This window comes from Larus michahellis, chromosome 2 (genome assembly GCF_964199755.1).
Source record: "Larus michahellis chromosome 2, bLarMic1.1, whole genome shotgun sequence".
NCBI lineage: Eukaryota > Metazoa > Chordata > Aves > Charadriiformes > Laridae > Larus > Larus michahellis.
Window position 1 is genome coordinate 106,596,522 of NC_133897.1, and position 144,179 is coordinate 106,740,700.

Here is a 144,179-nt window from a genome sequence, read left to right on the forward strand (position 1 = left end):
AGCATTTCAAAAACTTCATTTATGGTGGTGTTTGAGCACACACAGGTAACTTGCCTCTGGGGGAACCCTTACTGCCCGTGTATATGTTAGGAAGTAGGGGAGCTCAATTTCAGCAGATCTCAAAGGCAAAACATTTGGTGCAGAGGATCCAGTACCTGTGCTGCATGCGTAGGGAGTTTACCTGAGACTATTCTAGTCTGATCATCCTGTGGACTGAGCACACGCAAGCAGTTGTTGCACATCTGGTTTGACTTCACTCAAAGGAGTCCAGCTCATGTGCTCTACGACCACTTCAGGAACAGAAACAAAGCATAGAAAGTGGCGATGCCTGGACTGTCTTGTTCAAGAGTGAATTTCTAGTATGAACTCGGTGGTGACATTGAGTCAGTGTAGTGCAGTGTTGTCTAGTGGTATGTAGACCACTGTCTGAAAACTTGGTCTGGAGAGAGAGGTGGAAAGCAAGCAGATATTTCTATGAACTCTTCACCTTCACAGAGTCTTTCCTGTGACACTGCCTGTGTTTAACCTTCTCACCCTCCTTATTTTCATACTTTATTTGAGCACCTCTTAAAAATTGACTTTGTGCTTATGGAATGGTCAAGGGTTTCCAGAGTTCGTTCAGGCTTTCTTCTTGTGATAGTTAGGATAGCACTGAAGTCCCTAAGGCTGAGTGATCTGGAAAGATCTGCTCTTGTGAGAAATTATTTTTTTTTTTAAGTTTGAACAATCTCAGCACAACTTGAAACCATTTGTTTTTTTAAATTCATGCTTTTGCATTGCAACATTTTTAGGTTGAGTCATTATTTTTTATTGAAGTCAAGTGCTGACTTCAGAATGAAAAAAGTTACATTAGGGTTGACTTGGTGGGAGGAATGACTGAAAAACTGAAATCTTTGCATGAAAATGAAAATTTTGTGAAATGGCTGATTGGTTGTTTTGATCACAATTTTTTTTGAAAAAAAGTGGCTGGGAAGAGGAAGTTGCCAGAAAGAAGTTTCTGCTGATCCTGCTTTTTGAAGTTTCTGCTAATCCTGCTCGTCTTGTTCAGATCTTCTTCACTGGACTGTTTCTTCACTGGACTGTTTCTTCAATGACTGATGTCTGAGGAGGACCCTGTCAGCTCATCTGCCTTTTGATCCTGGTCAGTGTGTTTCGGTTCCCATTTGTCACTGAGTCCAGTCTGGAACTTTCCCAGTGCCTGCCAGTGACATCTCCCTGGGAGCCTGATACAGTTTTGTGTATATTTGTATATATTGTATCTATTTCATTATATTCTTTTTTAAATTTTATTATTAATTTTTCACTAAAGTAATTTAGTTTTTTTTTTTTTAAACTCAACTCTCTCTCTCTCTTTCTTCTTCCTCTCTTTAAAGCAAGAGGTTGCGGAGAGCATCTGTTGTCTTGTCATTGGCCAACCCGGCCCAAACCACGACAGTGTTCTAGTGTCTGCCTCAAAGGTGGTGAGAAGTCATTTGATGATCAGCAAGTTGCTTCTGAAGTGCAAGAATCTGGCTGATTAATAGCTAGGACCATTTTCAGTGATGTGTAACTTCACTGAGGTGTAGCAGGGGTAAGTCTTTCATAACTGGGTGATGTCTCAGATTTGTGTTTCCTGGTTTTAAGACTGCTATCCCAGCCACTAAGCGATGTTTTTAATTCATGTTCTTTAAGAATTGCTTGCTGAGAAATCTTTGTGCAGGTGTTTGCTTTTAATCTGTTCTACCTGGAGCAGCCTGGAGGAAGTTGGCAGATGCTAATAGAGTGACTGTGCTCCTTTCCTTTTTGCTTGGTGCTGGGGGTGGGAAGAGAGCTGGCTTAGATGTGGTGCTTTCTAAATGAAAACTTAAAAAATTTATAGAATTCAGTTTGTAGAATTCATGAGAGCTGGGAGAAGAGATACGTGATGAAAAACAAAAGGGAAAATAAGGGGCGATGGTAACTGTGGAACTAGAAATGAATCAATTACTATTATTCATGTTACCTAATCTTAAACCAATAAACTGTTGTCTGTACCAGACTGCATGCTTACCTAGTGATGTTGCAGAAGATTAGTGGTGGCCTTTCACACTACAAAAGGAATTAACAAATTAACTGCAAGTATTGACTCTTTCTGACCTGGCTATCTCCACATCTGATGGAGGAAAACATGTGTCCAGTTAGCTAATATTCTGGGGTTTGGGTGTTGTGGGGTTTTTTGGGGTGGTTTTTTTTGATTGTTTGTTTGTTTGTTGTTTGTGGTTTTTTTAGTTAGTTTGTTTATTTATTTATTTTACTAGATGCTGTTATCACATTGCATGACAGAATTGTCTGCTTTGGATATCCGGAAGATACAAAAGCAACTAAATAGTTAGTCAGGTTCATTTTGCTTGTCTTCAGTTATGCCTTCAGGAGCATTTGACACTTGAAAATGTCTACAGATTATTCAAAATAGTTTTGAGAAAAAGAAATTATAAAAGCTACAACCTTCTGATTAGTAATCACAGTCTATTTAAGATATAACAGAACTGGGAAAATAGCTTTTTTCAGTCCTGCACTTTAGGAAAGGTACAGTAATTGATGAAATTATCATCACAATCCCTCGTAATGCACTTCTTGATTAAAAGCTTCCCATGTAATTCTGCTTGTTTATGAATTAGGAGGTACCAAGAAGATAATGCAATACTCTGATGACCTTGAAGTTTGATCATTGGCCAAACCAATCCTATGCAGTGAAGCCAAATTCTTAAGTGCCAAAATTTTAAATATTTCTGTGTGGTTTTAGAGATGGTTTTGTCCTGCATTCCAGCGCTTTCAGAGGTTTTCAAGAATGTTTCTTTAATTTTCTTGTTGTACAGGATATTTGGGAAGAGGTATTCTTGATTTTTTTCTTTGTGGGGGCAGGGCATGGAATATATGGGTCTATTTGGAACAATGTTTAGATAGTGAGAGAGGGGAGCAGCCGTAGCATAAAACGTGGCATACAGAAACAAGCATAACATAGAAATATGTTTTTCTCTCTGCTTTACCACCTGGGCTACATTGGTTGACTAGACAGTTCCTTGCTTCATGTTGTGGTTTGGGCAGAGATTTCTGAGAGGTGGAAGAGATGAGGATGAAAGAGAATAAAGCAAATAAATAGAATCTGAAACTATTGCTCACATGTATGTCTAAGTAGAAACAGCCTTGTCTTTTTTAAAGGTGAAGGGTATGTAGTGGGGAAGCCTCTCATATCTCTTTGCTTTTCTTGGCCAGGTAGTGAAGGTTAAGTCCCTGGAACAAGCTACTTCCCAGCACAGGAGCTGTGACACTGTATATATCTTGGAAGCAGTAACAATTTAGCATTATCTTATAAGAACCAAATACATAGAAATATTTAGTCAGTTTTCTTACTGCATGTTATAGCCTTTTGCAAGGCTTCAAAAAGAAAAAAATGAATGCTTTTAATCAGATTGGCAGATTGGTTGTTTTCATTGCTCTTCAGGATATTGATATATTTGCTCTCCTCCACACCCTCAATGTGTCATTTGGAAGCAAAATAAGAAAATCTTCAGGTCATTGTTTCTGTTCCTCCAAATCTCGGCTGCTCAGTCTACAGAAGGTGCTCTGCAGCAATGAACTTGGTGTGTGTGTGCGATTAAAATAGATGCAAAATGCCAACAAACTAATTTAGCAGTGATTAAAAAGAACTTATAAACTTGTGAGTGCTCCCTTGGCAACACTCACTGACATTGCACCTAGGTCAGGTTCTGCGTACTTCATATGGGAGAACTTGGTGCCTGTGTCTCATCTGAGCTTTCGATTTAACTTATGTAAAGTCTAAAAGCAGACTAACTTCATTGTTCCATTTATATCTGACCCTTTATTAGCCATTTTTAAAGCAATTTATTCTTTATTCAAACTGTATTTTCTTTTTGTTTTCCAGCAAGTTTCTCAATTTTCATTCAATTTCTAACTGGCTAAATATGTGTAAGTAAGAGCTTTGGTAGAATGTGTAACTACAGTAGATCCTTGCATTGCAAATGCTTTTGGAAGATCTGCAGATGCACTTCTAGATTTCTTCTGTCCCTCCTGAACTTTTGGGAAGTGTGGGAATCAACTTCTCTCCTGCCCGCTTCATCTAGAAGATGGGGTTGTATGATGGCTGATCAGGCCCAGTCAGCATAGATTTATGAAAGGCAGGTCCAGCTTGACTAACCTGATCTCCTTCTATAACAAGGAGACCCACTTAGTGGATGAGGGAAAGGCTGTGGATGTTGTTTACCTGGACCTTTAGTAAAACCTTTACCTTTATCTTTAATAAAGCCTTTGACATGGTTTCCCACAGCATTGGCATGGAGAAACTGGCTGCTCATGGCTTGGATGAGCAGGTACTTCCCTGGGTAAAAATTTGGCTGGGCCCAAAGAGTGGTGGTGAATGGAGTTAAATCCAGTTGGTGGCTGGTCACAAGTGGTGGTCCCCAGGGCTCAGTATTGGGGCCAGTTCTGTTTAATATCTTTATCAATGATCTGGACGAGGGGATTGAGTGCACCCTCAGTAATTTTGCAGATGACACTAAGTTGGGCAGGAGTGCTGATCTGCTTGAGGGTAGGAAGGCTCTACAGAGGGACCTGGACAGGCTGGATCGATAGGCTGAGCCCAGTGGTGTGAGGTTCGACAAGACCAAGTACCGGGTGCTGCACTTGGGTCACAACAACCCCATGCAGTGCTACAGGCTTGGGGAAGAGTGGCTGGAGAGCTGCCTGGCAGAAAAGGACCTGGGGGTGTTGACTGAATTCTGGCTGAGTATGAGCCAGCAGTGTGCCCAGGTGGCCAAGAAAGCCAACAGCATCCTGGCCTATATCAGAAATAGTGTGGCCAGCAGGATTAGGGAAGTGATCGTCCCCCTGTACTGGGCACTGGTGAGGTCCCACCTTGAGTACTGTGTCCAGTTTTAGGCCCTTCACTACAAGAGAGACACTGAGGTGCTGGAGCGGGTCCAGAGAAGGGCAATGAAGCTGGTGAAGGGTCTAAAGCACAAGTCTTAAGAAGAGCGGCTGAGGGAGCTGGGGTTGTTCAGCCTGGAGAAAAGGAGGCTGAGGGGAGACCTTATGGCTCTCTACAACTACCTGAAAGGAGGGTGTAGCGAGGTGGGTGTTGGCCTCTTCTCCCAAGTAACAGGCGAATAGGACAAGAGGAAATGGCCTCAAGTTGCACCAGGGAAGATTTAGGATGGATATTAGGAAAAATGTCTTCAGTGAAAAGGGTTATCAAGCATTGGAAGAGGCTGCCCAGGGAAGCGGTTGAGTCACCATCCCTGGAGGTATTTAAAGATGTGTAGATACAGTGCTGAGGGACATGGTTTAGTGGTGGACTTGGCAGGGTTAGGTTAAGGGTTGGACTTGATGGTCTTAAAGGTCTTTTTCAACCTACATGATTCTATGATTTTGTTAACTGTAAACTGAATGAGAGGTTTCGGCTGTCTTTTGACCAGTCATTCTTTAGGATTGTTGACTTGTCGTTTCTGAGATCAAACTGTGTAGTGTTCTTCTCAATTTATAATACAAAGGGGTGGAGGGAAGAGGAAGCCTTCTACGTAATTAATTGTTTTAAAGATTCCACAATAACTTATAGATTGCTTGAAGTCAGTGGCTCAAGTTTTTTGGTGATCAGTCCTTCATCTTTCTACATGCAGAGGATAAAGGTGAAGCAATTATACATTCCTTGAAATTGTAGTGCTCTTAGAAAAAAAAAAAAAATGGTGTGTTTTTTGGTGGTGGTGGTTTTTTGTTTTTTTTTGTTTTTTTTAAACGGAATCGAACATTTTCAAGTCACAGCATTGTTTTTCCTTTTGGGAGGAATAATTCATACATGAGCTTCTATCCAGTTTTCATTCTAAGATATGCAGTACTAAGCAATTAGGTATGCAAAGACCTGTTTCTTTTATTCAGCTCAGCAGCACGTTGGTCTGCAAGCAGCTCTGCTGATTTAAATGGAGTTGTTTCTGAATAATGTTAGAAGAGTTAGAGCATATTTAGAAGGTCATGTTTGATTCTGATGAGGCTACAGCTGCGGGAAAGTGTTCAAAACATGTAAGGGTTGCAGAACATGGCCTTATTACAAATGGGCAGTTATGCAAATGTGAAGTGGTCTTACATGTCTGGAGATGTCTTTCTTCAGTAGTGAAACACTTTAGTGTTATACCACCTTAGATCAAGGTGGTGTGCTGAGCATTTCACTTCTTGTCTGCTTGAGCAATGGTCTGTTCTTGCATTTGTTTAGAAATTCTATTCTATGTGTTTGTACATAAAAATCCAGTAGAAATAAGATTGTTTTTCTTGGTTATCATTTATGGGCCTTTTACAAGTATCCCACGAACATCACCCTAGAGCACAAAACCAATGACCTAGGATATAAAAAACTCAGTGCTTGTCACTGAAGTAGAAGTATCTCTAGAGAGGAAGATGATGGGTTTATGCTGAACTGGACCAACACCATTTTTTTTTTTTTTTTTTCAAGAGTAAAGTTGTCTTAGCCAATTGACGTGGTAGTAGAATGTTAAATGTGCAGAGTCAAATGACTGCATTCTTTGACTGAATAATATCACTGATATTAGTGTATCTTTTGCAAAATAAAAAATGTGATGGGGTCTATGATGACAGTACATTGTGAAACCTGCATCCTTCCAGAGGCCTTGGTGGTTTTTGTGTGTCTGTGTTAAACCATGTATAACAGGGTCACTGGCCTAAGCATGCTTTTGGCCTAATCCAGTCAGACACCCACGCATGTTATTAATTTTAACCATGAAAGTGGTTTTGTTATCATATTTAGAAGCATTGAAGCTCTGCAGAAAATAAGTGACAGCTATTTAATATGTACTACTGTTTCCCCAACTGAAAAAAATCCCCCGAACGTTTTTTTTTTTTTTCTGAGCTCTTGTTCTTCATTAGTGTGGAGACACTAGCAAGTCGGTCTTGGGAAATTATACAATATCAAATGTAGGTCATCCTGTAGATGGTGACATTGAAAACTGACTCTGCAACATGACTGCTTGAAATTTGCTGGATAACTGTGGTGTGATATGATGCTTGGGGAGGTGACAGTAAATTCCTATTTTCTTTACACTGTGTTTGTGTCCATTCCTGGAGTAAGATGAAGGCCTACATATTTTTGGACTATCAGATCATCTACTTCCAACCCCCCTGCCACAGACGCCTCCCACTAGATGGAGGGTTGCTCAAAGCCTCATCCAACCTGTCCTTGAAGACCTCCAGGGATGGGGCATCCATAGCTTCTCTGGTAAACCTGTTCCAGCGTCTCACCACCCTCATAGTGAAAAATTTCTTCCTGATAACTAATCTAAATCTACCCTCTTTCAATTTAAAATCATTACCTCTTGTCCTATCACTGTACTCCCTGATAAAGAGTTTGTCTCCATCTTTCCTGTAGGCCCCCTTTAAGTACTGGAAGGCCACAAAAAGGTCTCCCTGGAGCCTTCTCCTCTCCAGGCTGAACAATCCCAACGCTCTCAGCCTGTCTTCATAGGAGAGGTGCTCCAGCTCTCTGATAATTTTTGCGGCCCTCCTCTGGAGGACCAGGTCCACATCCTTCTTATGTGGGGGGCTCCAGAGCTGGACACAGTACTCTGGGTGGGGTCTTACGAGAGCAGAGTAGAGGGGGAGAATCACCTCCCTTGACCTGCTGGCCAAGCTTCTTTTGATGCAGCCCAGGATATATGAAAATAGGATAAGTTTTGCTTATGCTTGTAACAGCTGGTATTGTATGGTATCTGGTGGCCAAGGATACGACTTCAGTTCCTCTCTTTTTTAAAACCGATGTGGCAGGGAAGAGCCTGTGGAAAAATGAGAATAATAAACAAGGCTCTGTAATATACCGAAGAGCATCCCTGAGCACAGCTGTAATACGACTATGTAAAAAATAAAACTTGCCTTGCTGTTGAGGGAAAAGGATTAGAAATAGCAGCTAATTACTTCCTAGATCTTAAAACAAAAACAATCCAAGCCAAAACCAAAAAACCCCCAAAAAACAACAACAACAATCCCCTCCCATCCAAAAAGACACTTGTGTTTTCTGCTCAGAGATAAAAGCAAAGGCTTCTAAGGAAAGCTGGGTAAGCTTTCTATTTAAGAATTTGTTGCCTGATTGCAGAATGCCTTACTTGATTAAGAGAATGAACATTAATGAATTGTAGAGAAACCTGGAAGTGCAGTGTTTGGTGGATGTGTGTTTGTTTGGAAATGGGGACTGGAAGTCATTAGGAAAAATGCCTCTGTCTGTTCTCTGCCCTATTACTGGGTAATGAACTGTTTGCTGAACAGCAGCGATAAGCACCTGATGGCCACCAGCAGCTGATGCTCCATGAAAATGATGACACTATCACAGAAATAAGTATTGATTTCATTTTCCTTCTGCCTTAGGGAATCATACAGTGCTTTTTGTTTATTATCTCTTTGGCTAGCGGAACTTGGGAATGGAAGTACTGACACATAAGTTTCTGAGTCTGTCAGGAGCCTGGTGAGATATTCTGTTGGATGAGCCTTCCCAGGTCTGAAGGCCTCTGGGTGTGGGAAGCAGTGCTGCGTTTGATGCACTGGCAGTTGATTTTTGTTGTTGTTGTGGTTTTTTTTTTTCCTATCGGTGGAAAAACATTGCAAAATTGAATGATGAACTCTCTTAATCCTGACTGGATGAGGAACGTCAGTCTCACCACAATAAACTTTCTCTTGAGGAGTCTTTGCCTCTTATGAAATGATCAGATTGGTCTGTAATATTACTGGTTCTGCAGTGATATATGAAAAAGGGATCAGGTATCCAAATTATGTGGCTTTTTGATGCTTCAGTAGGAAAAAGACAATCCTTTCCTTTACCACCCCTCAAGTATCGAACCCAAAACATTCTGGGCCTGTTGCTTTTCTCTGCATATTGACTTTCTCTGACTTGAACACTGGTTATTTCTAGGAAGTTTACCTTTGTTTTATAACTCTTCATGCCAGGATCTGCACTAAGCTGAAGATTTTGCCTCCCTTTGGTTTGTTCCTCTGGGAGCTCAACAGTAGATCCCGTGCATAGCAGCTTATTTCCACAAAAGCTCAGTCTTATATGATACCTCTTGTACCTGGACAGATTTGGGTTGGTGTGTCAAAAATAGTTGAAACAGTTTGTAATACCATTCTTTATTTGCCTCACACAGGACAAGGCATGCTTCCTGTCAACTGCAGAGGAAGTCGAGCATCAATCTTCATCTCTTTAGATGAGTAAATAATGAATTATTGCATAGAGGTGAGGGACAATTGTTTCTTCTTCATTTGGACCTTTTGCATGTGGGCAGGGAGCAAGATAAATGTCACCTGATTTTTGGTTAGCTGTTGGATATGCAGCAAGGGCCACGGAGTAGGGTGTTTCTGTGTAATAATCAAAATAATAACATCTTGAGAACATGGGCTAGAGCTCTGGCTTCCCTTTTAAAGGTCACTTGATCTTCAGGTTGAAGAACTGGTTTCCAGGTTGTTCATTACTTTCCAGATAATGACATTTCTTTCTACAGAGGACTGGTGAGTCTTTTTTTCTCCCACTAGACTGCTGTCAGAACATTTCTTTAATCAGTCGAAGGACAGGAAGAGATCTGTGAAGCAACTCCAAGGGTTCCTGGGGAAGAAGAGGGGTTGCTGTGCCTGCTAGGTGTGTGTTATCTTCTAATGAGACAAGAAATACATTGGAAGATGGAGGCTTTCACAAGAAGTAGCTTGACCTAGTGGGCAGGAAGAGAGAAGATTACATTTTCATAAATAAATTTCTAACAGTAAATGTGTTTTTCTTCATAGAAGTGAGGAGGAAGTGTGAACCAATACTATGTTAAATAGGATAAATGTTAGTTGGACACAAATGCAAACTGAAAGGTTTTTTTAATACTCCACTGAAACACTGGATAGATGTGTAACCCTGATGACTAAGTCTATTAATACCTATATTTCTTACTGTCCTAGATAAATGAGTTTTTCATAAGTTTTGTTATTTTGTAAACCAGGGTATGGTTCCCACTTGCCTGAGTATTGCTGTAATTAGATGATGACGCAGTATCCCAGTAGCTATTTTTAAGATATGGTATCTCTGTCATTAGACAATGAGCTTAGTTTGGATTCATTGTTTTTTAATTAATGAAAAGGAGGTCTTTTGTTTGAAGGGATCAAATGAGACTCTTTGGGGTTATGAAGTACTTAGCATCATACCAGGCAGGGTAGAACAGATCGGCTGAATTTAGGAGGTACAGAAGATCTTTACTGCAAAAGGTAGTTCCGGCAAGTTCTTCTATCTCCTCCATTTTCATAGCTTTTGAAAAAATTAAATTCTTATTTTACCAAAATAGAAACCACTATAATCTCCAATTGGCTTACAAACAAAAGTTATTGTTTGAAGTTATATTGCATAAATCAAGGGGCTCTGGGGAACTTGAACTTCTCTGTTAAAACAGTTCAGCAGGTGCAGTTAACTGAAACCTATGGAATGGCCGAGTTGGTGGTGCAGGCTGTTCGTCATATTCTGTGATATAGCTCATGATGGGAGTGTGTACTACTAATGCATGGCTGACACTGGAGGACACAGTCTGGCTATAGATAATAAATCTGAAGTTAAAAAAAAAAAATCAAATATTTTTAAATTCAACTACAAAGCTGAGGCTACAATGACTATATGCGTTTTCCAGCAACTGTTTGCATAAAGGTTTTTTGCCTGGCATGAGACATTGCTCCGTTTCTTCAACCTGTTTGTAGCTATCACTACTATCATTTACATTACCCTAGTTCACAAACACACAAGAATGTGAGTCCTTGGGTGGGAAGTACCTTGATTTTCGTCATACCTGCTGGATGCCTGACATGTGTAGAATCATTGACTTGACAACATGAAAGAATAACTTGTCTAGCTTTATCTAAAGTATAATATTGGGCAACTGTATTTAAAAATAAAGACTGGAAATCCTTGAATTATAGAATGATAAGGTTGGAAGGGACCAATGAAGATCATCTAGCCCTGCATGAAAGAGGGGCTGAACTATCTTCGAAGTTAAGTCAGGGTGCTTATGGCCTTGTCTCACCAAATTTTAAATAACTCCAAGAATGTAGATCCCCAGATCTCTCAGAGCAATCTATTCCAGTGCTTATCCATGCTCACTGTGAACCTTTTTTCCCTTTTATATCTAGCAGTAATTTGCAGTGTTGCAACTAGTGGCTGTTGCTCTTGTCCTTTCACTTTGCTCGTCTGAGAAAATTTTGGCTCCATCTTTTCTATAACCACCTGTGAGGTAGAAGACAGGAATTTCGTCCTGTTAGCCTTCTTGTCTTTAGGCTAAAGACAGCCATTTCCCTCCGCCTCTCCTTGTGTGTATGCCCTGTGCCTGAGTCCCTAGCCATGTTAGCGTCCCTCCACTGAACCATCTCCTGTTTGTCAATGTCTGTCTTACAATGAGAAGCCCCAAACTGGACACGGTTCCAGGTGAGTGTGTGTAGGTGCTGCACAGAGTCAAGTAATCACTAACTACTAACCCACTATTGGGTTAGCCCTTGTTATGGCTGTGTGTTCAGCTGGTCTGTTGATCCTTTTCTGCAATGAGAAATATAAACAGATTTTTCTTTTCCTCTTGCTTCAGATACTTTTAACTTGGTTCTCAGCTGCCTGGGATTTTTTCTCTAAGTCCTTTCTTGGTCATTTAGAGCTTAATAAGGGAGATTCTGGTGATAATTCCCTATGACCAGCTATAAAGAACCTACCTTGGGCTGGGATTTAGCTCTCAGATGTTTGGTCTTTCTTTCAGTAAGATATAATACATGGGATGCAAATACAATTAAAAAGATACTATTTTTTCATGCGTATGATTCTGTTACTGTTCAATTGGAGATGGAGAATGAGCAAACCTTACTTCTCCCCTTGTTATCAAGTTCAGCTTGATTAATACCCGTTTAATGTGCCAGTGGCTGGCTCTCAGCTGTGTTCTCAGTTTTCCATAAGCCACTTCATCAAAGTACAAGGTTTGCAGCCCTTCTCAACCTGCATCCATTTCTTTCATTCTTCATTCTTTTTATTCTTTCTTTTGAAACTGGGGAGGTGGTCTTGAAGGTAATGAGTTCAGCTGCGCACAATGTGAAGAGCTCCTGCATGTATTTTTCTTTTCAGTATAATAGTTTGCAGATGTTTAGAGAAATAAAGAATGGCTAAAAACATCAGAGGTGTAAGCCTCACTGTTTTCGTTGAAGGCAAGAGAAAATATTAATGCTCTTAACTGTGTGGAAAAAGAGAGACTGCTTTGAGATTTCTTTAAAATGTTAATTTGTTATGCAGTGTATTTATTAAAAACCAGACATACACTGATTAGAGGCAATAAAGATATTCTGTTCCTTAACTAGTTAATAGATTTTATTGCAACTGCATCCTAAGTTGCTTCTTGGCACAGGTCAGTGTTGCATTAGAAGAAATCCTCATAGTTTTCCTACAGTGGGAAACCACAGTTTCCTAAACCACAGGAAAACCACATTTAGGAAACTGTGGGAGTTGGTGGAGGAAGTATTAAATGGTTGGATTGATTGCAGGGACAATTGAAAGCTTACTTAAAATTTTTCTTCTTTCTGTATCAGCTTGTCCCTTTCAAAACTTGACCTCTGAAGTAGATTTCTCCTCTTTAAAAAAACCAAAACAAAACACATAATTTTAAAATATAATTAGTGTTTCCAACAAAAAATTTTCACTACCTCTTGAATGCTAGGTAGTGCTTTTATTCCTCAAAGACCACTGTGTTAATAAATTGGAAAAACACTGTGCAATTGGAACTAAAATGATGTATCAGAGCTATATGATCACTGTCCTCAGCAAACTGACGCTAGGGAAAATTATATTCAAAATTTTTTTTGTGCTTTGCGGGCTGACTGTAATTAGGGCCTGATGAAAGGACGTGGGGTTTCACAGTTACTGGTGGCTGTCGATTAGACAGAAATTAAACGCTACGCTGTCAGAAAGGCTCTTCAGCGGCATTTCTTTTTTTGCATCAGGATTTGATGTTCTAGTTCTCAGTTTATGTCCCTGCTCATGTAATTTAGTTTTATCTTTTGGGATTATCCTTCTGTGCCTAGCATACATCTGTGTGCTTATATACTGTTACTTTTATACACAGTCCTGTTAAAGGAGCGTTATGCTAACGGATGCTAAGAAATTATATTTACCTTTGAGATCTTGCAGTTAGTCTTGATCTGAGTCGAAATAATAGGTAATATTGGGAAGGCATGAAGAGTAGAGATTTCAATAAACAGAGATGGCAACAGAAGTCTGGTGGTGGTTGGATATTGGGATTTGGATACACAGACTTAAGCTCTTCCTCAGCTTCAGTCAAAGATTTTAGCGTAGATGCTGTTTGAACTTCAGTTTCTCATGGGCCAGGCCAGGATTTCAGCAATTGTGTAAGTTTACAAAATCTCTCCAGTGACAGCGTAGGACAAAACCTGACTTTAAGGACTGCCATGAGACTAAACAGCTTTTAATCAGTTTTCATGAGCAATGGTAGTAAGCATCATATTAAATAACTACTTGCTTTCCTAAAATGTCTGACTTGACAGGAATGTTGACATGAGTTTTTACTTAGTTTGCTGGTTTTGGCTGGGATAGAGTTAATTTTCTTCACAGCAGCTATTATGGGGCTGTGTTTTGGATTTGTGCTGGCGACAGTGTTGATAACAGTGGTTATTGCTGAGCAGGGCTTACATGGAGTCAAGGCCTTTTCGTCTCACCCTGCCCCACCAGGGAGCCGGGCTGGGGGTGCACAAGAAGTTGTGAGGGGACACAGCCGGGACAGCTGACCCCAACTGACTAGAGGGATATTCCATACCATGTGATGTGTGGCACTTCAGGGTATGCTCTAGTGGCAGAGATTGTAGGTTGTTTGGTTGGACTCGATGATCTTAAAGGTCCTTTCCAACCATGAAGATTCTATGATTGTGTGATTCTATGTCATGCTCAGCATATAAAGCTGGGCGAAGAAGGAGGAAGGGGGCAACATTCAGAGTTATGGTGTTTGTTTTCCCAAGTAACCATTACACATGATGGAGCCCTGCTTTCCTGGAGATGGCTGAACACCTGCCTGCCCATGGGAAGTGGTGGATGAATTCCTTGATTTGCTTTGCTTGTGTGCGTGGCCTTTGCTTTATCTATTAAACTGCCTTTATGTCAACCCATGAATTTTCTCACTTCTACTCTTCTGATTCTTTCCCCCATCCCACTGTGAGAGGGGAGTGAGCGAGCAGCTGTGTGGGGCTTTGTTGCTGGCTGGGGCTAAACCATGACACTTAGTCTTATGTGGAAATCATAAGCCAGGAAGTTTAAAAGCAGAAAAATAGTCTTGACGCTTTGAGAATAAGCTCTTTTTCCAACTTTTTTTTTCTTGACTCAGCTGCACTCATTTTTGGTTTAATTCTATTTTCCCTAAATGAAATAACCCTCTTTCAGTCTCATTTTGAAAGAATACAAATAGTGAGTCCAGCAAATGAGGTGTATAAATGTGTGAATTAGACACAAAATGTCAACACGCAGTTGGCCTTTTTCGCATTTGCAGTTGTCATTGCCAAGGGAGTAAGTGACATTCAGCATTGGCTTCGGTTGTATCATAGCATGCCCCTATGAGGCAGACAGAGTTTCAGAGTGAGAAATGCAGCAGCAGAAGCAAATATCTTTTTTTCTTTTCTTGTCCCCGCCCCCCCGCCCCGAGTGGTTTCATGATATTTTCCTTTGTGAGCAGATAATACTTTGAAATAGCATAATCTAAGGCAAGTAAATTAACTGCTAATGAAAGACTTTCTTCTATGGCAAGAGTTTTCAGCAGAGGGGAACACAGAAAGGAAGGATGCTTTAGTGGTTGGAGTGTTGGTATGAGTCTTGGAGACTAAGGTTCATCCAGCTCCTTTCACTGAGAGAGACTTCTTATGAAATTTTTCTTTCCTCACTCCTTCTGCTGTTTGAAGGGCATTGAAAAGAGAAAGCTCAAAGGCTTTTGAAGAGCTCAGGTGGTTAGCTATTGAAAGCCATGTTGATACTTTTAGGACCAAAATTCTGATTTCTAGTCCCAGTGTTCTGGTGGAGCTCAGAACGTGGTGTAGCAAATCATCCAAGGTTCAATGGTGGGCATTTTGGGCAAAAGTCATCCACTAGCCTTTGTACAAGGGAATGGTGCTGCCTGTCACTCTCTAGATACAGAACTGACTTGAAATCAGGATAAAGGAGGAGAGGTGATACCATCTTGGACAAATCTGGCAATTCCAAGGCGCGTAGCCTTGAGCTGTGAGTGGGATTGTCCTATCCCACAGGTCTTTTAGAATCAAAAGTAGGTGCTAAAATTAAATGCTTTCCTGAGCAGAGCTAAATTCCAGCAAACCTGTAAATGCTGCATTGTGTTCAGTCTTGTACGAGACCAAGATATACTGCAATGCCTTACCTTGAACTTCACTTTAAAACACTAGAGCAAAAATGAGGTTGCTTTCTGAAAGTGGATCTGTGATTAAAAAGAAAAAAAAAACCAACATATGAAGGTTAGGAGGGCTGCTTGTTATGGTTTTGTGCAGAGAATTTGTTTTCATGGTCTCTCAGTTGCAAGACTGATGTGCCTCCTACAAGAAACCGCTTTTCTAGCGGAGCTAGCATGCCACCACCTTTATTGCCTGGAATACCTGTGATTCCACCTGACATACCTATTGAAAACACATGCTATTTATTTCCGGGCAAGCAAGGGAGGCATACTTCATATTAGCCATGCTGATGAATGGGCTGGAGGATGCTGGAAGAATATGAAATTTACTTCAAGGAACAGTTAGGTAGTGCACTGTCTTTGACCTTGGGGTTTCCCAAGTGTAGTGTTTCTGTCACTTGTTGTATGACCTTCGAATCTGTTTTGCTGAATACGTTTGTAATTCAACTGCTACTTGGAAAAATAAAAACCTGTCACTCTTCAACGGCATTATTCTTGAATGCTGCTGAGCTCGAGATTGTCTCTACAGCTTAGTTTTTTCAGAATATTTATATATAAAGGCATCAGACATCCTCTTGAGGTTTTTGTCAGGTGTGTTTTTGATGTATAATAGTGAATGAATGGTACAGAGGAAGCAAAAGGGTTATTTTTCCATTGTTGACCTACAGCACAGTGTGGGGTGCCCTGTCATATGTTGCATCATCCAGCCCCTACCATGAGGACATGCATAGTTAGAGTGACTTTCTTAGCATTACCCTCTTACTTTTTTCCAGCACATAATAAAGATATTCAGCTGTTTAGGAAAGAGTATTTTTTTTTTTCCCAAGGACATGCTTGATCATTGTTTTTCTTTTTAAAACTCAAAAATCTGCCTTGTATCTGATCTCACTAAATTACCGTAGTTTTGCTTATTTAATGTCAGACGATCTGCTTTTGTGCCTAGATTTATGCCTTAGCTATTTTTGTGTATTTTCAGTCCTTATAAGTGCATAGATTGAGACTTCTGTACACCTTGAACTTGTATTTAAATAAATTTTATGTATTGATTTACAGCAATGAAGGTCTTTATTTTTGCCAGCCAGACATTTCTTAAGATTTTTCTTGAAAAACTTAAATGTTTTATTCAGTGTTAGCCTGTCATGAAAGAAAGAGAACAACATAAATGGAATTAAAGTTCAGGGGAACATTTCGGTTGCTACTTTTGGTTTATTCTGACTGCTCAGAGAGCAGAGGTCTGACAACAGATCTTTGATTACGTGTCCTACACTTGATAAATGTTTCCAATCTGTCTATTTGTATTACAGAAAAAGGAAAACTCTATCGGCCCTGGAATGGTAAGATTCCTTGCAAATCTTTTTCTTCCCCTTAGTATGCAGTCACACACCTCTTGATGTTTTGATGTGGACTTGCTTCAGGGGAGAGCTTAGTCTTTTATTAACATTGTCGATGATTTCATCCATTAATGCTGGCCTGTAGTAATCTGGTTTTGAAAATGTTTTTTTTTCAGTGTCATGTTCACTGACTTCACTTTCAGCATTTCCTCTGGTAGATCCAGTTTTCAAATATCGGAAGTTCTTGGCCAAATATCTAAATATATTCACAAGCTTTTAAAGGCTGAAATAAATAATTTATGGAATAAAAATTAAGTGCTCTGAAACTTGACCTTATCTGACTTGTTCAAAGCCGTGTGGGAGACTTTTGAAGTGTTAAACCACCGCATTTGTGATACTTCTGTGGGTGAAGAATGGAACTGCATCTAATTTAGTAGAAAGAACTGAGAAGACACAAATGTAGCCATGTTCTAGACAGCTAAGGTTAAATTAGACCTTTAGAGCTGAACTAATACAGTAAGTACATGCCTTACTTTGTTGACTTTCATAGCCACCTGTGGCTATTAAGATACCTGTGGCTGGGGTCAGAGAGAATGGTTCTACTCGATGGAACCAGCTCATTTTGGTTTGGTCTGTATCTCCCTGCAGCTGGAATGAATTGAATATGGTAAATACCAGTTAGTATGGCTTCTTGATGCAGATAATGTCTTGGCTAAGACTTGGAAGATACCTAGCCCATCTCTTGCTGAAATGTTTGGGAAATGAGCACAGTGCTATTTTTGGAGCAGAACTGTAACTAGACAGATTCTTTTCTGACTCATCTAAAACCATTTAAACAGCAAGGTGCACATCCTGCTGAGTGAACGTGGGGTGAATCTGGCAGCTGTTGAAGAAAGTCTGTGAATTTCATATGCAAGTAAAGAGTGTGCCATTAAGTAATTGCTATACTGGTGACTGTTTCAGCAGCTGTAATTTAGTGAAGGGGAGTGTGTGTGTGTGTATGCACATGGTGTAGAGATATGTATTTTGGGTGTATAGTTTGATACAGAGGTGTGGGTTATAGTTTGCCTGTGGCTGACTGAAGATCCTTTGGATGAAAGATGATCTGCTAATGTGCTGGTAAGTTTATTATTACCAGCAGAGCAGCTACTATCCATTTTGTCAACAGATTACAGTGCTTGGTTTATGGCTCCTTTTTTGCCTGCTTACGACTCGTCCAATTCCTTCCAATGGGGTATCGATGTTTCAAATCTACGATAGCTGCAGAAAGCACTGCAAGTATATAAAATTATTTCTTCCTTATTCAGTCATTTTTCCTTTACTGCAAAACCTCAGTGCTTTCTTGGTGGGAGGCATTAATGTCTATCTGTGTTTGTTTTTTTTAAGGAACTCACAGTTTTTACTGAAAATCTTCACTGAGCATCACTCTGGCTTAGAGAACTCGCTGTATTGAATGACCCCAGCTGCTGCACTTGTTACCCAGCAATCTAAACAAGTACAGCATGGAGAGTAGAGCAAAACCATACATTGAGTTTTGCTGCTGGAGATACTTTTTTCTTGATGCAGCTTCTGAATTCTAAGTAATTGAATAGGAATGATTGAGCATAGGTAAACTTCCTAAGTATTAATGATTTTGGGACTTGTTTCAAAGCTTATTGAGTTAGTGGGAGAGTCTCTTGGTTTCTTAATAACTTCTGAAACATACTGATGTCTGGCAATTAATTCAATGAACTACATTATCCTAACATCACCGGTATTTCAAATGTGTTATTTGAAATTTGACAGCTTTTAGCAGAAAAGAGCTTTGTGTGTTCTTTCTGCTCTGCTTCTGCTTCTTGGGCATTGCTAATGCATACTGGGGATGTCTGAATTAATATTTCAGTGAGTAAAGAGGAAAGGGTATTGCTCACTGTGCTTAGTTACTGCGCCATGCCCTTATGCTTGCTTTTCTACTTCTCATCTTCATAAATCTCAGGAAAATTTGTGTTGCTTGATGTATGGTGTCTTAGGATTAGCTGGGAGAGGACAGTCACCTGTGGCATAGTGACCAAACAGCATGTGATGCTTACCAAAGCAGGTTTACTGTTATCAGGAAAGCTGCTCCCCATTCACTTTTTCTCCTGCTGTAGAGGAGTTTGTGCATCCAGTGCTGTGTCATATTCTTCTTCCTTTTTCTGGGATGATATGAAAAGGTATCTGTAGGAAAATGAGATTGCTCCAAAACATAATCCGCAACCAGAGCTCCTGCGATAGACTGCTGTAGTTCTGCATTGGGCCCTGGCATGAATGTCCTGGGGTCACACCAAGAGCACGCTGACCCTTACACTAGCTGCTAGCGGTGGCAGTTTGTACTGGCACCCATGATGGATGCTGGTGAGTAGGTCACCTCCCTCTCAAAGCTGTATCTGGTTTTAGCACTACTTCACTGCAACTAGAGCTGTGGGCTGTTTTTACGAAAGCTTGACACTTGACTAGTGGTGCACAAGTAGTAGAAAGTTCCCAGAAATTTTCTGTTCTTAGTTTTCTTGTACAGACGCAAATCCAGGTTATTTTAAGCTGCTGAGATGCCCAGGCAGGACAGTTACTTCCTACAGACAGAATACTTCAACCTCAAAGAAAAACACTGTGCTAAATAAGCTTCTCAGCCTGTAATGTGAATTTTTGAGTGAGAGAGAGACTATTAAAATTACTGCTAACTGCTGTTCCAGTCTGGTTTTACAGGCTGGATATGGATCACTTGTGTTACAACATTTGTGGATCATAACTGAAGTGAGTTACTGCTTTGTTCCTCTGGATTTAAAATAGGCTAAAATGGCAGAGAGCAAGCAGGCTTAGAGATGGGAGGATGAGGACATAAGACTACACGTTAGAAGTGTCACTTCATGTGAGTCATTCTGTTTCTGCTGCAAAATCACTTAACAGGGCACGGGACACTCTTTGGAGATATTTGAGCTGAAGGCTCTTCACTGGCTATCACTGAAAACATATCAGCTGTTTGAAATTTCTGTACAAACTGAAAATTGAAGCAGCTGTTACTATAATAGTCCCACTGGAAAGTGCTTTTCTGCTAGTGTGTTCACCTAACTGAAGAGGATGGTAGAAATATATGGACAGCTATGAATATGATAGGAACAATGTTAAATGAGATGATTGCTAACTTTGAAAGCTTCTTATATAGAAGTATTATTTTTTATAATTTTACTATCCACTTGTTTAGGGACTCTAGTTGGGTACCAGGATCTCTGTGGGTGGTAGGTGCTGAATAACACAGAGTCTTCTCTGAAGTGCTCACAAAAAATGGATCCTTACACCTATATGGCATAATTCACACATATAAATATATACATTTATTCAAAGAAAATTAGAGCTGAATGCAAATGACAGTCTAGTACAATTCCTTCCTCCACCTCTGAATCCCCCCAGCCAGGTATGCCTTATTTAAGTTCATTTCTTTCGATTTATTAAGTAGGGAGAGGAAAGAGAGCCAAGGAGGAAGTTTTCAAAACGTAAGTACTCGCTCAAATAACTATAAAGGAAAGATTTTATTTTGTGAACTGGCTCCAGTTTTGCAAAGTAGACCCCATAGTTCGGGAAACATCTAAAGTAAAGCTGTCTCCGCAGCCTTTAGTGCTTTCATGTGCCCTGTAATATATTCGTGCAACTCTTTCCAGTTGGAACCTTGCCTCATTTAGATGGACTGGCGAGCGATGGAGGCAGCTGCTCTTGTTTATTTTCATCCTTGTCCTTAAACAAATGGACTTTCTCATTCTCAATATGCTTGTTTCACAGCCTGTGGTCCATTTGTCTACTGAAGACCCAAACTACTCTCAAACTGGTAGAAATCTGAATCGTGTTCATTACTTTTACTGATTTTTTTTTTTTTTCAGATTTACATGGCTGTTACCATTAGAGTTGTGCTCAAAATAAGGCACAGATGCTGAATAAGACAAAGAAACCACTGATTCATACAATGCGCTGGGCTAATCTCCCTGAACATCAGCTCATTTTGACATACACCAAGTAATTATTTAACACCATGAAATAAAAGTTCTTAAAATTCTTTCTAGTATTGTGAAATAACAATTCTGGGCAGTCTTGTTTCCATATATTTGTTAGGAGGTGCTTGGATTAAATGACGGCTGGGGGTTTGAATTCAGCAAGCTAAATCCTGTGTAGGTATGGAAATGGCTCTTCATGCCCTTGAATTTGCAAGTAATTTTTGCTTTTAGATCCTTATACCACTTGGTCCCCCACTTGGTCAATGAGATGAATATTGGGTAGGTATTGTTTAAACGGGCTTTTATTCAAATTTCTTGGACATTAGGAACTCAAATGTCAGTTCAAAACACAAAGAACTCCCTTATTCCCCCTCCTGATATGTTTTAAATGTTTTATTGCATTTGCCAGACTGTACTGGCATTGTACACAAAGCGTGTGCATTCATGAATTTGTGTGATTGCACGGTAGTTCCCTACTGGGTGTTCTCATTTAGAAACTCCTCAGTTGAGCTGGGAGGTATCTGAGGCAGCTGCAAACACCTGCTCGCCTTCATCACCTACAAATTCCACTTTAACAAATGGAAAATAGTTGTGCCTAATAGAGTAGAAGTACATCACTGTGCCTTCACAAAGTACTTTTTGATACTGCTATTACGACAGATAGGTGAGGTATTTTCAAAACCCCAATAAAATTGGCTAGTGTAAAGGTATTTTTAACTAGCCCACTGGAAGATGTGTTTCCTTTCCAAGTGTCTTTTATTTATCCTTTGTGTTTCTGGATTCAATATATATGGCATTATTTAAATACAATTTTGTGTTAGATGCTCTGGAGCAGACATTATTTCTTGCTCTAAATATGTATAAATATGAATGTTAAGAAAAAAAAAAACCAAACCCAAAACCCTTCCTTGTGCTCTTCCTGTACTGTAGAATGGAGATTGCACCATTTCGCTTGATGTTGGTTAAGGTCAAGGCAGTTTTGGGGCTGTCTTTCTGGAACGTGGGAGGGCAGCAATCCCAGCTGGAATAGCTGTCTGGCTGCTGCCCTGTAGCTTTGCAGCTTGGTCAGAGCAGAAGGTGTCAGTGAGATCACAGGGTAGAGAAGAAACTGGAGACTAATTGCAAAGGACCATCACTAATTGTTATGGCTTGAATATTTTGATCAGAGATAAGGCAATGACTATAGCTAAGGAAGAAAAGAGAGTCCTGCAGTTGAGGTTGAAATAAGGTGTCCTTGTTTTTCCACATCTTTCTGTGAAGAGCACGAGCTATTTGTTCCAGGAGAAGCAAGCAAATAGTCCTCTGAAGGGTGTTCCTTTCTTGCAGGACAATAGAAAACAGTTTGGGGTAAATAATACCTAGCATGTGTATCTCAGAGTACAGAGACAAGTCTAACTAAGGCACTTGTACTCAGAAAGACAAAGTAAAACCTCAGAAAACAAACCAAAGCCATAAGCTTTGGTTGCTGTCATGGCACCACACCATTGCAAAGAGTGCCTGTTATTATGTCCCAGAGAACACTGGGAGCCTTAGTTGGTTGAGAGCCTTAATTGCCCTGACCAGCCTCACCTGGAACTTTCATCTGTGGCATGGAGCTCCAGTCAGAGCTCAGGCCAGGCAGGTAGCCTGGTCTCAGGCAGTCCTGACTTGCTGCCTGAACACCACAGACTGACCCTGGACCTGACCCTACCTCACCTTGTGTGATGGTCCCCAGCCTTGGCACTGTCCCCACTCAGGTTCTGTGGGGCAATGCCCAGCCATGGCCATGGCCACAGCCTGGCTTCCCTTGTGGAGCAGCCCCCTGCTCCCTGATGCCCGTCTTCAGTCCTTCCTCGGTGTTGCTGAGCTAAGGAGAGCTTTCTGAGCTCTTTCAGGCAGAGAGGGAATAGGAACGCATCCAGGATAAATGTCGCATCCTAACGAAACCATAATGGCAGAGAAATTGGCAAAAGGCTCATTATGCTGTAATAATCTACACATCTATAGGGAATAATGAGTGACTGCTAATGTTTTAGCGTAACTTAAGTCTGAATGGGCCTACTATTTTTTCTTCTCTATAATTTTCCATATTTCTTGATTATTTTTTTATGTGGAGGATGATTGAGTATGTGCTTCCTGAGACCAGTGGAGTTTAGGTGAGAGCATGCAGATGTTAATGTTTCTTGTACTTGGAGATTAACTTTACAAAATGATGTTTTCTTCTTTCAAGACTTTAGGGGAAAAATGCATTTTTCTGGTTCCTAATTTCCAAATGTGTACGGAGTTGCATGTGGAACTAATTAAAAAAGTTAGAAGGTGTTATCTTCATGGGCAATATTGTGTCAGGGACCATTGAGATAAAAGTTCTTTCTGCCTGCTCGAGCCTAGCAAGCCAAGCCTGTGAATTTCCAGTGAAATCATTCCCTCTCTGTTGCATAATTGCATTGTGAAAACGGTATTTTATTTTAACCGTATAATGAAATACTCCTGAATCACAGCAATTGCCAAAAATGTTTCTTTCCTTCTCTTCTCCCATTCCTTCTTTCATTCCACTTATCTTTAATTCTTAAACAATCTTTGATTATTTACTTGTGGCACAGTGTTTGCTGGATGGTATATTTTCTTTAACAGTATCCAAGGTGTAATATCAATAGAAAGATGGATAAAAGACTTTTTAATTTGTGTTTGCTTGTTTTCAAAATCCAGCACAATTCCTTGAAAAGCAAGAAGATTAACTATTTTTTTTATCGCCATTTTGCAGGTGCTATATTCACCTGCTTTCCAAATTAGACTGTTTGGTTGTTTGAATATGTCAGAGAGAGAAAATTCCTCTTCTGTAATCCTTGACTTCTGGTTGACCATCTGATTTTTTCATGTTCCAGTTAGCTTTGATATACTCCAGGCAGGCGCGCTTTGTAGCGGGGGGAGGAGCTCTGGAAATCTAAAAGGCCTGAGAGGCAGGGCCGCGGTTGAAGACCGCAGGCAAAAGAAAGACCAGATGCTGGTGATGCAAATGTAGTGCTGATAACAGAAAAAAAGACTTATACTTCAGCCTTTAAGATAATGGTTCCCAAATTGTCAGTATTGAAGAGCATAGTGTTGCTCTGCTCTGAAGATTTGCTACGCCTTACAACAAGGAGAGAATTTTCAGGGCAGTAGGAGCTGCAGGACAGTGACCAGGTTAGAGCAAGCAGCCTCTTTGGTTTCATCCTTCGTTTGATCTGTGGTTTGATCCTTGGAAAGTTTGGGAAAGGTGTCAGTGGTCAGCAGCTACGAAGCCAAATACTGAGCTGCACTGTTGGGGCACCTGGAGTCATCTAGTGCATGTGTAGTTGGTCACGTACAATTTCAAGAGTCCTTAAGACAGCGTTACATTTTGCAGGGGGACAAATTACTGAGCTGTGCAGACAGGAGGGGCAAGGACATGTAGCACAAACAGTTGATTTACTCAGTCACTGAGTTTTTCAAACCAGAGAAGCATGAGAAATAATTTCTAATAGAAAGAAGTAAAAATGGAGAGGTATGTAGTGCCTCCTTTCCTTCTCCTCTGAAGCCTTTAAAATTCATGAGGCAGCATCTTTCTGACACTGACTCCTGTCCCTTCATAGGTTAGCAGGGTGTTTTTCTGGAGTGGTGGTAGGCTACAGGCTATACCCATGATTATCCGATACAATTATCTGCTTTTTAAAACTGTTCAGAACAAAACATCACCCCTTCACCCTCACAGCAAATGTTTGCAAGCTGCTAAATTTGAGCAAAAGCCACTTGGGGTAGATAGCGTGGCTGACACGGGGGGAGTCTGTTGCAGGTTTTGAGCCCTTTGTATTCCCTGGTGTATTGCTGCAAACTACTAGAAAGACAGAGGTAAAAGGGGGGAGATGGTTCCCCTAGAACACAATAGAACAGCAAAGTGTTCTAATACAGCTGGCAGGTTTGCTTATCTAATGCTATTTTAAGCTAATGAAAGCAGTATTTCATCTTCATATCAAGGTTTCTATGTATTCTTACAGTTGTGAGGGTTGTCAAAGTAATTGATGTACTGCCAAAGCTGCAAGTGAGGATACAAATAGATTCTTGTGCGGGTTGGAATAGATTTCATGGTAATTTAGTGGCAATTGGTGTGTGTAGGAAGACTATTTAGTCCCTTGTTCTGAGGTAAGAACAGTCCACTGGTAATGTAGATCTTGACGAATATAGATGTTGCCTTTCTGAATAGGCCAGTAATTTGTCTAACCTTGTATTTTGCTTAGATCAATGGCTGAAACTTCAGAGGAAGATGCAACCATTTTTTAATTTGAGGTCTTATGGCTGGCCTGGACTAGCTTCTCTTTACATCTGCATACGATGGTTATGTTTTGGCTCTTTAACATGAGCAAAGTTATGTTCCCTGTGATCAACTGCTGGTACGGATGCTTTGTGGGAGGATGAGGAAAGTATTCCCAGACCTTGCTCTAGGTACCTAGCAAGGATGCGATGCAGCACGCCAGCCTTCAGAAGCCAGCATTTCTTGTATGTCAGCAAATAACTGGGCGATCTTTCTGGGTGGCTTGACCATGTTCTTCTCCCTGTGCATCCTCAATGCAACAGGACAACGCCCTTCTCTTGTGGTGTGCTCTGGGATCCCTGACCCAGCCTCCTCCAGATCAGGGGCTTGGCCAGAGCATATGGTAGCTCTTATTCCTCCTTCTTATCATAAGGAAATCAAAGCTCAAAGGCGAGGGAGTAGTGAATCCCCCCAGGTCTTGCTCTGTTACAGGCTTACACAGTTATGGTGTGCATCTCTCCTGGAAGCTGAAAAGTGTTCCTGTGTCCCTCAGTGGCTTTGTGTACTTGACAAAGCCATTTTATGCTAATTTATACATCCCAAAGTTGCTTCTAGTTAGGGATTTCATGAAGGCTACTAGAAGTACTGAATATGACCATGTTTTTCACTGAATCAACAAATCCTTATGTTTCTCTTAATACTAAAAAAAATAAATACTTCTCATGGCAACTATCCAGTTGAACCATGTCTTTTGCTCTCTCAAAATTAGAAAAGAAACTCTTAGCTACGTGCAAAAGAGATGCATGACTGCTTTCTAATAATGCATCTTAGATTGTGTACTGAGGTTTTTTATCTTAAGAAGCTTCACCTTATGTTTCCAAAGGTGTCCCTTTTGGACAAATGTCCCTTCCAAGTAGAAGTGATGACATCTTGTGATGTGTCAGAGAGCAGGCGGCGGAGAACTTTGGTTCCTTCCAGTGTTTTGGTTTCTTTCTTTCCAGTGAAGACTGGCAGGGGCGCTGCAGGAAGACTAGGGAAAGACTTCAAGCCTAGTAAAACACAGTCAAGGACAGAAGTGGATGTAAATTACCTGATAACAAATGAAAGGAGAAGCTTACTGTGTTCAGTGACTGTTTCTGAAGGTGAACTGTGAATTTTTTGCTGTTCCTGCTGCTGTACAGCTTAAGACAGATTCAGTCTGCAAACTTATTTTAAATACTGCAAAATACTAGTAAATAAATAGTATTTTGTTTGGGGAAAGCCTACCAGTGATCTGTTACTGCTATGATGCTCCAGTAATCAGCCACTGATGTTATGTACGTGTTGATGTTTATAGTCTAGATGGTACACAGATGTGAGTTATTTGCTTGTTTTCACTTTGCCTTCTTTGGCATGAGTATTACTTTTGAGTGAGCGAGTGAGTGTGTGAGTGAGTGAGATTACTAATGATTTCATGCATTAAATGCATGAAAAAGTAAAAATAAGAATGATAATATTTTCCTTGGCTATTACAGTTACTGTGCAGACCATATATTTTTGTTTTCTCATACAGTGCTTTTTCAAAGTTTAGTTACTGTGGTCCTGCTTTTTTGGCCTGTGCCATGTGTCCATCCAGGATATTACGCTAACCAGATCTGTGGAAATATTTCTGTGTCTTCTGTATCTTATGAATTTTTTTTTTCTTTTTTTGAGGGCTTAGAGGGGAGGAAGCATTACTAAAGCTGTTTTAATAGTTGAACTAAGACTGTGACTTCAGTTTTCTTTGATTTAGGTACCCTTTCCCAGTTGAGGTGAAGGCACGCTAATAGCTAATTTAAGTCTGAAAATGGATTTCCTTTTCTTATTGCCTTTTATGAACTTTACAGAAATTGCCTATGATCTTTCAAGGATTGTTAAACGATTGAGAACCACTGAAGTATCAAAATTTGTATGTAGGGGAATCGATTGAAAACAATTGTAAGATTCTGCCAGTAGATGGTGCAGTTAGTAAAAATATGCTGTGGAGACTTCAGCATGAATGAACAAATTTGGAGTTTTGTGACTTCTGACAAGGTCCTTGGCTAGTGAGACAAATGAACTGGTCGGTTTGATTTAATATTTTCTTCTGTTACAGTAAATTTTGCGACCTGGTAATCTCAGCTATAGAATTTAGGGGAAACTATAACTGCCACAGTAGTCAAAATGATGAGTTTGGAAGTAAATTTGCGGTTATTCTGCTCAGTGGTTAAATCCTCTCTACCCTATATAGTGCAGACTAGTACTATGACAAATCTAGTCTCTCATGCTTGGACAAAACATTTTGGAGTTTCCTATGGTAACCTGCAGCTGGGCCTTTATGAGACAGCAGCATGCTGCAATTTGGTTGTCTTTTAAATTGGAGGTTCCAGTACTTTAAGGACTAAGAGTCTATGGTCAATTTGAATGTTTTGTGAGAAAAGCTGTGTTCCTTGGAAGTACTGTGAAAAATTGCAGTAAAAACATTCTTCACCGTGGCTAAATTGATAAGCTACAGATTTTTAATGCAGCTTCTAGAGGCTGTGCTTGGAAACATTTGGTGTGAAGGATCAGTTTCTGCAATGTATTTCAAAAATAATAGGGGACACTATGAAGAGCTAAAACTTTGTCAGTATTCCAGAATCTGAGCTTGTTACTGCAGGTAATGATGAACATCATGAAACTGAAGTTGTTGGAAGGATTATCTTTAAAGTTTTAAGTTGACAGAGGTACAGGTACAATGTATACCTCTGAGTCTGTATAAAACTGAAAATTTCACAGTATTTAAGAAATACAAGGAAATGTTTTATGATGACCTACATCAGTCCGTTAGCCTGCGAAGCATGCTATTGTCCATGGAACAATCAAAGTAAAACCCATTTTTTGGTTCTTGAGCACGATCTAAAAACTATAAAGATGGGATCAATAGCTGTCTCACTACTGTGGCTTTGTTTGTTTGAATAACTCTGTGGGTAGTGTTGACTACGTGTTTTAGAAGGGCTGCAGACAAGGCAAGAGAAGAAATTGGGAATCAGAGGGAACAGTAGGAGGTAAAATGAGGGGAACCTTTGTAAGTTTGGCTAAAAGAACATGTGCAACTGCCTTATGGGTTGCTTATTTTGCTCAACACTAAGGCCAATATTTTCAAAGGCAATTAGAACAGTTGCATGCATCAATTTTATGCATGAAGTGAGGCACCTGTATTGCATTCTTTGCTCTCTAGAAATTCTGAATTACTGTTTTGCTTTTCAAAAGGACATAAATTCTTTTAAGAGGCTGCTAATTGAACACCTAAAAATTAAGCCACTCACTATCACTGGAAGAATATGGCGAATTAAGCCAAGCTTGAGGAATAAGCTGATATTGATCATTTTGGCACAAAGCCAATAGGAATAAAGTACTTGTAAAACTACTGATCCGTGTTTTATATTTTAGAAAGCTGAGCTACCTCAGAAGAGTCATCCCGCTTTTTGACCCACTCACACTACTAGAGAGAAGAGCTTCAAAACAGAAAGCTTTTCATGCTTCCTCTGCATGGCATCGACTTACATAGCTCTCCAGTTAATAAACACTGTGTTTAAAGTCCAAGCAGTGCACTAAGTTCTGCTGCCATTTTATACTTGCGAACTAGTCTTGCTTCCAGGATTCTTGGCCCCCGCTGCCTGTTGAGAGCGCTGCCTGCACCCCAAGCCTATCAGCAAATCAAGCCACCCCAAGACTTTCCTGACAGCTGTTTGTAAGCTGCTAAGCGAAAGCTTGCATCTGTATGCTGACTCTGTGAATCGTGATATGTAATACCTAAAATGACAGATGAATTACCTATTTCTCTATGAATTTTTAGCTCCTCTCATCTTACATGGGGATTGTGAACTTTGCGTTGCACTGTACGTGCTGTTTGCTTGGTGTCTTGAGGCTGGGGTTAAGTTCCAGGTGCTCTGTTTGTCAGCAGGTTATGAACTTGGTGTTCTTAGAGAATTTAAGGACTTTTTAACAAAAAGCATGCTATTTCTTTTGCTAATGTTGCTTCTGTCGTTGTTCCAAAGGTGGCAAGAGACCATGCATTCTTAATCTTCAGTCTTCTGAAAATTTAGCTGAAGATTCAGCTCTCCACAAAAAGTAGATGTGCTGTTAATGTCACACAGCTCCTTTAATTAGGCAATTAGCAGTGGAATGACAATGCTAAGAAATCAGGAGTGGAAAAAATAATAGACCTGCCAGGCCATAACAGTTCATCAGTTACTACAGTAATCTTTTAGTCTCATTCCTTTATGATCTAATATCCTCGGTGGTACTGTCATGTTTATAATGCTGTTCCTACCAATGAAGCTGCACAGCCTAATAGATCTGTCCCAGGTAAGCAGTTTTCACTCTGCAGAACATAGGTGCTTTGCCTACTCAATGGTCCATGTCAGCTATTAAGTACTGACAAGGGTCTTCTCTGAATAGCCTTTTAGCAAACAGCTTATTTCAGTTGGCTTGCATAGTGCAACTATGAGGGTTTTAGGGTGAAGGGTTTTTTTTTGGTTGCTGGCTGGAGTTCTTGATTATTTTTATTTTTCAAAAATGCTTTTCAGTACTCAGTATCAATTCAAGCAATAGTGATATCTTTATGCAAGTGTATTGGGTCAAAAATATGTCCTTGCTCAACATAGCTTTTTAAGAAATTGGTGCACAAACTGTGACTTGCCATTAGCATTTCATCCTTCTACTTACAGAACACATTTATTAATCGTCCAGTATGTTTTGCCAGTTGGGAAACGCTTTGAAGATGCATTGTTTCAGAGTTCATCAATTTGGGGGTTTTTTTTAAGCTTTTTTCTTTATTTTCCAAAGAAAGAAACAATAAAATATAGGATTTGCTTTTATGAAGTGCATTCTTTGACTTTTTCCACAGTCTGCTGTTACTAAGATGATTAATTGCTCAGGCTAGAAGACAGGACTTTTCAGAGAGCTTGCTTTATCTGATAGAGGCTAAATTCATTCAGGGCGGGGAGAGGAAAATACATTGGTTTGGGCTTACAAAATGGTTTGTATATTTTAGAAGTAAAGTTTTAAAGAAACACATTGTTTCTGAGAGGAGAGAGACATGAGAGAAAATGAAAAGAAGCTCTGATACTGGTACTATGCATAGTTTGGCAAAGACCCAGACTAATTTTAAATGAACTTTAAAGTGCTCGGTTACAGCGAGCAATGTTTTGTTTCGACAAATACTTGTAAAGTAGATTGGCTAGTTTCTAGCTTCAAAGACAAGCAAAGTAAAAAGATGAAGTAAATCCTGTTTGTTGTTAAGGAGTTCTTAGACTGAGCTGCCTCACAATGGGAAGAGTTAATTCAATGTGTGTGTACTGGAGACCTAATTATGCTTTTATGGTAATGCATTCATCTGCTAACTAAGCCTCTGGACACTCTGTATGACACTTCATGCAAAGTCATTCACTGTTTCATGAGGTGGTGTCTTCAGGAACAGTCATCTGGGTTTGTCTTACTGGGCAAGCGTACTCGATGTCACCTTACTAGGGGAAAGGTTGGACTGTCGTCCTGCGGATCCAGCTGGCTCCTCGGAGTCTCCTGAGAACGGGGTCACCTCTGCAGGGTTAGAATCATAGAATAGTTTGGGTTGAAAGGGACCTTTGAAGGTCATCTAGCCCAACCTTCCCTGCAATGAGCAGGGACATCTTCAACTAGATCAGGTTGCTCAGAGCCCTGTCTGACCTGACCTCGAATGGTTCCATGGATGACATATCTACCACCTCTCAGGGCAACCTGTTCTAGTGTTTCACCACTCTTATATCTTATTTATTATCTTATATCTATTACTTATTATCTTACATCTTATATCTTATTTATTCCTTATATATAGTCTAAATCTTCCCTCTTTTAGTCTAAAACCATTACCCCTTGTCAAATCGCAACAGGCCCTGCTATAAAAAGTTTGTCCATCTTTCCTGTAGGCCCCCTTTAAGTACTGAAAGGCCGCAATAAGGTATCCCTGGAGCTTTCTCTTCTCCAGGCTGAACAACCCCAACTCTCTCAGCCTGTCCTCATGTTTGCTGCACACCTCAGGGGACGTGCTGGATGGTGGCCGGGGCCTGAAGGAAGAGCTGGGGGAGAGGCCGCTCAGGACCCAGAGCTGATGACACAAAGCTGGGGGGGTGGCTGACACACCGGAAGGCTGTGCCGCCACACAGAGAGACCTGGACAGGCTGGAGAGTTGGGCAGAGAGGAAACTTATGAAATTCAATAAGGGCAAGCGTCGGGTGCTGCACCTGGGGGGGAATAACCCCATGCACCAGTACAGGTTGGGGGCTGACCTGCTGGAGAGCAGCTCAGTGGAAAGAGACCTTGGAGTCCTGGTGGACAACAGGATGACCATGAGCCAGCAATGTGCCCTTGTGGCCAAAAAGGCCAATGGCATCCTGGGGTGCATAAAGAAGAGTGTGGCCAGCAGGTCGAGGGAGGTCATCCTCCCCCTCTACTCTGCCTTGGTGAGGCCGCACCTGGAGTACTGTGTCCAGTTCTGGGCTCCCCGGTTCAAGAAGGACAGGGAACTGCTGGAGGGGGTGCAGCAAAGGGCTACCAAGATGATTAGGGGACTGGAACACCTCTCTCATGAAGAAAGACTGAGGGATTTGGGTCTCTTCAGTCTGGAAGAAAGATGGCTGAGGGGGGATCTTATCAACACTTATAAATGCTTAAAGGGTGGGTGTCAGGAGGATGGGGCCAGGATCTTTTCAGTGGTGCCCAGGGACAAGACAAGAGGTAATGGGCACAAGCTTGAGCATAGGAAGTTCCACCTAAACATGAGGAGGAACTTCTTTCCTTTGAGGGTGGCAGAGCACTGGAACAGGCTGCCCAGAGAGGTGGTGGAGTCTTTGTCTCTAGAGACATTCCAAACCTGCCTGGGCGCCTTCCTGTGCAGCCTGCTCTAGGTGACCCTGCTCTGGCAGGGGGGTTGGACTAGATGGTCTCCAGACGTCCCTTCCAACCCTATGATTCTATGAGGGGTTTCCAGAAGTATTACTGTGAATGAAGGACCCTGCTGATCCTGGTGAGAGGTGGGGATAGTCTTGGGAAAGTGAATGCAGACAAGATGTTTGCATTTGCTGTGCTCTATTCCAAGCTTAGATGCTGTCTGGACCTTGGATAACAAGTGCCATTTGTTGAGGATTTGCTTTAGTCTGGGGATGCATGGACAGCAAAATCTCTCAAAGAACGTAATGACCTGTATGACAACAGTGATAAGTAAAGGATCAGAAGTGAATTCTGACTTGCTTTGTGGTCTAGAGACATAAAAAAAAAATTTTTATCTTACCCTCTGTTCATCGAAGGGTGGCCTGTGTGGATCCTGTGTTCTCCCTCTCTGTATTTCACTGTGTATGCCCTTCTGCAGTAAGTGTTGAGCAGACGGGCCGGACTGGTGTAGGTCAAGTTTCAACAGCTGCTTCTTCTGTAAAGCAAAATGAGGAGGGATCCATCTTCTTTAGCAGCTAGGAGAATGCCTCTTTCGCAGATCGGGTTCATCTGCAGGACCCCAGGAATGTTTCTGCTGGTTTAATTCTTCTCCAAAGCCAGTCCCCTTTCCTGTTTGTGTTGCAAAGAGCGGTGATAGCTGTATGCTATGAGGAAAGCTACAGTGGCTTAATGTGTATCTCTAAGCTCGTGTGAACCGAGCCTCTCACGTGGTTGCATGTGGCAGTGTAAAAGCTGATCTAAATCCAGGTGACTTGGCTGGCTGCAGAGTCTTGGTCTTGAATGGGACGGGGAAAAATGAGGGAAAGTCTTGTGAGGAGGGAAAATGTTTTCCCTTCTGCCTCTCTCTTTCTGTCTCTTTCCCCATCAGCTTTATGAGAGAAAACTTGTAGCTTTCAGGTCTGTATATTTTCCAAAAATTATTGCATTCTATATATAGTAGATATTTTCTTGTAAATGAAAAATAAAAGAAGGAATTTGGGGTCAGTCTAGAGTGAACAGATTGTCTGGTTTTCCTCGAGGGTTTTAATTTCTACAAAAATAAAGCAAGTCTTGTGTATAGACTTCTGTATTTTAACAGAACTGGTTTTTATACCCAAACAGCTACCCTTGGTTGTCTTCCTCATCACCATCACAAGTTACTCCCCCTGCTCCAGATAAAACTGAAGAGGGGGTTGCAGTGCCAGAAGTGTCCTTAGTGGTCAGACTGCATCTCTTAATCACCTCAGAATGTTGAGTTCTGTTTTTTAAGGAATAGTTTAGAGAGAAAAAAGGAGCAGCACTGGAGGGGAAAAAAAAGAAGGGGGGTTATTTTGAAACGAAAAATACCTCTCACCTCTATCAGCTCTTTTGTTCAGCCTTCAGAAATGCAAGTGTTAATCCTGTCCCAGAGTTCGAATATCAAGCCCCTATTTCTGTTGAGGCTTTCCTGTCTTCCTCTCAGTGTCTCTTACACTGTATAAGTAAATTCTGAGTTGTGTGAAATGCTCACTTATAATAAGTGGATTGAGTTAGCCATACAATACATACTGCTTTAGATATAAATAATCCATCTTGAAGACAGACTAGATGATCTCTGGAAACTTTTCTGGCACTTTGATTCTGTTATGGGCATGATGAGACGGAGACACGTTTTTGTTTCCCCAATGTTGATTGATAGCTTTTCCCTTTGAAAAAAATGAGAGCTTGTTTTTGACAACAGTTACTTCTGCCCCAAACATCCTTGCTCCTGCTGCCTTACCTTGTCCATGAAAGATGAAAGACCTTCTGTAACTGGCTGAGGGACGATGTGCAGACAAAAGTAAAAATCCAGTGGGAAAGGTGGAGGTGAGATTAATGTGAGGGCAATGTATGTCTTTTTTGATAATGGTCTCAAATATATATGAATTTCTTACATGCAGCACTGGTGTGTTTGCAGCAATATCCATATAAAGATGCTATGTTTGCCTCCATCTGAGCAGAGTAAGGTAGGAGCTTTCGCAACTGGGCAATTTGTTAGTAATTGAAGCACAGATTTATCAGACTAACAGTTATATCTAGAGGGAAAACAAGAAACAGTAATAGCACAAGAGATGCTTCAATATCAAACTGGGTAACAGAAAGGCTGAAGTCCTCCATCAGCTTTTTTTACTCAGGTTGAGCAATTGGATCAGAGAAGTCAATGGCACCTTGTACACACGACAAAATACAGGAGTATCACTGTCTGTGGAGCCCGGCTGGAAAGTAACATGATGGTACGTTTCTTCCTGCCAGCGGTGTCTCCTTGTCAGCAGAATTGTCATCATTAATCCTCCTCTTTCAGGTTGCGAAGCAGCTGTGAGAATAGCTTGATTGGCCCCATTGTCGTGGTGGTACAATACTGCTCGTCTGAAGTTTTCTGATGGCAAAGACTCTGATCGTGGCATATTGTGATGGTTCTGAAGATAAGATGGTACAAATGCATTCTGTGAGAACTTTGAAACTAGGCATGAGGTTTTGTCTTGCTTACTTACAAAGTGTATCCACCACAGCTTTAGGTGGTGGCTGGAAGAGTTACTTGTTGTTTGTGTTGTGAACAGTAATGCGGTGACATAAACAGCAACAGCTGCTTCTAGGGTGTTAGGAAAACAGAAATTAATCCATAAACATTTTTATCAAATTTATTTTCTTTATTTATGTAAATATCTAGTTCTTCAGGATGTACAAAACTGAGGTGGATGTTTCATTCAAACAATCAATCTCAAATTCGTTCTTGTATTTCTTTCTTTCTGTTTGTCCAAAAAGATGAACAGTCTTCTGCATCTGTAACATCAAAACATCAAAATTTTAGAAGGCCTGTAAAAGAGTATTTTGGGGTTTTTTTTTGGTGGGCATTTCTTTTCAATTTTTTTATTTTTAATTATTTCTTTTTTGTTCAGTCTTCAGTACTGGGAAAAGCACTGAAGTACTGCTTGAATCTGTCTGGGACTTCTTCCTACTACAAGATGGTCATTTTTGCTGTTGCTTTTTTTTTTGTGTGCTGTTTTGTTGTTGTTGTTGTTTGGGTTTGGTTTTTTTTTAGTCATGGAGGACTTGATTTTCTTTCTTTCCCTCACTGTAAATTATTTATAGGCAATTTTAATATTTTTAATCTGGAGCCCTCACTAAATATTGCTTGAGGATCTTGAAGCTGGTGCTGAAAAAAAAGTTATTTCATGATGGTGAAGATGTAAGTTTTGGGGGCCTTTGCGTTGTGTCTAGAATTGTTTGAGGAAAATCACCCTTTTTATTTGCTGGATTTGAAGGATTCTGAACTTGTAGTGCAGTTGCACTTGGAGAATTCATTAACACTGCTGTAAAAATGAGTTAGGTGGTGCCTAGAGTGTATTCAGGAGTTTAACTGCATAATATTTTAACCTACGCTGAAGGCAGGAAAAGAAGAAAAGTAGGAATATTAAGTTTATAATGGGGGGCAGAATGTGTTAAGTTTTAATGAGTTATCTGGAGCATAAAAGGGAACGAGCACAGAACCAAAGAAGTAAGATTTGACCATTGTAGCAGTTAATAGGAGCAATACTACCTTATTTTTGATCCTAAAGAAGGGTGGCAGGCTGTTGTTGTAAAATTATTGGAAGATGAAACAATGGGGTTCTTGATGGAAGATGTAGTAATGTTTGAGGAGTTAAATGCTGATCTCAAACGTACTTAAGTTGGGAAAGATGAGCCTGCAGGAGCAAATGTGATGAAGGATATATGTGATATACTTGCAAAATACAATTGTGAAGAGAGTACTGGCCTTGGCTAGTTTGTGCTTGCAGCATGTCATTAAGCATATCTTTTACGACTTTTATATATATTGTCTGCCTCTGTGGTTGTGCAAGGTTTGTAACAATTTAATTAACTAGTGTTCATTATTATTTGAAAAATATGGAGGGGGGGGGAAGAAAAGCTATGGACTTGGAATTGACAGAACACTTGTCTAATCAGCAATGCAGTTACACTATTCTGAGAAGACCTGATTTTTGGGGCAAAGCTTGCATACTTCACAGATTACTCTCTCTGTCTCATATTAACAAGTCAAGAGAAAGGAGGTAGTCAAGATACAGCTTCAAGAATAAGAGAGTAGAGACATCTTGTCTCTTTTTCCATGATATCCCTCAAGTGTGGCACTTGCTCCCTATGTAAGTTAAAGTAGGCCAAACTGCAAATGTGCAAATCGTGCAGCAAAGTCTCTCTTGACAGGAAATTTAAGGGAGGTATATACTGACAGGTAAGGAAATGTTAGTTTTGGCTGCAATGTGCTTGGTAATTACTTGAAAAAGAACATCTTGACTTTTTTTTTTTTCTTCCTAATTTTGATCTCATACCTGCTAATCTGTATGTGACGTCTGTCAGAGTTCTGCCGTTCAGTTGACATGGTTAGACATTGTTCTGTCTCTGCTTGAGAAATGTCTTTTTTCTTGTATCCCCTGAAAGCTTGAAAAGGAAACTCTTGTGACAAAAAGACTGAACTTGATAACTGATAAAGAGGCCATACAGATAGAAATGGGTGCCTTTATACAGCCTTTAAACTTGTCCTTTGATTCAGAAATACAAGTTACCTTAAACTAGTTTCTTTGTTTTGATCGTTTTTGCTGTTTGTTGTGTTGGTTTTTTTTTAAATAAATGCAGTGCAAAAAGCCGTCAGAGTAATGATGAGTACTTAGGGTTCTTGCAATTCTGGCAGATTTTAATCACTATAATCTAATCACTATAGATTTTAGACCTTATCTGTAACCATATAGGTGGCTTTTCTCCTCATCTGCACAGATCTGATGAGGGGCCTGACAGCAGCAACATAATGAGTTCTTGATTCATCACGTCTCTTAGACCTGGTTAGATTCTTAAGTCTTGTTGGATTACTTAAGGGACCTGAGGGTACTCTTAGGTGTCTTCCTGAGGGATTTTGCTCTGAAGCTAGGCCTGAAACCTTAAAAAGATAAAAAGATTTTTTTTTTTTTTTTCATTCCCCCGCCGCACCCTCCCCCGCCACCCTGGCCCCTGCTAACAGGCTGGTGAACCTTGATCTTTCCAGGCTTTATGCTCTAGAGTTTTGGGAAGCTCTCTTACTTCAAGCTTCATTACAAGTGTTGCACATCCAGTCAACAAAAAAACCCTACTTGACCAATCACGAATAAACAATATAGTCCACTTGGCCATGAATAAATATTTCACAGAAAGATCTGTGTGAACAAAGATATGAAAAGGCCATTGTTTAGTTTCCAATTAGATGTGAAAAGAAATCATGAGGAGCACTATCACGGAAAAGAGACTGAGCTGCTTCTGTTCAGTTATTGGTTAAAGTCTGTTTTTGTTCCTGTCTTGATATTTGTTTTAGTAATGCTCCTTCCCTGGGAATATATTTGTTTGGCATCTTGTAGAAAGCAGCTTAAATTGTGTGCAGAGAGGTGCAGTCCAAGACTCCTGATGGAGCACTTAAGGATTGGAGAGATTTGTATTCTGAATAAGAAGATCCTCATTTGTGTGTATAGACTAATATCATGGTACATTTGGCTACTGTAGAGATAATCAGTGTTTGTGTTTTGTTTTTTTTTTTCTTGTTTGTTTTGCTGGGGCCAGTGGTAGAATGATATATTTTGGTACCTGTTTTGTCGAGTATATTTAAACTAGTGGATATTTAGTATTAGTAATGATTTTTTCTGACACGGCTGACATGCTGGAGGGAAGAGATGCCATCCAGAGGGACCTTGACAGGCTGGAGAGGTGGGCCCATGCCAACCTCATGAAGTTCAACAAGCCCAAGTACAAGGTCCTCCATCTGGGTCGGGGCAATCCCAAGCACCGATATAGGCTGGGCAGTGACTGGCTTGAGAGCAGCCCTGAAGGAAAGGCCTTGGGGGTGCTGGTGGACGAGAGGCTCAACATGAGCCGTCAGTGTGCACTAGCAGCCCAGAAAGCCAATCGTATCCTGGGCTGCATCAGGAGGAGCGTGACCAGCAGGTCGAGGGAGGTGATTCTCCCTCTCTACTCCACGCTCATGAGACCCCCAGCTGGAGTACTGTGTCCAATTCTGGAGCCCCTACTACAAGAAAGATATGGACGTGCTGGAACGTGTCCAGAGAAGGGCCACGAGGATGATCAGAGGGTGGAGCACCTCTCCTATGAGGACAGGCTGAGAGAGTTGGGGTTGTTCAGTCTGGAGAGGAGAAGGCTCCGAGGAGACCTTATAGTGGCCTACCAGTATCTTAAGGGGGCCTACAAGAAAGCTGGGGAGGGACTTTTTAGGATGTCAGGTAATGGTAGGACTAGAGGGAATGGATTAAAACTAGAGATGGGTCTATTCAGACTGGACGTTAGGAAGAAGTTCTTCACCATGAGGGTGGTGAGACACTGGAACAGGTTGCCCAGAGAGGTGGTGGAAGCCCCATCCCTGGAAGTTTTTAAGGCCAGGCTGGATGGGGCTCTGAGCAACCTGATCTAGTGGGAGGTGTCCCTGCCCATGGCAGGGGGGTTGGAACTAGGTGATCTTTAAGGTCCCTTCCAACCCTAACAATTCTATGGTTCTATGATTTATAAAGCAAAACAGCAGCATTGCAGCACTTTCCCTTGCCTATAATGGACAAAACCCCACAGTTCTTAAGTAAATTTCTTCTGCTAAAAAAAATGTGTATTTATGCAAGCGTTGCATTATTTGATGCAGGAATAGAAACAGAAATGCGGTAGTTCATTCCTAGCCTTGTCAGCTGGCCAAGGTAAGTGGCAGGTAGGGTATTGTCATCTGACACTCCCCATGGAAAATAAATTGTAATGAAGTTTGTGGTCGTAGCAGAAAACCACACATCTCTTACACCAGGTTCAAGAGCAGCTACAGTCTGTCTTCCTCTTTCTGTGTTAGGATGTTGTCTTTGATGCAGAGACTGCAGAATGAAAAGCTGGACCCTTTCCAGAAAGTTATTGAAATCAATCTTCGGTAACTGTATTGGCTTTCACTGTGTACCAAGGTCACAGAGCTGCATGAGCAGACAGCCCTGTTAAAAACAGGTTTTGAGTATTTTAAAAGGTGTCTTTTTACAGTTTGAATAAAAAAGCAGGAGCCTTAGAAAAATATGCTGTAGGTATAGTATTTACTACTGTTGTCCTCATCTTCTGCCTTTTTTACTCTCCAGCTGCAATCTGCAGGTCAGTTTTTATATCAGTAACAGCTTTCCAATGTTTGTCAAATCAAAGCTCTGAAGGAAAGAAAGATACTGGTTGACCCACAGTTTCTAGCACTGGTAATTAGAAATACGAGTGCGTGTCTTTTGGGTGGGGTGGTGTTTTGCCTTTATATACAAAGGAGGTGGTAGTTTTGGTTAAAGGTGGTTGGTGTTTTCGTGGTGAAGTGTTGTTCTCACCAGAAAAAAAATCAGCATGTCAAAAACTCCTCTCTATCTGAAGGTTTGTGATAGTTATGTGTTACGCTGAGCTTTTCCAGCTCTTGAGTAAACTGGAATTTCTGGGTTGAAAAGGAGGTGTAGGTGCTAAAGTGGCTTTTACTAAGCCCACCACAGTACTCGCTCCACTATAGTTTGAGGCCTGGATTCAAGTTTATCTCTACCTGCATCAGACGAGTCACCTGAACAAGGAGAGTGTTAAGATACGAAGATATTAATTGTTTTGGGGTGGATCTCTTATTTCTTCTCCTGAAGCATTTTACTTCATGCTCGCAGTGATGCACACGTTTGGCAATTGAGCCTGGGTGGAGGCAGGGAGGAAGAGGTAGAATTAATTGCCTTATGGCTGTGCTTGCTTCATGTTTTAGGAGTGGGTCTTGGATGTCTGGAGCAATAGTGCCAGGATGGCTTGATGAATCTCAGGTGCCTGTAAGAAAGGCAAATCTTGCAGAGCTGTTTAGGCTGTTCACTGGGATCAGAATATGTCTTTCATTTACTTACACTATGTATCGATTATGGAGAAGGACAATGCCTTACAGAAAATAGCTTTTCACTAAGGTTGTCTGGGATTTAAAAAAAAAAAAAGAAAAAGAAAGTAGTATTGTTGTGTAAATGCTTGCTGCAGCCTATGGAGAACATATGGCCTGCAACTTAATTTCTTATGACCAAAGGCCAAATGTTTACTTTTTCAGTTGGCTTTTTATTTTTTTTTCATGTTATTGAGTATTTCTAAGGTCAGAAGAGCTGGCCAAATAAGCTTCAAAGCTGTAGTTATCCCTCAGCAAGGATAAAGGCATCCAACCTTTATTGTGGGATTTCTGTGAACTGTATCTGAGTGTATGTGGTCTGTTTTATGCCTAGAAATCGACAGAGCTGACCCCTGCTTCCCCCACAGTAATTTTTTGTAAGGGAAAATTTTCCAGATGTACTTAACTGACCGGGTGCCTTCAGCACAACAGACTTATTAACCACTAAGCCAGCATAAAACTTGTAAGTGCAGCTGCTGCAGAAATGGACAGTGAAGAAACACAAAAACTGTGCCTGAAGACAGAAGAATAAATAACAGTATGGTGATAATTACCTCCTGTAGATACTGCATTGTGGTAGTCATCAGAAACTTATTTACTGTGTCTGCCTTTCCCTCTGTCAGTGATGAGTTTCCTTCATCCCCCCATGCTAGCCTGCCTGCAACCTTTTAGAGAATTTCTCAGTATTATGGTTGAAACGTTAGGAGTAATTAGATAAAACATTGCTGTAAATTCCCGTGGAAAGGAAGACATTTATTAATTACCGTAGTTGAGTTCTGGCCAAACTTAGCTTCTTCCGTATATAAATAACTGGATGAACAGATAAACAGCTGAGTAAAGTAATTTTGCTTTATCTACCTCCAGATAGGACAAAAGGTAACAAACTGAAATGACTAAGGAATCGGAAATCTGTCGCTCCGGCATTGACTTGTTTAATGGTGGTCAAATACCTTATCCTCTGCGCAAACTGCAGAACACTCGCTTCTTGTGTCTGACCTTGTCAGGCTGAGGAGCCCTCCTAGAGAAGGGTCTAGCTTTTAAGCCGGCGGTAGGTTGTTGCTGACATGAGTCAGGGTGGGATGAAGTCCTAATGCATGTATCTTCAGATGTCAGCTGGCATTCCCTGTAGGTGTCCAAGGAGTGGGAGATCAGCAGTTCCAAGTGAAACCAATGTGCGCTGTGGCATATTGGCCTCCCGGGTTTGATAAGCGACACACCTTGTGTCTGACGCTTGGGATCTGATTTAGGATTAGCGCTGGCTTGCAAAAATTCAGCTTTGAGTCGTATAAGAGTTATACAACTGTATATATATTGCGAGGAAAAATAAGAAATCAGAAATCGAAGGTTTGGATTTGAGTGAATCATAGGAATTACAGCAAACTCAAATGACTAAGCAAAGCTATTGAATTTGATGCTCCATCAAGATGTGAGAGTGTATTTGGTGTTATTGTGACTCAGCACTTGCAGGTGAGTCATTCCTCATCACTGGGACCCCAGTGCTGCTGGTTTTCTGGCTGAAAAAGAAAAGAGGAGGTGGGAAAAGATTTAAACCCACAGAGAAAGTTTAAGCTTCACAAATACAAAAGGGAGGGGGAAGTTTTACCCCTACGTAGGCTGTTTTTCTTGAAAGACTATTTTTAACTTCTGTATATGGTATTTTCACTGAAATAAGATGACTTTTCACAGGAACTTTATTTATAGTGGAGGCTTTTCATATTTTATTTTGCAGAAAATTAATTTGTGAGTATATCAAACTATTAAAAGAAACTTTTAAAGCAATGTAGCTTGCTTTCTCCATGGCTATCTCTCATACAGATGAGTTTAAAATACTTCACACCAATAACTCAGTTGTGAGAAGACAAAAATAGTGAAGGGGGATTGAAATCAATAAGTGCAAACAGGAGAATAAAGGTCTGAGAATATACAAACATTTGATGAAATATGTATGTGTAGTAGAAACTGCGAAACAAGATGGTCTTGCCAGCAGCGGCAATATTCTGAGAAGGTGAGGGATTGAGAAGAAATAAGAGGTGAAAAGCAGTGAAGTCCGTACCTCAACTCTGATGTGTCTGCGTGTTCATCATGTAACAGGGCAGTAATAGAATAAAGGTGTCATGGTATGCGTCCTAATGCCTGTATCCAGCCAGAGCAAGGGTTCCCCGCCTTCAGGCACAATGATAGTAAGGATGATAGTGTTATTTTTCTTCTGAACCTTTTAACTTGCCTATTAGCAGAGATGGGTTTACTTGTGGGGGCTGGACGGTGTACGTTGGTGTGTAAACCTGTTGTACCAGATCTGGGGATCAGAAGGGAAAATCCTTTTTCCTTCGCTGTTCTATTTGCCAAGTTTGGCAGAGACCACGGAGAAACTGTAGTTTGCGTTGTAATGTGCGGCATGGTTGGCTGCTTGGGAGCACCCGGAGATCCCAAGTAACAAGTTGTTTGCACTCACGTGCGGCCAAGGCATTGTCGATGCTAAAGATTTTTTTTTTTTTCTGTGTCAAATTGTGGTTGTGTCTTTATTGCAAGTCTCAAGTCTTGCAAGGTCTGATGAGCAAGTTCTTTGCGGCTGTTCTGTGCAAGGATGTGTTGAGTAGATATCAAAGCTATCTGCTGGACTGAGTGGCTGTTGCGCTGTATTGCCTGACTAGAGGGGCTAGATGTTGTGACCCATTCCCAACCCTGTATACAGTACTAGCTACATGTATAGATTATCAAGAAATTCCAGAAGCAGCATCAATTAAAAAAAAAATTACAAAATCTGTGGGGTTTTTCTAAATGCAGCTCTGCAGACTATTTGCTGGATGTGATGTGCTGTAAAATACCTCAGTGTCATATTACACCTTTTTTTTTTTTTTTTTAAATCACAGAACATGATAAAGTCACTGTATGTGGCAAAGAGACTGTCATATGTGCTCATTGCTTATTTGGATCTGCAGATGTTGAGTTTGGTAAGCCCCTCCATAGAATTTGCAAATCTCTGATGGGAATGTTGTTTGTTATGTTAGGTACAGAAGCAGTCCAGTGTCCCCACCGTAAGCCGTGAAGGAAGCTTTGACACTCTGGAAATGTTACATTAAGGAACATAAAAAGAGGTGATTAGGGACAGACAAGGTCTGTGAAATACATCTGGAGGATTTAATAAATCAGGGCAGTAATTTTTAAGGAATATATAATGCTTCTTTTATGTATACACTTCCAGCTCTATGGGGAATTATTGCTGGCATTTGGTTTTTGTTTACAGTGGCATAATATTTCTTATGGTTGTGCTTTTACTGCATATAGTTGATACTCTTCTAGATCATTAGGTAATTATGTTTAAGTGGTGACTGAGCTAACATGGAGTTAGGCTTAGAGTCTGAAGAAATAGAAATTTGTCAAAGCCCATAAGACTTGATTCAAAACCTTTCACTTCAAAAAGCCCATAATGAGTTTTATGCAAATTATAAAGGAACATATCTTAGTAAAGTGGGAAGATACAAAGGAAGATCCCAAGTTAATGCTTCCTTTCATCCTTAAGTTGTTACAGGACGTGAGTCCAGTGATGTCTGTGGCATCATCTGTGTGCTAGTGTGAGCCCATCTCTACTTCTACATCCTCAGAACGTGCTGGTGTCATACTTTCAAATGAAATCATGTAATGCAGGCCTGGAGGTTCTACTTAAAAATACGCTCTAAGCTCTGAGAAGTTAGGAGTATACTTGTAGTGAAAAATAAATTTGTATACTTGTAGTGAATTTGTATACTTGTAGTGAAAAATTGTGCCAAAGCAGTGATTTAGTAGGTTTCTTCATTTTTTCCTCAAAATTATGATAACAAAGTAGTTCAATGTCATACACCACAGGGTGTTGAGTATCTTAAGTATTTTACTCAAAGTGACCAGCAAGAACAGCTTCTCATCAGTTTTTTGAGATTTCAGGCTTTGGCTTTATTTTATTTTTTTTCCCACATAAAAATTTTCCACATTTTTTTATGATACTGCACAACAAAATTGCACAGAAGTTCCCCATTTTCAATTTTGAAAGGCCAAGATCTTAATTTCGATCTCTTTAGCTGAAACCTGATCCCAGTTGCATCTTGGCTATCTTCCAGGTGAAAACTTTGACCTGTTTCACTGGAGATGTTCTAATTAGTTCTCATTCCAACTGCAGTCTTTTAAAACCATAACAAAGCAGCAAACTGTTAGCAAATCTGAGCCAATAAAGGCATAGTGTGCAAAGAATAAAACTCAAGGACCCTAAGTAGCAAGAGCATAGTCAGGCTTTTAGACCAAAACCAGCTTAGCTTAGAGGTCCTGTTGGTTTGACCAAGGCATTTGTCAGTTCTTCTCAGTTGCTTGTCTAGGAACACCACCAACCCCCACAAACTCAAAACATTGCAATATTATTTATTAACAGAAACTTCTCTGTCTACAGCTGTTGGATTAGGTGATCTCTAGAGGTTCCTTCCATCTCTGAAGTTTCTGTGATTCTGTGATTCTGTTCTGCATGGCTTCTTCACTTTCTAAGTTTTTCTGCTTATGTGAAGCCAGTGTGAAAATATTTCCACAGCTTAATATGGTTTTATTCAGATTTTAATGGGAGGGAAGCTATTTCAGTATTAGGTACAAAGTGCTAGGGAATGTGAATGAGATGCTGAGTTTTCTTGTCAGATAATGGTTTTGTTCTTCCGAAAGGGACCAGCCTCAAAAGTAACCTTTTCAATGTCTTTGGTTGTCTCTCTTGGTTGCAAAATGATGACTACTCTTTAGTAAGGAGTTCCTATTACTGTTCTGAAGGCAGACATTAGGAAGAAAGCAGAGCCATATTAGTCCTCTCAGCCCCTTACTTTCAAGCAAATACTTTTGTTAGTGTAAGCTTTCAAGTATTCTCCACTTGAAAGATGAGGGAAGGGCGGGGTGATATTTGATAAAAGCACAATTTGGGGTGGTTTTTTTTGTCTATGCTCTCCTAGTCTCTTGCCTTCATCTCTTTGATGCAGTTGTCCTTGTAAGACTAAGACAGAAGACAAGAGATACTATTTAGACTGCAGACATTTCAGTTTGAAACTCTCTTGCCTAAGCAGGAGTAGATATGCTGGAAGAGAGTGGACTACCTTTAGGATGAAGAATCTTTTTCACTGGGAAAAGGCCATATAGGTGTTAATATTCCCTTTCCACCATTCACCAGCTGAATCAGAGTCCAGCTATGCACTTCTGCAATGGCCGAACGGGTGGTGTTTGGAGGCTCTGAGAATAACTGCGCTGTGAACGATATACAGTGAATGAGCTTTCCTATGGCATTATTAATTTTTTTCCTGGAGGAGATCTTGCAGCATTATTTTTGTGTGGCGTCCTCTCTTACATTAATACAGTAATAAATGGATGTAAAAGACAAGTGTGTGTTATTTGTCTCTGCCCCATATGTAGTAGGTTAGGCCACCACTGTCCTCTTTGCTTCTGGGAAGAGTTGAAAATACGGTAAAGGCAGAAGCTGTTGCCATCAAATGTAATATGGTCAAGTTATGGGAAGATCTTTGTCGTTTTAATTTTCTGTGTTCTTTGCTAGTAAAAATACTGAAAACGTTTTCATTGCTCTTGAAATGTTAATGTTTGTAGGTTGTTAACTTTAGATTATATATGTAGCCAGGCAGTTAGTGTTGCTTTCATTGTTATTAGCCACTAAAAGAAAGGATTCAAAGGATTCATGGAAGCCTTCTGTAATCCTGACTTCGAAGAGTACACTTGTTTCTGTTAGCAGCTAAACCTGTGCATATAATCAATCAAATAACCATGCTTTTCATTGATTCTTGACCCACCCCCCCATGCAGTTTTCAGTCAGCATAATGAATTGCTTTTTTTTTTCCCATGGAAATCGAATTAACTTTATTGTTCATACGTTTTGGATTTAGCGTGGCGTGCTACATACCGATAGGCAACAATAAAGTGCAATGTGATTCACAAGTATTTATGTAGCTGTTCTACAGCCTTTATCTGGTGGGGACACATTGAACAGGTTTCCTTAATCTTTGTTTAGGCCTTGAGACTTGAAGTATAAAGTGGGAAAACTGGGACATGATGGTAAAGACTGACCAAATCAGAATGATCTTGCCTAGACTGATTTTGCACAACTCCTTTTCCGATACCTCACTTCGCTTTCAAAGGAACATTTCTCATGTTGTCAGTTTTCCTCAATAATAGTTGCATGTTTGGTGTTTAAATAGTTTTAAATCCACTTATTTCCTTTCCATGAGAACTTTGCAATAATGCACACCTCTTTCTGTGAGTATTTGTAACTTTGGCTATTGAACTACAGCTATTGGTTTTTCTCGGGTATTGTTGGTTTGGAGCTGAGAGATAACAAGTTACTTGCAGGTGTGAAGGTGGAAGGCTTGGGATTTCAAAGCATTTTAAGACTTGCTTTCAATTAGTGTTAGCTCAGTATTTGATGCATTCTGCGCAGATATGGGCAGACTGTTCTCTCCCCTCTGTGTTTGCTTGTATACGCATAGGAATTGGCTGCTGCCTATCAAATTTGCAAGGTCATAAGAGTAAGCTGGGCACTGGGACTCAAGGTCTTGCTTAGTTACCTTGGTGCCTTATCAGTAAAGAAAGGTGGTGTCTCTGTGCCACAGGGATGTGGGGCAGAAGCAGACTACTATCATCTGAGAAGGTTGGCTTCCTGATATAGTAGGCTCTGATGAAGCTGGGGCCTCACTTATGTAAATGTTTAAACAGAGTTATCACTGCATGGATGTTTCTAGAATATTAAACTGTTGTACTGTGAAAGCCTTGTCTATGTAAAAGAACAGTTTCCTGAAATTGTTCAGTAGTTCTTCATACTATTCTAGTAAATATTGAGCAATTGGCGATCAGCAGAAGTTGATCAGCTTCCAGCAAAATTGGAGGGTGGTACTGGTGCCCTCCATAGAAACACAGGGTTTTTCTCATTTATTATATGTTCAAAACCAACAACCCTCAATATTTGGAAAACATTTTATCTATACGTATATATCAAATCAAAATGATTTATTTTTTCAAATGATTTACTTAGTTTTTGTTCTGAGATTTTGAATGACTTTGCTTTGTTACCAAGATCAGCTTGAAATCAGAGGTGGCCTGTTTTCAACTGGAGAAACAGGGAATTGCTCTTGCTAGATCATTTAAGTGGTGATTTAGATGCAGTGAATGAAATGCACAGGAGGCAAGGGAGATAGCCAACTACAGAAAATATTCAGAAAGAGCAATGTCGTGCGTTGACCCCATCCAGCAGCAAAACACCCACCCTACCTCTCTCTCACTCACCTCTCAAATATGTGTAATGATTTCTTTGGGGAGACAAATGCCGTAATGAATGTTCCTGCATCCTGCCCATTTCCCTGAGCTTTTATTGCTGAGCACAATGTTGCATGGTATAGAACATCCCTTTTGTCAGTTGGGGTCATCTGTCCCAGCTGTGTCCCCTCCCAGCCTCTTGCCCACCCCCAGCCTACTGCCCTTTCTCTGTGTGTGAGGTTGGAGAGAAAGTCTTGGTTCAGCAGTAGCCAAAACGTTGGTGTGTCACCAACACTGCTTTAGCCACAAATGCAAAGCACAGCACTGTACTGGCTGCTATGAAGAAAGTTAACTCCATCCCAGGCACACTCAGTAAAAAACAGATTTTAGGAAACGGGTTTTTTAATTGCACATATCTGTATTTGCATCTTAACAGTATAAAAGATAACCATCAGAGATTAAGTGAAAAAGACGAAAGAAATCTACTAGATCATCTCCAAATTCCATGCTGACTTTAATTAGTATACTGCTGGCCATAAGTAAATGAAATGCTACATTACAGAATCACAGAATGGTTCGGGTTGGAAGGGACCTTAAAGATCATCTAGTTCCAACCCCCCTGCCCTGGGCAGGGACACCTCCCACTAGACCAGGCTGCTCAAAGCCTCATCCAGCCTGGCCTTGAACACCTCCAGGGATGGGGCATTGGCAACTTCCCTGGGCAACCTTTTCCAGTGCCTCACTACCCTTACTGTAAAGAATTTTTTCCTGATATCCAGTCTATATCTACCCTCTCTCAACTTGAGGCCGTTACCCCGTGTCCTATCATAACACTCCCTGATAAAGAGTCCCTCCCCATCCTTCCTGTAGGTCCCCTTTAGGTACTGGAAGGCCGCAATAAGGTCTCCCTGGAGCCTTCTCTTCTCCAGGCTGAACAACCCCAACTCTCTCAGCCTGTCATTAGTGACTGAAATATTTCCTAGAATGCATAGGCTCTTTTGCATAATGGAAAGTGTTTGAACTTTAATTCTAAGATTAGAAAATAGGTTGATAGGTTTCTCAAGTTAATATGTGCCTTGAACTATTAATTTCTAATTATTAGTGACTGTAGCTCACACAAAGCATTACCCAAAGTACAGTAGGATACTGTCGGAGGATGTCGGAGTGGGAGACGGACCCGGAGTAACGATGGAATCTCAATATGAGTATGATCGTTCTCCCTTTATTCAAGTTTTCACAGAGTATATATAGACAGGCAATAAGAGCATGCGCTAGCGGCAGCTATATGATTGGCTTACAGTCTCTGTTCACGCACTGTCCATGCAGTTCATTCACAGATCAGATTGGTTACAAGAATTCACATAGTAAATTACTTAGTCATTAGCACAACATGTTTTCTACCTTCTCAGTTCCCGTTTTTCCCATGTCCTAATTCCATCTTCTACCACCTGTTTTGCCCTTAATCTAATCTCTCATAGTAGGGAGGCTGGCTCACGTGATCATTTTCTCTCAGACACATTCCTACAGGATGCCATCTGGGATCTCAGTTTCATGTAAAAAGCGCTCGGTGAGCCTTCTCACTCAGTGGCATTAAAATATATTATTCAGTAAAGAAAAAGTGGAAGAAAGGTCTGAAATCCAAAAATCTATTCATGACTCTGGGAAAGCTTTTCATTTCTGTTTCAGGAGTAGCTGATTCTGTTTTGATACAGTTGTAGAATTAAACTTGGATGAAGAATAGTGTGTTTAGTTGGATGTTTACTCATTTGGTTCATTGTGGCTGGTCACAGTTGTACATGCGACTTGTAATAATGTATGTTTTGCCAGAGCTTCACTGCTGACTTCCCTGGTCTTCTGGAGAAGAAGAGAAAGGTGGGAAGTACAGAAGAGATTCAGCATGCTCTCCATGTCCAGTTTGCAGGTATCCATTGCTAAAAACATAAGGCTTTCCTTGGAGATGGAGAGTGTTAGTCTCTTAATCAGCACATGGGCAAGGAGTTTGCTAATTTGCGTTTACTGAAATGAGTCCTACCTCACAGCCAGTAACACACTCCGAAAAGTGATCCTTTGCAGACTCTGAAGTGCTCTCGGTGCATGTCAGCAGCTGCACGGGAATACATCTCAGAGGTTGCGTGCCCTGGCAGTTGCTGGAATACCACCTTGCTTTATTCTGATCTGTTGCCCTTGTGAGAACGATCCATAACTCTTGGTTTCATTTAAATCCATGTTGGATTGTGATCACACTTTAATTCCATGCCTTTACTACATCACTCTGACTGAGGTCAGATTTTTATTTAGACATTTGTAAACAGTTAGAAGTGAAGCAAATGTAAGATGCAGTCCTCCTCTTACACTTGAGCAAAAAGATGCCTTCCTATTTGTTTTGATATTTCTTGTCTAGAATTCTTTCTTGAGAGTTTGAGGCACCTGTGGTCCTTATGGAGTGATTTCCCTTAAGCTCTGGATCCCTCTGATAAAGACCTCTCCTTATCTGTCTTTTTTTGGTTTTAGGACTTTTCTACAAATGGAAGTGCCATACATGGCTCTGTTTACAGCCAGATACCTTTGTACCATCGTGAGGATTTCTCATTCAGAAGTCATGCCTAATTACCTAAAGGGCACAGGAATGATGTAAATAGCTCTGAGTGTTTGGGAAATTAAGGCTATTTCCCTTTTGTTCCTGGTTAGCAGCTGATAAACGACCCTTTCTCCAGTTTGGGCTGTTGAAGCTGAGGCTGCTAGTATATTCATGTTGAATGTTGGACGAAGTATTTATATGCACATTTTGATAAGCTCTTGACATCTTTTGCATTGTCAGTTCTCTATAGCCGAGAGACACATAATGCAATATTAATGAAGATGTTGCAATTAGTAATAAACCACTTTGCTTGGATACATCCTCTCTCTTTACGTGTCAGTGAATGCCAATGAAGGGAGAAGTGACAGAGGGGTGAAGTGATTGAATGGATTTTGGCTCAGCCATCTCTACATGAGTGCCAGACTAGCTCTTTTTAGGATCTGGAGTTTCACGAATATGGCTCAATAAATAGCAAGTAGCAATAAAATATATTTCTGTATATAAGTAGTTTGTACATTGATCTGTTCCTTTATTTACTGCATACATTTGTTCTGTGTGTATATACACACACACATATGCACAAAACATGCATAGATGTGTAGAGATGTTAGATATCAACTCCTTCGGATTTGAGTAGGATACTGGGTACTTAAAATCTCCAAGGATTTTTTTCTGGTTTCCTAGGCAGGAAACTAGAGTAGATATTGAATGTTTAATTTTAAACCTGTAGAGTATACTAACTATATATACTAACTGGAGACTAGGAAGACTAATTTAATGTAAGTGCCCCTATGTTGATGCTTTGGGTGGAAGTTCAGGATTTTGGAACATAAGCTTTTGCAAAATATGTTAGTGCTTTAAAACTGAGAAGCAGATACCTGCCCAGTCACTCAGAAATTACTGGGAGCTGAAATGCAGAAATAAATTTGATGAAGTTATGAGAGTTAGCAAGAGCAACGTCAGTGCTAGACACACCTTGATCTTTGCATCACATCTCATGAATTCTATTAATTCGTGTTTTATTTCAGATAGAAAATCTTTCTGGCAGTGGCAGTGCCTTCATCAAGTATCTCAGTGCTCCACAGGTATAATGTATAGGTAAGGTGCTAATGGATTTATCAGTGTTATTGTAATTGTTGTTTTGTATCTTTATTTTTATAAAATTTTCCATGGTAACTATCCTGCTGTCAGCAGACACACAGCCACTCTGTGATCAGCTCATTGTAGACAATTGTTAGAGACATGACCAGCATGGTTCCTCTTGGAGTTCTTATTGTGATTTTGTTTTACTTTCCCAAATCTATAAAGGTGTGTGTATTTCTGCATTTCACTGTCAAATCTGATGCTTGACACGGAATAAACAACATGCTGTTCAGTGCTGAAAATGCAGATGGATGCAACAAGGCCTTGCAGTCCTTCCCTGTGCCAGAAATAGCAGAAGGCATTTAGATTTCCCTCAACTGGCTTTTTCTTGGCAGTGAATTAGATGGCACTAGAAGTACAGAGAGATGCAGCGTGGGGTTCCCGGGGCCAGCTGTAGCTCGGCTTTGTGGCCCAGCTGTGCCTGTATGGACCAGCAGAGGTGGAGCCAGCACCTTTCTTTTGCAGACCTTGGTAAATGTTGAGCTGATCTGTGGTGGGCAGTGGATCAAAATGTTTAGGATCTAAAATGGATTGGCTGAAGTGCTGTGAAGAACACAAGATGAAATGTGATAATAGGCCACTGATTTTTTTTCACAGATCCTAACTCCCTTTTGTGAAGTTCATCCTTGAAAGTAGGTACCGGTGTCTAGTACCTGTAAAAAGAAATTGAGCAAAGTCCTCCACTCTCCAAGGGAAGGATTCTTACTCATTACTGTTGGGCAACGTTCATTTGTGTGCAGAGGGCTTGAATGAGACTTAAGTTGTACAAAATACCCCACTGTATATGGAACCTCAGGAAAGGGATGTACTCTGCACTTACACTGAGGGGAAAAATAAGACAAGCATTTAACTACTAAGTCTTTGTTGTGGAACAGCACTTTTTTTTTTTTTTTCCTGCATAGAAGAAGATCCTGTATTTCAGCAGCATAGAAGTGTTAACGTTCTTTTTCACTCAGACTAAAACTTGTAACGTGAATGATTTCAAGAAAAGTGAACGCTGGTTTTAAGTATGGTTCTGTAAAACATATCTCAAAGTAAAACCAAACCCTTCTGTGTGCTATATCTGAATTATAAAACAGCAGGATCTAAGTTGTACTATAAAACAGCAGGATCTAAGTGGAAGCCTTTTAAGGGAAAGCTCACATAGGCGATGTACAGCGGGGCAATCAAGACTAATTCCCACTGAGTCAGCGCTAGGCCATGCCCTTAGGATGGTGCAAGTGCTGGCTGATTGTGAGGATGCATGAGGAGAGAGAGAGTATAAAAATGCTTGTAACAGCACATTAATAAAATGTGTTTGCTCTTGGAAATGTCGACATAGGATTTCCCATCCAGTAAGCGTTCAAAACATCAGTTTGTGAAATCATGTTCCACAACCCAGTCTCCTCATTACTGTGTAGCACGGTGCTTGCTGCAGTGCTGGTGCTCAAGTGATGCTGTTGCCTCCCTGCCGTTTATTGTGGTAGCATCATTAACTTGGGCAGTCTTTTATCTAAATGCTTCAGCCTGAAACTGCCTCGGAGCAAAGAAGCTGAAGGAATGAGGCGAGAGATAGGTCTGCAGGATAAAACACTGGATCGCTTTATGGTAGAGTGGTGTTTTATTGTTTAAAAGGAGAGCGTTGATCAGTGTTTTGAATAGAAATAACTTTCTTTAGAAGGAAATAAAGAGGAATGTTCTGTGAAAATATTTGAAACAAAACAATTGCTCACCATAGTGAAAGGAAGCTGGGGTGCATATAAGTTTCCAAAAGCTGGAACCACTGCACAGAGTTTAAAGTGTTGGGCATTTTGGCAATACGCCACGTTCTGAACACTTTCATAGGTTTTAAATTTGTTTTCGTTGCACAGTGGAGTTAGAAAGAGCTTTAAAGAGTTCTGTGAATCATGTCAGAAAGTTTAGTTTTTATAATGTGGTTTTTGTTCATATGAGCACAGAGCCAGTGCACAGCGATTCTCTTCCCATAAACTTGGTTGGAATTGGTGTCCCAGTGAAAAAGTCCCAGCTTTGACACGGGTGCATTTCCTAGCATGAACAATGGACTTCATCAGGTCATTGGTACTTTTTCAGCATTCCTAACAAGCCAACTTGTGCTTAATTACAGTGAAGATAAATTTGAATCCTTTTGCCTTGTCAAAACTGGCACTGAATCCTACGCAACCTGTTATCCTTTCAGTTATTAGGAGAGTGTCAAGAGTGAAAGTGGACTGTACTCTTTGCCCTGACAAAACGTGAAGTGCAATATGACTTAACCAACACAGCTCATCTCTGCTTTCTCTTTTCAGTCCGCATCAAAAATCAGGTTGAGACTGTGCCAACAACTGTGCAGTTTCATGACAACATCCATATTGTAATCCTGCCTGTGTGCTGACGATGTGCAGCTTCTTGGTCTCCCTATGGCTGCTGAGGAGGTCAGGCTGGTTTTCATCCATTTGCCCTCTTTCATGTCTGACCAAAATATTTCGAGCTTAGCGACCACAGGAGAAGACTCTCTGTTGTGTCCTAGCCCTGATCTCCCTTCATACTCAAAGGAGGACAGTGGTTATAATGATGATCAGTTCCCTGGGATGGTGCTCAAGGGTTACAGGGGACCTCATCAGTGCTTATAAATATCTTAAGGGCAGGTGTCAAGAGGATGGAGCCAGACTCTTTTCAGTGGTGCCTGGTGACAGGAGAAGGGGCAACGGGCACAAGCTGGAACACAGGAAATTCCATCTCAACATGAGGAAAAACTTCTTTCCTTTGAGGGCGGCAGAGCACTGGAACAGGCTGCCCAGAGAGGCTGTGGAGTCTCCTTCTCTGGAGATATTCAAAACACGCCTGGATGTGATCCTGTGCAGCCTGCTCTAGGTGACCCTGCTCTGGCAGGGGAGTTGGACTAGATGATCTCCAGAGGTCCCTTCCAACCCCTACCGTTCTGTGATTCTGTGGGAAGTTACAGTGCAAGCTCAGCCACAACCTCTTTGTAATCCTTCCTGTGTGACAGAGGTGAAGAGCTGCCTCATGTAACTGTATTTCTTTAAATCAAGCAAAATCTAATCTTTCATTTGTGAAGCTGAATAGAGAGAGATGTGCAAAGATGTATTTAAAGAGCCACGCTGTATCTGATTTAATAACACCTTGTTTTTAGTAAAACCAGTTAGTGGAAGAATCACAAGGAAATAGGGGAACAATTTGCGATGAGACCTGTATTTTCAGCTAAGTTTCTTGAACCGTAAAGAGTGTTGCTATATAATTCTCCCTTTGGCAAGGTCTATGCATCACCGTGATGCGCCTATAAACAGAATGTGAAGCGGCTGTGCTTTGTTAGATGAAGCCAGTAATTCACCAGGCACTCAGACCCGCGCTGAACTCTCCTTCAGGATGCGGTCCGTGCGCTGCTGATGTTCAAGTCAGGGGAAGCAGAGGGCATTTGGTACCCCAATGAAGGCGTGCTGCTATGCAGACTGGTGTCCTACCAAAAAAAAAAAAAATTTAGCAGTAGTATATTCTAATTCTAATTGGCATAAGTGGACGTGGCTTCCCTCCGCGTGTATTGCACTCTGGTGTATTTTCAGCACGCTTGCTGTAAACTACTTGTACAGCTCAGCAGATGCTCTGTCTTCCTGAAAAGTGTAAACAAATTGCTGTGGTTAATGATTATAGCTGTTAAATGTTTGTTTCTGGTAATTTCTGCAATGTGTTGGGCTCTTGCAAAATATATATCTACGCACTTGAGAAAAAAAAAAAAAAGAGAGTCACTTCCCATTTAAAAGCCTTTTTAATTGGTCAAGATTTTTATCTTAGGTCTAACTTTGCTTCAGGCTAGAGGTTGCTAATAGGGGATAAAACTTTTGCAGGCAGGCCTCTTAACAGTCAGTTTCTATTGAAGTAATCTTCCCAAATTTTGGCACCTTTGAAAAATGATATTTTGATGATTTCAGCCAGGAGAGATCTTTTTAGATAATGTCTTCAAATGAGGTGTGTGTAAATTAAAAAAAACCAAACAACCACACAATGTTGTGTATATTCATAACTTTAAAATCTTGTTTAATACACAGAAAAAGTATACACTAATACTTTGTAAAGGTAGAATGGGGCCTAATCAAAGCTTTATGTTTTGACATAGAGGGATTCCTATTACTTCAAAACAGAATGCTGTATTACCCAGATTCATTTAAAAACTCTCTGTGCTAGTGAAAGAATTATTTTTGGAAATCACAGAAAGCTTTTTGGCATAGTCAGCACACATCCTAATTAGCGTATTTCCATACTTAAAAGAGTTATGGTACTATTGTAACAGTTTTTTTCAGAAGAAAAACATCAACCCTATCTTTTATTTGGCAGGCCTGATTCTTCTTAGGAAGAATCCGAAATAATGACATAATGAAAAACTTTGTGTGTTGTTCCTAGTAGTTGTCTCCTTTTCTTTTTTTCTTTTTTTCTTCACTCATTATGTACTTTTAATGTTACTCCTATGCTGTGTTCCTCAGTTAACTGAGCTCTTAGGTTGAGCTTACATGCCTGATAATGTCCCATGATCTTCTCTATTTTAAAGCAAGGTGTTTATAATCCATTTCCTTATTCATCTTATATGGCATTTCCTATTTTGTATGAAAAATTTAGTCCACAGTTTATTAACTTTTTGGTTGGATAAGTGTGAGAAACTTGAAAACAACTTTAATTGGTGGGATAAGTTATCATCTTGCCTAGACTGTATTGTGTAATTAATCTGTCCTTTATTTAACAGACATCAGTAGTGGTTGTTTGGTGAGACTGTAGGTGAAGTTCACTGTGTGAGTCACTGGCCATCATTTCATTAAGTGCGTCCCGCTCTCTGCTGGTAAACTGCAGTTCACAGCGTGGTATCTTCTGTCTCATGAATTAATGAATTTTTCTAAAAGGGAGCGTGTAAATTTGAATGCAACGTTAAATTTACATTGTGTAAATTGTCAACCCTAGATTAAATTTACATCTATTAAGGATCTTCTCCTTATTTCTGTCAGGCGTAGATGATTAAGCATAGCCATTTAAAAATTGTATTGATCAGAAACCTGCTGTTTCGCATTAGAACATTTGAATACCTTTTGCCTTCAAATGTAAAGAATATTCCTGACTTTGTTTAAAAACCATGCCTCATTAGTGAGTACAGGTTTTTAACCTCTAGCTGATTAAAAGACCTTTCTCTTGAAGAGTTTCCAGAGCACTTTCCCAACAGGACACAAACATGACTAGACTCCCTTGAAGTCAAATACAATACTTTTAATTGACATAAATGGAGCCAGATTGACAAATGTATTTACAAGGATTGTTTCTCCCACCAGTGAACTGAAGCCCCTTCAGGGAGTGAGGTCCAGTCTCCGTTTCACCAATTTTCTGGCTGTGTAACTTCATTGATTTCCCTTTCACACTCATGACACGTGAAATGGGGTGGAGAGTCAGGCCCTAGGCATGGTAGCTGCACACTCAGCTCTGCGTCGTGAGAAGTGTAAAGGGAACTACGTGCTCTCCCCACAAACGCCTCTGCACGCTGGGCACTGTCATGACTGGATGTATATTCTCTCCTCCCGTATGCCACATACGGGCATGTGGTATTCACTTTACAAAGGGTACAGCACAGGAGAGAACTGGGCTGTAGGTAGGCAAATGCACCCAAAGACACGTAGGGGGTTGGATCTAGAGAGCAGTATGTAGCTTTCCTGTGCTCAGGAAAGCCAGCTCAGGCTGGCTTCCGTAGTCTGAAAAAAGCAATATCCTTTAATCAAGCTTCACTCAGCTAGGAGCATGTCACGTCCCAGAAGGTCTGTGCATCATACCTTATGTCCATAGTCGCATGCCATAAGTAATGAAGAAAAAATGTCTTCATTAGCATACCATAGGACATACTAATCAAGCACAATTGCAAATTTTTGTCTTGGAGATTTGTAACGAAGTTAAATCATGGTAGAATAATCTTGCCTGTTGAAAATATCTCATTCTAGAAAAGAACTATTTATTGTTTCATTACCCATTTAATTTTCTAAATCATGTATTTAATCAATATGCACTATAATACAGACAGCAATTGTTTGCCTAGAAAGATTCGGTTTTACTGATGACATTACACAATGAATGACGGGAACATCCTCAATATATCTTGAAATACATGATAGCGTGTCTCAGGAAATCCTACTTGAAAAATTCAAATTGGCTAGACTAGGAGTGTAGGATCTCACGGGATGCAGGCTCTGTAATGTATTCTATAAAAAGACACTGGAATGCAGGCGCAGTTGCTAAGTTTGAGAGGACGAGTCCCTTCTGCAGATGTGTGCCAGAATTAACGTTAACTTCAGTCTTCCTGCTTCTTTTGTTTGGCAAGAGCTGAAAATGAGCGTATTATTTATGGAGTCACAAAACGCTTGTAGGCCTGATCCAGACCGAACTTGCCCAGGGCCAACAAGTGAACAACGGATCTCTGCCATGCTTGCCCATGGCTGGCTGCAGCCATGGTAAGCTACCACTGTAAATAATTGTGTGTCATGGGCTGGGGTGCCTTTCTCCCAAGTGACCTCCTGAGAGCTGGTCGAGCAAGCAGAGGTCAACTGAAGCGCAGAGGTGCGACAACATGCTCTCCTCTTCCTTCCCCTAGGGAGGAGGGCTGTCCCTGCCCGAGTTGGGCTGGTCCCACTCAAGGCTTCCTTATGTGCTACGAAGCACCAGCCAGGCCAGATGTCAGTCTGGCTGAAGTGCCAAAATGCCACTAAAGGAACTGAACTGGGGTGAGCATTTGGTCTGCAGCCTGCGCTGACAGCTTCATATCACTGTTGTTAAGCTGTGACTGTTTTCGATTATTTTGTAATCATATAATGATCGTGTAATGTGTTGCAGCTGTAGAGCTACGCTTACCAAGATCTTGGTGTATGTTACAAATAAGTCAGATGTTGGAAGGTGCAGTATTTGCCTCCAACTCTAAATTCTCTCAAAGTTTGGAGATAAGGAGCAATTTTTGTTTTAGGTATTGATTTCGTTCAGAAATAGATCTTTTCTTGTTTTTTCTACCATGATGTGTGGTCTCCCTCTACTTATTCATCTAATGTTTAACTATAGTGCATCTTCTTAAAAACTAACTCTTTGCAGGTATACAGAAAGTGAAGAATTAAGCTCATTTGCCCCCCTTGGGCTGCAATGGTAGCAGCAGAATAACCCAGGTGTGCTAATATGCCCTCAGCCATTCCACATGTTAATATTTCTCATCTCATGGCATCCCTGTGCTCCCATGGGTACTGGCTGAATGACAATGGTTTTACTAAAAGAAAATTCTGATTTATAGCAGCTACATGCAGTATCTCAAGTCAGCGCCTGAACATCCCAATGTTCACAAGTGGGGGAGAAAAGTCAGTTTTGTGGGCTGAAGGCCCTGAGGTCATTCTCCTGGTTTATGCATCTAGTTCTGTGAAAGAAGGCAAATGTAGGGGCATGGAAATCAAAAGGAGCGTGAAAGTGGTCTGAGCTGATTCAGCATGTACTGGCTTTGGCTGGGGGTGAAAAATTTGGCTATTTTTCTTCATAGCAGCCCATATGGTGCTGTGTTTCAGACTGGTGACCAAAACAGTGCTGGTAACACAATGACGTTTTAGCTGTTGCTGAACAGTCCTTGCACCAAGGCTTTCTCTGTTTTTTTTTCTTTGCTCCCTCAGTGAGTAGGTTGGAGATAGGCAAGAGGCTGGGGGGGAACACAGCCAAGACAGCTGACCCCAACTGACCAAAGGGATGTCCCATACCATGTAATGTCACAGTCAGCAATAAAAAACTTGGGAAGGAGTTTTTTCTAAGGTAGCTGTTGCTTGGGGCCTGACTCTGCATCGCTCTTCTGGTGGTGATCTATTGCTTTATTTTTCTTTTTATCACTTCTTAAACTGTCTTTATCTTGACCACATGAGTTTACTCACTTTTTGCCCTTCCAATTCTCTCTCCATCCCGCTGGGGTTGGCCCCCAGCTGGGGTCAACCTACCCTACCACAAGCACTGTGGTTTTTGAATGAGAATGAGACTAGTGAGGCCTCTCTTACATTTAGTGATCAGTGGGCAGCATCCCCTTATGAATCACTTCCTGCGTTTTTCTTTCTCACAACTGTATTATTAGCTGTACTGTCACAGGCTCAGCTTATGTTTTGGCTGCTATAGTCAAGCTAGCTCTTGGCCTCATACAGGCCTAAGTAAGGTCAAGTATTTCTTGACAGCAGACCGTCATATGTTCATTCAACTGAATGAGATTCTGCAGATAGTCTGGGTGAAGGAGTTGAGGTATTCTCCCAAGGGGATGTCTTTATCCCTAAAGGAGAGGGTCGTACTCATGCAATGAGTCAGTCTTCTTTCTGGGCCACTAAATCATGAATCACAGTTTACTAAGTGGCACAGCTTCAACAGGAAAGTAAATTATCTCAGACCAGATAGCTTGTGTGTGCCTAGGATATTCTTTCTGTGGGGAAATACATAGATTTCAACCTCCTCAGACTGAAGAGGCTACATTGCATAGTGCTTTCCTGAAGAAGTGTTTTGCCCACTTGGATAAAAGAAGTACTCCAGACACTGAGAAGCAGAGATATTTGTGGCTGTAATGTTTTAAAATGCCTAATTCTAGAAGTGTGTGGGCATATGCAGGCCTCTTCGATTAAATCCCTCTAGGGAGCTGTGAAGAACATTTAGTCGTGGCTGAATTCGAACTAGAACTGAACACTGGAACTGTGTCGAGCTACTGAAATCTTCTCCGTACTCTAGAGTTCATGTTTCTAAGTGTCAGCTGAGAAGCATTAAAACCAGGATGATGTGCATTAAGTTATGTGGGAACATAATTTATAAGGTTCTTTAATACATTTCAATAAGATGTGGGAGAAAACTCACTTAATGAGTTACTATTTACCTGATTCTTCCTTCACCTGTTAGGAAGTTTACACGGAAGTAAGAATACAGCTCCCCAGTTCCGGGTAACTGGCATAGGAATATGAACAGAATGTAGCCAGTAAGGTCAAGGAAATTGGTTTAAATATGCAGGTAAAATAAATATGGGTGTAAAAAAATGAAATAATAAGCTGGGAGAGACAGCTTTGTGCAGAGAATTTGTCTTAAATTGAACTAGAAAATGTGAAACTTTGAAGTCAATCTTTCCCAGGTGCGTGCTTAAATTTTGCTTGTATTTTTCCAGCTGGGGAAACATGAAACACCTTATTTTGTCTTGCATTTTTTGCAACAGAATCAATACATTAAAAAAAATAAATTATTTTTTGATTTTAAGTTTTCCATTTTTATGAGATTTGACTCGATGGAAACACTTTTCTATTTGGAATAAATGATTTTAGGAACAGCGCAGCTTCCTAGGCTTTGTGCAGTACTAAGGGTTTCAAATGCTGGCATTGTTTAGGAAAAAAGGAGTGACCACTATTAGTAATTTTATTCTTTAAGTCAACACACTCTTTCCCCATCAGTATTAGCAGATAAATATATTTACTTGTCCCTTTACATACCTTTCTCTGTAACAAATACTGAATGGCTGCAGAGTAAAAATAAACTTATTATGTCTTTTTTAGCTTGTTAAATCAGTACCTTGTGTTAGTCATAACTTCAGTGTATGAGATACAATTCTATAGTAGTCCTTGTTACTAAGTATGCCATAGTTGAATGTGGTGTGACATGTTTAAATTAGTTGCATGTAAAGAAAGCTCTGAAAAAATGCAGAGATACGTACATACATACATACATAGCTAACTAGAACTCCTGTGCATACCCAAATGTGGAGACTTAAGCTTATTTTACACAGGTAGCTGATTTTTTACGTTTCATAGGCTCATCAATGAGGGCTGACTTTTACATGACTCAGGCAAGGCAATTTTGCACATTAGACGACTTTTAACTTTGCTTACTAAACTACATGTTCTTCTTGCTCACCTAAGTATGCTCAAATTTTTTTGTATTGCTGTCACCAGGGGTACATGTGTGTGTGTATGGGAGAGAAGGAACATTTGTTCTTAAGATTACATTCACTAGGAATGAGTTAGATGGATTCAGTTTTACATTTTGTGTTGATGGTGGCTAAAAGAGTGAGATATCTTTCTTGACTGACAAGTTCAGGAAAAGCAAAAGGAGATTCAAATACCCGTAGAGATTTTCCCTTTGAGAGTCTGCTGGTAAATATCAAATACTGTTTACCAAACAGGCCTTTCCATATCATCACAGGGTCAACAACTACAAGAGCAAGCTTGCTTTCTTATAGCAGTGTAGGTAAAAATGAGTTTACCCTTTTTTTCCTCCCCCTCAAACCCTCCTTTTTTGGCTTAACTTTCTGATTTTGGCTTCTGTTCCTTTGTTCTTTATTCCATTCTGTTGCCCTGTTTCAGCAACTTGAAATCAGTCAATGTATTAACTTTTGTCTTGCCAAGCATGTTATTAGTTAATACACAATTTTCTCAATTAGAAATCTTTCTAGACTGCTCACGTGATAACTGGTATATACCATCGTATGACAAATGTAAAAGGTCACAGAAACTGTTGCTTTTACCTAATGCTGAGCAGGAATTTTATTATGCAAACCAACACCTTACACCAATCCTAAACATTTTTATTCTTTTTGGCAGTGCTGCTGCTTTATCTTTCACAGCTTTTCTTGATTGCCTTTTGCAGTAGGACTTTAAAGAAATATATCTGTTTCCTTCACCCCCCTAAAGCAGGAATAAGCATACCAGTGACGGAAACAGATGTTAGTGTTTTAACCAGTCATCGTACCAAACTAATCATCTGAAGCCTTGAAGATACTTTTGTCTAACTTTTTTATTTTGTCAAATCTAAAAAACACAGATTAAATGGGTGAAAGAGGATCATTCCAAGGACAGTAGGGGCCAGGCAGGAATTAGTCTACCCATAGCAGTTTTAGAAAACTTACTCAGGAATCTGGGTGTGAGTGCAAATGCATATGGATTGTTGAACCAGGTGTTTGCTCTGCAGAGTGTTGGTGTCCTTCATGTGAAAGCCCCAAGTAACCAAAGGAAGGATAAATGTTTTAAGAGCAACGGCTGAAAGACTTGGAGCAAAGTTGATGAAGCAAAAACAAAATCCCTGTCTTCAACCCTCCTCAGGAACTGGAAGGGGACTCGTGTCATAAGATCCAGTTTGTTGGTATGTATCTGACAGAGAGGAGGAAACACAAAGAAAGGATTAACAAACAGACCAGAAACAGGATTGCGTTACTTGAGATGTGGTGGTATGTTTAATGTGCATTTCTAACAAAAAGGAAAATAAAAATTGTAGGCCGCTCACATAAACGTGTAAAGGAAACAGTATAGAAAAGAGAGAAGAAAGGCACAGGGGACTGCGTCTCTTCTGGACTGTATGAAGCACAAGATGCTGACAAAGTGGCCGGTAAGCTGAGGCACTGTTCCTTTCTCAGCACAGTAAGTGTCTTTCTAAGATCTCGAATAGCAAAATAATTGTTGGTGGAGAAAACAGTTAGAGGAGCTTTGGATATAAGGCACGGCTGTTGGAAGCTGCTGATGGGAGCAGCAGCATGAGGCATGGCTTGCAGGCCGATGGGTGCCTGGCTGAAACGATTCGCACCAACAGATCAGTGCAGCCCAAATCAGGCCTTGCTGTCTGGAAGACTTCAGCCTCAAACTGTGAATGGTGGCTGCTGGAGTGAAGGGAAAGCTACCAGCTGGCTGAACAGTTGCTTCCCCAGAGGGAAAGACTCTGAAATGTTATGGCTTTAGTTATACTTTAGGAATTAATTCTTGTTACTCTGTTTACTTGCCTCATTTTCTCCTTTTTAATGAAAATATTAAGTTGTTTTACTTGAATCTGTAGAGGGGCAGAAGAGGTTGCTTTGAAATATAATTAGTGTAATTTCCCCAGGTCTCTGCATAGGTCTTTGAGCAAGTGTTTATCTAGGAAGTCCCTTAAATTTGAATGCAGCTTATCAGTTGTACTTGTCAGTTGAATCATGGCAGGAGGGTTACACTGAGAAGTGGCCTAGATGTTTGGCTGGCCAAAGCAGTGAGATGTTGATTACTGGGAATAGGGAATATAAATGATGCATAAAAATGTATCACATCAAATGCTGAATTAAGGCTTGGTTTCTTCTTGTGATGTTGCAGGAAGGAGAGATAATCTGGATTTTTGAAAATCCATGGAAATAGGCATACCTATTTCCATGTGCATTTCTAAATGTAAGATGAGCTGGGACTCTTGTATGTTTATATTCTGTTTTAGGTTAAGTTAACCATATTTATACCTGAAAATAAAGATTATTTTTTTTCTTTTTTTTCCTGGCAAATCTTAGTGATCCTTTCTGCCCTGAGATGACAGGTGATTGCAAGAACCCTTCAATATCAGCAGATATCTGAAGAACCACGTGCTTTCAACATGTACAGCCCTTACCCTTATGTGTAAGCAAGTACTGCCTGTGATAACAAAGCTGTCACGTTAACCAGGAATTTAGGAGATGTCTTCTGCATTGTTGCACTCAAAGAAGCTTCTTTCAGTAGACTGGATTAGAAAACTAGGTCCTGTGGAACCTTGTCTGTGACACATTTTTAGGTGATGGCATTTTGACTGTTATTTTAGCATACATAACTTTGCATTTCTCATCAGCACAGAGCATCAGCTCTGGTTCTGCTGTCATCTCAGTTTTATTATGCCTATAGCCAAAAAGCCATAAGGATGGAGGTTTTTTATTTTTTTATTTATGTTTTTCTCTTTATGATTGCCCTGTGTTTAACTGCTGAGAAGTTGTTGTGAATCTATTGTTTAAAGTTTTACCTCTTAATTTCTTTTTACCTCTCTGATCCTGAAGTGCCACTCATATTGCTCTTACTATTGCTTGGTCTTGAGGGACTCTGCTCATTTTCTTTTGGAAGGCTTTAGAAATTCTTGTGATTTGGCTGACAAAAGTAGTATTTCTCTGAAAGATTCCTGAAGTTGTCAGATTGGTTCTCTTAGGGCTGTGAATCATTTAGCAGCAGCAGCTACTACAGATCTGTCAAATCTCATGCGTTATACATAGGACTCATTCATTTGGTCCCAGTCTCTGGCTCATGTATTTTCAACAGCTCCACAGCTTCTCTCTACGCTTTGAGCCATGACATTAAGGCAATTGCTGACTGTACAGCGAGTCAGGGGAAAGCTGGAATTCTGCAGAGGTAATGAAAAAAATATTGCTTTCCGTAAAGCCAATGGTGCCATCCATAGCGGGGGAAAGCAATTGTCTTTCCCTTATTGTTTGACTGATCTTCCTTGGGTTTGCAGAGTTATTACTTCTTTCACAACAGAGAGGATCATGCCAAGTAGAGACAGATAAAGGCATACATATGGACACAGGCTACTCCTCAGCATTACTGAACTGGCTTTGTTGCATCCTTCCTTTCCATCCTGTCCCTTCCACTTTGTTGTGCCTGTTACTTGGAGCCTTAACAATCAGTGCAATCTATACCTGGGCTCCTCTGTGGAGGCCGTCTAGGTAGAGCCTAGCCTTCACTATCTCAAACACAATAGCCTTCACTATCTCAAACTTCACTCCGTGGGAGAATTGTTTGATAAGAACCTCTCAATTCTCTGCAGGTGTTATTTTGAGATCAAATGTAATATGCTGCTCTGTAAATATGGTGCTTTGTAACAGGAAAAATCTTTGACCGTTCCTAATTCCCTACAATGGCATCTTGTTCTTCAAGATTTCTTGGTTGGAAATGCGTATGCATGCATATTTTTATGATGCACGGTGTTGCTGTCGTGTCTCAGATACACCAGATGTCTTGTGAAGTAGAAATGTCCAAGTGGGAAAAGAAGATATGCCCAGGAAAGTCTAAATATGTGACAGCCCCTCCTGAAGTGTAACAGGAGGCTTTAACGCTGCTGAATAAAAAAAAAAAAAAAAAAAAATAGAGGGCAAAGACAACTCAATTCATAGCTTGCATTTTGTATTGAGTAGGTAGAGGAGGAGGGAATTACTATTTCAGTATCTGAGAAATACAATGTGAACTGGCTTAACCCTGTCTGTTGATGTTACAGAAAATGTAAGGTGTGTGTTGGGAGTGTTATTTTCTGGGGTTTTTATTTTGTGGGCGGTTTGTGGTTTGTGTGGGGGTTTTTGTGTGTGTGTTTTGTGGTTTTTTTTTTTTTTTTTTTGGTTCTTAACAGTTTTCGTTTTATAAGAACATTTCCCAGATTGTTAGCTGAAAAACTTAAGGACTTGAGGACTTACATATCTGATGTTCTGAATAAAGGCTAAAATATATGTTATTCCGTTATGTTTCCATTGCTTTTTTTTCATTGCTAGTGATGTCCATATTCTTACTGCAACCCACTCCTTGATCTACCTCCTTGTTGTCCTGAATAGATGATTATTAGGTTGCATACAAAAGTAAGAAGCTGCTAAAATGGAGTCAAAAAGACATTTTGAGTAATTTGGGGCGTTGCTGGATGGAAAGTTAGTCTGATGTTTTACATATGAGTCATGGATATACTAGGGTTTGTCAGGTGCTTATGTTTTAGTCTTACAGTAATGGTTTTTAAGTGTTATTTGGATTAAAATTACATGCAACAAAATTTGATATGGCATCAGAATTCCATAAATGAGCCTCATCTTTGTTTTTTTCTTGAAACACCTAATTTTGTCGCAGTTGTGACACAATTTCCCCAAACGTTAAAACTGGATTCAACTGCACTATTAGAGCTGTAGTTATAAATCCAGCCAATGCCCATACTATGCAGTGATTAACTAGTTCCTGCAACTGCATAGATCTCTACTGATAGCCATAACCTGAAAGGTGAAGTGATTGCTCATAACAGCAGATATCCCCATACATCACTGCATGAAGACATCAGTCCTTTTCAAGGTTAAAAGGATATTTTTCAGAAGCAGGCATTGCTGCAGTTCACAAAGGCAATAATACAAGCAGATTTTAATTCTTGAGCAGTTTTGTTACTATTAGAACTTCTTAAATTCAGGAGGATAAGCATTTTCAGTGTGCTAGCCAGCAGAAAAAAATATGTGGCATAGTTGCAGGATACAGTTGCAGATCGTCTTCTGGGCTCATCTTCTCTTAATTTCCTGAGTTCTCAACAGCAAAAGGCTATATTTAATGGGACGTGCAATAATGGCTGCCGCTTCTGTCTACTTCTCTTCTTTTCATTTAATCCTCTATTTCAAATGCAAGTGAAATATCTTTCTTGCTGTATATCCCTCCCTCCCATTTTTCTTTTTTTTCACGGTCAAATTGTACTGCAAAATGCATAAATGTAGTAATTTTGTAAATGCTTTTCCGATATCATAGATGTAAGTTCAGGGAGTTTGTTTCCAGTTCTGCTGGTGATGTGAATGCCTGGCTGGGTGTGGATTAGATACCTTTTGGGGCTATTCCTTTGCGATTACTGAGACTTAATGCACGTAAAGTATTTGTTATTACATGAGCTACTATCACATTCATCCTTACCAGGAAGGAAAAACTGACTTCATAAATGAAGTGCGTCCATCTGAATGTGGGTTCAGTTTCCAGTGTTGCCCAAAGTATTTTTGTGTGATTTTGGGTGGATAAAGCATTATTTGTATTCTCTGTAAAGCTGCAGTTTATATTTCTGTCTCAGAGCTATTTGGGGAGGACAAATCCATTAATATATGTAAGAAGCTCAGAAACTGCGTTGACAAGAATCATAAAAATCTAGACAAATAGCAAAAACTTTTCTGGATGAAAGAAATTAGGAAGTTACAGGATTTGGTCCTTCCCTTTCTCTCTGCTGCTTTTGTTTCTGTAATTTTCTAGTCTAGATAAAGTCTGTAATTTCAAACCAGAACCTGGCATTAACATAATATTGAGGAGAAAAGCACATAAACCAAAAATAAACATTTTTTTTTTATGTTCATTGTTTAATAGTGTACTCCAACCACTTTTAAGCAAGGATTCAGTTTTTTTCACATTCAAAGAATGTACTATATCCTACCCAAGATCACATAATGCACTCTTAGATGCACAAGGAGCTTTCCTAGAATGTACAAGAAAAGCCATTTATTATTTTGACTTAAAATCAATTTAAACACAGTCCCTTTTAGAACATTAGTATTTGTCAGACTGCTTTTATATCCCTAGTGATCTTAATGGAGTATCAGAAACTCTGAAAACTCGCTAGGTCTTTGTTCAGCTTCATTTGCAGATGATTGTTTCTTAGCTAGGAAGAACGCTATCCTTTAAAAATTATTCTCCATAACTCGTGAATTGGTATTGATAGAGGAAGATAGTACCCCTTCATGGAGAATTTCAGAGGCAGGTAGCATAACGTTGTAGAGACACATTAATAACACATTTTCACAACTAACGTATATAGAATCCAGCAAACTTAGCACTTGTTTACGGAGATGTAATTAATGCTCTAAAATATACCTTATTCTTATGTAATGCGTCCAGTTAATATCAACAATTTGATTTGTAGGTATATTTACATTCACAGTTGCAATAGTGAGTGTGGGTCTGTTCTGGCAATTTTTAATACATCTGTAGAAGGTGTGTGAAAAATGTAATGTAAAATGTGTGCTGTTATCTAATGGCTTAAAGTAAAGCCTTCAGAACTCAAAGGAAGCATTATTCGGAGGGCTGAAGGTCAAGAGTTAAATGACCAAGTTAACCCCAAAGTGTTCAAGACTAACCTTTGTCTTCAATGTTCGTGCATGTATGGATGCTTCGGTAGATGTAGGTCTGTGCGTACCTGAGCCACGTGGACAGAATACACCCTGAAGAACGTTGTTTGGTGCCACTGTTCGCATACAGTCAGTGCATGTGAAGAGGGAATGGGATGTTTAACACAATCTGATATTGATATCAGTGTTGCAAGCCTCCCCCACCCCAACATTCAGCTGTCTACAACATTTCAAATTATTCCCATATTACTTGTTCTTTGATGAAATTTTTGGGCATTTTGATATATATACTATAAAGAGCAAATTTGCACTTTTGTGGGCGTTGAGCATTAGGTGTTTACATCTTTCTGGCTCTGTACATTTTGCAGCATACTAATATGTATATTCTAACTTTCTGGAAGTGAAAATATGCTTAAGAATACAATCATGGCTCTGACAGTGCCAACTTATTTTTAATATTTTAACAATTAACTATGGATTTTTATAGTCATAAAGGAGCAAATCTAAAGTTCTTTTCCCCCTTAACAGCCAACTTAAAATATCAATTTTTTTTTTTGGCTAATGTAATCTGTATACAACTGTTAATTCTAAGATTGAAGGATTTTGCATGAATTTGTTTGTTTTCTTCTAACAAAATGACTGTGAGAATTGTATGTAAATAATAAATGGAAGAGCCGTATGTAGCATGAAAGGTAATTGATCTTAAGAGCAGGAAAAAAGAACCCGTATTTTTAATTTGGAGACAAGAAGAGATGGTCGATGCAAAAATACGTTCTGTGTTAATTTTAAACTATACACTTCCGTGTAAGTGAGAGAACATAATGAAAGGGAAGAAATGTCTTATAGTGAAAACAAGTTTCTCTTCAGTGTAGCTTTATAGTCCCTGTTGTGTGTTCCTCTGAGAAGTACACTGTGCTTGTACCTTCTGAGATGTACAATGGCTAACCACCGGGTAAATGCTTTAAAAGTATCTTCAAGCATCTCTTGGTTTTATTGAAACAAGGGCCTGTTTGAACGGGCTGATTTTGGCAGAGCACGGAGTATTGCCCGTAGGGTATGGAAAAAAAAAAAAGGCGGCAGTTGGCACGTCTCAAACCTTTCACCTCTTTACTGGCCTTGGTATTGGTAGAATAATGAGGTAGAGCTGGTGGAATAATAGATTAGAATACCAGCATCCATAAAGGGGCTCCTTCAGTTCACAGGTGTTTCTTATTAATCTCATTCATTTGCATTTTCTTAAAATATTAAAGTATCTGTTGCTTTGATCTAGAAGTAACTATTTTGGTACTCAAGGGTTTACAATTTTTTTTTTATTAAAATGTCTTAATGTCAGTATATAATATAGGGTGGCGTTTTTTTAATGTAATCTTATGGTGACTTATGTAACTGTGCAAATTGAAATATTTAGTTAGATTGAGTTAACAAAAATATTTTGAATTAAAATCTGCATGTCATTTAAATTATCATCAGTTAAATAATTTATGTTCATCTAGAGCAAGGTGTTGCAATCTCTAATGAAGAAATTTTCTTAGCTTTTAATAATCCGGTAACACATTGGAGAGCCTGGGTAGTTACTGGTGTCACTCACTAAGCTGATTTAGGACTGCTCAAAGAGGCACCATCTTGCTTGTGATCCTCCTTTAGTTTCACTGTCTCTTGGAACACAGACACTTCAACTCTAATCCCAGTGCGACTGTTGACGTTCATTAACGTCTAAAATTACTAGGCCTGTGGATGTTCTTGCTGCTCTCCTTTGTCTTTTCAATTTAATAGTCCCACTTTCTCCTCTTTCTTTTCGTGCATTTTTCAAATTGTGTTAAAAATAGCCTTGCACGAGTGTCAACACTAAAAATGTTTCGGTAATTTGTCGCTCCTTCAGTTGACCTTGCCAGATTTCCTTTCATCTTCCTCCTTTCCTCCAGAGCCAGCTGTAGAGCTCTGCTTTGACTGAGTTTTAGAAATGTGGTGTTGAGGCTCTGACAGCTTTAGGCAGAAACACACTGAGGATCTTGTGTGGGATAGCAGATTAAGTAACACCCAGCGCATTACATAAGAGTGGTTATAATTTAAATAACTAAATTAACATATCCTGTAGGTTACCTGGCAGCATTTGCCATTCATACTGTATTGACTAGTTTTAGAACTCGCCAGGTGAGGATGAGTGGAACGGGACTGATGCGGTACTGCCCTGGTTTGCCCAAACCACAACAAGTACATTGTGTAGATGCTGAATTTTACTAACAATACTTAAGAAAGATTTGGGAAGAACTTTCTTGAAATATTGGTCTTTGTAAACAAAGAAATACTGCTTTTATGAACATTTATATTAGCAAAGTCAGTGCTAATTTATTGATGGAAACAAAATATGGGAGTTAAAAACAATATAACTAAAAATATGTGGCTGAATATTCAGGAAATATTTTCCTACTCTATGCAGAGTCCTTAATTTGAATAATACTGCAGAGACTATGGATCAAGATTAACCCAAAGTGCTTGGCATGCGATTGCATTACAATTTAAGGAGAAACTGAAAGTTCTGACTGAGCTAAAAGTTTTCAATGATGCTCTTGGTTTTGCTCAGTGAAGTGTCTTTTGAAGAGAGGGAGATAGATGGCAGATTAGGAGGAAAAGGTTCCTGTGCTACTTCTACCTAGTAAGGTATGAAGGAACATCTATAGCTTTAATGATACCAGAATTTTACTTTTCTTCTAACTGATTATAACCTGGTATGAGATCCTATACTGCAGACATATGGCAAAATAACTACAGATGAAAACACTTTTCAATATTTTGAAAGTAAAAATTATTTTCAGGATTTATGATTGCCTTAAGGAAATCAATTACAAGTACGGAAAACGTAGCATTAACTCTAAAATGGAAAAAGAATAACGTTAAGTGTTAAAGGTCTGAGTTTTTTTATAAATAAAACATTCACAGGTTCTTAATTTTGCCATATGTTGTCAAGGACAACAAAAAAAGCTTCTATAAATATATTAGCAATAGGAAGAGGACTAAGGATTATCTCTGTCCTCTAGTAGATGGGGCCGGCAACATAGTGACCAAGGATGAGGAAAAGGCTGAGGTACTTAATGAAGTCTTTGCCTCAGTCTTCAGCAGTAGGACCAGTTGTTCCCTGAGCACCCAGACCCCTGAACTAGAAGACAGGGATGGGGAGCAGAATGAAGCCCCTCTAATCCAAAGGGAAATGGTGAGGGACCTGCTTGAGCACCTGGAGGTGCACAAATCTATGGGGCCGGATGGGATCCACCCAAGGGTATTGAAAGAGCTGGCGGAGGTGCTCGCCAGGCCACTTGGTATCATTTATGAGCAGTCCTGGACAACCGGGGAGGTCCCGGCTGACTGGAGGTTAGCAAATGTGACACCCATCCACAAGAAGGGCCGGAAGGAGGATCCGGGGAACTACAGGCCAGTCAGTCTGACCTCGGTGCCTGGGAAGGTCATGGAACAGATCCTCCTCAGTGCCATTACACAGCACATGCAGGAGAACAGGGTGATCAGGCCCAGTCAGCATGGGTTTGTGAAGGGCAGGTCATGCCTATCAAACCTAATATCCTTCTATGATAAGGTGACCCACTTAGTGGATGAGGGAAAAGCTGTGGATGTTATCTACTTGGATTTTTGCAAAGCTTTTGACACCGTTTCCCACAGCATTCTCCTGAAGAAACTGGCTGCTCATGGCCTGGACAGGTGTACTCTTTGCTGGGTAAAAAACTGGCTGGATGGCCGTGCCCAGAGAGTGGTGGTAAATGGAGTTAAATCCAGTTGGTGTCCAGTCACAAGTGGTGTCCCCCAGGGCTCGGTGCTGGGGCCGGTTCTCTTTAATATCTTTATCAATGATCTGGATGAAGGGATTGAATGCACCCTCAGTAAGTTCGCAGATGACACTAAACTGGGCGGGCGTGTTGATCTGCTTGAGGGTAGGTTGGCTCTGCAGAGGGATCTGGACAGGCTGGACCGATGGGCTGTGACCAATGGTATGAGGTTCAACAAGGCCAAGTGCCGGGTCCTGCACTTGGGACACAACAACCCCATGCAGCGCTACAGAATTGGGGCAGAGTGGCTCGAAAGCAGCTCGACAGAAAAGGACTTGGGAGTGTTGGTTGACAGCCGGCTGAATATGAGCCAGCAGTGTGCCCAGGTGGCCAAGAAGGCCAACAGCATCCTGGCCTGTATCAGGAATAGTGTGGTGAGCCGGACTAGGGAAGTGATCATCCCCCTGTACTCGGCACTGGTGAGGCCCCACCTCGAGTACTGTGTTCAGTTTTGGGCCCCTCGCTACAGGAGGGACATTGAGGTGTTGGAGCGTGTCCAGAGAAGGGCTACAAAGCTGGTGAGGGGTCTGGAGGACAAACCTTATGAGGAACGACTGAGGGAGCTGGGGTTGTTTAGCCTGGAGAAGAGGAGGCTGAGGGGAGACCTTATCACCCTCTACAACTACCTGAAAGGAGGTTGTAGAGAGATGGGGGCTGACCTCTTCTCCCTGGTGACAAGTGATAGGACGAGGGGAAACGGGTTCAAGTTACGTCAGGGCAGGTTTAGATTAGATATTAGGAGACATTTTTTCACTGAAAGGGTTATTAAACATTGGAATAGGCTGCCCAGGGAGGTGGTGGATTCACCATCTCTGGAGGTGTTTAAAAAAAGGGTAGATGGGGCACTGAGGGACATGGTTTAGAAGTGGCTCTTGTCAGGGTAGGCTAAAGGTTGGACTCGATGATCTTAAAGGTCCCTTCCAACCTCAACAATTCTATGATTCTATGATTCTATATAATAACAATATGGTTTCAATAAGGCATTTTGGTATAAGTAATCTGAGATTAGGTTAATGTGGTTTCTAAAATTAGTTGCCTTCCTTTTTTAATGATACTTGATGTGGGATGGACAGAGAAGAGTTTTCCTTGGCGACTAACTCTGTCTGGCACATACTCTGGTGAGGAAGTGGTTGAGATTGAGAAAGTCTTTCAAGAAAATCCCAGAAGCGATCAAGCCTGGTCTGTGTCTGTCTTTCACACTTTGATTTTCTAAAAGAGTGTTATTTTCTTGCCAGTGGCTGGAAGTGGAATGTGGACTGGCCCTCTGGCCCATCCTGATGCTCAGAGCATCTTTTCAGTTGATGGTGCAGACTCCCATCTGGAATTTTGGAGGCTCCAGCTCTACACTCTGTGTTACTGCTCATCACTATTGTCTTCACCAAAATGATTCAGCATTTTTTCCCAAGAAAATTACCAAGATGCAGGTGTGTGTATGGGGTTTTTTTGTGGTTTTTTTTTGTTAATTGAAGTCTGTAATACCCTATGTAACTAGCCATATGCAATAATTATTTGTCACTAATAGAATAACTGTATTATTTGTCACTAGTATAATAACTATAGAGCCTTACATCAGAGAACTAGTATATTATAGATGGGAAGCATGTCGCATTATCTGCACATCACCTGAATATTTTCCACAATAATTCATCTGTTGACTCAACCAAGTAGCTTGTCAAATGCTGCTGTAGTTTCTTTAACACATTGAATTCTGGAGGTTTCAATCTTATAATTTGGCATTTGCCTCTTTGGTTGCTTTTACCCCACCTTTGTTCCTATTGGGAAGTCATTAAGCATGCTTGTTGCAATGCTCTACGAGAGGCTGTTTTAACTTCTGAACTACACATATGGTTGTAGGCTCATTTGGTTATTAGGTGTGTTGGATGCTAATAGGTTAAAACATAATTCACTATTGACCTGGTTTTGCATTCTGAGGATAGGAGATGTTTGTGAATCGGGTGGCCTGTGTAGAGATTATTTTAGAGACTGGTGCTTGCTTATTTTTTAATCTGTTCTGTACATTGGTAGCTGAAATCTGAAAGGTTTAACCAGGTTATGAAGAGATGTAGCAAAGATGTATCGTTTATTTTCAGTGAAACTTACAACATAGTGTTGATTAAAAAAAACCCAGAACCTCATAGCACAGAAAGTTCATTATGAGGATTTTGTGGGAGGGGTATGGCAGGCAGCTTAAAACACTGGATTTTGTCATTATCTCTTCCTCCTTGTAAGCTCTCTAATACTTCCCAATCCCTGCCACTGAGTGACCTTTGCTTAGATAGTTGGATGACAGCCCTTGACAGAGCCTTACAGTCAGAACACAGTAACAGCAGCTGAAAAATCTCCCGTGTATATCAGACAAAATAAAAAGGGGGAGGGTGAGGGAAAAGAAATTGTGTATGTCCTTTTTTCTCCTCCCCTTTTGTCTGCTTTCAGGTGCCAACTTGAAAACGAGATTTTAGGTGTGTTAAAATATAAAGGTAGAAAACATGCATCTAATTTTTAGAATTATTAAAGATTTTTTTAAGACCAAATCTGGTCTTGGCATGTTTTCAGATAGACTTTTCCCACTGTTCTCTAAATCTGTGCCAAATACATATGGGCAGCATAGAGGTAGTAACATTTGGGTTAGTCCTAAAATTAGAAAGAATCCCGAATTAGGGCTTGACTTTGTCAATTTTTTTAACTTAAGAACCTTGATTTCAAAAGTAGACAGCAGTTATTTTCCCTTCCGTGATGACTGCTGCTCAGTTTTTCCGAAAACTGAGTGCCCCTATAGGGAACTACACATTTGTTTTTTTCAAAGGGTGGGAAAGAGGTTCCCAACTTCAGTGAATTTCACTGACAAGTAGGCACTTAATTTACTTTATTATTTTTAAAATTCTTCTTTAAGACTTCAACTTAAAGCATTTTAAACTTATTTCTTGGTCTTCACTTTTAGAAGGCTTTAGATATACTTTTCGTACAATTTTATGTGGTTATTCAAACAAAACTTTTCACAACCAATTGAATCAAAGAGGGTAGATTTAGATTGGATATCAGGAAGAAGTTCTTTCCTGTGAGGGTGGTGAGACACTGGAACAGGTTGCCCAGGGAAGCTGTGGATGCCCCATCCCTGGAAGTGTTCAAGGCCAGGCTGGATGGGGCTTTGAGCAGCCTGGTCTAGTGGGAGGTGTCCCTGCCCATGGCAGGGGGTTGGAACTAGATGATCTTTAAGGTCCCTTCCAATCCAAACCATAGTCCCACTGTAGGTATCTAATAAGCAATAGATCTTGCTGTATAGAACCTGCAAAATGCAGGCAATAGTAAGTATATGTTGGCTGTTGTTGATGGTACATCACATTTTGTATTCAGTTTGCTTAACATTTTAATTTTTGCAGCCACAAAACTGAAAAGCGAAGGTAGAATACATTTGACACCGCTCTTACCAGCGTCAGTTGTATCTACTTTTCAGTATAGTAGCTTGCTGTGGATGTAAAGTTCGCTAAGCCTTAGATAAGCTTTTTGGGAGAATTGGATTAAGGAACGCATACAGAAAATATCTATAGTATGTAGACATATATATGCATATGAATGCTAAGAAGCTAGAAACATTTGTTAAATTGCTATACAGCTCCTGAATTTATAAATCTGTGCTGTTAAGTAGGCGGATGTGGATGTATGTTGAAATATACTGTAGTTAAGACTTCGATCTGTGAGTGAAAGCACTTTTTCTTAAAAAATAAGAATTTTTAGTGATTTTAACTCTTGCTTCTATTTAATAACAATGGCTTAGAGGAAGAGTAGTATTCAACTATCATTACTTTGAAAATTAGTATGAAGTGATTTAGATGATTATCAGAAGTTTGAAGTGAGATTTAACTCCTTAAAACATGAGGGAAAACTACATCAAAAACTGCATGGAACATTCTCAATAATGGATTCTTCTGGGATTGTGGTATGATATAGGAGAGCTCTTTGCTGGTGAGAGAGATTATATCCAATTTTTGCCCCAACATCAATTCAGGCAAGTAGTATCTTACATGTTCTCACTTGAGGTGGGCGCAGAGAATACGTGATCATTTAATGCTACCCATCTGAGATCTAGTCATCCAGGTTTCCTCTGTAACGACATCCGGCAACTCTTGTATTAAGTACAAAAGTTATTACAAACAAGGTTATTAGAGTTTGAAATCTATTTTCTATGAGTAACTGTTGCCCTACTGGGAAAATACTCACTTTTAGATTCTTTTAATGAAGGCTTTCGCCATTTTAGCCAAATAGGTAACTAGTTAGCATTCACAGAAAATATCAATCTAGGAATAAGAGGATGTTTAGAAGCCAGACTTGAGACTAAAGCAACAGGATAATAATTCTGTAGTTCCCCCTCCTGGAACCTGTTACAGGTGCATGGGGACACTCATATACATCCCCAGAATTAAAAAAATGGACTGGAAATAGGTGAAGGACTGTCAAATTTTTTTCTCCTGGAAACTCAATTTAACTTTGAAGGCTTCATTAAACCAGACATTTTTACCTCTCCAACTTTTTCATTGAAAGGTAAGCAATACTCTAAGTGTGTGGCAGAAGATAGAAAATAGAAATTGAAATGCAGACTTTGGAAAATACCCAGAAAAGTGCTAAACAACTTCAAAAGTAGTATGGACATGAATCCGGATGTGTATGACACAAATTAAATAACTTGGTTTTATTATTATTTTTTTTTCATTGTCAAATGATCACTGTTTTTAACCAAAGCTTTCTACCTGTATTCTTCTGCCAGATTTTCATTCATATGAATAAGACTACAGGGAGTGATTTGATTGCAGACTTCTTTAGTATTCATAGGATAATTTATGTTGGAAGGGACAGAACAGGGTCAAGTTATATCAGGTTGCTTGATGCTCTGTCCAGTTGAATGCTGAATATCTCCAAGGATGGAAATAGCATCGCTGCTCTGAGCTCCTGTGCAGTTTTTGAGCATCCTCACAGTTCAAAAGTTTTTACCTGAAACCGGATTGGAATGTTCCATGTTGCAACTTGTATGTGTTGCCTCTCGTTCTGTTACTACGCACTTCTGAGAGGGGTCTGGCTCCATCTGCCTTCATCTATGCTTTCCATTAGGGTGTATTTGAAGAGGGAAGTAAGATAAACACACATACCTCACCCCCACATCCGTAGCAGTCTCTTTTTCAGGCTGAACACCCCCAGCTCTGTCAGCCCCTTCTCACAAATAGTATGCTCCAGCCTCCTGATCATGTTGACTGTCCTGTGCTGGACCTGCTACAGTATGCCAATACCTTTCGTGACTGGGAAGCCCAAAAGTGGGCACGGTGCTCCAGCTGCAGTCTCACAGCTGCTAAATTGAGGGGAACTCCCTTGACCTGTTGGCTGTGTTCTTGCTAAGGCCGTTCAGCCCTCTTTGCTGCAAAGCCATACTATAGACTTGTGCTAAACGTTTTGTCCACCAAGACACCTAGGTCCTTTTATGCAAAGCTGCTCCCCAGCCAGACATCCTCAGCCTGTTCTGTTGCTTCCAGATGCAGGATTTGGCATTTGCTGTTGCTGAACTTCATGAGGTTTCTGTAGGGTCATTTTTTTCAACACGCAGGGATATTCAGGGTCTCTGAAGGGCAGCCCTGCCTTCCAGTATGTTGTCTGCTCCCTCTCCGTTTAGTATCGTTCACAAACTTGCTGAGGGTGCTCTCTTGATCTTGAAAGAGGTAATTTTGTTAAGACCTACTAAGGTTTGGTATCATTCTGGGAAAGTGAAAGTCTCTAGATTTGGATTTGCTCTAGGTATGACAGATTTTAATCTTTGCTTCAAGGCTTCCATCTGGAAAGAATGACATTGATTCTCAGTAGAGTCATATGATTGAAGCAGAAGTTACATGATATGACTAATCAGGTGGAAGGGTTATAGACATACGCAATAGAAATATTACTCTTGGTATAGAGAAAGTATAAATGGGAATGTTTGGGTGAGAAAGCACCAGAGGAAACAGTGAAAGATGAGATAAAAGAATTACATGTCTTGATGGCATCTAGGTCAGTATTTTAATAAAATCATAGCACATCTACATGCACTTTCTCAGTAACATTCAGTTTAGGGAAACAAAAGGAAGCCGAAACCAAAGGACAGGCTATAGGTAGAAAAGAAGATACAAAAGGTGAATATGTGTTGTTTAATGAGTCAGAGGTGGCACAGGGTTAAGTTTGCATTTACTGTCAATTCATAAACTGTATAAAAGTTATATCCAGAAGCCAGCAAGTGGCCAGCCTATGAGGGACCCAGGAGACACACTAAGAATTCAGCAGCTGTTGATGTTCCTTGATCTCCGTGTTCACCACAAGTCATCTTGCAGTCTGCTGCTTGGATACATGCATCTTCTTGCTTGTGAGCATTTGACTATGAAAGAATGAGCGTGCGAGTAAAATAGTTCCTATAATTAAAACATCTCATCTTGTATGGTGTTGCATTGAACAGTGATATGTTAGTTGAACTTTACACGTTTCAATGCTGTTCACTGCACACTTAAAGAGAAAGCAAAAGCTACCAATAGTAGCACCTGGAAAACGTTTACACGCATTTTTCTCTTTGAAAGTGGAAGAGGAGGAAGAAGAAAGGTATCCATTGGACAGGTAGCAGTTGCCTCTGCTGGTGCAATGTTGAAAAAGGCTCAGCTATGTAATGACATGTAAAAAGAATACAGTAGCAACACTATGTTGGAACTTGAAAGTTTTAGTTGTAAGCCTTTAGTTTATTTTTAAAACCCTCAACTTCGGCATAATGTCCAGAGGCAATTATAAAAATATACCATACCCACCTATCAGTTTCAAAAATTCTGACCATATCAGAAAGCCGGAATCTATTGTTACAACTAAATGAGGGAAAACACCCACCTACAACTACTTAATTTTGATGCTGCTGTTGTTTTTGTTAAAAATTACTTCAAATGTATGTGTAATGAACTCTTCTTGGCAAGATAATTGGACACATTATTTGTCACAAATTATAAATTTGGCTCTGCTCTTTGGTGATTTTTTTGTCCCTTGAAATAATCATTAGTTCATATCTTGGGAAAAGAGAAACAGGAGAGACTTTATGTATTGTGATGGAGACTCTGTGAAATAAAGATTTCGATGACTTTTTTTTTTTTCCTGGTTCCTGACCATCCCACATTAAATTTTAAAGTACAGGTAGAATATATTGATGCCCTTGGTCTAGACATCTTTAGGTCTAGACATCTTTAACAGATCTAAGGAGCCTGCTGTCCTTCAGCTCCTACATCCAGTATGACATGTGAGTTTTAATAAATAAGTACTTTTGCAGTTCACCTTCATGTAATTCAGTGCTAAGGAGGGAAAGAAGTGATTCACCAAGTATTTTCCCTCAGCTTTTGGTTGTTTGCTGGCTGCTGCTCCATTTACCTTCCTGCTGTTCTGCTTAGCGCTCCATTAATATCCCAGCTGCTCTGCTTCTGCCGGCCTTAAGCTATGCAACAGGAAAAAAGGGACTAACCCTAGGAATCCACAGGATGAGCTTCCTGGCAATGGAAAGGAACAGAAGGTTGTGGAAACCAGAAGTGAAGGCCTTGTGGAAACAATTAGCAGATCTGTAAAACCTGGCTGATCTCTTCAGAAGCAGGCAAGGTATTCTTGTACTTAGTAGAGTGCTTGTTTATTTTGGTCACAAACAAACATGTTTTGCCACCCTTACCATGTGTTTTGTGTTACTCCATAAGTACCCTAACTGAGATAAGGGGCATTTGTTCTACACAAGAAAATAAGACAACAAAATTTGTCTCTATGTAGTTTTGAGTACTCCCAGTGGTTCCCAAGCTAACCAAAATACATTGTTGAGGAACTCAGAAGTGTTTGGGTTTTTTTTTTTGTTTGTTGGGTTTTATGTTATTGTTTGTAATAAACCTATTTAGAAACTAACAAAACCCAAAGCTTGCACTTGGTCCCCCAAGGGCTGCATGTTCTAGCTTGTTTGGCAGCTCTGTTACTTGTCTGTCTAAAGTAAGCAACATGACAGACCAATTGTCTGAGGTCTTTGTTTTGAAAGGCTATCACCTTAACAAAAACTCCCACTGTGATTCCAGGACATGCAGATGCAATACCTCCAGGGAGGTTTTTGCACCTGGTTAGCTGTCACTCTGTTGATAAAAGAATGGGAGTGAAGGCTGCTCCTATGCATTTCTGTTGCTGCTTGTTTTTTCTATTCTTACCACGTAATGACTAACAGCAAACAAAAGAAAACTTACCCCCACAACTTACTTAATAAGATTCTCCTCTTTTTCTGATATGCAATGCTGACTGCTGCTGTGTATCGAGGAGTAATGCCGTTTATCTTAAAATGCTTCTGCATCCCTTGATGTCTACTTTGAAGATCCATTCAAACATTTGATGAGCATTTAATTTCATAACATTTGATTTTTAGGCGTGGGTTAAAAGAGTAATCTTGCGAACCATTTTAAATCAAAGCGTGTAATTTGAAAATCCCTTGACCAGTTTCCTTTAACCTTTCCAGAAGCATGGTTTTATTGTTGAGAGAGTAAATCTGACCATTTCGGCCAAAGTTGTAAATGCGTTCCAACAAAAGGTTCTGTAAAAGAAAGCAGTTGTAAAGTATATCGATGCATCTGTTTCTACATTGTAAAATTGTAGTGAAACAACAGTGGATCCTTGCCCACTCTTCTGGTCAGTTTGGTAAGAATCATGGCCAAATAGAGAATTCTCAGACAGAAACAGGAAAGCTTGAGTTAAATTATGTATGACTCACACAATAAGTAATAGGTGATAAAAAAATTTCTAGTATGGTGCAATGAGAGGAGGAAAATAAGCCTGTTCCAAGAATAAGGAAATGTTATTTAAGGTTTCCTAATAAATATAGTTAATAACTATATTTATTGCTTTTACAAGAAAACTGACTTAATTGCATTAAGTCCAGGATGTAATGGTTGTAATATTTCTTTAATAAGAGTTTTCCTTCAAACCGTCTGGTAAGCAAAGTTAGAGAGTTCAAGTTAGTGCACTGGAATCAAGCATCAAGTTGGAGCATCTGAATCTTGTTGCTCATATTGTTTAAAGTATGTTTTGGGTTTTTTTTCCCTGACTAAGAAGCCACATTTAGCCATTGATCAGAAGTAAGTCTATTTTTCCATACAATGAGGGTTCTCAAAAAATACCTGTGGTGCTTCCAGCCTGAATTGTATGATTCTAAAAACAACTTTTAGAAAAGGTTTTTTTAGGAGGAAAATTTTAATAGTTAACTTTAAATTAAAAGAATAGGTAAGAAAACCAAAAAGGTTTGCAAATAACTTTTCCTCTGTCCTGTCTCTGGACCTGCCTGCAAGGTTTAATGTCCTTTGTGTTGCGGCAAAGACTGTGTGTTCCTCTGGTGTGTAGTCCACCAGGAAGGATCTGGTTGTGTGGTTCTTTCCTGTTCCTCTCGGAAATGTCTTAGTCTTTACTGTGCTGAGGGCTTTTTCCATCCTCAGTCTCATTCTCTGCCTCTTCCCGTCTCAAACTCTGCGTGCCTCATCCCCATCTAAAAAGCTTTTGTCCCTCAGCATACTCTGTAGAGCAGAAGTAATCTCCTCCTCCTTCCAGAGGATTCTCTGTGATCCTATGAGTCCCATTTTGAGTGGATATTAGTTTCAAGCCGAGAAACAAAACAGATGCTGTCCATTGTATTGATTCCTCACCGGTGTTTCTATACTCTAAAGACAGATGTCTTAATGAAATTTTACACTTTTTCCATATGTAGGAAGCCTTAATTGGCCTTTATAGCATTTGTTAGAACGCACAAGATACAGCTCATTATATATCATAAGTGTATTAAAAGATCTTCAAATGCCACAAGAGATGCAGAGGAAAGCCTTGGTATTAAGTGAAGTATTGCAGTACAGATGGCCTCACTCCTAGAAGTATATGACATGGATTAGGTTGTTTCATCCTGTCTCTTCTCTTTTACCCTATGTATGACTAAGGTTTCTTTTTCATCTGGTTTCAGAATATTCTCCCCGTCTCAGCTGGTATGTGAACATGGTTTTGATTGCAAGGCATGGGGCAGTAGGGAAAAGCATATATTGGCAAAATGTCCTTTCATTTTAACAAATTGTTGTGGCTGCTCCTGACTGGACAGAGGAATCCAGATGATCCTAGTAGACATTTTTGGACTCAGATCAATTTTCTGCACCTGATACTTGCTATAAAACCACAACTTAGTTTTAAATATAGATGCACAAATGAGTGTCTGTAATAGTGATGCATATGTAATAACAATGAAGTTGTTTGAATTGAGATTTAATGCAGTTCAGAGATTTAACCTTGCATTACAGACAGTTTTTAAAGGGTCTAGGGTAATGGTGCTTGTAAAAGCTTCTGGACAATAATGGACACACTGGGCAAGAACATAAGTAGCTGTAGGAAAGTAATGTAATTCCATCTCCTGCCTAGCTGCTGCATTTGCTTAAATGGATAATTTTTGCCAAAGGCTTTAACTGTTGGCAACTGAAATCAAGTAGATTCTGGGGAATCCTGCATCACCATAAAATGAATATTTAAAGTCAGTGACAAGTAGTCTTCCAAGGTCAAAAAAAGCAGAGATTGCTACAGAGACAGCCTCAGATTAAATATTATTTGCTAGGTTTAATATTTTGATTGCTCCTGAATAATCAGTTCTTGAGTAACCATATCATGGTGTTCTGTTTGAAGCCCTTTTTCTTGGCACTGGTTTTCATACCATAATATAATTGATAGGCTCCTGTGTCAGAAATCACTAGGCAGCTAAATAAACAATATGTCCTTCTGTCTGTTCAGGAGTAGTGAAATGTCCAGAAATATTGATCCCATGTGCGAGCTAAAGTCATAATGAGGATAATACCAAATGAACCAAAAGCTGCTTCAACATGTCTCATCTATTAGCTGAAAGAATTGTAAAGTTAGTAACATATTGACCTTGTTGTGACACGCTAAAACTTACTGCCACTGGTGCTGCTTAGTATTTTCAAATGGCTGTTCTTCATAAGAAAAAGAAAAAAAAAGAAAAAATTTAGCTTGTTTACCACTGACTTACTTTTTGATTTCCCCCTTCTGCCAATTTACGTGCCAACACTCAGCCATAAGGTATCAAAGTTATCGTCAAACAGAGGATGGAAAAAGCACGTTGTTGGCCAAAATTTTGCTATTATGAAGAATTTGGCAGCTTTTGGTTTGTCGCTTCTCCTCTTGCTCCCTTTTCCCCCTCTGTTTATTTCCAGAATCAGGTGAACACTTCACTTACGGCAGTGTTCTGCACTATGGCTTAGCACAGGAGGCTGTCAGAAATAATACAATGCAAATCATCGGAGTTCACTGCTCACTCTTTTAAAATCTCTCCTACTGAAGGAAATCTTCATTTTCATTTAAATTCTATTCAGTTATGGAGTTTATGCCGTGCTAATTATAAATTTTAAAAATTCAAGCTGAAGACCATAATATAGAATGACTGATTAAAAGTGAAAAAGATTAAAAGACTCTCCATGAAATAAGTACATTTTAAAATTAAAATATATCATCATCCGTATTTTTTTTTGTGCCAAAAGAACGTCTAATAAAACTAGTAAAATATAATCTGATATATTTTTTTTTTAAACATCCAGTAGCTTCAAGAAAATGAATAAGCTGGTAACGGATGTTATTCTCGACTCATTGCATTGATTGTATTCATGTTATTTGGAGTCTTGCATTAATACTGAATGGTGCAAAGAATCTCTAATTATGCCTTCACTGCTAAAGAAACGAATGGCCTTTGAGGACCAGCATTTATACTATTCATCAGCACGTCGTTTGGTTCCTGCCAACTAGTACTCCTGCAGCTGCTGCCAGGGCACGGTTCTTGTGAGGGTTGTTTCCAATGGGAATACGGGCTGTGACTATTGTGGGATAGTTTGGGTGGTGAGCAATACAGTCATGTAGGTATAAACTGAGCTGTGCTGTTTGGTTCCTAAGGCAAGAGGAGTCCCTGGCCTGTTATCTTTAGTAGTGTAGCAATAACCTTTGTGTGTTACAAGAGTTTCTCTATAAGCCTTTTAAAAACTTCTTGGGATTAATTGGGAAAGTTGAAAATCTTTCTTTAGATCTTTTTTATTTAAGGACTTAATAAATTGCATGCAGGAAGATAATGTAGCACCACTAAGACAGTATTCAGATTTTAAAAGCTTTGTTACAAAAAGTTATATTTTTTGCTTTTAAACTTGACTTGGGTTGAAGGAGATATTATAAAAATATTCAAAGCCGATTTTATAAAAAAATCCTTATCTGATTCTTTAAGACTCTTGATCCTCTGCTGTCATTAATCGTTTTACCCATATCCTCAATGTATCCCCATCTCTATCAAAAACCATCTCCAGTGCCGGTATACAATAACGCACATGTGCCAGACCCTACAAACTGTGTTCTGATAAGACTAAAACCTGTAAGACAGACAGCATAAATCAAAGTTTGGGCTCAGGCTGCAAAGCTGTTTGTGAAGTTTGTTCCTTTTTAACTTAAAATTTGCACTGAGACATGAGCCGTTGCCACTTTCAGAGGTGGCTGACTTCTCCCGTAAACTGCACCTTTTGAACTGGCCAAAGTCATAAACCATCACTAAAATGAAAGTTCAGGAAACTGCCTCTGAAGTTGCACAGCTAGGAAGAGTTTTTCTTGTCAATACTATTAATAAAAAAATGCAGAGCCAAGCTGGCACACAGCATTACCTACAAATTTTAAGTAACTAATCAGTAAATCGGAATATATCTTCTCTCCTCTGCAGTTTGCTTGACTTGCAACTAAAGATTGTTCTGTTGCAAATACTGAACTAGCGTCTAATAAATGGAACATGTTGAAATCTTCCTACCTTCTTGGCATTTTATTAGGTCTTTTAATTCTGCTTATCCCTTTAGCCCTATCACTTTCTGGCATATTTTCAATGGTGGGTTTTCAGGTGGATGTGTTTGCATGGAACTGAGTCACTAGAACTAGTTCTGAATGATAGAAATATACTGTCTGGTGTCTAGTTTCAAGTACATCTGAAATAACAGCATGAATATGGCCATTATCAATGTCAGTTTTTACCTGAGTTGTTTAATACATTTATACACACAAGTGCATAGTTAGCTCTGAGGTTTAGATTTTTAAAACTTTTTTTTTAACTGAACAATGAAGCTCTGTGTTTAATTTGCATGTGTGATTCTGTTTCTGTAGTGGGATCTCCAAAGAATCCAAATGTGCGATAGCAAAAGTAGTAAAACAGAGAATGATTGTGTGATTGCAGCTTATTTTGAGCTCCAGTTTGAGAAAAGCTAATCTATACTGTGCTTTGTAGGTAAAACCTGGAATAAAAGTTTTTACAGTAGCTTCTTGATAAGATTCTCATTTGTTATTTTCATTCTTTTATTTTTTTTAGAAAGAGCACATGCACCAGACTGAGCCTTGCATATTAAGCTTTTGGGCAGTCTGTTGTGACTGGATATTAGGAACAATTTTTACACTGAAATGGTTATCCTAGAATGGAATCATAGAATGGTTTGGGTTGGAAGGGACCTTAAAGATCATCTAGTTCCAGCCCCCCTGCCATGGGCAGGGACACCTCCTACTAGACCAGGCTGCTCAAAGCCCCATCCAGCCTGGCCTTGAACACCTCCAGGGATGGGGCATCCACAGCTTCTCTGGGCAACCTGTTCCAGTGTCTTACCACCCTCATAGTGAAAAATTTCTTCCTTATATCTACCCTTTTCCAGTTTGAAGCCATTACCCCTTGTTCTGTCTCTACATGCCCTTGTAAAAAGTCCTTCTCCATCTTTCTTCTAGGTCCCCTTTAATTGGTCTCCCTGGAGCCTTCTCTTCAGTTGAAAGAGAAAAACACTTCTAGAAAACTTTCTCCTTTATAATAACTCTCCTGTCTTAATCTCTGCAATTCATTGCTGGTTAGTCTGTTATAACTTCACAAAGAAACATGTAATAGCAGTAGCCAGTGACTTTCCTCTGCCGCACTGATGGACAAACATGTCTTGATATGCCCAAGGCAATTTTATCCCCTGGCTGCTCCCATGGAAACTGTTAAGATTGTAAAAGAACAGAGCAGAACCACGTAAAAGGGATGACATTGAATGAAATGATTTAGAATATGCTTAAGGCTCTACCAGCATTTTGAGAAAGACAGATCTCAAAGGTGTTGTGGAGGGTAGTGGTCAGATTATTTTTTTGTTGTATTAAATTTTCATTTAAATATCACGTTATTAATATGTAACGCAATTTTGCATAGAAAAGGCATGATCTTCTGACAAAACTTCAGGAATGTAGCAAATGATGAATTAAAACATGGTTTCTTCTTGAGTTGATGTTACCCAATGAGAGCTGTGTATTGATGGTACTGGTAACACAGGAGTTGGAAGTCATCTTTTCAGAGAATAAAACCATCTTCTCTGCTGAAATCAAAACACTCTTTAAAGAGATGTTATGAGAAAAGAATTGTGGAGCTGTTTTGTTGTTGTTTTTTTGCCCCCTGCTTTTCTGAACTTTGCTTTAAAGATGGATGATGTGTTTAGTTCACTCTGAAGTGAGAGGAAGCCAAGTTTGATAACTTACTATAAATGGGACACACCACCTCCCACCCCCTGACTACATAAACTGGGATTTTACTTCAGTGATAGTTGTATATTTTTAATAATTCTGAGTACCAGGCCTTCACATTTAGACTTCTAAATTTAAAGACACTTTTGTCCTGATTGCTAGATTAAAAAATAAGCCAACCACTTTTCATGGGATTTAGACCATTCGATTTTCACAGTTCTAAATATAGACAGAGGCAGCTATCTTTGAGTGATCACATCTGAAACACCCGGTTCCTTTTCATAGTCGTAAGAGATGAGATGAGATGGTAAGAAGTTCAGAAGGCTTAATTTCCATTCAAGAAAAATGTATTTGTAGAACTTCAAAGCATTTCAGAGTATTGAAAACCTCCTGAAAATAAGGTGCTAGTCCTTCTATCTTAGTTAATTTCCAGTGTGAGGCGTTACATTGCTGTTTTGTTAGGTTATTCTGTACTGAATTATTCTTTATCTCAAGCACAGCATTGTGCTTGTGTTTTTAAATGCTTGATCCTCTTTATTTACATAGAGCATCATTCAAGAAAGGTGAGTGTTATAGTCTTGGCATTATATTTGAGTTTCTGTTGATGGTATTAAAGAGTTGGAATTTCTCAGGATCAAAGGTGCTGAGTAGGAAGCATTTCTTTAACCATAGTCCCAGCAGAGTGGTTTCACTTCATGTTAATTCTAATGATATCCAAATAGTTAACTTTTTATTGCCATAAGGGATGTCTACATTTCTTTTGCTAATTGCAGTGGTGTTGATTTTTATCATTCCATGTATATATAAACTTTTTTTGTAGTTGCAGTGGAGTCAATAGATGCTCTCTCCCACCACCCTCAACAGCCTATTTCAAAAACTCATGTTCCAGACTATTAAAAAAAGCAAAAGTGTGTGTGTGCGTGAAGAGAATGAAAACTTGTCTCAAAATCAGTAGGTATTTGTCATCCCTTAAATTTTGGGCTTTGACATTGGCAGTGTCACTAAAACTAGGAAAAATATCCTTATTAAACACTGACCTCACTCACACTGAAACCTGTACTCCAACTCATTTTTTCCTATGAGCAGGTGAGGTAATAGTGCAGGGGAATCTGCAGAGGAACATTCCCATCAGCCAGGCATGAGATAAGAGAGGGAGTGCGATAGAGGGAATGGAGATCAGAATATCCCACTGTTGCCTCTTCACATCACCAGAAATCACCTGTGAAACTGAGGTCTCAGAGCTTGTGAGTTGTGGTGATAAAGAAGGGGAAAGGAGGCGGTGACACCTAAGAAGCAAAAGGAGCAAGTAAAAACTGGGGCAACGCGTGAGGACATCAGTAACATGGGGACTCTGGGAAAGCAGATGCAGTTGGGAGCAGGAGAGCTACAGAAGGTGCCTGGGGTCCCAGACCTCAGCCTCACTGATCAGCCTCTGGGACAGTAGTTGGCCATAGGCACCACTTCACTTACGGCCTAGGAAAGAGTGGGAGGAGAAATAGTCTGCCTGGGAAAAATAGTAAACATCTTCCCAGCTTTGAGATCAAAGGATTTTAAACTCCTGGATGGAGGAAGGGAAAGACTTGGCTTTGCTTGCTAGGAGGTTTGATAGATCAGGCTACCTCTTATCAGCAATAGCAGCTTTTTGACTTGTGTACTGAGGAAAGAGCCTTTCCAAAGGAACTGGCCTGACACTTGAGCATTTTCTCTGCATATCCCTTGCAGTTCTGAAAATCCATAGATTATGAAAACCAGTAGGGTTTCAACATGTGATACAAAACCATAAATTTAAAATATTTTAAAAGGCTGTCATGATTTATTTTCTTCTACATTCTTTTGCAATGGAGTGACACAGCCTTAAATCTCATTTTAATGTTCTGGAATTCAAGACGTAGTTGTCAGCATTATTTGTTTCTTTTTACTGTGTGTACACCATATGTTTTGGAAATACATTGTCTGGAAATACGGGGAATTTGCAAGTATAAAACCACTTATTTTATTGCTGCTTTTTTTTTTTTTTAGAGAAAAGTTGTTAGCAACTGAGAGCAACTTCTGAGTATAAGTGTAGCAGAGAAGGAGAGGGAGGTACTTGCTACAGTAAATTAGTAGGAGGTGAAAGACTCTGCTTATCTGTTCAAAGGTAGTTAAAGTCAAGCTGGAGCAGTATTGTTGCTTGGCCAAGCTCATGTGGTGTGACCTCTAATTATGCAAATAGGCATCTGAATGTAAAATTCAGGTATTTAAGAAACAGTTTCGTTACCATATACATACTCGTTTGTGTGCAAAGACAGAATAATTTTATCGAAAGTTGTGTGTGCAATTTGGAAAAACTAGGTGAATATACATCTCTATTCCCATGTCCTATGGCTGACTGATATTTCTCTCCTACAAAATGCTTTTCTTCTGCTGGTTTTATACAGGCTTTTTTTTTCCAGACCATCTGCCTATAAACTTATTTTTGCAGGATTCCTGTTTTGGTGAAAGTAGTACCTGAAAGTTTAGAAATAATTTTTTGTAATTTTTTGAAAAAGCAAAGTCCAAAATAAGTAGGTAGTAATTATGTGGGTGAAATTGTGTTAACTCTGACTGTGAAATGTATTCAGTCCTTTCCCTGATCAGCAAAAGGCGGTTTCACACAATTGTTGTGGTGAGAGCAATTTTAAAGCTAGTTATGCTCGCACAACATGGAGTGATGATAAGTGCTAATGGGAAGAGGGCCTAACATATTGAGTATTTCTCTCCTGTGAAACTAAACAGAGAAAAAAAAAATGCATTCTTTTGTCTTTGGAGGACATTAAGTATCAGGATAATTGGCAGGTAACATACTGAAGATATTTAATATGAAATGCAGTCAGCTGCAAGGATTCAGTTCTTGATATTGGTAAGACTGTGTATAGAATTTGATGCAAATATTAACATACGTATACTTGCTTAATCACATGTGTTTATTATGTAAATATGTGTTTTTTTCCTACTAGAAGATCACTTAAGGAATAACAGGAGTGAGCAATGACTCGGGCAACATATGAGGACATAAGCAGCCTGGGGAATCTAGGAGAGCAGATGCAGTTGGGAGCAGGAGAGATTCAGTTTCTGTAGTGGGGAAGTTTGAGGAATTATACAAGCAAATAAGAGTTGCAGGATTGGGTCCATATCTTAGTTCTGTTTGTACAGTGTAATGTGGTAGAGCTGTTTGAAAGATGGCCAAACAGATGCATGAAAAAGCATTAAGAAAAAATATTTTGACATATTTTTGAAAAATTTCTATCACTCCAATTTGGGAGCTGTAAAAATATGACCACGGTGTTGCAGAACCTCATGATATACAACCGCAAGGATGCAAGAGCAGGCTTTTCATCTCTGCAACTGTTCTGCAAAAATAGGTTGTGTTATTCTGTTGTGTATTTAGTAATGACAAGAACAGCCCCCTATTAGAAAGTCACACTGATATCAGAACACCTGTTAGCAAAAATGGTTCCTCTGCAGTGTGGAAATTCAAGCCCTATGTATAGTCAGGGATTTGCTGATGATTCTGGTGAACCGTGCTTTCCTGCAGCCTGCGTGCCCGTATCTGTCTTCTGTTCTGAAGATGGGAAGCTGGTGTGCCTCTACTTCTTGTACATTCAGCAGGTCTCACTATTATATGTTGCAACTTGGTCAAGTGTTCTGTGCCACTTAATAAGAGAGAAATAGATTTGCATAAGGCACTGTGGTGCTGTGCTGTCTTACAGAGTAAGTGATAAAAAATAGTTTTGTCCTAAATTCATAATATTTTAGTTAGTTAGTTATAGACAACAATGTGCATTTTCCTGAGGAGAAGGTTAGTGAGACGAAGATATGACTTACATGCCTGATTTTGAAGGAGAGTGCTTTGTGATTTGTGTCAGAGGAACAGTTCATTACCACGTAAAAATTGCTCCTTTACTGCTGCTGAGGCCAATATTAGCATGTGGAAAACCTTCCTGCAGTTGTAAAGTTTCAAAGTTTTCATTGTTTGTTCTTGTCTATATTACCCATTGAATTCTGACATGCAGGCGTGGTGTGTTGCTTCTGTAGAAAGCTCAGTAATACTTAGGAGGGAGAGAACAAGAACACTTTGTGTCTGTTGGCTCCGAGGAGCCATGACAAGGACACATGCAAAGATTTGCTTAATTGTGCTCCTGCCGCTGCTTGGCAGAAGAAACGCAGAAGAGTGAGTGTAACAGATCTTTGAACGGCTGCTGTGGTGTTGCTGTATTGTAGCCCTTCGGCTTCTCAGAGATGTTCTCTTGCATTTTCTGCACCTAGGCTCTTTCTTCAGCTGCATCCTTGTCAGCGAATAATACAGGGCAAAGATATATGTGAGGAAAACATGGGCAAATGACACTGCTGTAGAGCTGCTGGACAAATCGTGCTGTCATTCACTTGGATGTGTATGAGCACATAGATGCACTGCCTTCCCATTTGCTTTAAGGTGTGATGCCCTTATCGCAGAGCTGAAGTTGTTCTGCATATACATCAGACCATTATGGTTGTAGTACCCCTGCAGAAGTATTACCATTCTGACTTTACGGATGGATGTAGTCCCACTTTCCAGAATGATTGTGTTGGTCTAGGGCACGTATGAAGTCTGTGGCTGAATGGGGAGACGAAAACATAGCTATCTGCATCCCACCTGAGTGATGCACCTTTCTACCTCAGCCATTCTAGTACATAAGCTGAATAACTGGAATATTCCAAATAACTATAGCTTATTCATGGTGCTACTGTTTGCTTTCTAAGGATTTTGTGGACAAGAAAGAATAGGTCAATGTAAAAAATAGTTATGAAAATAGATAATGTGTGCACGACTCACTCTGTCAACTGGATCAGACCCAACACCTATATTGCAGCCTTTCACAACACCCTTACAAGCCCTTCAGCACTGAGTTTTGTACCTTGGGCATGTTGTGACCTACCCACCACTGCTTATTGTCCTGCAGGACTTCCATTATTTTATACCAGCAATGTTTAGCAGAAAGCTGTCCTTGAGACAGCCCAAAGGTGTCAGCTGGCAGCCTTCAGCGTGCTTCCCAGGAGCCTTTATTTGCTGTCAAACTTGACAACTCAAATAGATCACACTGGTCAGCGCTTGTTCCTAGCTCCTTGGTTCAGCGGAATGCTTGCACAGAGCAGGACGCCCCTTTTTCAGCGCTTAGGGCTAAGGTGGACTATTATTGCTGCTTAGTCGCTGCTGTCCCAGCAGTTCTTTAAGATGACAGCCTGCATTCCTGCTTTATGAAGAGAGCTTCAAGACTTCTTGACAAAGATCACTAGTTTCTAGTTACATGGCATGAGGTGCCCGGGAGTGAGTATGGACCCATCTCGGAGTTGGTGCGTATGTCTGAAAGCGTGTGGGGTTGGGCTCCTCCTCAGGACACAGGGAGGCGTACGGGTCAGAAGGTATAGTGTGTCATTCAGTGGGGTTTACTTGTCCCCACAACAGGTTACCTCTGTCTGAACTGAGAGGTTTAGGGAGGAAGATGAGTTCGCCTTGTTCAGAGCCTCAACAAAGCAGACAGGCAAAATCTCTCCATCCAGAGCGGCTGTCAGATAAGGAGAGAGCTCCAACAGATGACTTGGAGGACCAAAAGGGAAGCCCTGAAGAAAAAACACTGTATTCAGACTCTTCCTGAGCCTTCACCTTCCTGATAACTGTTTTCAGGACTCAAGCTCTTAGATCATCTCTGTGGTGGAAGCTGTCTTTGAAGGTGGTCCCAGGCAGGTGTGTGTATACATTGTCCCTGATGTATGTCTCGGCTGAGTACAACAAAAAGTCACTTTGGTCCTCTCCGAACCTGCTGAACTTAATTGCCTTCCAGCAAATTTTGTCCAGTATCAAATTTAGCTACTGAGTGACAAATATGTGAGGCACTGGTAGAGTGACAGCTGTTTATATGCGGTGTGGCTGTTGTTGCTGTCTGGCTGGGCGGCACACATAAAGCAGGTTTGGGTCCACTGCTGACGCTGGTCTCCATCACTTGCAATGTCAGATGGAAGTTGAAAGGTGTTGGTGCAGGAATGGTCTGCATCTGTCCTTACCAAATTCGGTTTTCTTTTCTCAGTGTGGGGTGATGTTTTTTCCAGGTATTCCTGACAGGACTCTGTCAAGGTACCTCAGAGAGCCTCTAAAGGCCGATACTGGGTGAGTAGTTGATGGATGGACAGAGACCTTAGCTTCAAAGAAGATGCTGGGAATACTGTATCAAGGTACAATAGATACAGGTAGGAGGAGTACTGGTCCGCTTACTTCCAGGATCAAGTTTTTTTAGGAATTTCTCACTTTTTCTACAGTGGTATACAAATTTACATCCATGCGTCACCTTCCTTTTCTTTCCTCAAGTCCAGCAAATACGGTCACTTTCTTTGTGCCTTGAAGATGTTTCAAATCTTTTCACCAAAGCTTCTCCAGTATAAGAATGCAAAACTGAAGTGTTTAAAGTGGAGCCTGATTGTAAGAGACATTTGTTACTTTCTACATCTCCTTCTGACTATTATTATTCTAGCCCTGTAGTAAGTTCTTCCCCTAACAAATTAAGTATATGTAACATTGAATTGAAACAAAGTTAAGTCCGTTTCCTTAGCGGTTTGGGACTACATGCTTTTTTTTTTTTTTTTTTTTTTTTCCCAATCCCTGGTGTTCTCCATTGGTTTTTTTTTTTTCCAGAAATTGGAATGGCATGAAAAGTAAAGTGGTAAGAAAATACGCTGAGAGAGGTGTGCCTTGTCAGGGCAGAATAGGAGGAACTGGCGTGGGTGAACACAAGTCATGGTTATCCTCTGACAGCGGCATTTGCTCACTTGGCTGGTTGGACCCCCCCTTGAATAGGGTTGTGCCTGTGAACAGCGCGCCATTCGTACTCATACCTATGGTTGTGGTTTGGTAACTGCACCCTTAATAACTGTAACTAATAATTATGCACAGACATTGCATAGGAGGAAGAGAAACAATGTCATGGTAATGTTAAAAAGAACACAGATAACATGGTTTGTCTTTTTTCTTTTTTTTTTTTTTAAATAAGTAGAGCTGTAGAAATTTGATGATAAATTGACAATCGAGAGCTGTAATAGCATGCACCTGTGAACAACAGCTTGATCAAAGAGGCAAGTAAAGATGTATTGGAATAATTCAGATTGCTCAATGCCATATGACTTTGAAACAGGAGGAGAAGACAAGCCCACATCTGGAAGTGATACAGGAGGGATTTTGAAAAAGATTATGTTCAGTCATAGCGCAGCTGTGGAAGGGAGGAGGTGAGATGTCCAGTAGAAGGAGGCCGATGTATAAAAATGCGTGTAGGCTAGGCTAGCTGATCCTTTGTAAGGAAAAGTCAGAGATGTGTAATATATCGCCATCCAGGCACTATGTGACAAATGTATTACCAGACTTAAGGCAGATACCTGGTAATCTTAACCTGAAACAGCTGAGCCCAAAGTCATGAAGTCTTTCTTATGTGGTCTTACAGACAGAATTATGTCACTACTCTGACTCTTGTCTGTCATTATCTTTTCTAGTTGGGGTCTTGCTAACCTTAAAAGCACACAAAGTAAGGCCTTTGACCAATTACTTCCAATTTTCCCAATTACTTTGGGTTTATAAAGCCCTGTTCCTGAGTGTAGTAAGAAGTGGCTCTCTCAGACTATGCCTGTTTCATTCCTAAACTTCGGCAGAAACAAGAAACTAGGCTCCAACCTACCTGTCTGATCTAATGAAAATTTATGATGTGCAGGGATGTGACTGAACTCAGAGCTGCCTCGTCTTTGACTTTAATGTAACAATGTGAACAAAGTGATAGGGGTTTGGCCCCATATTAATTTTGAAGTAATGAAAGCTGGTATCAGCGTGAAGGTGGCGGATACAGGTAATAACACCAGAAGTCACTCATATTGCACAGCTGTAAATCCACCCAGTTCGGATCTATGTTCAGACTTGTGAACAGCACATTTGTGAACCTACCTTCTGAGTACTCTGAAAACCACAATGTACATATGGAATCTGTAAGCTTCCATTCCTTGATCTGTATTCCATCTTACTTCCAGCGTATTGCTGTGTACTTAAAATGTGGAATTTAAAATGAAGAAATGGTGGCATGCACTTATGTCAATTAACTATGACCTTGTTCTGGCTGAAAGTCACACAGCGTAGGTACTGCGGAGCCATGTCATAGATGAAGGCAACAACCTAATACGTTTAGTACTTCAGCACAGAATATTTTGATTGTTAGCTTCTTGGGAGATTGGTTAATTGCTTGTTTATCTTCTGTGTAATTTGTTACTAAATAAGCTTTCAAAAGCATAATTCTGGAATGGAGCCAGTCTGAATCTGATCCATTTTGACAGCATAAAGCCTACTTCAGTTATGCATTAATGCCGAGCCTTGTTTGCTGTGCTTTAATGGAACTGTGTAGAATGGCTTGGATCGAATCCAAATAGGAACACATTTTACCAAGAGTTGTTGAGCCTTTTTCTGGAGTTTCTAACAGCTTATAATGGGGAAAGGGATGGGAAACTGGAGCTTGGCCACAGTTTTACCCATACTGACTAATTAACAGAACTAACATAATTACTCTGCACGCATGTAAATGATACTAAAAGGAGCTTTGTCGATCTGCTAGGAGAGCAGGTTTTCTAAGTTAGACATAGCAAAAACTTATACTCCCTCCAGTTCCAAGTTTGTTGATTAATGCTTCTTCCAGCCAAGCAGTCTGGCCTGGATCCAAGGAGTTAAGATGTTCATGGTGAGGCCGTGGCCTGACCATAAAGTGCATTAATTGGGCTTTAAGGCTCCTCTGATCAGATCAAAAAAACCCATGACTTTATGATGAGAAGTGCCGAAAAACTGATAAGCTTACTGTGATCTTTCACGTTTGTTAAAAATACTTAGATAAGCTAACTCTGCGCTGAAGGCTTTACAATGGATCTGCTATCATTTTTCCATGCTGCTCTGTCTTTATGACATATCATATTTTTTTCTGCAGGTGACACACGAAAGGATGAAACTTCCATGAACCATAACATGGGGTATAGCATCCGTATCAGACAGGCAGTTTTATGCCTGTGCCAAACCCAGATGGGATTGATCCTCCTCAGTGCCATTACAGGGCACATGCAGGAGAACAGGGTGATCAGGCCCAGTCAGCATGGGTTTGTGAAGGGCAGGTCATGCCTATCAAACCTAATATCCTTCTATGATAAGGTGACCCACTTAGTGGATGAGGGAAAAGCTGCGGATGTTATCTACTTGGATTTTTGCAAAGCTTTTGACACTGTTTCCCACAGCATTCTCCTGGAGAAACTGGCTGCTCATGGCCTGGACAGGTGTACTCTTCGCTGGGTAAAAAACTGGCTGGATGGCCGTGCCCAGAGAGTGGTGGTAAATGGATTTAAATCCAGTTGGTGTCCGGTCACAAGTGGTGTCCCCCAGGGCTCGGTGCTGGGGCCGGTTCTCTTTAATATCTTTATCAATGATCTGGATGAAGGGATCGAATGCACCCTCAGTAAGTTCGCAGATGACACTAAACTGGGCGGGCGTGTTGATCTGCTTGAGGGTAGGTTGGCTCTGCAGAGGGATCTGGACAGGCTGGACCGATGGGCTGAGACCAATGGTATGAGGTTCAACAAGGCCAAGTGCCGGGTCCTGCACTTGGGTCACAACAACCCCATGCAGCTCTACAGGATTGGGGCAGAATGGCTCGAAAGCAGCCCGGCAGAAAAGGACCTGGGGGTGTTGACTGAATTCTGGCTGAGTATGAGCCAGCAGTGTGCCCAGGTGGCCAAGAAGGCCAACAGCATCCTAGCCTGTATCAGGAATAGTGTGGTGAGCCGGACTAGGGAAGTGATCATCCCCCTGTACTCAGCAGTGGTGAGGCCCCACCTCGAGTACCGCGTTCAGTTTTGGGCCCCTCGCTACAAGAGGGACATTGAGGTGTTGGAGCGTGTCCAGAGAAGGGCTACAAAGCTGGTGAGGGGTCTGGAGGACAAACCTTATGAAGAATGACTGAGGGAGCTGGGGTTGTTTAGCCTGGAGAAGAGGAGGCTGAGGGGAGACCTTATTGCTCTCTACAACTACCTGAAAGGAGGTTGCAGAGAGATGGGGGCTGACCTCTTCTCCCTGGTGACAAGTGATAGGACAAGGGGAAACGGGTTCAAGTTACGTCAGGGGAGGTTTAGATTAGATATTAGGAAACATTTTTTCACTGAAAGGGTTATTAAACATTGGAATAGGCTGCCCAGGGAGGTGGTGGATTCACCATCCCTGGAGGTGTTTAAAAAAAGGGTAGATGGGGCACTTAGGGACATGGTTTAGAAGTGGCTTTTGTCAGGGTAGGTTAAAGGTTGGACTCGATGATCTTAAAGGTCCCTTTCAACCTCAGCAATTCTATGATTCTATGATACTTTTGGCTGGTCTGGTGTCAGTGATGATGGGACTGCTGTCTGTGTGCCACCGTACCTGACTTACACGTCACGTGCAAGAAGGGCCAGCAACTAATAGTAGGATTTCAGCTCTAATGCATCTTCATGCTTAGGAGGGTACAGAATTCCTAGGATATAGCTTCAGCCAGTTGACTGTTATGCAAAATGGATGTAGAAATAGGATTTGTAAAAAGCCCTGCCTGTTGCATGGAGGGATGCTTAAGGCAGCCAAAGAGAAGCTGAACTGGGGGCTTCCCCAGCTGATGCGAGCAGAGATGAGAAACAAAACATTCTCACAAGGCAGCAAACGCAACACCAGGCTCCAGTGTCATGTTCATCCTAGCTTGTTCTTCTTTGCTGCAACATAATTTATAGTTTTGATTTAACTGCAAAGGCACAGGAAAAACGAAGTTGGAGAGATTCTTATAGAATCACAGAATGGTTAGAGTTGGGAGGGACCTTAAAGATCACCTAGTTCCAACCCCCCTACCATGGGCAGGGACACCTCCGACTAGACCAGGTTGTCTAAAGCCCCATCGAGCCTGGCCTTGAACACTTCCAGGGATGGGGCATCCACAGCTTCTCTGGGCAACCTGTTCCAGTGCCTCACCACCGTCACAGGAAAGAATTTCTTCCTAGTATCTAATCTAGATCTTCCCTTTTTCAGTTTAAAACTATTACCACTCATCCTATTACTATAGTCCCTGATAAAGAGTCCCTCTCCACCTTTTGTGCAGGCCCCCTTTAGGTACTGGAAGGCCGCTGTAAGGTCTCCCTGGAGCCTTCTCTTCTCCAGGCTGAACAACCCCAACTCTCTCAGCCTGTCCTCATAGGAGAGGTGGTCCAGCCCTCTGATCATCTTCATGGCACTTTAGTGCTTACTGGCTGGGACTTATGTAATATAGGAAAAAAAAAAAAAATTTAACTCTAACATGCTGGGTATTTAAAAGGCTGATGGTAACACATGGAAATCGATCAAGCACCTTAAGATACTTTGTGAACTCTGTAGTGCTCTTGGTGCGATGGCAGTTTGGTAGCAGTACGCAGGATTTCAAAGTAACTTTTCTGACTGATCGTCCTGGTTCTGGTGGGGATAGGGTTAATTTTCCATGGGGACACAGGTATTCCATGCCATGTGAGCCATGCCCCCCCTGAGCTGCCAGGGGAGGGGGCACAAAGTCGCTGCTTGGGGCGGGCTGGGATGTCCCGGGTCCGGTGGGTGAGCGTTGGTTCCGTAATCGTGTTTGTATATTCCTCTGTCCGTGTTATTGTTGTTTCTTTTTTCCTCCGATTCTTCCCATATTGGGAAGGCCCGAGTGAGCGGCACGTAGTTCTTTGTTGCCATCTGAGGCCAAACCACGACACTCATCCATGTCACGCTGTGGAGCCCGGGGACTGAGATACCCAGGCTCGTTTGGGATGACTTGTATCCATACTGGAGTAGTAGCGCTTGTCTGAAATTTGCTAGCCCTGCTGAAGCTGTGCTGCGTATAAGAACTGCTACTGCTGAGGCTGAGTTTATGCCGCTTTCAAGATATGAACCAGTGTTGGGATGCCCTGGGACTGGAGTATACCAGCTTGTGCAGTGCTCTTCTGGGCTTGTGAATGCTCTTTGCACAGGGCAAGTATGATCACAGACAACCTTGGTCTGAGCTGGCTAAGAAATTAGGCAAAACTTTGTAGATTGTTGACTTGGATATACACTTTCGCACATATTAATAACTTTTGACTAAAAACCATTTACTTAAAATTTCCTGTAATTTGCTGTACTGTGGCCTTCTTGCTGCTTTTATACTAAAGTCCTTACCTTCTTAGCTATCGTGGGACTTTAGTCTGCAAACTGAGATTGATATACATAATTCTAGGAGGTATAAGATGTTGCCTTACAACAGCACCCCCCCACCCCAAACTAAGCAGAATGTAGTGTCACTGTATTTAATTTTTCAGTATGTTTTTTGAAGCCTTGTATTATAGTATATTCTTATTTGAGTACACAGAGTAGAGGCTGCTATGTAATCAAAGTAGAATATGTTTCTTTAACTATGTCTTAATCATTCCAGACTCCAAAAGCTCAATAATTCTTGCAATTTGTTTTTCTATTTTGTAGCTGATGGCTAGATAAGAGTGCTTTTTCCAGCCAGCGCTGGCACAATTCCCAAAAAACAGGTAATTAGAATGATGCTTTTAAAGTACAATGACTTACAAGTATACAGCTGAGTATTTTCTATTTTTACTTCAAAGTATACAGTTTTCTACATTTTTTCCATAGATTTTTCTCTGTCTCCGTAATCACTTTAAAAGCTGTATGTTAGAGAGGCAAAGTGATAATGTTTGGGGTTTTTTTCAAAAAAAATGGAGGTTTTATATACTTTAGGTGGAAAACTGAAAAACAAAGAATATATATTCCTTGTCATTTCTCTGAGTGCATGCTGTCTCACAAAACGGTGAAATCTGGCAGGTAGGGGAATTGAGAAAGCAACAATAGTAATCTTAAAACATCATGTGACCAACTTTTTTTTTTTTTTTTTTTTCAATTGTTTTAAAAAAACCCCAAACCTCCCAGTCAGCTGGCAACCCTTACAGTTTGGTGAATTTTCTAGAGTGTGCAGCTATGTGTGAGGTGTGAAACTGGATAAATTTTATTTCTGTTGGAGCTCTGTATCTAACCCCTGCTCCATTTTCTGCCTTCTCACATTTACCAGCTTCACAAGCTGGTAAGCATGAAGATACCTGCAAAAGGGTATAAACAGCTTCCCTTTTCCAATGAGACCAGCTTCTTCCAGCTTCACACCATGGCAAGTTCCACTCCATTTGACTCTCTTTGCACCAGGTGACTGTACAAAATATTGATGAGTATCTTCCGTGGAAGTATCCTATTAGTGGTATAAGGAAGGAAATATGGATATGGAAATACGAAATATGGAGCGTTCTGTAGTCAAAGTTTACCGTGACCTGTGTGAAATCACCTGTTGGTCTCATTCGGCGCGTTTCTGGGTTTGTTATGATGGTCCATAGAGTGGCCACAGAAGGCGCAGGAGCAGCGCAGAGAACTGAGTGATCCGTTCATGGCAAGAGGTGAATATTTACAGAACAGGGCTATGACACACTGGTACAGTCCTACAGAATACAGCTTACACCGCTGCTTATTAATGCTATTTATTACTCTGTTGAGGTAGTGGCTTGAGATCTGAGTTGGCTATTGCTAGAAAGCACACAAATGTTACAGACACTTTTTGTTTTGTTTACACTGCCCAGTTTAGAACTGCATTTTTTTTCACTGTAATAAGATTATTAAAATAATTTTTTCCTTTATTATCCAGTGTCTGTAATGCACGGCTGGGATGAAGAAACTGGGAGATGGGCAAAAACGTTCCCAGATGTGTCAGGTTGTTTGCAGACACGCCAAAATTATCTGTTGTCGTGGTTTAACCCCATCTGACAACTAAGCACCACACAACTGCTCGTTCACTCCTCCCCCCTTCCCCGTAGGATCACGGAGAGAATTGGAAGAATGAAAGTGAGAAAACTCGTGGGTTGTGACAGTTTAATAGGTAAAGCAAAAGCTTGTGTGCACACAAGCAAAGCAAAATAAGGGGTGATGTGAGAAGCAGGCTGTGTAAGCGCTGCTCAACAATAACAAAAACATCCCTGTATTATCAACACTCTTTCCAGCACAAATCCAAAACATAGCCCCGTAATAGCTAATATGAAGAAAATTAACGCTACCCCAGGCAAAACCAGCACGTCTGTTTAGGTGGAGAATCAAGTTACCAGTCTGGTTACCAGTGATCTGTGAAATTGTGTGGTATTTGGTGCCTGTCACAGTTGGACAGACTCTCAAGCACTTCGTTGCAAAGTTATTATCGCTTTCCTGTTTCTTTACAACATTTTCCAATTTTCTGTTCCAGCGTTCCAGCCTGTAGTCTAGATTTTGGCGTCTTTTTTTGTTTGAGAGTTTTTTGAATTGGAGGCACAGGTATCTGTCTAATCTCAAGCATTTCATAAACAGGCCTTAGTAATAAATACCAGTCTTTACTGAAAAGATTTACTTGGTCGTTACATAACGACCCTTGCATAAAACCCCTCCGTATGAGTAGCTTTTCCACAATAAGAGTTCAGGTATAATAGTGTAACAAACAGAGAAATACAGTTTAATGTTTAGATGCTTTGTAAACTACCCATATTTTACTTCTGTTGTTAAAATCTAGTTTTTTGTCTAAGTGTTGCTTTTGGTAAGCCTCTGTTATGGTAGAATTTTTCAAGCACTTTCACTGCACTACCAATTTACTTTGAGCTGAGGTGACTGAGAAGTCTAGTCTTTTTGAACCTTCTGGTTAATCGAGTTTTCCCCTTTATTAGCATAATGAGATGTGGAACAAAATTGCTGCTGAAATTGAGAGGCAGAAGAATGAGGTTAGTGGATTTTATGATAATAGAGAGGACGTTTGATTTAAGTGAATCTACTGGGTCCTGTATACTTTAAATATAAAGAAATGACTACAAAGAGATGACTGAAGAAATCTGTGACTTGATTTTTCCCAGTGCAGTTGAGAATAAGACCTATCCTGAAGAACATCTGCAGGGCAAACGTTAAAATTTTAGTTAATTCATACATACTCCAAGGATTAAATCTGATAATACGATTTTTTTAAACAAAGCAGGGGATATGTTTTACTGGATTGTGTTTCTTGTTGCATAGTGGTAAACATTCTCACTTATACATAGCAAAGCACTGGAACATACCTTTAACTTCAAGCATGTGCCTGGTCTTGTCAGATTAATTGGTCAGCTCAAGAAACTGAAGTTATGCGTGTGCTGAAGTGCTTTTCTGGACCAAGACTTGTATGATACAGTCTTGTTAATCACTGACAGTGTACAGAAAAAATATTAAAATCACTGTAAAAATGCTGCAAAAACCTCTATATAGTTAATCTATGACCTTGAAGGGCTTAGCAGAGGAGCATAGGAGCAGAGATGTGGGGTGCCTTGAAAAGCTCAGGAAAGGAAATACCTAAGTTCATTAGCTAAAATTGATGCTGATAATTCTAATGCAATTAAAGTGAGTTGAATTGTTTCAATAATGCTAAATCCAGGCTAAAGCCCCCGGGCACGCTCTACTCCCTGCTTGTGTGCGTCCCTCAGCTGCGTAGCTCTTGTAGCAGCTGCAGCCATATTAACGTGGGGAACGGTTTCAGCCTGAGGTAGTTTCTGAGGAGAGAGACGCTGCGGAGGTGTCTTGCTGGGCTGCTGGTGCACCTGAATAGGGAACACATTGTGGAAATGTAGCCGGGAACATGCACCTTCAAGCTGTGGACAGTTTATACTGAGAAACTTTCCAAAGCTGTCCGTGTCTTTCCCTTGCATTGAGATTGGAAGAGCTGTTTCTTCTGCTTCTAAAATAGGAGTAAACATGGAACTGTTTACTACTTTCAGGTAACTCTGAACCAGAGTTAGAGCTGTATGCTACTTAGAGCTTTAAATTGGATGTAAAAATGTGTTTTCCTGCCCCTGGGTTGCTTAACATTATTCAGGTTTCCTGTTAAAAAAGGAGCACAGCAGGGAGCTGAAGAGTCACTTAGGGAGAGAAGCTCAAGTGCATAAATGGGCTTATGCAAATAGTGTTTTTCAGTAGAACAAAATTGGCTTGGTACTATTTGATAGGAGATCTGCATTACTTGACTTGCTCAAATGTGAAGAAAAAAAAAACCCAAAACACAAAAACCGAGATGTGGGATGTGAGAAAAATCTAAAACCCTAAACAACTCCGTTATGGTAATCTTCACCAAATTATTTTGATATAGGGCCTCCTCCCACACAGACTTCGCTATTTATGTTACAGGAAATACTGCAATCTCAAGTTCTCTTGAGAATTCTTTTTATTCTAAACAGAGTAGATACATTCTGGGCCATCTATTTATCTAATTTCTAAATCTGATTACAATAAAGCTAATTAAAGCTGCTCTCTTTTGGGGTTTTCTGCTTACTTCATCAAAAAGAAAATATTGAAACAAGAGTTTGGGCATCAAAGCTTCCCCCTTGTACTGTATTTAAATTTCATTAAATTATGTAAAGCCTTTTAAAAAGCTGGCAAGGAATGTGCTGAATCATTTTGTGTGTGCACATTTTTCTGCAGACTCCTAACAGACTAAGGACTGTTTATATACAATCATTTATTTTGTTGTCTTTATGACCCATGGTTTATCAAACTAACATGACATCTGCTAAAAGGCTGCAGTTTAATTTTTGCACAAATACATTTCCTTCTTTGGAAAACAAAACCTCACGATTCTCTTTGGTAAACAGTGAAAAGCTCAAACACAGCAAATAAATGAAGTCATGTGCTGACCAATGGTATTTTTCTTTAGAATTACTGCTTCTTTTCTCTTAATTTTCTTTGACGACTTTTAGGTCTAAAACTTCCCACATCTCCTGGTGTGTTAAAGGATTATAATGAAATAATTGCAATCTGTATTGCAAACGTATTTTTCCTTGCCGTGAAATTTACTGATCAGTGCAAGAAGGGATAGAGCAAAGAGATTGCTATTAGATGGAATTTAAAAATATTATGCAGTACAGGAGCTAAACACAGATCTTGGGCAAGATTTGTTCCTTTTAGAGATGGATCTGACACCACGAGCCTTTACCAAGTTGAACTTCTGGGGCGTTTGATACGAGTTTAGTTGCTAAGTTTTTAAGTGGGGTACAAATCCCTTTGAGAAGAAGGTGAATGGAGCACTGAGACTGGAAAGCTTTCTGCCTTTCCCTCTCTTTTCCATTTTTTTTCTTTCTGTCTTTTCTCCCCTTCCTTTCTATAATGAAGGCCTGGCAATTTCCCTCTGACCTTTTCTTTTGTAAAGCTGTCCATGGAGTCCAAATTCCCCTTTCCTCTCGCTTTTTTTCTCCAGTAGGGGAAAGGGAGAGTCTGTTTTCCCTGTTGAAAGACCCATTTCCTGCTGATTTGCAAATCATTCTGTCTAATTTTAGTGTTAATCAATAGCAAATAACATATGCCATACACTGCAAAACTCCCTAGCTGTGGACCTAAAACGTGATAAAATTTAGCTTTTGTCTCTTCAGTAACAATTGTTGAGCTGGTTTTGATTATCTAGGCAAGGTCTTTGTTCTTAAAAGGATATTTAGAACAGCTCTATAATTTAAAAAAAAATAAAATTTTTCATACATGCCAAAGCGATTTTCATGTGGATCAAGCAGAAAATTAGAATTTTTGGAAATGTGTTTTATAACCTTAAAGAGAATTGATGAACATTACAGCTATTAGACCAACACTAGAAAGTGTCTTCTGAGGATACTCTGAATCCGTCACTGAATCTGACATTTGCTTGTCCTAGAATTATGGTGTTTTTCATAATTTTAAAAATTACTGATGGATCTGAAAAGCAATTTTGCACCAGAATGCAAAACGCTCACGCGCAATCAGAAAAGAACAGGAACAGTAACTAGAGGGCGAATGTTTCACAGAACAGGTCTGCGGTCTCTTCCTCTTGATCCTTGAACACCATCCGAAAAGAAGCCTGGGACCTGAAGTTCATGATTCTGCTGAACCCTAAATTTTGTGGCACCGTGTAAGCTTCTTCACCCTACTGCCTTTTGTCTGTCCCGTGGAGTATGCCTGTTAGGAGTTAAGTAACCATGACATGACCTGTCTATGCTAACATTCCCCTTATCCAGTGTGTCCAACTTGCTTTTCTCCAACGTCATTTAACTGTGACTCAAGTGAAACTAAGAGGAATTATGCTCAAATTGTATTCGGGTTTGGACTTTGCTGCTTCTGTTTCGGAATTAGAGAGCTTCTGTGCCCAAAAGCTTGTCTGCCCTATCCAAATATGCTACCTAACTTAAACAGTGAAGAAACAAATAAAACCCAAACGCATAGTACCACTTCTGCTTGCAAATCTAGCCCTGCAGAAACAACAAACATTTAGGTGGATTAATTTGTAATACTTCTTTTACTTTGTGTCTTTGTGGGTTTGGGAGGAAGTGAGTGAACGCTTTTGTTCCATGTGTTGAAACAGGTACGTCAGGACGCTGGACCAGTGAATGAATTGTGTGTTAAATTTAGAAACAGCATTCATTCTCTGTGTTGTCACTGCTGGGTATCCTTAAGAAGAAAAACATGTCTGGTGTTTAATAGCAACAAATATACCTGAAGTGTTATTAATATGCTGTCATACATGCCAGATTTCAAAAGTTCTCCCGTGTTTTGGGGGATACTTAACATATTAGGCACTCGGAAAAAAAACTTCGGAATATAAGTACTGAATGACTTTCTCGAGTAACGTTAAAGGTCTTTTAAAATCTAATCCTTACATATCAGTTGTGAAGGCAACTGAAAGCTGGGTTACTAAATGAAGTTTTACAAATCTTTCAGCTAAATCAGGGATTGAAATGTAAAATCTGAGGAAAGCTGGGTGATCATCACACACTTGTCGTAGATAAAAGGAATTTCCAGCCCGTGAAACAATTAATAACTTGTGTAGATTTTAAATACATAATTCACCTGCAAATACTCGCTTTGTTTTTTCGCTTTTGTGTTACCTTCAGAATAATTCCATGCAAATGACTATTTTGCATATATTATCTGTATAGTAGTTGGCATATGTTATTATGAAAATAAATTGAAAGGGACAGGAACATGAGGATTTAGTGTAAATCATTTTTGAAGAAGTTGATATCAACACAGAATGTTACAGGTGGTATAATCCATGGTGTGCCTGTGATTCTGATATTTGGGTGGGCATTTTGGATCCCTTCTGATTCCTGGGACAAAACCCATGCAAGGATTATTACTGTGCATCACCTTTTAGAAAAAAAAGACAAACAGTATGTTCAAATAAGGAAAGAGCTTTTGGGTTTCTGCAGGGTTTTGCTTTTATTTTTCTGTTGTTTTGGGGGGTTTATTTTTGTGGCAATTAAAAGACTTTTTAGTTGTCTGATATAGAGAAGAAAATCAAAATTATGTGACTCTGAGTAAGCTCCTCTGTTGCTTGAGGTTCTAATGTCCTGATGCCAGCTCATTATTCATCAAATCGAGCCAACACTTAGCAGTGTGTGTGTTGGCGTGACTTGTTTTGTGCAACTAAGCATGCATATTCTGATGTTCAAAGTTTATATATGTGACAGATTTAGATGCCTGTATGCACCATTATGTGAATCCATAAGACTGGGGGAATCTCAGAATGCAACTCGTATGTTATAGAAAAGACAGTAAAAGAAAAATTTATTGTTATTTTAAATCAATATTTTATCACAAAGGTTAAGTGATAGCTGGGCTATTTTACTTGCATTTGTATTGTTTTTACCTCTCTTATTTTAGAAACATTATTTGTTAGTGACATTCATGGTAAGCTAATAAATTTAGAGCCTATATATAATAAAACTGTAGTTTTCACAAGGGAGTTATTTGAAACTGCTGATGATAACAGGTGATGGCACTTAACATATGAAAGAGAATGCAGCAGTACAATGAGAGTGGCAGAAGTTGAATATACAATGCTGTGTGGAGGAAAATGGTTCCTTTGGAGAACAGCTCACAAAACAGAATGGCTTAAATGATGGTAATAAACAAAAGACAAATGGGATAAATATTATTCCCTGAAAGCGCTGCTGTGCGATCAGAGCTTTTGTTGCTGACCTTGCATTCAGTCTGTAAACTGTTCTCCAGGGTCCTCCTGTGCCTTGCTTGGAGGTGAATTGCTGTGAACAGAAGAAACGTGTGGAGTATAAGTAGTTCTGTGACTGAGAAAGAAAGAAAAGCACACAGCAAACGCTGTTGCAGTCAAATGTCTGTTTTCTTCACTGGTGGGTATGGAAAAAAATAAAATCCAAGTGAACCTGGCTGTATTTTCTGCAGAGACTTGTTGTGTAGTTCATAGTTGCATGATCTGTAGTTCTCATGAGCTGCTTTGGACCCAAAGATTCTGAGAGCCTGTCCTTGGATGTCCAGAGTCGGTGTATTTGATCTGTAGCAAAGATGCTCTGAGAATTTCTCTCGGGAAAAGAAAATACTTGATCAGGCCTGCGCGAATCAAAAAATACAAAACAAAGGCTAGGTGTCTGACTAGGAGAAAAGGATGGTAACAGTACTGGAATAACAGCAGTATTGAATATAATAATAAATAAATAAGTTGAAAAGCTTTCATGACCTTGACGCTCTGTCATTTCAGGGTGTGTCAGCACAGCTTCCTGAGAGCTACCCCTGCCCAGGTCTGCCCGCAAGCAGGTATGCAACCCGGCGTCTACACTGAAGGATTTGTGGAAAAGCAAATCCTGCTTGGTTTTCTTCTGGAGAAAAACCCAAGGCATATGATGCAGTTCTCTTTACATCAGCTGAAATGTGTAGCCAGAGAGAAGGACTGCATGGGAGGCTGTGGTACATCATCCCGTAACGTATGCCCTGTGATGTGTCTCTCTAACGCAGGCACAGGTGTGGGGGTCAGGGGTGGATTCTACTTTTGGGATCTGAATCTAGGAAGTCTTTCTTTTGTTTTCTTCTCCAGCACTAGAAGATACTGCCTACTCTATTTATTACCTTCTTATTCTCAAAAGCGTAGTTTGCGCTTTATACACAGACCTAGGGTGTTGGAAGAAGTAACCCAAGGACAAATTCAGGAAAGGTTTCCACAAAGAAATGGGGATTCTTTCCTTTAAGCACTCCACAGCAAATTCTTTAGGCACTTTGTTACCCCATACATTTGCTTACTCTACAGTAGTGCTTATGATTTTAGTAATACTTATTTCAACAGTGGGAAGGATGTTTTAGCAGCTATATCTGCTTGTAAACAGTGGCTCTGGGCAGGGTGTGTGCGTGGTGGGGTGGGTAGGGACTGGGGATGGAGAGAGATTCAAACAACCAAAAAGCAATGGTGTGCCAAATGCTTTACAAGTATGGTAGAACTGAGATGATGTCCACTTTCAGAAACAGAGTATTTGATATTAGTGTTCCTTCTGCTTACTCAGTCCAGGCATTTGGATGAGGATGTTATTCAGTGTTTTTGGTTTTAGGAAAATAAAAGACCATCTCTGAAATGCTCTGAGTTGCTAGATAGTAACAGGTCCTCCTCTAGGGTAAATGCCACCATTGCAGAGCTCATATTTTTACCACATAAATTTAATTTGAAATATTTGCTGCCTGATTTCTTAACTTTGTACTGCAAACCTCGATTTGGCTTCTTCATTAGAGGGCAGCATTAGAATAAAAGTGAATACAGGCTTGACAGCTACTGGCCTGTAAGAAATTAGCCTTGACATTGTAACAGCATCAACAATTATAAAAAGCCACGCAATAAATACATAGTGATATAATGCTATTTAAAAATTTTTGCTTTACCTTTTTTTTTTTTACCGAGTAGAAGCAGTATGTTAGCACAGTCCTGAATAAATTTATGGTTTGTGGTGACTGCAAGAGAATCCTTTATGTTACTGTAAAGGTGTCTACAAAACATGTCATGTTTTCTGAGTTAAGCATCTGTCGGAAAACAGAAAAGAATCATGCAGGTAAACTTGCAATTTGCCCAGTTGACCTCAGACTTCACTTGATATATTCTGTTTGTGTGTTGGGGAAAGCACCTATGTAATGCTTGTTCAAAGAGTGACAGACGACTATTACTAGAGCCTTAGACAGTAAAAATTATAATAAGATTCCTTTAGATTGATCATTACGGGCACTGTTTTTACTTGAGATGCAAATGCTTTGTGTGTCAAGTCAGTCGGGAGATCCGAAGAGTCAGGGATCCATTAAACTCGCTGGTATATCCTAGTCTGGGACTGCAGTATTGCTTTGAGGCGGAAAGAAATCTGGGATTACTGTTACAGATAACGAATAGAGGACAGCTGTAAGGTTTAAAGATAAACACAGTAGAAACTTGTATGGCATGTGGGTTAAAAGGCTGGGAAAGCAGAATGGGCAGATAAGTCATTATGCTCCTATTAACATAAACCTCTTGCAGTTAAAATATTAATTTCTGTGCACTTGGAGTGTGATTAAAAGGCATATTTCCACCCATCTGAGCTTTAGACTACCACTTTAGTCAGTACGGGCGTCACCGGGAGCACACACTGAGTTGCTCTGTGTGCAGATCTGAGAGTAATTGCTTATTAGTGAGGAAAGGGTACGGGAGGTGGAGACAGGGTTAGGGACAGGGTACAAACAAAGTGGAGGGTAAATTATTGTGTTAAGAGTGGGTCAGTCACTAAAATGCAGCCTAGTCTGTAGTCCTGAGTCTTTCTCAAAAATGCAACTAAATAAAACTTCTTTTAAGTCGGGGGGCGGGGGGTGGAAATCAAACATATTTACCAGTCAAGGAACAGAAGCTCAAATGGAGGAAGAAAATCTGATTGGAATATTTATGGTCCAAACAAAGCGAAGAATGTGGAAGAAATCTCAGGTGATACCAAGTTTTTCTTAGATATCCAGTTCAGTTTTTGTCTACCCATGAGGCTTTGTAGGTTACAGTTTTTTTATGTTCAAGTTGTCTTGGCCATGCCATCTCACTGTGACCAATCATAACTTTTAATATTAAGGGTTTTTTACCTGTCTCTGCGACATCAGCTTAACAAACTTGAATAAATGAAATGACTCAGCAACCGGGTATTTATGTACTTGATGTAGGTTAATGCACAGAGACTGAGGCACAGGTGGTTTGTCTGACTTGAGCAAGATTAACAGCCGGTGGGTTACACAGAAAGAGAACTCAAGATTTCCAGTTTTATGGGTGCATTGTTTAAATCGGTCATGGGATTACTAAGAATTCATGAGTTTATGATAGACGGTTTTATTTTGTTATTGCTGCAGTTATTCACTGAAAAGGACAGTTTTCTTCACAGAACTATATATCTCTGCTTGAAATGCAGAATTAATATTTTCAACAGCTGACCTTCACTGTGTTTTTCAGGCAGGAAAAGCATTAATCTGTAAAAACCTTTATAATAATAGGCCTGGATCCTTAAAAGAAAGCATCACTTTAAGTTAAAAACATTGGTCAAGCCTTCGCATCCCAGATGACGCTCTGTGTTCAGTTCCCATGGTTACGGTGAAGGAAGTGCTTGTGTAGCATCCATCTCAGAGCAAGATTAAGCCCAGGAAGAGGCAAAAAGGGAATCACAGTGTTGGAAAGAGTCAGGCTGTAACAAGCACGGTTGCTCTTACATTTGTAATGCCTGGAGATCTTCCAATAATAGTGCTGTTTCTTAATGGTACTGAACCAATTAATAGGTGGTGTGGTAATGATAAAGATTAAGATGCCTCTCAGGACAGAGGAGAGCTGATTTAAGAACTGTTGCAAACACCATGTCATTTGTTATGATTCAGGAGACGTGAAATAGTTTTCACCCATTACTCATTGTATAACTTCACTATTTTACTTAACATACCAGACTGATGCCACTGCAAGTAAAAGGAGAATTTGACTGCAAAGCACAACTAGGGCTTCTTACTCCCTTCCTATTTCTTTCCTGGGACACAATTTATAGAACAAAATGACTAAAGGCAGTGAGTTAAACTGCTAAAACTGCAAAATAGATGGATGAATATTAAGTCAAATGGCCAGTGGCCTTGTTTTGTTAACAGCTGAGCACTGGTATGAAAGGGCATCAGAAGAAGAGGTCGAGTTCACCAAAACAGTGATGACTGGACTGTCCTGAGAATACAGCTGATGTAGCTGAGCTTGACCCGATGAAACGTGAGAGTAACCTTACCTTAAACAAACACAGACACCCCTCCCCTGACTTCAGTAAGTGAAGAAAAGCTTCCCCCAGCTCAGAAGTAGTGGAAGCATATACCTGAGAGGATAAACACCTGATAGCTCCACTCATAGAAAAATCTAGGCTTTCTCTTTGCCTTTACCCATGTTCGAAAAATAATCCTAAAAATTAGGGCTATGCCCTGGAGGCATGGCCCTGAAGCAAACTTTCTCCCAGGACAGCTTTTTCTTGCTTCCTATTGTAACCCTAGCCCTAATATTTATAGTAAACCTTCAAAAGGCACCAAAACATTCCCCTGATGCAAAATTTTTCCCAGACCACGTTTAAAATGTGTCTCTTAAAAATGTAAGTATCTTTCACTTTTTAAAAAAGTTTTATTTTTACAATTTGATCTTCTGATTGTAATAGTCAGTCTTAAATAAAATGACACAGAGTTACTTTTATAGTTGAAGTCACCAGGGTAGTCCTTTAAAACGTTCAGCTAACTGTTACCTTATGAATTCAATTTTCAAAGCCTATTTTTTAATCACTGAATTTTTTTAGAAGCTATAGTGAAAAGCCTAATTTTTTTAATTAAATAGAGAGCAACTCTGGCAAGGAAATAATAAGGTATGATGTGGGTAAAAATATATTTAAAGTTAAGTCAGCTGTAACACTGAACATCAGTATTGTGGGGAATGAAAACTGAAGTTTTCATTTTTTCAAATGCAACAGTATTATCTTCATGGCTTTTGAATCTGGCACTAAATTTAGCTAGTATCAAAGTATTTTGCTTCCCATTCCCCTCCTGCCTATGCCAAATGTAATAGAATCATCATTTCTGCGTCCAAGATGAAAAGACTCCAATTTTTACAGTTCTGCGTTTCCATTACAAATTCTTCATCTGCCCTGGCCTGTTATTTTAACTTTGCTTCTGAATTTTACCTAGCATATGATTTGTGTTTTTGATATAATTAAGATTTCTTAGACTATATATGCTGTAGTCTTAAATAATTTCTAAAGGGTTGCGAGGAGGAGGGGGGTGAGAGAATGGATTACATTTGGTTTTTTTAAAGCAAGTAGACAAAATCCCACTTGTATATTAGTGACTTTAACTCACTTTTAGTAAATATTTTTCATGTAGAATTAATTCATTAACAGAGACCCTCACACATGTGAGAGAGCTTTCATAATCACTATGTGACATGTCAAAATGGTTTTTTTTATGAATTTGTCTCAAGTACCAACATGGGAGAGGAAGGACCTGATTCTAAAATGAAAGTAAACCCAATAATGAACCTTTGGGAATGACACAGGCTTCATCCAAATGCAGGTCTCGTACCTAATAGTTGCAAACTTTTATGCTGAATTTGATCACGTTCCCAGTGGCTCAGGGGGGTTTCTGAGTACTCACCACATGACTATACTTCTCATAGTAAACAGATCTTGACCAGATGCTGAACTTCTAGGAGGCGGAATAAGGTGAATCCCACCCTGGGTGGAATTCTCCAGTGAATGCAGTCATGAGATGAATATGCAGTACCTGTCTTCCTAACAGGCATACGGTTAGGGTATGTTTAGTATGGAAAGCGGACGAAGTTCCTCTAAAATTGTGGTTTTCCTTCATGTCAGAGCTTACCAGTTCCCAGGAGCTTGTGCCTAGGTCAGGTCCACAAAGGCCGTGGGTAGCCGGGTATTGTTTCAGTTACACGTATTTTTAGGCTGACGGCAAAATGTACATGCAAAAAATGTGCAGCTGCACTACAGAGTACCCTTAAATCCCTAATGATCGCTGTGCTAGTAAATTATGTAAGTTGATTTCTGAACCCAAAATTATATATGACAGAAAAATAAAACAGGTTTTCATTCTTACTGACAGTTAAACCTATAGTGCTTTCAAGTTTCAGCTCTTTTAATTGTTTTCGTATTATGGTTACAATCTCATATTTCTAGACCTAAATACATGACAAAAATCTAAGCCCAGTAAAGCAAGCGAAAATGCAATTTCTGAGGGGTGTGATGATATATTTTGTTTCATATAGTTCTCTGAGAGTTGGCTTGTTATTGTCTGTATGTTGGCATTCTAATATATTTCAAACAAATGAGCATTCACACTTAAACTCATAAGATTTTAAAAAGAAAAAAAATCATCAAGACTGTGGTACTAGTGACTTGAGGATTGTGTGAAACTCTCCTTATCCCAAAATACTGATGAAGTAAGATTGACAGCTTCTTTCCCACTTAGAATTTGTATGTACTGCTTTAGTTCTGTATTCATTGGCAAAATAGCATGTTAGAAGTGGCAGGTTATCGTTTGTATCCATCTTCAGATTTTTGAGGTGACTTTCTTTTCCCTACACAGTCAGGTGACAGAAGCCATAATTTAAGAGATCTCAAATAGCAAGGAGAATGGCAGGGCAGAAGATCAGATGGAGCTCTTTTTGGCAACCTGACCACACCAGGACAGGAAAACCCCTGCTCTTTACAGCTGGCTCTTTATGCCTAGCCTGAATTCAGTACTTCAGGTTCTTTATCATTTGAGCGTAATGTGAGCAGAAGTCAGGTGCCTCTCAGTTGAGAATGGTAGTCACAGGAAATGGGCGTGAAATGCAATGAAAACTTGCCTCAAACTCTAAAAGTCAGACAGGATTGGTATCTACCTGATAGGTAGGTATAGGCAGGGTATCTATGTCACCCACTGTTGCAGGCAAAAGTAGCTCAGCTTAGAATTTTACTTGATTTTGCTAATTATTAGTAATGAACAAAAAGTTTTCATCACTGATTCAGGTTATAAGAGACAGAAAATAAACGATCAAACACCTTGGGAAAGAACACACACACCCACACACAGAGACACCCACACCCCCCTCCTCAGCTCGGTTTCATTCCAACGTCTCTCCTCCCCCATGGTGGTCTTGCCTCCCCTTTTGCTGGGTGTTACACTCGGTGCCTCCTGGTGAGGTGGTGCAGGATGCTGGGGACCGTGTCTAACCCTTTCTCTCTGTTATTCCTCTGCCCTTCTTACTGGTTTTCCTCTGCCCCGGCACGCGGCGCCCATGGCCGCAGTCCCTCTATCCCTGTGTCCCTGCCCCAGTGTGGGTTGCCCATGGCCACAGTCCCTCAGAGGTGGGCAAAAAAATTTCTTATTTGATATCTAATATCTGACAGCATTGTTCAATATCCTGCACTTTTTTATTCTTGAATGATAAGTTTTATTAAAAACAAAACAAACCAAACAAAAAAACCCCCACAAAACAGAGCTCCTCTGCACTGCTGAGACAATGATTTAAGCTGAGTTTGCTGCAGAATTTGGTCTGATTTTGGTAGCCAATACCTTTGCAAAAATTTCTTATTCTGGATGCTTACCTCTCTGTCTAGCTATATATGGTGGACATAGATGTAACATTCCCCAGAGAGGCAACATTTGCACTGAAGGTGTGCAGGCAAATTGCTGATTCTTCCATTCTGTCTCCAGCAGAAGTTCAGTTGTTGAAAAGCTGGTTATTCAGGTGCAGGCAGCAATGGCTGAAATGGCTACCTGTTGCTGAGAGACTGGATGGTGAAATCAGCACCTTTTTCCAGCAAGGCCAATGGCAAACGTGAGACTCTACGAACACCTTAGCATTTAAATATAATTTTTATTAATATGCCTATGATTAATATTTCTTATCATTGCCTAAAGTGATGTTGATCATAAGGAAGTCTAGCAGCTAATTATAGTTGTGTTATAAATATGTGAATGTAACTCTCTAAATATAAGACGATAACAGGTGATAATGACAGGAACCTCTATTGGTTTTGATGCAAAGCCCATTAGCATTACTAAAAGACTTCCCACTGACTGATGGGAGCTTGTTTAATGTTTAGTTGGTGCTAAAGTATTTGAAGTCTAGAGAAGGAATAGCATTTTATTTTAGTTTATTGCAAAAAAGATAAATCTTTTGTATGCATGTTTTTAACAAGTTGTCTCTAAGGCTACTGGGAGGAAATGATACAAAACTCTGAGCCCGGTGTCAGGTTATAGTCTCATGGTGAGCTGCTTTTCATCTGTAAAATTTTCCTCTTTTCCCAGAGGCTTGTTCTCTTACTGTGGTTTGTTATAGTTTGAGCTGTGCAGACGCAGCTGTACGTGGACTCCACCGGTAAACAGCATCACTGATACGATCCTGGCTTAAAGAAAACGTCACACTTCTCCCTAGAGCAAACCTGTGTGCTACACAGAATCATAGAATAGTTTGGGTTGGAAGGGTCCTTTATAGGTCATCTAGTCCAACTTCCCATGCAGTAAGCAACGACATGTTCAACTACATCAGGTTGCTCAGAGCCCCGTCCAACCTGACCTTGAATGGTTCCAGGGATGAGGCATCTACCACCTCTCTGGGCAACCTGGCCCAGTGTTTCATCCTCCTCATTCTAAAACATTTCTTCCTTCCATCTAGTCTAAATCTTCCCTCTTTTAGCTTAAAGCTATTATTCCTTGTCCTATCACAACAGGTCCTGATAAAAAATTGTCCCCATCTTTCCTGTAGGCCCCTTTTAAGTACTAAAAGGCCACAATAAGGTCCCCCCAGAGCCTTCTCCTCTCCAGACTGAACAACCCCAACTCTCCCAGCCTGTCCTCATAGGAGAGGTGCTCCAGCCCTCTGATCATTTTTGTGGCCCTCCTCTGGACCGACTCCAAACAGCTCCATGTCTTTCCTGTGCTGAGGACTCCAGAGCTGGATGCAGTACTCCAGGTGAGGTCTTACCAGAACGAAGTAAAGGGGCAGAATCGTCTCCCTCGACCTGCTGGCCTCACTTCTTTTGTTGCAGCCCAGGATATGATTGTCCTGAGTTCGTTCCATACTCTGGTGGTATCTAACTTATGTTCCATAATGAAGAATTTTATTTAATTTGTTGCGGCTTAAGTGAAAGCCTATGGGTAGGGTAAGTATTTTGTCAATGATGACTTCATCCAAGATGCATATCTTTACAATAGTAGAATAGTTTGATACTTGGCTGAATATCACTTGGTGGAATTTTTTTAAAAGGAAGTACTTTCATGCTTCAAAATATTAAAGCTACCCCCCCCACACTTAGTGCTGGAAATTCAAATACTGTGTGTTCGTGGTGGTGGAGGCATTAATGGGAAAGAAGAAATAAAAATATTCCTTGTATCATCACACTTCAATATGGATGTTGGAAAGTATGTCTTCCTGAGCCTTCTCTTTGATAGAGATCCCTGGTTGGAGTGGGCTAAAGCAGGATGACAATTTCTTTTCCATGGGTATAGATATAGATACATAAAGGAAACAAGTTACATCATTGAAAAATTCCCAGACTTTTTCCTCCAAAATGAAGTTACCCTGCTAGACTCATTCTTTGGAGCGGGGAGAATAGTGTTAGTATCACAAAACTTCTGAACACCCTTTTGGTACCAAAAAGAAGGAAGGTTACCAAAGATTTCTTCTGTTATGTGGGAAAGGAAAAAGTAAATCCCACGTGAAAAAAAAAAAAACCCACAACAGCAGTTGCCCTCTATCCAATATAGGATATTTTGCTATACTTGAGGTACAAAAAGCATGTGTGAAAAATGAAATGTAGAAACATTATACATTGTACCCTGTTAAGTATCTTGATTAACACACACAGGGGTATGTTAATGTGAGTGCAACAGTGCAATGCATTGTGCTACAGAGCACCTACAAAAAAACCCCCAGCCTTTGTGGGGCAAGATTTCTGTGTCTTCTCTAGAAAAGCCCAGTTATGATAGAATAAAGGAATGCTTATTTTGTGGACAAAATTATTAAAACTTCAGTGTAATCTATATGTAACTAAGATAGGGTTTATGTTAGCAAACATAGAGACTGCCATCAATCTATATCCAGCAACCAGGAGCTCACCACTGTTTGTGAAACTTGTTTGGGAACTCGGAAAAACCAGCAGACTCAGCCCGTGCTGAAGTAACTCCATGCTGCTCTGCCTGAGCTCCTCCAAACCTGGAGTCTTCTTGTGCTCTGTGCTCTGGAGATCAGCTAAGGCATTTTTTAGTACTAGTTCTTCCCTGTCAGGTTTCTGAATTGTTGTATTTTTATTTTCAGTTTCCAGAAATTGCATTGGAGCATCTGGCTCAGCTGTTTGGCTGCCAAAGCTGGCTGTCATTTTGGCGATGTTGGCATAAATACAGGTGATTTTCAGTAAGCTGTTCACAAGCTGAAGAGTGGAAAAAGTACAGGCACAGTGCACCAGCTTCAGAGACTCATTCTAGCTGGGGATCAAAATGTAATTTGGAAAAACAAACAAAAAAACCCCTGTAGTCAATTTAGAAAACTCACGAACATGTCCCTCTGGAAATGTCCAGTATCTCTTGGTTCTGTTTGTGGCATTTTCAGCCCTTCTTTGATTAAATTCCAGGAAGAGTCCTGTGACACCAGGTGGTTATATTTTACTATCTCTCCACTGAGGGGAAAATAGTATTAGTCCTTCGACCTGGTTTTGGTTTACCCGATTTGTTTGCTTTACCTGATTTGTTTGCTTTATATGCCACTTGATCCAAGTATTTTTAAAAATATAAATAAACCTGAGCTAAGGAAAAAAGTGTGCGTAAGGAAAGTCTGACATTTTGTAGTGTCAGTCTTAAGAGTAAACAAACTAAGACTCACCATTTAGGGTGTTGAATGAAAATTTGATATTATTTTATGGCTCTGATGCTTGGTCTTGCAAGTTTAAGAATGAAAAGGACCAAAATGTATGATCGTATGATACATTCAAATATCCTATCCAAAAAGATAGGATGTTGATATATTATTACATAAAGAACTGGCAGAAATGTCTTGCACCTCGACACCTTAAAGGTATGAGGAAAAGAAAATGGCACTCCCCACCTAGCACAGCCTGAACACCAACCCATGCATCTGTAAGATGGGTTTTGACAATACCTAAAAGGATTCTGTATCTACATCTGTGCATGTAATTTATTCCCTAGGAAGGTGGCCAGGCACTGGAGTACATCACTCTGAAACAGTACCTGGGCATGAGTAATGTTAGAAATGCATCAGGTTGAACTCCCAACAATATAAGAGGCTAAAAGATTTTACCACCATAAATGCAGGCTGATCCTTGTCAGCTGGCTTCAAGGATTGGCAGTTTTAATTTAGTAGGCCAGATATAGCTTGGAAGTTCGGTTATGATTCTGCCTGCAACCCTTTAGGAAACAGCTGCAGTGGTTTAAGACTTCATTGTCCCCACCAATGGATGGTTACCATCTTCCTGCTTGAAGTTATTGCTATCACTGCAAAGTCAACAAAACAAAACATATTGGTACCTCAGCTGCTTCTGGATAAAGACCAGTACTGAGTCAGTGCTGCTGGTAAAAGTAGTCTTAAGCAAGGTGCTAAACTTTATATTGAAAGAGGTGCACTCCTTTCACTCCGTAATTTGTGCCGCAAGACCTGTACGTGGCAGAAAGGTGGGGAAGATGGTCATAGACAGAGGTGTGAGATTACAGCTGTCAGAGGCGTTGGGGAGGAGCACTGCAAGTTTATACAAGTCTTCCTCTTCCAGATTTATCTCCAAGTGCAGCTGCAGAACTGTTTCTCCATCTCCACAACAGTGAGTGCTTGGTACCAGTGAATTCCAATTGCTGTGGGACAGCAGCAGAGATTTTAGGGACTGGAAATTTGGAGGGTTACAAAAGCATATCAAATTTGATGGCTTTAATTGATAGAAAGCAGGGTACTGTTTTCTGTAGTGAGTACTGTACTGAGACTCTGATTACTCTCTTCTCACTAAAACTGCTTTTGCTGGGGCTGTCGTGCATCACAAATCATCACCATTTATGACAGCATGTGGTGGAAGACCCAATTCTTCAGGTTATGTGAGGGCTGTGAGGCTATTGACTGCTGGAGAGTCTTTTGTGTACGTTTTGGTTTGCTCTAAAAGTCCATCGACTTAAACTCGCTGAAGCTTATTAATTTGTGGGAACACGAGGCTGAGTATTAACCTCTTGGCTTTATAAAACATAGACTTCTTTTCTCAAAATAGATGTTTGTGCATGTCCACGTGCGACAGCCTAGGCTTAGGGTGGGGGCTGTTCCTGGGATTGCATGCAAAAAGGAATGTTTCGTAATATATGTGCTTCTGAGTGCCGTAGGAAAGACATGATGCTCTCTGTTGGAATGCCTGCCTACATATTAGCAAAAAAGTAGTATCTTGATTCAGCAAAACATTGCTTTGAGCTGTTAAACTAATAGCAATGGTTAATTAATAAGTTCAACTCGACTTCCCACAGCCACTCTGCATTCCCGTGAACGATTGCATCTGCAGTGGTTGTCTTCGCTCTGGATTTCACATTTTAACCTTCTTTACATCTAGTGCTCTTCATTATGTATTTTAGAGATTAGCTTGGAAAATATAACTGTTGTACCAAGTCAAAACAATTTCAGTAAAGGTGAAGATTATTGCCTTTTTCATTAAATTACTATTAATCATTCCTAGTTTTAATTAGTTCAGGGTGTGAGAAATGCAAGGAGGAGGAAGATAGAGCTAGTTACTATGAAGTGTTTAGACTATCAATAGCTTTTAACAGAATGCACCTTGCAAAACATCTGTGCTCACTGAGGTCAATACAAAGCCATTAATTAACATCAGATGATGACAAAGTGTTTCACCGGTTTTGACTCTAAGGAAAAACTCTTCAGATTTTGAAAGAAAACTGGAACATTTGGCTGTATTTTAAATGTAATTAGAGTAAGAGTTGCAGGTTTTTATTTTTATGTGTGTTGTTCTCACTGTTGAACAGAAACCTGATTAAACTAGATTTTTTTTTTAATATTTAGCTGATTTTTTCTGTTATATTTTGTGGATAAATACTTTTAAGCAACCATTACAATTGTTTTTTCTCCTCTTGTTCATAAAATACAAGAGACTGTTGGGTTTTAGGTCTGCTTTGCATTTAGCAAGTGGTGGACTTTTCTATTGCATACAATCAAAACTATTTTTCTTACAGAAATGTGACCTTACTACAGCAGAAGAGTGCATAATTGTAGAGTAGGATGGGAAGAATCCCAATGTAGAACATCTTTTCAGTCATCAGGAGACAGTTTAAGCAAAGGTAGGAAAGGAATAAGATTTTGTATATTTGTGGAAATATCTTAAAATATGCAGATATAGTCTACTTTGGAAAACAGGTATTATTATGTCCTCTCTTGAATGAGTCTGGGATGGATATTAAATTACATAATTGGTTTTAAAGCTGATCGTTGTTAGTGAGTAAATACTTTGACAAGTTTATACTACGATTTATACTACAAGTTTAAACTACAAAAGATTTTCGTGATATAAAGTTCTGTGATAATATAGAGTTGTTCATACCAGTTTGCCTGTTTTACTTATGCCACGTTCATATGTAGTATGGTCCTAGATTCCATTTGAAATAGCATGTAAAGTGATTAATTTAGGAACAATGATTTTTCGCCTCCAAATTGCATAAACCAGAGGTGCATCCTGTCTCTTTTATGGGGTGGAGGGAGGGGGAATCATGTTTCTTGAGGTAAAAAATAAAATCATGACTATTCTTACAAGGAGTGGTATTCTGCAGTAGTGCTAATGAACAAGTAAATATTTTTCAATGTTTTGTTTTAACTTTCATATTTACATGAATGTTGAAAATTTGTTTTATATAAGTAATAATTAAAAAATCTGTTGTATGCTTCCGTTTTCTTTTGTGTTCTTCCCTTTCTTCCCATTTGAAAACAAGTCATAGAATTAAAGAAACGAGAAAAATAAGATCTGATGGGCCTTTCAGAGATCACCTAGGTAATCTCTTTTCATGGTGGAACAAGCACATATAAATAAATAAAAATTTTGATAGGTGCTTGTTTATTGTATCCTTAAAGGTCTCCAGTGATAGAAGACATCTACTCAGGGGATATGTTTTGATGTTCCACCTTCTTCACAGCTAGAAAATTTTCCTAAATGTCCAATTGCTGCAATTTCACCCCATTACTTCTACTTAATATTTTTCCTCATTGTAACATCCATTTATTCATTTGAAGAGAGTTTTCATATTTCTCCTCAGCCTTCCTAGTGGCCTTTTCTCATAGAGTATGTTTCTGAGATCTCTGATCATTCTCTGGATTGTTTGCAGTTGACTGTGCTCTTTCTGAACTGTGGAACCCCAAACTGGGCAAGATTTTATGATTGAAGACTTAAAAGCGCAGACTGAAGAAGATGCATTACCGGTCTGTTATGTCCCTGTTTATGCATTCTGCATGGTGTTCTGCAGTTTTTTTAAAGCACTACATTGATTGTTTTCAGGTCGTGATTCACTATGGACTAAATTTTAAGGTTGGTTTTACCATTCTCTATTTGTGCAAGTTGGATTATTCCCATAAACATGTATCTTTAATGATTTTTCTTTTCCTGTTTTTTTTTTAGGTCATTTTTCTAATTTGTTTGGAGTTATAATCTTTCCCTCAGTGTATTTGCAGTCTGTTCCAGCTTCATATCTTCCTCCAATCTCATAAGCCTGTTATCTTTACCATAGTCTGCTGACAGTAGTGAAGAGTACCAGATCCTGGAGAGACCCCTGTAACCTAATTCATCCTTCATCACAGTTTTGCTGTGAACCACTGATACCCTGTAAGTTGTTTTTTTCTTTATTTTGCACCCATATAACAGCAATTTCAGCTAGACTTATTTGCTCTAGCTAGTTTGGAAAATGCCATGTGAAACAGTGCCAGAGGTTGAACTGTGTAACACCTACAGCATCCCCTCTGTTCGTAAGGCCTCTTACCTTGCCATAAAGGCATTTAGATGGGTTTAACAAGCTTTGTTCTTGACAAAGCCATGTTAGTTGATGCTCTTGTCTTTTCAAATTTTAGAAAATGGTTTTGCATTTGTTCTCATGTGTTCTTATCAAGGTCAGACTACGAATTGTCCTAGGAAAAATAGTACCTTCTGCCTCTAAAAGTATAAAGAAATTAAAAAAACAAAACAACCCTCCCACCTCCTAGTAACTTCTAATCGAGATTTAAAAAGAGAGAATCAACATTTTAAGAGTCAAATGGAACCTCAAATTCAGTCTCACGCATTGGAACATAAACTATATCCAAATATATATTATTTTTCTAGATATGTTTAAAATTTATAATTACAAGATGTGGATTTAAATTAAAAAAATGTTTTTGATTGGTAATGTAATAATCCTCAGGTAGATTAAAAGTTACCATGATCATCAATAGCTGTTTCAGAAGGCACATGTTTACCTCCCAAGAAAACTCCCATGAATATTTGCTTAAACATTTTTCTAAATAGAGCTGCCCTTATAAATCATGATGCCACTCTGTGGAGATGTAGCTACAGGAGCTGGAAGTTCACTGATCAATTTCTAAGCAAATATTGCTTAGAATAGCAATAGAATAATTATATATGTATTATAGAATAATTATATATATATAGAATAATATATTGCTTAGAATAGCAATAGAATAATTACAATTAGAAAAAATACTAGAAATAGAGTGTTTTCTAACATTTCTTTTAAAAAAGGAAAGCCAAAGTAAACCAAATGAAACCAAAGCTGGTGTTATCTCTTGGGTCCTACTGTGCAAAACTCAAGGACACTGTCATCTAGCTCTCTTAATAGCTTTACAAATGTTCTCACATCCTTCTCATCTTCTGGTTTCCGTTATTTGAAAAGTTGTCAGAAGGCAGAACATAGCTAGAATTTGCCATATATGTAAGAAAAAAAAAAGGTTGTATCCTCCAATCACATGGGACTTCAAGCAAGTGCCCTTCTGAAAAGGGATCTGGAGGTAATCTGCAGAGTGTAAGTTAGAATGGACACTGGGAGAAAAAGCTGGAGCTTTTCAGTGGCTTCATATGTATAGTCTCTGTGGAAATGAGAGGCTTTAAGTACATTAGGAAACTGGAGGAGAAGAATCACAGCTGCATGTTTCCTGCCTTTTAGTATTACATTATGTAATATGTTTTCTGTCTTCCCACTTTAAAATCCTTCCTACGAAGGTTTTCAATTTAAGCATATTGGTGGGTTTTTTTGTCTTCAGCCTTTACATCAGACTTTGGTGATTTTTTTTTTTTTTTTTTTCCAGGTATTTACTCTTTTGTCATCTTCTTTCACTGTGTTTTTCTGATTTTTATTTTCTCTCTATCTGCAGAACAGAGTGGCTCATTTAGAGCTATATTTAACGATACTTTTCCCCAGCTCTGTCGTCATTCCTGGAAATAAGGTAGCATTTATATAATCAAGTCATGCTCTAGCCACTGCTTTCCGGTACTTGCAAGGTAAAATGAAAATTCTATTTGTGATTCATCGAGGTAATTATAGCATTCGCCAGAGTACGTGTGGGCAGGTAAGTACACACACAAGTTAGATAATTGGGTCAATAGTGAACAATTTGTGCTTAACAGGACTTGATTTAATAATGGTAGGTTTAGTACAAAGGGAGATGCCATTTGATGGAGAAGTTTCCACAGATCTTAGAGGTTCAAAAGCATCATCTTCATATTATAAAACCAAAAAACCCCAACCCCCAAACCGGTATATACGCCCTGTATCTTGGACCTATGCATATAAATGCCATTTTTTATGATCAAGTCAGATGTTTGAACATCTGTCTAACTAGTAAGTGCTGTTAATAGTTTGGGATTCTACTTTGAATATGCAAAATCGCATCTTCTAATTTGTAAGCTTTTGGATATTTGACTGTGAATAGCACATATTTTGTCATTCCACTTTTTCCTTTGGTGTAAACCTCCTATCAAGGTGAAGAATAAGAAAGGAAAAGTGGAAGTACATGTATATTTTTTAACTTCCCCCCCCCCAAAAGAAAGGCCTTCTGCTTCTCTGCTTGACGATCGTAATAACAAGCCTGGTATGTTGGGGAACTGGCACAGACTGACAAGACAGAGTAGTCATGGTTCTCTTGCTGCCTTCTGCAGTGTCCTGCCTTAGGCAGCTACTGACTTCGTCTGTGTCTAGAGCTGTCCTTGACAAGGTTCAAACACTCAGAGCAAGGCAGCGTAAAAGATGTCTACGCATTTCCAGAACAACTTGCAGTGTTTCTCTAAGCTTTGGTCTGCAGTGTTTTTTTTTTTTGCTGCACGCGTGCCCCCCCCCCCCCAAGTTCCAAGCTTTCAGACTTCTTACCCAAATCAGAGCTTGAGAGAGAAAAAAAGGGAGCCTTGATAGCTAGAGTCACAGTGAGCAGTGGGAAACCTCTGCTCAGATCTCTTATCTGTGTAACTCCAAGCACAACTTTTTTTCTCAGGCTGCTCTGATGCAAAGCCAAATCTCTAATATCACAAGGTGGTTCTCTGGACTGTCATGAAAAATAAAAGACTACTACACTGCTTTGCACCTCAAGGTAACGATCACATCCTCAGAATTAAAATGTTCTAGCTTGTGTAAACATGATCTTTCATTATCTGCAATATGCAATTGTTGCGTGATGGTTCAAGGCAAGTTGTTATCATCTACTGAACTGGAATTAAAAATCATAATTACTTGCTATATTCCTTGCATTACTACTAGTGGTACTGGTCACGGCTCAATGTCCAGATTGAGATCCAGGTGACAAGTGGTGGCCCTCAGGGGTCTGTATTGGGACCAGTACTGTTTAATATCTTCACCAATGATATAGTGGGATCGAGTGATTCCTCAGCAAGTTTGCAGATGACACTAAGCTGTGTGGTGCTCAGGTTTACACACCTGATAGGATGCCATCCAGAGGGAGCTGGAAAGGCTTGACAGGTAGGCTGATGCCAACCTCATGAAGTTCAACAAGGCCAAGTGCAGGGCCCTGCACCATGGGTTGGGGCAACCTCTGTTATCTAACACAGGCTGGAAGGTGAAGGGATTGAGAGCAGCCCTGCCGAGAAGGACTTGGGGGTGCTGGTAGATGAAAAGCTGGACATGAGCTGACAAAGTGCGCTTGCAGCCGAGAAGGCCAACCATATCCTGGGCTGCATCAAAAGAAGCGTGGCCTGGTGAGCTCCCACCTGGAGTACTGCATCCAGCTCTGGAGCCCTCAGCACAGGAAGGACTTAGACCTGGTGGAGTGGGTGCAGAGGAGGGCCACAAAAATGATCAGAGGGCTGGAGCACCTCTCCTATGAGGGCAGGCTGAGAGAGTTGGGGCTGTTCAGCCTGGACAGGAGAAGGCTCTGGGGAGACCTTATAGTGGCCTTCCTTAAGGGGGGCTTATAAGATGGGGACAAACTTTTTAGCAGGGCCTGTTGCAACAGGACAGGCAGTAATGGTTTTAAACTAAAAGAGGGGTGATTTAGACTAGATAGAAGGAAGAAATTTTTTACAATGAGAGGGATGAAACACTGGCACAGGTTGCCCAGAGAGGTGGTAGATGCGCCATCCCTGGAACCATTCAAGGTCACGTCGGACAGGGCTCTGAGCAACCTGCCATCTTCAACTAGATCTTGTTTCTCAGAGCCCCGTGTTTTAAGCTAAGTTTCAGTGAGGGACTTAACAGAAGTACAGAGACCACAGACCAAGATAAATTCAGAGAAATAAAGCTATCAAACAGTTTGTAGCCTAAGACTTCTGTTTGCAGTGCTTATTATTACCAATTTTATATAGAATGTAAAATTATTTTACTATAAAATATAAAATTATAAAAGCTGGGTGGCTTAAGTAGGATTCCACTGTACTGTTACTTTTCAAATGAATAAAAACGATGCACCAAAATCACTGTCAAGGTGCTGCATGGGCTGTGGGCTCCCTAGGGGCTGGGGGGAGCGGGGACTGCCCATGGTCCATCAGGGCAGTGTACTGGAAGTGGGGTTTTTGGTAACAGGAGTGCCATAATCCCAAGTCATGGATCAGGACTCTCTTTGTTGTAGACGGTGTAAAAACACATGACAAAGAGACAATATCCACTCCTAAAGGCACAGGGAAATTGGGGAGAGTAAAGGAGAGTAAAACAAAACATGACGTGACACTGGTGGGCGTAACACTGGTTTCTGGGCACACCACAGCTGCAGTTGAGTTTATTTGTAGGCATCTGAAGGAAGGTAGGTTTTGGGAGAAGGATGATCAGTTTGCTTTGCAGATGTTCACTGGGGCTTCTCTCAGGCATGAGTGATGGGGCAAGCACAAAGATCATACAACCTCATTATTCATTTTTCAGGTGTAAATGGCCATTGCAAGGCCCTGTGAGCTGGGTGCAGCATTCATACACATAAAACCCCTGCTTCTTTCCCCAGGCTATTCAGTTCATAGCCTGAATAAAGTGTAGACAAAAGAGATTTATGGAGAGATTCAATTTGATGGTTTTAAAATTACACAAAAAAGTCTGCAGTTAACTTAGCTGAACTGTATGTCCTGAATTTCAGACTAGCGACTTAAATACTAAATCAAGTTTTCTAACTTCTAAAGTTACACACACACACACACACAGAGTATTTCTCCTAAATTAAACTTTTTAAATTAAGGAACTGGCAACATAGAGGATATTTATGTTTTGACTATACATAGCAAAGTAATAATTCTATTGCGAGTTTCTAATGGTGTCAATATGATTTTTTCAAGCCTGTCTTGAGATTTTACTTTGCATATATATTAACGTTTATCCAGGCAGCCTCACTGAAGTGTTTCCTGCTTGGGTGCGTAACCATACCTTGCCTCCACACCACTCACTCTTTTTTGGTGGCACAGGTGGGAAAAGGATAGAAGGAGAAAACACAGCTATACCAACGTACATTAATTAAAAGCGTGTCTGTTTGTGAGAGAGCTAATGGTATGTGCATTTGAGGACAACCTCTCAACCTGTAAAATCTTCATTACCTGCCTGATTTGGGGCACAGAGAGCTAGCTATGCAATAGAACTCCAAGGTCATTTGTTTACACGCTCTTGGAGTCACATGTGTGATACACCGATTTGTGGTTGCAGTTTTGATGGGCACATCCATTTGTAAACGCAGGGAAGAGGCATACAATTCAAAACAGGTTCTCCCTTTTAGTCCATTCTTTTTTTGCTGTGTGTCAGGAGAGGAATTTGATTTTGGTCTTCCAATCATGCCGCCTTTGATAGTCTAAAATGTCAAATGACATATGAACAGCTACCTGATATTTTTATTGTGTACTTTTAATGATCGTTAACGTAACATAAAACTGAAAAGTGCTATAATGTAAACCATTTTTTATATCTACAGGCTTTCACATATCTCATAATACTATATATAAATGTTCTGTGATGAACCAATTTCATTTTAAAAATATGCAAATTATAGCAGCAGGCTTTTTTAACATTTTAAATGGCCTTTGTCTAATAAAATGAGTCATTTTTCACTTATCAAATTCAGAAATAAAATTGCATACAGCTATTCTTGTTCTTCTAAATGAGAAGAGGAACAATATTTCTTTTATTGCCTGTCAGTTCTGAATTACTTTAAGTGCACTGTGGGAGGACTGTGCTCCTATACTTTCTTTTCAGCATAGCATCCAGAAATCAGTCAGGGTCTAAAACGCACCATCCTGACTGATGATTCAAAAGGGTGATGCAACTATGACCTATGGTTTTTCTTCAAGCAAAGTGATATTTTCTTCCAATTAGTGCCTCATTTCTACTTAAAGTAGAGCATGCCACCTTGTTTCCAAGCTGGTGCTTGCAAACTTGTTGCTAACGAGGAACAGCTATGCTCCTATTAGCAAACTAGAGCGTGAGGTTGCCCAAGATGATTTTCTTTCTTCTCTGTGATCTTGTGTTTTTTAAAAATTTTAAAGTGTAGAGATGAACTTCGGCCTTCTAAATGTAGCGTGTTTCTTAAGTGAAAATAAGTAAAACCAAATTTCTAAGATATTGTATGTCCACAGTATTCGGATCACTGTTTTCACTGGAGGCAAATTCAGCTCCAAGATGTTATTTATTAGTACAGTTTCTTGTGAGCTATACTCTACAAAAAAAAAAATGCATAGGATATGATTCTGAAAAACATACGCCTGTGTTGTCTGCCTTTAGGTATACTACCATTGATGTTGGAAGGTGAGTAAAGCTGGCATGAGCTCTTTTAAAAATCTGGTTTGTGAACTGTTGTGAGACATCTTTCTATTTTCTACTTAGTGCCATGTAGACCTGTAGTAGGTGGACCTTTTTTTTTTTCTTGTTTGTTTTTTTGGTTTTTTTAAATATTGACTGAATGTAAACAATAGCAGTGGAACCTGTGTAGTATGTGCTGAGCGTTTCGGTGTTAGAAATTGCTGTGTGTGTTAATCTAACAAAATAAAAAGGGTAATGCTTTTCATTATTTGAGATGTACTGTCATTGTCTTGCTAGATCTTTCTTATACTTAAAATAGAACACTTTTTGAAAGATCCTGATAGAAATATCTCTCTAATACCTGGGTGTAAAGCCCATACTTCAGAGATCATACAAAGAAATGTTCAAATGTTATGTTATGTTCTTATTTCAAAGTACTCCCTAGGTGAAACTATGGTGTATAGAAGTTAATGTAATAGTACACAAAATAAAGGCACTCCTGAGAGTTATTTTGAGGATAAACAACCCATTGCTGCTCAAGTTCCAAAGTGTGGCTGGTTCTCATATAGGTATGTATACCTTGGTTGGCTTTAAATGAGATAATTTGTTACAGTAGTGCTGTGGAGTATTGTGGTCTGTGGGAGCCTTTTTTACTAAGGCCTCTTCACAAATTTTGCTGGCTTTGTGAAACCCAGGCTGATCATTCAAACAGATGTCAATATATGCCCATATTAACTGGAATTACACCTCTGGAGTAAAGTAGAGATGTACCATGAGGACAGTCAAACAGAGCTCCAGTGCCAAAATCAGTCAGACCTTACAGGCTTGTGGAATCAAAGGACGTTATTCATTATGGAAAAAGACACAATACTGAGAAATTCAGTGAGATTTAAGTAATTCCTGCTATAGGGATACATTTCAACTTATCGATAAGTGGTTCATTAAACTGGGTCTTCATTAGAAGATGTTAATGTACATGACAGAAGATTATAAACTGTTCCTTGCCTTTGCTGTTTCTCAGGAGTAACTGGTTCACTAGGTGGAAAAATAATTTTGAAGGGTTGTATTGATGATATAGCAATAGGGAATGTCTGTTGCCATATCTTGAGTACTGGCTGTGAACCTGGCAATATGGCTAATGCTCGGCAATTTTGCTGCTCTTAGACTTGGGTACTATTTTCCAACAGCAGATTCTTGTATAAGAGCTTGGTGCGTTATCTCTTCAGTCAACAAAAGCCCTATCTTTTAGAGTTAGAATGGTAATTACTGAAGAATTATCCAGAGGTAAATGTAAAAATCATTAGAGAGATTTCATTCCTGCTTATGCTTTCTGAGAAGAAATTCAGTTTTCAACAAGAGGTGAAGACCCTGAATGCCTCTTGGTATGCTTTAAGAGTGAACCTGTCCCAGGATACTGCTACCAGTGTCTCATATTGTAGCCTCTTGCTTGCATCCTCCCTGGTCAATATGATCTATTTTAAACAGATTTTCTCCATCTTTGTTCTGTTCCATTTCATCTATTCATCTGTGAAACACATGGGGAAGAATTAAAGGAATTTTATTTGTTTGCTTATGACAGAAGATGAAGGAAAGAAAGCGAAACGTTGAAATTGTTTTCCAATTCTGCCTATTCTTCAAAAAACGTAAGCTTCAGTTCCCTCATTACAGATAGCTAATTTACTAGCCTGGCCCTGTCTGAAACCTTTAAATGCAATGAATTAATCTTCTGTCTCTCCATTTGCAAGTGAATGTATATCCTCTAATTTATGCAGGTTGCTCTTATATAGTGGCAGCTGAAATGTCAGCAATGAGTACTATGATTTTTGTTTTTTGAATAAAAGAAACAGCATTCTGTCCAACTAAATACCGAGCCATGTGCAGTCACAAGAGTATCCTTGTTATGTGGCTTTTCTCAAAGAAAACACAAAATGTTTTGCTTTCTTTGAGTTTGTGTATATGGTCAACGCTTTATACAGTCATCATTCAGGGCGCTTGCATTGGTACCTTCATTCTCTGTTGAGTGGTTGCTGATGCAGTTTGCTGAATTTTAATGGTCAGTGATATTGAAACAACCCGGGGCATAGTTAGCATGCCTACAGGCATCCTTATGCTGGAATATGAGTGTGGTTGTGGTATAACAATCTAACCATATAGATAAGGCAAAATCTTGGTTTGCACACTTGGAAGTTTCTCTGTTGTTGGTTGGGTTTGGTTGTTTTTGTGGATTCCCCCCACCCACCGCTAGTTAACTTTATGGGGGATATTATCTCATGTCTTGCTTATAGTGGAAACGGGAGTATATTATAGAAATACGTGCTCTCATTGTGGTGGTATTATCAGTGGCAGTGTGGCAAATAGTTCAGGCTAATTTATCCTGCAGAGTGTATTTCTGAATATTGGGGCAGGTGTCATAAGTTTATAGTTTGATTCTTTTCTGTACTGAGGTTATGTGCAACAACATGGTTTTTGTAGACAGCTCCTAGTGATTAAGCTGGTATAATGGTGTGTGTGATATTACACTAGGGTACTTTGCTTGGTATATTTAAGGACAAATTTGATGTTCGGGTGTTTTGCTGAATCCGTTCCCAAAACCCCCATCAGCTTGCAGAGTTAAGTCGCCGACAATGTGGGGTACCACAGCAATCCTGGGAAGATAATCCACCTCAGAGCACTATCATATCTGGTATCATTCCTCTTTCCTGATCCACCCCCTGACAAACGCCTCCTCTCAACCATACCATGGGCACATGTCATCATGTCGGTCTAACTGTCACTCTCAAACAAAACCAAAAAATGTCATTGTGTTTTCAAAACCGAAAAAGAAGTACTGAATTTTATCAGTTCTCATGTAATGTGGGGATCTCTTTCTTAAAAACGAGAGCAAATAAAGGCCTTTAACACACCATACCCCGCACCCGACCCTTATTTTTATACTGTCTGATATTGCTGTGAAAGGTATGGTATTTTCTACACTCATTAGGAATACTTAGAATATCGCAAAAAAAATGTAGTGTTTTTTATAATTTATAAAGACAAATATAAAGATAACTAACTGATACTGTACCCTCTCCCTCTCCAAGTTATGGAGCTGAGGCAAAACAATAAACAACCTCAGCCCCAAAGGAGTCTATTTCAGAAAAAAACCCCATAAATTGCTAAAATTGGTGCTTTAATCAGAACAGGTCTTGCAACCGTTATTCTCAAGACACTCTAATTAGATCAATTTAGAACATACTCACTATAAACATAGCAAATTATTATCTCTGAAATAGGTTTAGCAGACAGCTCAGTTTTAAAGTAAGGAGAATTAAGCTGATTTCAGTGTGTTTTGTAGGTGCAGTAAGGATAAAAACCAAAATAGGATCTAATGAAAAAAGTTAACTTTTATCATGGCAAAACAGGTAGTATACGACTAAATTCTTGCTGATTAAATTCTGAGAAGCTGGTTATAAAATAATCTGCAGGCATTTTAATGCAAAATAATCTGTTGAACCTGTTCAGGACGGAACTCAATAGAAGAATATAGGTAGAACTGAATTTCTCAGAAGGAATTCAACCTCTAGTGGAAGTTAGGCAGAACTTAAAACAAGAAGATTGCTGCTGATGGATGCCTTCTATTTATCCTGTTTTATCTCAGCTTTCAGAACCTATTGTCTTTTATTGACTTTGGGATGTTGCAGCAATGGAAAAGTAATTATACTTCCTGTGTTAGTTAGAAAAGAACGTATTATGTGTTCAGTTTATGTTCTTCATGTAGTGTTAGCTGACTAATTATCACCTCCAAAAGTGATAATGGTTGACATTAAAAACATTTGACAATGGAAATTTTCTCTTCTAAGCCTAGTGAAGAACAGTAATCATACAGTACTAGAAGTTAGCTTTTGGCAGATACAATTCTTAATGTTGATCTCTCTTCTGCTATTTTAAGTCTTTCTCAACAAGAACACAACTGATCTCTTGAGGGGTATTACCATCTGCTTTTCTGCTAAAGTCATGAAGTGATGGTGGTAATCCAAAAAGAAAATGAACTTTTTCTTCCAAAACAGTATTTCTAGCATTAACATTTAGGTACTGAACAGCTGAACTGCTGATACTGAGTTCTCATTTTCACAAGCATTAACTTCGGTTGTTCTTGTTGTTGATCTGTAGCAACTATCTCCATCAGCAACCTTTTGATGTACTTCCTATTCTGCTCGTAACCAGGGACAAAACATGATAATCTTTCTTTTTTTAAAAAAAAAAAAAAAAAAAAGAAAAAAATTCCATTTCTAAGATGTGAAAATAAAAATGTGGGAAATCCAATGGTAATTCTGAGTTCTGTATAAGAATGTCCAATGACATTGAACTTTTTCATTGCTATCTGAGTACATAAGGTGGTTTTACTCTTTGATTATCAAATAATTTCTTGGTGGTAGATTCTTATGGCTTTTCTGATTTTATTCTGTAAAAAGCCAAGTATAAAAATGCAGGGCAAAAGTGGTTTTGATTATCTAAGTATCAAATAGCTTAATCAGAAAATAGCTTAATCCAGAAAATTAATACTTGTGGAAATGAGATACCACCACCACCAATTCAGAAGCTCATTATATGAACTTAAGTACTAGAAATACTATTTTGGAATATGGTAATTTTTTTTTTGTGATAAGCATTGCATAAATAGTATATATACTGTATAAATTAAGACTTGTAAGGTGAATTATTTTTCAGAGTGAAGAATGACGAAACAGAAAAAAATAAAAGCACTTCAAGTTCTCTTAAAGCTGAGGGTTTTCTCCTGTGCATGTTTTGTTGTGCTTGTTTGTCACCAGTTCACTCTGAGACCTTTTTGTGCCTGTCTTCTATTTCAATACGCAGTTATTTGTATATCTGGAGATTGACTTGGGGATTTTTTCTTATCCAGACTTTATGATTGATCAGGGCCAGTTCCATACTTAAGACCAGGTCCTTTGGTCACATTTTCCTAGTGTAGCTTTTGCTGCCATTTCAATTAGGCATGCAATCCTTGGAGAAAAAGAGGCATCTTCAGGCAAGAGTCTGGAATAAGCAGAATAATCCATCCTCAAGGTGTATGTTTCAATGTCGTTACAGGGGTGAACTGTGGCATGTTCTGGTGTTATGTTGTCAAAAAAATATTAAGGAGACAGTACCACTTTCTGATACTGACACCTTCTTGAGCAGAGGTTGAGGTGTTCATTCTTCATCTTTGAAGGAACTGTAAATTTAACTTCTCAAAAACAGATGTGTTCTTCCAGCATTTTCAAGGGACCTGAACCTATAGGCTTCTCTCAATAATGATGATGAGCACTACCCTCCTGCTTCTTCCAAGAGCAAAGTTATAACTACCTTGAGTAAACACGAATCACATGAGGATTCTGGCCTTCCTGTCTTCGTAGAATGTCTCTCTCGTCCATTCAGGAGTGGTAATGCCCTGAAAGAAATACACAAAGAGGAAGCTGGGTGCATAATCTGGTGCATGCGGTAAAGTGTGGCTGGAAAGCTGATGAGTTTAGGGAGGAAAGGGTGGAGCTTCTTGATATCTGGTAGCTGCAAGAGGGAGAAATTAAGCTTGTGTCTAGGGAGGAAAATAAAGGCTTTATTTGTAAACTTGCAACTTTTGGGCATTTAAAAATGTTGAATCACCAAGTCACAAGATCATTCTAAAAATCTTTTGACTAATATGCATTGTGACTTTCACCTCTTAAGCTATACTCCTGTAGTAATTTGACGTGGTTTTTCAGCTATGAAGGCAGAGACTGCAGAAATTAATGAAGTTTGATGTTCTCATATAGTTAACTCCTGGTAGACTGTGTCTCGGAGGAAGAAGTATGAAAGCATGCAGAGGAATGATTACACTACAAGGTAGTGACACTGTCAAGCTTTTTGCATTTTCATTGCCTTGATTTCATGACTTTATACAAGAGTCTTGTGTATGTAGCAACTTTAACTTTTAATTCTTTCCTTTTGTTTCTGTTTCTGGGGGAGTGAGCTCCTTGTCTTGCAGGTGACTACATTTAGATGTTGTGGGAGGAATGTAATGAAGCCTTGCTGAAGATCAGTTGAATTCAGGAAACACATAGCCCAAAGGCTGACCCAGTCCAGTTCTGTTAAATGCACACTATTCGCATTCTTGCCGCTCTTTGTATATTGCAGAAATTTTAATTGTAGATTCTGCTCCTGTGAATGATTTCTGGCACAGCAGACAAGTGACAAAATTAAAAACGGATGCTGTAGTATCTAAAATCATACAGCAATTAGCCAGCTGCAATAAGGAACTTTGGCATATGTCCAAATAATGCCATGCACACCAAGTCTCAATGTTTTGTTTATACATAGGAAGCGATAGCTTTGTTAAGAAATATGATACTTAATTACTCGTGCAAACTTAGTAAAACATTCAAGCCGAGTTTCAAAGATGTATTCAATTTTGTATCAGGGAAGGATATGTCTGCCTGGAAAGCCTGCAGTTCTGGGGTTGCACCAGATAATTAGATACCTCATCTGTTCCTAACTGTAGAGTGTTTTCTATTAATGGTGGATTCTTGGAGGAAAATAAGGAGAAAACATGTTTTAATGCATTGTTTTGTTTGCTTAGCCTAGGTCAAGTGCACCTAAAAGTACATTTTTCTCCGCTGAATTAAAGAAATGATAAATAAAGCAACCAATTATTACAATGGGTATGCAATTCTGTTGGGGTCCTGTTTTACGTGAACATGAGATATTGACATCTAGGAGCTTACATGTCTGATCGTAAAAATGGTTAGAGAATGTACAATATAGATGGTACATTGACCTTTACATTTTGTTACCCGGCAACACAGTTACTAATTCTGGGGACCACCAACTGTGACAATTCAGTTTCTTTTGTACCTTTCTTTTAGAAGGAAATAGGATACACTATCTCACTGGGTAGAATCTGATTTTCCACAGAAATTCCTTCTGCAGTCAAGGGCTGGGAGAATATTCGGGAAATGTATTGCTATATTGCTCAGTTTTTGTACTTAGGTGCTTACTGTTGATAATCATCAGAGACAGGAAAAAGTCGGCAAGACGGAGCTTGTTCTGTCCGAGCATTGCTTGTCCAATATAGTGATATTCTGTGCAAGCCCAGGTGTTGAACAGTGTGGGGCTTGTGTGCATGAGCAGAGGATATCACCTGGTTTTTTTCCCAGGGTGTAAGGACCTTTTGTGTTCACAACGGATTCACACCCTTAGCAACATGACTAAGAAGCAGACTTAGCTGAGAGAGTAAAGGGAAATATACCTCAGCCTCCCACTCCCCTGCCACACCAGTGCCACCAACTTGAAGCCTGTCTCCATCTCCTGGGGCAAACTGCATTGGGGACAGTGCAAGAAAGCGAGAGACAAGTTTGGCAGACCCAATGTGGCAGCGTGCTTGGAGAAATGACCGAGGAGAAAAGATGGTGTTCAGCTGTTGCTATTTTAATGGTTGAGGAGGGGACTGTATTGTTCTTTGCTTCATAAAAATGGGTGAAGTCCTATCCCTTTAACTGATAGCAAAACTGTTTTTGAATGTGGGTTAGCAGGAGACAGCTATCTTGTTCTCTCAGTTTTTGAAATTTGTAAGATTTAGGGTAGAAGGGAACAGAATAGTTCCAATTGGAAGGGACCTATAACAATCAGCTAGTCCAACTGCCTGACCACTTCAGGACTGACCAAAAATGGAAGCATATTAAAGGTATTATCCAAGTGTCCTTGTCCATGCCTGCCTGGGCATGCCTTCCAGCCTTTCACCAGCTTTATTGCCCTCGCCTGGGTGCATTTTAATTGTGGCGCCCAGAACTGCACACAATACCCAAGGTGAGGCTGGATCAACATTAAATAAATTCCTGCCTTACTGAGGGTAAAGCATCTGTCTTTCAGGACAAAAAAACATCCCAGCCATATACATCGTTTTGACAGTATCATGCTAGACCTTTTTTGTTTTAATACTTGTATTGTAATTTTAATATTCTGTAGGGGGAAAAAATCATGTGATACCTGTTAACATGATACAGTTTGTGTGACCATAGCCTACTTGTTAGTTCATTGAAATACTAAATGTGTTGTGGACTATTTGATTTTGATTTTATAGGATTATCTACTTGTCTCTTCCAATTCAAGCAGACTGGCATGGTTCATTTTTGACATTTCGAAAAATACTATTTCTCTGCTCTTGGTATTATATTTGACGTGAAATTCGCAAAAGTTTAGTTATTTCTATGTCCCTGAAACTAGAGCAACCTCCCAGCCTTCTTAGAGACAAGTTAAGATGTGGATAAAGAACCTTCAGACCATAAAATATTCTAATACAATTGGAATAGCTCCTGACATCTGTATTCAGAGGTCAAAAAGATTGAGCAACTCAAAGCAAAATGAAAGGGAATGGAAAAAGATGTTATGCTTGAGAGAAAAGTAAGAATAATTGATTTAACATCTGACAAAGTAATATTTCTAATCTTTTCTGTGTTCTAGAAACTATGGGTATGTAACCGAAGAGAAACCTTACTTAAGGACCGGAGACCCAGACCTATTATCAGTTTATTAAATCCACTCAGAATATCTTTGCTGTGACCTTTTCACTTCGGGTACTTGAAAGATAATTGTGTCTTGAAAAGTTCAGAAGCTATTGTATGCTTTAGATTAGACTAATATTACAGATAAAATAATCCTGCCTTGAAATAGTACACAGTGGTACCTAAAATGTTTCATGAGAATTTTTTTGAAACAAGAAGTCATTCTTTGGATTGCCTTCAAGAAATACTGAGGAGTTCAACTTGAAAGACTGTGATCTGAGTTCACCCTTGATGCAAATGAGTTGGCTTCAAAGGAATTACAGCAGGGAACAACCTGTTCCAGAATGCATTTTTACCGTCATAGGGTGACGTAGCACCATGGCTGCAGAGGACAGCCACTGCGTTGACAATAGGAATGAAATTGGTTATTAAACAGAAGTTACGCCCCTGGGGGTAGAATTATCAAGGATGTTGCAGGCATGTCAGTAGTGAGTAGCCCCATCACATAACTTGGAAATCACACAGGCTGACACTTTGCAAAGACCTAAAATTATCATTCAAGGAAAATGTACATTAAGAAGGGTTGTACTAAAAAACTTACATGTGTGTTTGAACAGACTGATGCCATCAGCTTTGCTTATTTTAAAAACCTCATCTGTGACCGAATTTCAAGGCTGCATATAGCAAATTAGTGACATCTCTGCCTATCTTGTATTATGTTCGTGTTGAGACTAAAGCAAAACTTAGGTACCATGCCATGACTTATGGAAAATAATCTCTGGTGACAAGGTTTGTTATCTAAGAATAATAATGCAGATTTAGCGTGATTCAGTAGCCTGAACAAGCAAATTTCAAGTAAAACAATACTGAAGAAGAGCTCACATTTTACCAAAGATGTGATATTGTTAAGATAGAATGTCAGACTGTTTCTTCAGTTTTGGTTAAAATGTTTGGGGGAAAAATGACAACAAAATTGGAAACCATGTTTAACCAATCAGCTGCATAAAAACCTTTGCATTTTGTGTTTCAGACTCGAGGTACCATTAAATTGTGTTTCTTTAACTTCATTGTCTATTGCTCCACTCCCCCCCTCCCACCCCCGACTTCCCCCCACCCCCGACTTCCCCCCACTCTATTTATTATGTCTGATTTTGCTTAGGAAAATATAAAGAAATATTGAAACAACAGGGGAGGCTGTTGTCATATTTCAATTCTTGTTAAAAACAAGTTACTGGAAATGTCAACAGAGGCCTGATTCCTATGAGTTATTCAGCTCATTACGTTTGAAGGGATGTAAGGCCCTTCAGATGTTTCTCTGAATTAAACCCTGAAATCTCTTGAGATTCACTGGTTATTACTTACCCTGGGCTTCGATACAACAAACTGTTAAGTAAAAAAGCCTTGAATTATGTGGAACTGTGAGGGAAAGGAGTGCTTGTCAGCCCCAGGTGTGACTCAGGACTGAGATGCCAGGGCAGGCAACGTGCCTCAGACTTCTGTAAGGTGAGAGACTATCAGGATTTGATCCCACTCTTTGGCTTCATTCCTCTTTCAGGTCAACTTTTTAAGTATTTAAAGTAGTTATGCTCTTTCTCTGCTCTGAGTTAGTTGCTGGGATTCAAGAGGGATGAAGTTGGATTTAAACAAAAAAGGTCATTTGCATGTAGAAATGGAAGTACATCCAATGATCTCTCTCACTGACTGATGAAAAAATTGATCTTTTCCTCCCCTTTTCTGCAGAAATATGAACACCCTCAGGAATGATCACCCTGAACGATTTCAGGCAGGAAATACCAGCCTTCAAACTTTTAAGAGTCTGTTTTACGTTGATGCTTTTCTTGGAACTGAGGGAAGATACGGACTTCTCTTCATCCATGCAGCGTGCCTGATCTCACTGCCCTATGTTGCAACCGCGTTTGCTATGAGAGCGTTAGAGCCACTTCACTACAGCTCCAGCTCCCCTTTCCTTTCCCTCTCTCCAGGCCCTCTTACCACTGCCAGTGATTGTCACTGCGTGCTCTGCCTGGCACGGTGAGGAGGGCTGCTACTGTCAAGGGGGATGCAACGGAGGAGCCGGTGGCGGCAGCCATCGCTTCCAAATCCCTGCTGTGCCACTGGCTGGGGGTCCGGGCTGTGGTGGCAGCCCATTTCTCCCGGCTCGGCTTCTCATGCAGTGTCCTCTAGGGAACTGGCAGCCAGGGAGCATCCTGTGGGCTTTGGTCCTGCTCCCATGTCGCCAGCTGGCCAGTGCTGTGCCAGTCTAGCAAATGATTCGGCGCCAACAATAGGGGAATTCATTCCCTGGAGCTACAGTTGTGGCGTTTTGCAGGAATCAGTTGCATTAAGATGTCAGACCGCAATAGTCTGCGTGTGACTTGTGTTTTACTAATGTAACGAAGGTTGAGCTGTCATTTTGGATAGCATAGGGGACCATTCTGAATCAGAGAGAGATGCTTTATTAAAAACCTTTTTTTGTCTGATGTACACAACTCCATCGATGAGTAAAACCGCCTGGCTTTTTAGTACTCGCATGTTGATGGTAATCAGCATCTTGGGATGGCTTTAAGCGATAGTTTTCTGATTAGCTAGGTGTAAATGCACTTTGTCAAACGTATCTATAATAAACTTCCTAAATCATTCCTTCACAGGTTGTTAATTGTTCATTTCTGAAGCACGTGAATGTATTTCAGAATTGGTTTTTGTTGTATACCTCTTCATGCAGCTAAAATACCTGTTGCATTTCCTTAATTTTTCTTCAATAATATTTCATGACACAGTTCTGGTGCATCAGTGTTATATATAACTATTAATTAATGAAAAAAATAAAGCAATTTTTAGATGAAACAAACAAACAAAAAAATTGTTCTTAATAGACAACAATAAAACCTCTCATGCTGCTAAGCCAAGTTATGTGATTAATATATGCTCTTCAGAAGTTCACTATTTTCAAAACAGATTTTCAGGCATGTGATTTTGACTTTATGGTTTCTAATAACATCGGTAAGCAGTTTGAGTGGGGGTAGTGTTTTCACTCTGAATGATGGGATTTATGCATAGAAACTGAGGATAAAAAAAGGCTCACTCAATTATTCATGTCATGTATTAAGTAATACAAAACAAATCTGTCCTTGGCTTTTTCTTCCTTTGAATGTGTAGTTACGTTTTCTTTTTTGCTGATGTTTATGCTGGATTGACAGGAAAAGAGGCCTCTTCCAGGGCAAAAAGTAGCAACATAACTTTTACCTTTCTGCTACAGCAGGGAAAGGGGAAAATATATTTCCTAGTTTGCTACAATACGCTTGACCCAAATATTTTCAGATAACCTGACAGAAATGGCCATTTTACAACCTAATACATATATTAGGGTCAGAGGCAGTCTATATTTATTTTGTGAGTATTTTTGTCACATTCTGGCCTTAAAGATAAAATATTTCTATGTCCAGTAGTGCTAATCATAAGATAGGGCATTTTGCATTACCATGAGAAGGACAATAATATTCAGGAGGTGGAACAAAAAGGTCATCTCAAATGCATGCCAAAAATAGTTGAAAGCCTTGTTTTCCAGTTCCAGTGTGCATTTAAAGTAATCCGTTATATCTAGTTTAAGACCTTATGTGGCTATAGCATTTTTTATTGTCACGATTCAGTGTCAATAAACCTTCAACAGAATTTCACTGACTGAAAAATCATGCTTTTAACAGAATGTTGTAATCTAATGTGTCACAAAAAGTAAATATGTTTTGATTCTTACACATTATTCTGGTTGAGAATTTTGTGGAAGCTTTAATTCCAATATATTTTAGCTAGTCAGTAGATTGGGATACTCAGGTTTCAAGGAAGTGGCTGGAGTTTTCATTTAGATTCTGGTGCTTTTTCCCTCTAGGCCTCTGAGGGCTCATCTCAGCTGTCATCCCTAGGTAAAAGACACATGGTAAAATAGCAACAGAATTTCTAATGCGCAGGCTTAATATGAAATTTCTTATTTGGTTATCAGTCGAAAAGAAAAAAAAATAGACATCAGTTCTGGTATCTGTTTTTAGAGGTGGGGAGTTAGAAGTGTAAAAGTTTGCAATCTGATATTAAAACTTGTTTATTTTAATATTTTAATCTAGAAATTCAATCGCGTGTTTTAAAGATTTGTGCTTTTTCTTTTTTTTTTTTTTTTTTTTTTGCACATTACAACCAGGTGTTTGGGCAGAGAGGGTCAAACCAGTCGATGCTCCAAAGGAACTGGATGTTTTGACTCAGAAACTAAGAAGTTGCGTTATAGACAGGTATGATCCAGTGAGTGTGTTCTCCATTTCTTTTATAGCTTTAGCAATGTGGTACTCTGCTACTAGAGTATGGATTCTAAAGCAGAGTTGGGTTCTGCTTCACCCATAGGATGAGGCAGATGTGGGCCTCAGTGCAAACATTCTCCTGAACATACCCTAAAGCTTAGCTCTAGTGATTCAAAATTGTTTCTGGGGGGATCTGCAAATAGATTTTAAGATTTTGTAAAATTTGCAGGAAAATCTTAAAATCTATGGCTTTGATACAGTCCCAACTCTGTTGGGTTTCTGTTATTTTCTCACAAAGATTTGAGCATCTGGGGACTGATATGAAAGTGGTTAGGGATAAAACCAATGCACTTTGAAATTGATCCAGTTTTTCTTGCGTCTTGTAATCTTGTGAGGGTTTGGTGGAAGGGCAAGGGTGGCTATGTGCTGGGAACAATTTTTAGGGGAAATTGCTCGAGGTGATACTTAAAAACAAATTTGCAGTTAATGATAATGCATAGCTTTCTGTTGTGTTTGGAAATGTGGGGTTTTTTTGAAAATTAAATTACTGGCAGTTATACCAACGTCCTTGTGGAATAATTTCTCAATGGGAAATAACAAAGAACAAAAGGGTCTGGTAAGGAGAGAGACTACAGGACAGATTTCCTCAATCAGTGATGAAAGCTTCCATTTTTTGGTGTTCCCTCGATTTTTAAGCAGGTAAAAAATTGATAAATATGGCAGAGATCATGTAGAGGTAGTTCTGATGTCCCTCTTGGGGACTGTACTTTTGGGTTTGGTTTTAAAGAAAGAGTGAGGAGAAAAAAAATGTGATGGGGCTACAGTAACTCTTTCAATTTTTGAGATCAAAACACAGTGCCAACTGTCAAACTGAATAGCAAAAGAGAACTGTTTTCTAGATTAGCCTTTTTGCTCTATACAGGCTAATAATACGCACAGCATTTTAATGACTAATCTTGAATTCTGAAGGCAGAGAATAGCTGTCTTTTAAAGATCTATTTAAGCAGATATAAAATGGATGCAGGTATAATGAAATGTGTAAGCCAACAATAACTCAGTTGGATGAAATACTGCATTATTATTTTTGAAAGTTTGTCACTATAATTTCTAAGGTGAGACTGAAAGACATAAAAAGGTACGTTTCCCATATTTTGATGTCTTCAGAGTAATATACTGTAAATCGAGGCATGCAGAAGAACTCTTTCTATTTGAAAAGGAAGAGCTCTTAAAAGAGGTCTTAAAAAGGAAGAGCCTCAGCAAAGCATGGTCATAAACTGCCAGATCTGTCTGCAGTAAAGAAGTTATTGTTCAGTCGTGATTTTTCAGGCAGTAATAAGAAGATAGGAATGCAGCAATGTTTTATAATTAGACTGTGTTTAAGGACAGTGTATATGTTGCTGATCTGAATTAGCGTAAGCTGTTGAAATACAAGCCAAAATGTTCACCTAAATATGTAACATTTAGTTGATTATTATTAGGGGGATTGCGTTTTTTTGTGTGTTTGTTTTGTTTTGTTTTTCTCCATAATTTGAAGGAATATAAAGAAGCTGCTTACTGATTTTTTGTGGAGGCTTTAGCTTAACTTTACTGGGTATATGCATGTGGATACTTTTTTTCTTTTTCTGTTTGACTGGCAACAAGGATGTTATCTGAATGGAATTCATATTAAGTGTCACCTAGGAGATAGATAAAAGGAGCTTTCACACACTGGCACTGTTTAGATATTTCAGGAGATAAGCAAGCACCTTTTTGAGCTGTCAGCTATTAAAGGGAGTAAAAGCGGCTATTTTCTATTAAAACCACACACAATATTTAAGCAGCTACAAGATTTAGGATTAGCCCTAGGGCAAGACTATAGATATGCAAAATCCCATTCTAACCTCCAGTTTATTCATTTACTAAGGCACTAGTTTAGAGTGGACAAACACATATTTGCAAGATTTACTAGCTCACTGTAAGAAATTTGCTACTGTAATATCATAAAGGACTTTTTTCACCTTTTTTAAAAAGTCAGTTAATAGGCAATGCCTGTTCCTCACCTCTGTTTTCAGATCATATTCAATTTAAGGGTGAGGTTACGTTTAAAAACAATTCAATATTACCCTAATTTTACCTCAATACAAATATATTTGAATAGGAGTTACATATATATAATGGTTCAATCTGGGAGAAGCACATGTTGATGACATTGTTCAGTGACTTTTACTGCACATAATGCAACGCAAAGCACACTGCAAAATTTTGCATATGCTTAGTACTTTACCAGAGCCTTCTTATCGTTCCACAATTCTCTTGAACTTTTTAAGTTCAAATACTAAATATATTTTGTACAATAAGGTAATGATCCCTTGTAGTCGTATTCCTTGCATTGTGTACGTCATGATACTTCCTTACTTCTTTGTCTGTATTATAAATTCTAATTTATAATATAGATTACATGCTTCACATCATATACTATAATAATACAACACAAACAGGCTAGAAATGGAATGGTAATACTAACTTAAGTAAAATCATTGTCCTTATAGTTGTCCTTTGTTAGAGATATATGATTAAGTACAAAACAGGGTTGCAAAATATGCTTCATATAAGAAAATATTCCCGTAACTGATATGGTACTAAAGTTTTATGTGTCTGTGTTGTTAGCTGTGAATCTCAAAATTTTCCTTACCTTTACTGCTTAGTTTCCTTCTGTGTTTTATACTGTCTTTCTGCAATAGTATTCATTATATTGTATTGATGGTGCTGGTGAAAAATGATTTTACAATTATGATGCCTGAATGACAGGCATTAAGAGCACAGATTTTGTCAATTAGAAGTGCTTGGATTACTGACAAAATATTGCTTTCCACTGATGGATGAAGTGAAAGGCACTGAAATTCAATATCAGTATTTGCAAGGAAGAAGCTTCACTGGTGACATTTAGACCTTTGAAAGTATGTTCATAACAGAGTGAAATGATTATTCAAGCTGTGAGTGGGAAATAAATGTGGAATGGCAACGATTTCTTGCAGGGAGATTTACCATAGCTGTACTGAGGGACATAATATGCACGCAGGGTACATGGACTAAGGCCACAGTGCAAATGTGGGACTGAGAAGTCCATATCCTGAACCGGCTGTGGTGGGCTGACCCTGGCTTGTTGTCAGTTGCCCACCCAGCCTCTCTCTCGCTCCCCCCCTCCTCAACACCACAGAGGGAGAAAATAAGATGGAAAAGCTCCTGGGCTGATCTGAAGACAGTAAGATCACTTACCAGTTACTGTCATAGGCAAAACAGGCTCGACTTGGGGATACTAAATTTATTACCAATTAAAACAGAGTTGTACCAAATACAAATTAAAACAACACCTCCAGCCCCCTACCCTTTTTCCCAGGCTCAACTTCACTCCTTCATTGCCACCCTCCTCGAGCGGTGCAGGGCGATGGGGAATGGGGGTTGTGGTCAGTCCATAACAGCTCCTCTCTGCTGCTCCTCACACTTTTCCCCTGCTCCAGGATGGGGTCCCTCCCAGGGAATACAGTCCTTCACCAACTGCTCCAGTGTGGCTCCTTCCCACAGGCTGCAGTCCTTCAGGATAAATCTGTATGGCCTCACCACGGGCTGCAGGGCAGCCTCTGCTCGGGTGCCTGGAGCACCTCCTCCCCCTCCTCCTTCCCTCACTTTGGTGTCTGCAGGATTGTTTCTCTCATGTTTTTCCTCACTCCTCTCTCCCACAACTGCTGTGCAGCATTAAATAAGTATTTTTAGAGGCGCTGCCACCTTGGCTGTGGGGCTGGGCTGTGCCCTGAGGTGGGTCCTCTGCAGCCCCCCACCAGCACCTGGGCACCCGCACCTGGTACATTCCACCCTACTCCTCTTTGAAATACATATTTATGAATCGTCATTAAAATGTAAACTCATTATGCGCTTTTCACAAACTTTGCTTGCGTCGGCAACAGAAATTCCCCACACCAAAGCCAAAGTAACATCATCACAACACTGACAAACGCGGACGATACAGACACGCTCCCAGCCTACTGGCTCTTGGTGGTGCGGAGCTGAAGGGATGGCCCCGATGGAGTGTGAGGACTGTTCAGCAGTAGCCAAAACACTGGTCTGGCACCGACACTGCTGTAGCCACAAATGCAAAGCCCAGCACCGTACAGGCTGCTGGGAAGAAAGTTAACTCCATCCCAGGCAGAGCCAGTACGATATCATTCTTGTGTCGCCAGATAGATGAACTTGTGAATTCATGGTGTACCTTGTTTATTGATGGCCAGTTTAAGCTAATGCCTAAGTAAGAAATACAGTTGGAAAGGCTATGAAAAGTAACAAATGGGGCCATGTAAA